This window comes from Rhipicephalus sanguineus, chromosome 3 (assembly GCF_013339695.2).
Source record: "Rhipicephalus sanguineus isolate Rsan-2018 chromosome 3, BIME_Rsan_1.4, whole genome shotgun sequence".
Taxonomy (NCBI): domain Eukaryota; kingdom Metazoa; phylum Arthropoda; class Arachnida; order Ixodida; family Ixodidae; genus Rhipicephalus; species Rhipicephalus sanguineus.
The window spans coordinates 213,501,051-213,645,229 of record NC_051178.1 but is presented as its reverse complement, the minus strand read 5'-3'; the positions used below and the strand labels follow the sequence as shown (position 1 = coordinate 213,645,229).

At 46.0% G+C, this 144,179-nt stretch overlaps 1 protein-coding gene and 1 long non-coding RNA gene across 3 annotated transcripts in view; both read right to left on the bottom strand.

The window, feature by feature from the left end:
- The window catches only part of LOC125757759 (uncharacterized), a 3,230-nt gene extending 1,148 nt beyond the window's left edge, over positions 1–2,082 (bottom strand). The window contains exon 1 of the long non-coding RNA XR_007415525.1: positions 1,843–2,082. This is a non-coding gene — a long non-coding RNA (uncharacterized LOC125757759). The remainder of the gene's footprint in view (positions 1–1,842) is intronic.
- A 21,530-nt stretch (positions 2,083–23,612) lies between these two features.
- Positions 23,613–122,394, bottom strand: LOC119388269 (conserved oligomeric Golgi complex subunit 1). 2 transcript variants are annotated; one of them, XM_037655947.2, is made up of 25 exons: positions 122,125–122,394; positions 122,009–122,053; positions 121,831–121,897; positions 121,312–121,394; positions 120,148–120,217; positions 118,711–118,878; positions 111,241–111,375; positions 108,979–109,150; positions 108,589–108,648; positions 104,992–105,067; positions 93,116–93,221; positions 83,667–83,756; positions 78,584–78,660; positions 77,064–77,195; positions 73,527–73,634; positions 63,943–63,993; positions 48,715–48,802; positions 48,136–48,191; positions 47,153–47,240; positions 44,481–44,558; positions 44,080–44,156; positions 41,472–41,634; positions 39,402–39,518; positions 33,132–33,377; positions 23,613–23,813 (listed from the first exon to the last, which is right to left on the bottom strand). In XM_037655947.2, exons 1-25 carry the CDS (start codon positions 122,205–122,207, stop codon positions 23,676–23,678), a joined length of 2,574 nt encoding a protein of 857 aa, XP_037511875.1. In that variant the 5' UTR covers positions 122,208–122,394; the 3' UTR covers positions 23,613–23,675. The 2 variants fall into 2 exon arrangements, with proteins under 2 accessions (XP_037511875.1, XP_049269852.1); XM_049413895.1 differs by having other exon boundaries at positions 108,589–108,645.
- Positions 122,395–144,179: the final 21,785 nt, after the last annotated feature.

Here is a 144,179-nt window from a genome sequence, read left to right as displayed (position 1 = left end):
GATATTCTTTCTGAAAAACTTCTGAAGCATAAGTTTTTGACCGAGCTTACGAATGTGCTATCAACGGCAAAAACGACTGGGTGATAAATGTGACATGAGATGAACATGGGTTTTAACAAAAATGGGTCATACAAATGAAGAAACAAAGTATACGGCTTAACAGCGGAGGTCATCAAAAGGTATTAAAAAAAGCCTTTAAAAGGTTAAAACTTAAAAAGTAAGAACAATAAAAGTCAACAGGTTTTGCAAAAACACAAAATCTTTCTTCGAGGGCACACGTTTTCCAGAGTTTTGTGTGACCTTGCGGAGACCTTGTTGCACAGACTCAAGAAAACCAGTGATGTGCCTCCAAAAAACAGAGATGGGACAAAAACTGCTGTTATCCCATACGTGCACCAAGTGTCACATAGGATTAAGAAGGCTGCAGGGTGCGCAGGAGTCAGTGTAGTGCTTACTGCCCCCAACAAACTTTGGAGGCCTGTGCAAGCGTGTAAACGTGAACAGTGAAAGGCCTGACATGCTGCAAGAAGGACACCACGCGGTTTTTGTCTTGCAAATGTGGCATCGTGTATAAGATTCCGCTCTCTTGTGGATGTGTTTACATAGGCCAAACTGGCCAATGTATTAACGATCGCTTGCGTGAACACGCCAACAATTTAAAAGTCTGACGGCAACATGGCCTTACACTGTGCAGCTTGCGGTTGTACCCCCTTTCTTGACCAGGCTGTCATAGCTCGAGAAATATATGATGCATCATGTGCAGAACAGCTCGGACCCAGCTGTGTCAGCATGCTCTCTGTGTCACTCTCGAAGAAAGAGTCTGCGTTTTTGCAAAACGTTTATTGTTATTCTCACTTTAAAGTGTTAACCTTTTCAAGGCCATTTTTAATACCTTTTTACAGCCTCCTTTGTTCAGCCGCATCATTGTTTCTTCATTTGGATGAGCCGCTTTTTGTTAAAACCCATGTTCATCTCATGTCGCATTTATCACACAGCCGTTTTTGCCGTTGATAACGCATTCATGAGCTCGGTCAAAAACTTCTGTATGGTATCAAGCAAGGGCGTCCACAGAACTTATTGCAGGGGGGTGTAAGGGGGGGGGGAGAGATCCAGCACTGACAGCTTTCAGTGCCGTGACATGACCTGCAAGATTAATCAGTAGTGTGCAACGTGCGAAATTGCTTGGAAATAGAGAAGGCCGGGACCTGAGTATGCTAATCAAGCTGTGTAACACATTGCTACCGCACAGAAAAATATTATCCAAAATTCCAGGGAGGGGCAGCTGCCCCCCTTGCACCCCCCTCCGGACGCCCATGGTATCAAGGGTTTTTTCGCTTTGTCGCCCTGTTTCCATGGGCACGTTACCGCCTGTAATCTTTAGCGAGAAAAAAAAAAGCGTAAGGAAGAAAAAAAATTAATTTTTTTTTTGATAGTCTTGTTCTGAAGCACTCGATGTTACCACGTGATGAGTGTAGTGCATTAAATGTTAGTTGAAAGTAGCGCTCTATGTGTCCTTATCACTGTCCCTGTCTTGTGCGCTCACCTGTTTCAACACATCATGTATCCACCGGACATATTTGCTCTGCTTTGTTTTTAGAGGGAAAACAAAAAAGCGACGCAAGCGGCAGTACTTTCAGTGTGATCGAGCAAAATTGTGAAAATTAGTGCCTCTGTGCATACTTGTTTTCTTTTTTTTTTTTTTCTACGCGACAAGCACATGCGAATTATAACTAGCTGGCACAGTGAATGTACGTGGAAGCGGTCATGTGCTGTACAGCCTCACCACAAAAAATGATAAAAATGCACTGACACTGTCTTTTCCAACAACTATAAACTGAAAACAGGGTGGGTACTCAGCTTTATCTTTGTGGAACGCCTGCTGCACGTAGTCGGCGGCGAATTTGTGCGCTGCGATGTGGTGCTCCACATATTTTTCCAGTGAAGACAGGCCAACGCCACAAACGTCGCATTTCATGGGAGTATTGACTTTTGCGGCTACTTGACGACACCGACGACACTTCGTGACACGTGCGCGGAGACAGCGCCGGCGGAGGTGAAGACGACACTAGGACACTAGGGACGAAATTCATCAAGCACGTGACATACTAGGCACTCCGTGGCGACACGGGGAAAAGTCAAAACTAACTTAGGGGAAAAAAGTCTTCAAGTGACGTCACACGTGAGTGACGTAGCAGTGACGTCATCTATTGTTCGCGAGAGAGCCCAGACTCCGGCGAAACGCATGTTTCCCTTCAGTGCCACCGCTCTCCGCCGCGGCCTCTCGGGAATGCTTGCGGCGGTGGCGCTGCGGGCAATCGGAGTTCCTTGAGCAGACGCCGCCCCTCCCGCGACTCTCGCTTACGGGCGGGCTGGCGGAGCCGTTTACAACCGCGCTCTCGCGTTTGCTTACCTTTTCACGTCGAAGGTCTGCGGTGTTTGCTTTTATTACAAAACATGACATTGAGTACAAATAAGTAAGGAATACCTTAGCGCTAGTTAATGTTGCAGAAGAGCACGAAGTCTGGCGTCACACAAGTTTCCCAGTGATGACCACTATCCCTCAGTGCATCCGTCCTGCTTATCACTTCACGAGACAGAATTGAGAGCATCAGAATTTTTAATCTTTATTGGTTCCTTGACATGGGTTTCGTCAGCGTCATTTAATTGCATCTTCTCATCTTTAGCAGCTTTATTCTTTGCCGCTTTACTTCTCTTTCGCTGTTCAGTGATTTCGTGAAGAAGCGGAATCTAAGTAAAATGTAGAACTTCAGAGGATTTTGTGATAGAATTTCAATGTTCTTCACATCCCAGATGAGGCAAATTTGTTTTTTTTTTTCAAGAAGGTGCTGAAATCCACAATGCTCTTTTCATGCAGCTTACTCACGCTGAAATAATAAGTGGCCAAACTATTTTCAAGTTTTGCAATAGCTGCTTTGAGAGGTCCGGAGGGGTATATCAGGCCTCCGTTATCAAAGCGCGCTGTGAATAGGGAGGCCTGATCACTCCCCGTTGCTGTGTTTCTGTCATGATGTGAGACATATGTTGTGCAAGTCTCGCACTGCGTCTTCTTTGGCGTCTTACACGCCACATAACCAGCAATATAGTAAGTCGGCATAACGTGGCTTTTTTTTTTCACATATGCACTGTGGTCTGTGCCTGACGCTAGTGCAGTCTCCGCGCCACTGAAATCTCCACCATCAATGAGGCTGTGAACGACGTCAGTATTGTGGCAGGTGACAGTGGCGTAGCCAGGAATTTTGTTCGGGGGGGGGGGGGGGGGCTCACGTTGCAGCGCGACCTCCTCATTGAATTTTTAGAACGACTAAGTATATGAATAACATTTATTTATTTATTTATTTATTTATTTATTTATTTATTTATTTATTATATCCTCAAAGGTCCCATATAGGACTTTACATGAGGGGTGGGCGTCATAAAATGGCGGTATCGATGAAGGTGTATGTTAGGATGTGGTTGAGTCTGCTTCCTGGATGGCATTTTTGAAGCGCGCAAAATCGCGGATGACTGCTGCTTCGTTCGGAAGGTCATTCCAGTCTCGGGTGGTGCGCAAAAAGAAGGGCTGCTGAAATGAGGTGGTGTGGGCACATGGCGGAATCACAGCATTTGGATGACTTGTGCGATGACCTCGATGGACCGGCTGGATGAGGTGGTTGTCACGCGGGGTTGAATAAAAGAATCTGTGAAAAAGGCAGAGACGTGCAATACGACGACGAAGAGCGAGGGTAGAAAGATTGAACTGGGATTTGAGGGCGGAGACGCTCGAGTAGCGGGAATAATCTGAAACAATGAATCTGGTTGCTCGGTTCTGTACTGACTCAAGTATTTCGATATGATTAGTTTGGTGGGGGTCAAAGACAGCAGCTGCATACTCAAGTTTTGGTCTGACAATGGTGTTATAAGCGAGTAGTTTAACGGAAGGTGGTGCCATGGAAATGTTACGGCGTATGTACCCGAGAGCGCGGTTATCGGAGTGAATTATGTGATTTATATGGTCGCCCCAAGATAGGTTACTCGAAAGATGGACACGCAGGTATTTAATCGAGTCAGTAGCAGCTATATGACAGTTGTTGATTGTGTAAGTAGCCGGCGTGTGGTTTCGGCGACGATGGAAAGAAATTAGTAATGTTTTTTTCGCATTAAGGGACATCAACCAGGTGGTACACCTCTGCTGAATGCGTGAAAGGTCATGCTGTAGAGAGGAGACATCGGTGGGGTTATTTATAGGGCGGTAGAGGACACAATCATCAGCAAATAGACGGATGTTAGATTCAACGGAAAGCAGAATATCGTTAATGTATATTAGACAGGGGCGTAGCCAAGGGGGGGGGGGGGGGTTGGGGGGGTTCAAACCCCTCCCCCCCCCCCGAAATTTTTCAGTTTTGCTTGCGTATATAGGCACGCACACATACAAACGCACGCACGAACATACATAAAGTATGGTTGAACCCCCCCCCCCCCCCCCCGAAAAAAATTTCTGGCTACGCCCCTGATATTAGGAATAAAAGAGGCCCTAGGACGATACCCTGGGGCACGCTGGACAAGACATGCGAGAGGTCGGAGGAGTGATCATTAACATGCACGAATTGTTTACGGTTTGTTAGGAATGCTTTAGTCCAGTTAAAACATGCCGATGAAGGTTTAGACGCGAGGTTTTTTGAAGGAGACGGGAGTGGGGTACCTTATCGAAGGCTTTTTCAAAATCTAAGAACAGTGTGTCAATTGGGATGTTACGGTCGATATGAAGGTGAATGTCGTGCAGGAGTAATGTTAGTTGGGTCTCGCATGAGTGATCTTTACGAAAGCCATGTTGGTTTGGGTGAAAGAAGTTTACGGATGATAAAAATGTAGCAACATGAGAAAAGATGACGTGTTCCATGATCTTTGAACAAACACTAGTGAGCGAGATTGGTCGGTAGTAACCTGCAAATGAGCGGTCACCTTTCTTGAAGACCGGAAAGACCTTCCCAACTCTCCAGTCTAATGGGACTTCACCTGTGTCGGGTGACTGCTGAAAAACGATTGACAATATGGAACTGCATACATGTTTAGCATTTTTCAGAATTTTGGCGTTTATGCCATCTATACCGCATGACGAAGAGCTCTTTAATTGGTTAATAACTTTTACAATTCCCTCTGAATTGAATGCAATCTTTGGCATTGGCGGAAAAGCAAAATGCGGAAAATCAGGAAGTTCGTTGTTAGGTTCGTTAGTAAAGACGGAACAAAATGCAGAGTTGACGGATGGAACGTCGCAGTCGGCAACGGGAGATCCAGAAGTGTCACAAAGAGAGACTGTGGTTTTGTCGTCCGGTTTCATAATTTTCCAAAAGCGGCGTGGGTATGTACATGTATTACCATGTACATACATTGTCACTGGTATTACCATTAATATGTATTACCAGTGACAATTTGTATTAGACGCTGCAAATCACTTCTTGAATGCTGCCCTCTGTTAAGAACGATTAAGAAATGTGTTTTTTCGTAAAAATATTATGTTGGCATGCCCGCAAAATCTTTCCAGGAATAACTGTCTTCAATCTTTTCAATATTTGTGCTTGTGTGTGTGTGTAACAGGTACGGCAAATATCACGTAAACTTCGGAACTGCATCAGCTTTGAACTGAAGAGGTGCCTGATAACAAAAAATGAAGTCCACGAAATAACCAGGATTTTAACGCAGATTGTTTACGCAAAATGTTCATCTCTTTGCACAAATGACGCGGCCAGGGAAAAGCAAGAATGGGAATGTACACCTCGAATACGGGCAAAATATGTCACCGGAAACAGTGCGCAGTATGCTTACGCAAAACTTCACAAATGTACATTTAAATATGCAATCAATAAACGGAACTAAGCAATGATCACTTTACATAATGGCCAACTGATATGTCCTTGGGCCAAGCTGCTGTCTCGGACGCACCATGTAAACAGAACTATAAAGGAAGAGCGCAGAAATAACGAAAGAAACTACTTCAAAACTGTTTTAAAAGTGCGAACCACTATTGTGCACTCAATTTAAAGGAAGGTTGCAGCTTCTAGTTCAAAAAGCAATGAAGAACAAAAACGACAAATGAAAGTAACAAACAATGCTGTTAGTACGGCTTCCCAATAGTTGAATTTGTTTGGTAACGCCGCGTATGCCGACCCCTCAGTGAACAAGGTGAAGCTGTCGATTGGCTGGTAATGTCCACCTGATGCCCGTATTCTGTTTATATTAGGTCACAGTGTTAACTGCTAAAAGGTACAAAATCCTCACGGCTTTAAAAGGTGGTGAACAATAATATTGCGTCAGAATTACGGGCTCATTGACCTGAACTCTGGAACAGTAGTGTCTTTTCCTTTCGTTTGCGCTGATTTTTGTCCTGCTCGGTATCAAAGGACAACGTTGACCCGGCGAGGAAGCTTAGCGAAGCGGTCAATGACTTCCGACACGCTGATGTCGACATTTCTGTGGGCGTACAGAAGTGCCTGGCCAACCATGCGTTCCTCAGACATCGTGGAGCGTAAGTAGTTCTTAAGTAACCTCATGCTTGAAAACGTTCCCTCTGCGCTGGCAGTGGTCACTGGAAGGGTGACTAGAATCCGGACTAGCTTGTACACATTCGCACAGAACCTGCTGTCGCAATGAGAGAGGGCATCGGTTCCTGTACCGGGGCTCTGGTTTGCTGCTTTGTTCGCCCCCTTTGTCCACCATAGTCTCAGTTCTCCAAAACCAGCCCTCGTATCGACGTCATGCGCAAAAACGGTCAGGAGATTTTCTGCTTCTTTCTCCCGATCATCTTGCATTGGTGGTATTGCGGATGATACAATTAATGAAAAGTCCTTTAGAAGTGTCCTGTGCTTTTCGAACCGTTGGTTTAACTGGGCTAGTACGTGGTTCATGAACGGAATGAACAGGGTTCTGCGAAAATATTCTTCCGCACTTTCGAATGCATTGCTCCCAAGGTTTTGCTTCCGGACACCGGCTCGACGGCTGGTGATCTCCACATTCAGTTTTTCTGCCAATGCCTGCATTTGTGCAAATATTTTTGAGAAAGAAACATTCGTGTTCTTGCGGTCACTTTCAATTATCTGCTGTATCACTTCTATGTCGTCAATGGCAGCGCTCATGTCGATACTCCTCGTCTGCAGCTTCTTTGACAGTGGCAAAGTCAGTGCTAACACGTGTCCCGTCACATGCAGACTTACAAGGAACGCTGGTGAAAAGAGTGCCAACATTAGACTGTTTGCCTGCATTCGACTTTCGCCATTTCCGTTAAACTTAATCTCCTCTAGTGCTGCGATGAACGGCTCAAAGAGACTCAAAAGTGAAAGCACTGCATCGTGCTTCTTGGCCCAGCGCGTTTCGCATAGTCCCAAAAGGCGCTGCCTTGTAGACTCAGGACAGCTCAAACTTATCACTTTTCGCAAAACGTGTGAGCGGCTAGAAGATTTACGGAAAAAGGGTGACGTCGCCTTCAGAGTCCCAAAACAGTTTCGAATGTCTGTGATGGAGCATGCTGCACACACAACTAGATAAAGGGAGTGACACGCGCAGTGAGTACATAGAGTGCGGCTGGATATTTCTCACGGACAGCAGCTTGAACACCATTCGTTTTGTCGGCCATCGAACTTGCACCACCGTAGCCTTGACCACGGAGATGCTGCATGTTAATTCCCATTTCTATAAGGAGCCTTATGATGGTGTCGGCCAGGGCCCGGCCATTTGGTCGTGAATTGGCACAAAGCCTAAGAACACTTCTTCGATTCCGTTCGCATCCTTGTTAAGGTACCTTGCACAAACAGTAAGCTGCTCGATACCAGCAACATCCGTCGTTTCATCAGCAAGTACGGAGAAGCAGCCTGCAGCGTTTACTTTTGCGACTAGGCTTTTCTTGATGATTGCAGCAGAGATTTCTATAATGTGGTTTTGTACATATAAACTAAAATATGAGGCCTTATTTGGGCAACTTTCCAAATGCTTTTTTTGATCTGTGTCGCCACAATCCGCTCGCATGCGAAGCAGCGTTCTGAAGTGGCCTGTATTTGTAGAGGAGGCTGTGCTTTCTATAATCCATGGGACCACTGTCTCTATGTCCACGGAGAGCCACACCTTGCCACCCGCAAAAGAGAACTGTCTCAACAATAGGCTGTAACTTCCTTCGGATCTCTCTTATTTGAATTTGCCTGCCATGGTCCAGCTGATCAACAACACTGGGCACACATCCTGAGAAGGTTTGAAGAAAACTATCGGCTACCAGATGAGCGTCAGTGTGATATTTAGTGACTTCATGTGCACCGAAGACTTCGAGGGCGTGCTTCCACTTTTGAAATGGCTTGGATACGAGGGCCTTAGTGCGCGCATGTTGGCCCTTGCCAATCTCACTTCTGCTAAAAAGGGCACACACTCGGCAAAACGCACCCTCTTGAAGCGCTGAGAAGCTAAGCCATCGGTACCTGTCCAGTCAAGCCACGTAAACATTCGTTTCTGCTTAAAATCGTTCATAGACTTAAACATATAGCATGGCGGAGGAATCCAAGGAGAAGCTAGCAGTTGATGTTTTGTGTCATCATCCACTTTTGAGCCATCTGTGTAGAGCCCGATATCAAACTTGCTTCTGCTAACATTTTGAGGGTCATAAAAAGATAAATAATTAAATAAATGATAATCAGGCTGAAGCCCAATAAATCTCACCACACGGGTGACGCCGCTGGTTGGTGGTGTATGAGAGCACGAAAAATTTCGGGGGGGGGAGGGGGGCTGAAGCCCCATAAGCCCACCCCCTGGCTACGCCCCTGGCAGGTGACTGTCATTCCCAGATAAAAGAGAGCTGACTACTTGCGGCGAACAGTTCCCCGACTTTGGTAGTCTTGCGAGGTTATAAAATGCAAGGGCATTTATAGTAATCAAAAATTCAGCAGCACTGGGATGATCATTTGTGCCAGAGCACTGCCGAACAACTCCAAATATATTTTCCAGCTTGTCCTGGCTAATTAAACTTCAAGTCATCAAATATATAAAACCAGGAGACCTGAGGAATTCGAGCAGTTGCATTGTGCTCTCAATTGTGACAGCTCGATTAAAGAAACCCGCCAATTGTGTTCGAGGCATGTGTCTCCCATTCTTTTAAATAAGCCAGAAATTCTTTCAGAAACGCACAGTTAGGGGGATTTGGGTAGAGGGCTTTTTAAATGCGAAGCATTTCTTTGCGAACCTTTGGCACTTTGAGCGTTGCTATCTACGTATCTATCTATATCTAGCCGCCTACGTCTGGGCGCTCTCATGATCTTCGGTTCTCCTTAACTTGATGTAGACCAAAATTCACATGGGAGGGTAAGAGGATTTGACGAATATGACTGTCGGGTCATGACATGAATAAGGTGAAAATCCTGTCGCGTACGTCGTCAAACCCTTTCCTCCAGACACGTGTGGCACACACCCGGTTACCACGTGCCGCGGTGTACGGGTATGCGCCACAAGTGATTCACAGTTTATATCTTCCCAGAACGGCGAGAACAGACATTGGTAATTTAAATGAGAGAGCGTTAAGAAAAACCGACATCGCCAGTGTTGACCCGATGAATGGATAGAATAAGAATTAGTATCCCAGCAGGAATCGAACCCAAGCATTCTGCGTGGCAATCGGGTATTCTACCACAGAGCCACGCTAGGTCTATAAACTGGTTTGGAAAAACAGCCTATGCAGGCTTAATGTCGGTGCAACGTCAGTTGTGTTTGTGGTGCTGGCTATCTAATTTTGCAAGAAAGCAATGAACACTACATATGTACTCCTACAATACAGGCGTCATATCAGATTAACGTCTGTGATTCCAGTGTTGGCTCCGCTTTTACAGCAGTCTAATAAACATTACATTTGTATTCCTATGATTCAGCAAGCTATATTGAAGCATTGCTCCACCCCGGTGGAATACATTGACGAAAGTTACATGTGATATTCACATGAGTGCACCGTAAAGTGCACTTAGTTTCGATAATACTGACGTATGTATGCAAACGTAAGGGCTGACGTTACGTCGCACCCTAAATTACCCTTTAAACGCCAGTGTAATCGACGTGCCTGGTAACCCCACGATGTGCACATAGCTACTACACTTACAAAAAATTACAGCATATCCACGGGTGAATGATGAAGAGCTTGGGCGAAGCTCGATCCTGAAGCAATCATGTGTACACCGTGAAATGTTCAGTGGTTTCGCCCAGCAGTAATCAAAGCGATACGCCGCTTTGATTATTTTTCCCTTTTCCGTTTTTCCTTCTTTTTTTATTTTTCAATTTGTTTAAACTTTTTATATTTTTTATTTATTTTTATTTTTTATTTTTATTTTTATTATTTAATTTTTATTTTTTTATTTTTTTTTTCTACCTCTATGGGACAGCACCATCTAGTATACCGTCAGCCAACTGCTGTTTGCATTCATCTCTATGGGACAGCGCCATCTATTTTACTGTTCGGGAGTTACTGCCGCGGTTACGCCTGACATGGGACAAGGTTAGACTAAGAGGAGCTACGCCCCTAAAACACGTCGATACACCTCGTAACGCTTGCCTCAAAGTCATAAAGTACAGCATAGAAGTACTCGCTCACTGCTTCGCATGAAACCGATTCCCACAACGCGTGGGATCTGACGAATTCTTTTTTTGGCGTTCGGGAGGTCGTTATTCATCTTCATATTTTTAATCAAGCTTTGACTTGGCTCCACGGGGCCGCAAGCTTTCTCGACATTCCTCGTCGGCTTACAGCCTGGAAGGAATGAAACCATCTGTTTCTGCTTTCTCACGTACGTGAAGCCATTGTACAGTGACGAATCCATCGTCGCTTGTTGGAGGGACGCTTTAGGCTCTTTTTCGGTGGTCTAAAGCGTATAAAAAATAGTATTTCTATTTTTATACTCTAATGAGGACATGTGCGCCGGACCCAAAATCACCGGCGGCGGCGCGTGAACGGCGCGGGGGTCATCGGACCGGCGACGGCGCGGCGCGGGGGGGGGGGGGGGGGAGGTGAAGCAGTGAATGCGATAAGTACGCGCCGTAATGTTACATGAACGAGGGCTAGCAGCTAACTCTTTTTGCTCCGGTCTCACTTAACTCTACAAAACGCTGGTGTACGGCAATACGGCCGCTCCCGGGAGAGGAGTGGTTTTCGGTCAGTTTGTCGCATCAGTGGTCCGAGCACGAAGCAGTGAGATCACAACGGTTACAACGCTCACAGCGCGTAGAAGGTATACGAGCCGTTCGCTGGGGGATGTCTGCCGAAATAGCGCGTGTGCCAGCGTTCTCGACCGCGCCCTTATTGTCAATGTTCACAGTTGCTGCTCGAGTTACGCAGACCCTCTCCCCAGATATCCCTTCCTGCTCCTTCGCCCAGCAAATGACGGGCGGGGCGTTTCCTTCTGTTTGAGGAGCAATCGATGGCAGGCCTCGCACGCGGCTTGATGTTATTCCGTGTGACGGAGATGGCCAGCTTGTTTCAACTCTTTAGCCATGTTCCTTGCCAACGCTCGCGAGCTTTTACTTGCGGGTAGAACATACAATGAGCGGAGCGATGTTATCGATTTAAAGTTTATATGGAACATGACGGCGACGGTGAATACATCTCCTGAGTGTCCATACAATTGCTAACGCAATAAAAAATATACAAAAAACCGTCGAAGCGGGCTCACCTTTTTCCTGAAAGCTGCATCGTCTCCGCTGTAAAGAGTGCGTCCGTTGTAAGAATCGTATAATCTGGCGCCTTTTCCATTGGTTTCGTTCTCGCCTTCACTACCCTTCTTACAGGGGGCATCTCCTCGCCACTTATTTCTTCATAAAGCACGCGTACAATGTCAGCACTAAGCGTTGAACCTACCATCATTTCGCGCTTGTCGGCTGCATCTGTTATCTCTGCATGCGCGGTCGCAAACGCACAAAATGGAGCGAAATCAGTTAATCGCGCACCATATAGTCGTGCGAAACAGCGGGTGGGCGGCTGCATTGCAAAGCAGTATGGGAGACAATTCACAACTGTTATTTCTCGTATATGGACCAGTCGAGAGTATGTACCCTGATGATGTCACGTGAATCAATGGCATCACGAAATGCACCAAAAGACAAGAAACACCAAGAGAATAACGCGCTCGTTGTTTTTGTTTTTTGTTGAATTTTGAGAGGCTGTTAGGGGGCCCTTTATAAAAACAGGGCGTGCAAACACTGAAACAGCAGAGTAGGCAAGACACAAGAAACGCCGTTAACTGAAAAATCACACAGCGGCGAAACCGAAGGTAGACAAATATTTATCTGTGCATTCCCACGTAAGAGATCATACCTATCAATCAAGTGCGAGTAGTGGCCTACGTGAGAGATAGCTGTTCACTCTCTCGACTTTTTTCTTTTGTCCGTGTTTCCACGTCAGGTCTTCTTAACATGAATAGGCCTACCTACCAACTGGCTCAGCTATATTCTAAGTTTGCCATTCTCTTTACTTCTGTATTTATTTATCGATTTACTCGAGTAAGAATGAAAGGAAAAGGTGTACTAACGCACCGAGATATATATATTACTTATCTATTTTATTTATTTATGCACAGTGTACTAGGCAACGGCGTCCGCAGAACTTTTTCCAGGGGGGTGCATCAGCAGAGGGTGGGGGAGGGGCGCATACAGCATAGGTAGCTTTTGTTTCATTGCCGTGACATGACCGGCAAGATTCGTCCATAGCAGCATGTAACGTGCATAGTTGGCTGGTAATCCTGAATGATATTTCACGTGGATATGCGGGACTGGAGTGTGCTAATCAAGCTTTGTAGCTTACTGCTACTCCATAGAAAATTATTATCCAAAATTCCAAGGGGGGGCAGCTGCCCCCCTTGCACCCCCCTCCGGACGCCCATGGGTCCAAGACTCCAAGAATATGCTATCCAGCGAGTTGGGTCGTAACCCTTTAAGGCTGGAGGACGCGGCAGCTTTAAGGTAGGGCAATCCTCGTGATATTTCTGGAGAAGAAAGAGATACTACAACTTCTGGGGAGCTATTCTCGATGCGTTCATCCACAGGATGTGTCCACGGTCCATTTCGGCAGAGCGCATTCAGAGATTCGAAAAAGCGGTGAGCCGTGATGTCACCTCGCTCTTGACCACGTCGCCGCACCGAACCCGCTAGCACATTCCTAGCGTAAGAAGAGAGTGGACGAAATGAACAGAAACAGGGACTTTTCAAGTCTGAATTTGCATATGAATTTGTCCCAGATGTTTGAGAACGATGCAGGGAATGCGTACCGACCTTAATTACAGCTGCGTCAGACGAGCGGCCGCATTAAACCTAAATCGATGGCTAACACGATCAAAAGACATGTGTACCGAAAATCGGATCTCTGAGGGCTGCGTTCGTTGCATTGAAGCGCTTTCCGTCCCTATCATTTGTGTCGAGAGTGTTTGAAAGCTTCGTGATATCATGATGGCGCTGCAGAACAAGAACCGGAAACATGGGGCGCGCTTCTCGCCGAGCTCCCGCAGAAATTAGTCGAGGCAAAAATTAAAGGTGAAAGTGAACGCTGGATGCAGGGCCGGATTAACAGTGCGGAGGGCCCGGTTCAAAAGAATAAGGGGGACCCCTCCCCCCCCTCGCCCCGCCCCCTTTCTTTCCCGCTTTGTCACCTGGTCATGTTTGAGACTTGACGCTTTTTATATTTAGCTGCAAAGAACACACGCCATATTTATTCTAAGCCTCTCCGGAGTGTTTAATATCACCTGGGCGTTTTCTTTCTTGCGGAGCACATGGAGAGATTATCATCGTAATAATTGACTATACCAGGAGACGAAGACACATGGACAGCATTAAGATTTGTCTGGTTCGTTGGATCGTACTGAAAGAAGACTAAACTGTGCGAGAAGTTTAGACGAAAAGAAGGAATGCATACGACACTTAGAAGTGCCGTCCAAGCACCGTGTGTGTTTCTTCCATTCGTCTTAACCTATCGCGTTGTCTACCCTTATTTCAAGAGAGGTCATCTTTCCTCGAAAATCAGGGAGCGCCTTTGTGAAAAAGAGCTTCCTCTATCTGCTTCAGCTTCACTGATTCGGTAGCGCACGCTTTGTTTGCCTGTGTGCGAACACTGTCGAAGTTGACAGGTGGGCCTTTTTCAGAAACGGTTCGCACGTACTTGCAGTAAATACGCTACCAATCGTCTAGCTACTTTTGATTTCATACAACACACTGTTGGGGATGTAGGAGACTCCGGACTCCGCCAAAGGTTATTTAAGGGTCTTTATTTGACTACGCGACCCGAAACAAAGGGCCCCAGGCCCGTTTAAGAATGCGAGCGATTTTTCCGAGCAGCTTGTCTCCTTGGCTGCCGGAGTCGACCTCCGGCAGCCAAGCCGGTGGTCGACTCTTGCTGACATCAGAGTACAGGGAAAGCAATATACAGATCCTTTGGAAGGACTGTACAGCGGTCATTCGCGCAAGACTACTTCGCCGTTGGTGCGGTTAGCATAGAACGTTTCTTGCTTGAAGTGGCGGTGGTAGCCCTTCGGTGCCGCGTCAGTTGGCTGAAAGTATCGCTTCGAGCGAGAGTAATCACCCTGCATGGTTCTAGCATTTTCACAGACATCCTGGGTTTGTGCCACCCAAAAGTTGACGGTGGCTAAGCGCAGAGGAAACCAGTCCGCGGGATCCATAGACATGCAAGGACGCTCATCAGGCAATGGCTGATCTGTCTCAGTCGGGCTGCTCGTCCATGGAGAACTGGGCTTCATCGCAGTGGGCGATGAAGTTGGTTCCCCGACCATGCTCGTTGAGGCTGTTGGCTTTAAAGCCATTGAAGAGAGCGCCTCGTTTGCGCCTGCTTCGGAACAAACAGTTTCGCTGAGCGCACGTTCCGCTGGGTCACCTTCATTGGTCTCACTGGTCGACGGATTACTGGCCGAACTCTTGTCACTGGCAAAATAGCGAGATAGCTTAGGCATTTTTTCTAAAGTGTCGCTGAGGTGTTTTTTTTTTTTCCGTTGCCAAATGGCGCTTTCGAGCGCCAGATAATTCCTTTTTCCGTGGCATGGTACAGTAACAGAGCCTGCAAGCCAAGTTTATGATGTATAAGTAACTTATACAAAGTGCACGTGCTTTTCTAGAAATAATTTTTACTAAGAGCGACAATGAAGAATACTCTCAAAACAAATTTATGAGTAACATTACGGTAGTTTAACAAGACAACGAAACGCTACCGAAGAAATCTGACATTGGCGATAAACTCATTGACGATCAGTTTATCGCGTAGTTTGGGTTTCTCCTGCTTCCTGTCTACCGATTACTCTCTCGACATGATCTGGATCTGTCTACAATATGAAGGAAGTGCACAGCATAAGACGATACAGCCGGAATTGACTTTACAATAAGATCGCTATATCGTTATGGTTCACATATCTTCGCAGCGGGTTGCATTCTCAAGCGTTCTGGTTCAGGTGAATATTACAGCGATGCTCGTTCATTCCAACGAATGGAGACCGACAGTCTCCAAAGGTGGCAAAAATAAAGCACGAAATGTCGAAGCTTGTCGAAATCGGCCGCTCTGAATAAGTTAGTAAGAAAAGCTCGCACCTGCTCCTTCATATAATTAGTTGATAATGACGGAAGCAACACAAGAGCAAACGCACCCACTTAGTCATTGCGTAATAATATATTCGCAATAAAAGTATTCAAATGCTAATCCACTGAATATTATTTTAATGTTCCCAAGGGTCTCGCAAAGATGTTGGTAGTGCCTCAATCTTTGCAAAGTAACGAAAATGGAAGCTCTGCAACTCTCGCACGAAACGTGCACACTGTACTTGTTAGCCATCTTAAAGTGCCCAAATATAAGAAATGCGCTTGCAGTTGTTTCCATCTGCAGTGACAACGACGAGTACAGAGCTCCAGAGCGTGAAGGCGCACGAAGTTTCTTTAACCGAAGTATGTGTCATAAGAGCCGTGCTGCCTCGCGGATCGTTGAGCGCCGCAGCGGTGTTATGTGATGTCAAACAAGCTGCGCGCATCCGGTCGGCTCGAAGAAGCATCATGTTCACCTGAGACGCCCGTGGTTGCATGTGCTATGCAGGGCATTGCGTAAAAGACGTTCAAAAGTGATGGTCGATTGAAGACCCCCACCACAACGCTCAAGCAATTGCGGTGAGGGTCTGCTGGCGGCCAAATAGTGGATATATGTTGTAGATATTTCCTGTGCACAACTTTTACCAAGTGATTGTCTCTTAAGTTTCCCTATATAACCACCAAGCAGGAATTAAGACAGAACGGCAATGCCAGAAGCGAAGAATCAAACCATTACTCCTTCGGAGTCCTTGCATAATCAGGAAGTTCCGTACCATACAAATATTTCATGGTTGGTTACACTATAATGAAAGCATACTATAGCATACCTATGTGTCAGCTTCATACCGGTTACTTTCATTCAGCGCATTAAACGATATTTCAAACAGGAACCACTCTCTACGCGCCTTCGCATTGCGTGTTGGACCGTAGCTGCTAAAATCCTCGTCAGGCTGCTCTATGTGTCCATCAGCTGGATCAGCTCCTTCCCTCTACACGATGCATGGTCTTGGGCGAGTAAAAGGTTTTTACCACAGACTGCAGAACTGTGAACTGACTTCAAGATTATGCACGTTATGCAACGAACAACCTCTTAGAAGCATGTATATTTATTATTGAAATAGATAATCTGTTTCTATCAGGGGAATCCAGCAGGAGGGTTAAACTTTTTCGAACAAAACAACGAAGTCGGCCATTTTTTCTGTCCCTTGGGGGGCCCCCAAAAACCGGAGGGCCCGGTTCATTTGAACCCTTTGAACCCTGGATAATCCGCCCCTGGCTGGATGACAGAGATTCGCGAAAAGAAGAAGGCCGCGCCTAGGATATTTTGGAGCCACCTAAAAGCGCTGGGTAGGAAGTCTGTCACAATGCAACAACATATGGTAGATGAAGGAGGAAATCAATTGGAAGGGTATGAAGCGCTAGGTTACATCCGAAAGATAACAGCCGATTCGTTTAAAAAGGTCGCCCAGGGGATTCCCCCGGTGAGTAAAAGTACGCAAAAGAGTGCAACCGACGAAGATGCAGTACTAGAGAATTGAAATTGGAAGAAAGCCGAAGGAAAAATTCCTAAGCGCACTACACCGGGCTTAGATGGGATGCCCGTCAGCCTCATTAACGAACTCGGACATAACACTAAAGAAGCACTGCTGAAAGCCGTAGAAAAGTGCTTACAGGAGAGGGAAATACCAGACAGTTGGCGAAAAAGTAGAATGAACTTAATCTATAAAGGCAGGGGAGAAAAGGATAACATTCGCTCGTATAGACCGCTAACCATTACATCGGTGCTATACAGGTTGGCGATGCAGGCAGTAAAATTAAAAATAGAAGCGTGGGTAGAACAAAATGATATTTTGGGAGAACTTCAGAATGGATTTCGAATCGACAGGCGGTTAGACGATAATCTGTTTGTTCTTACCCAGTGTAGAGAAATATCGAAAATAGAAAACATGCCCTTATACGTAGCTTATCTAGATATCACCGGGGCGTATGACAACGTTAATCAGAAAATTTTGTGGGATATATTGAAAGAAGTGGGCATAGGGGACGACTGTATACAGCTTTTGTGGGAAATATACCGAGAAAATACAGTTTGTATAGAATGGGAAGGAATAAGTAGCATAAGCAGGTCTATTTTATGCTGATGATATTGTCTTATTTGCGGACAGTCAAGATGATATACAGCGACTGGCAGATATATGCGGAAGGGAATGTGAGGCTCTAGGACTAGGATTTAGTGCAACAAAATGTGGATTGATGGTATTCAATGATCACGAAGACCATGCGGTCTTTATACAGGGTCAAAAAATACCGAGGGTAAGCGAGTACAAGTACCTCGGAGCATGGGTAAATGAGGGGGATAGATATATGGAGGTACAAGAGAAAGCATCGGTAGCAAAGGGAAAGAGGAATGCTGCAATTATGAAGCACAGAGTTTTATGGGGATACAATAGGTACGAGGTGCTTCGAGGGCTGTGGAAGGGTGTGATGGTCCCGGGGCTTACATTTGGGAACTCAATGGTGTGCATGAAGTCAGAGGTACAATCAGGAATGGATGTAAATCAAAGGACGGTGGGCCGCCTCGCGTTGGGCGCTCACGGGAAGACGACAAATGAGGCTGTAAAGGGGGATATGGGATGGACAGGCTTTGAAGTGAGGGGAGCTCAGAGCAAAATGAGATTCGAAGAGAGGCTGAGGAAAATGAAGAAGAGTAGATGGGCAGAGAAGGTTTTGAGGTATTTGTATAGAAAAAGCGTTGACACGCAGTGGAGAAAAAGAACTAGGAGGCTCACCAGTAAATATACGGCTAGCAGTGCGGGCGATATGGCAACCAGGAGCATTAAGCGGAAGGTCCGAAAGGCGGAGAGGACTTATTGGATGGCAGCGATGGAAAAGAAGCCGGCTCTGAGTAACTACCGAAAGGGAAAAAAACGAAATAAGGAGGGAAAGGTTTTATCATAATTCAAGGGGAAGCGCTTTGCTGTTTGAAGCAAGGTCGGACTGCCTTAGAACGCGTAGTTATAAAGCGAGATTCAGTAACGAAGAAGAACAATGTACATGCTGCGGGGGAACTAAGGAAACGATGAAACATGTACTGATTGAATGTGGCGATATTCATGTAGACTCGATGGCCACGAGTCTACATGAAGCCTTAGGTTTTAGGGACAACAATGGAAAGCTGAACACGTCCGCGATAGAAATAAGTAAGAGACGGTTAGAGTATTGGTGGCAGAAAAGTAGAAATAAAGTACAAAAATAAATAATGGGGAAAAATAAGGTCATTCTGCCTTAAGAGCCAGAGAGATGGACCGTGAATTTATATATTTTTTGGTATAATAACATAGATTGAATCAGTGTAGATAAGGTATTAAGCCAACTTGAAACAAGGAAGTTTTTTTTTTCTTCCTTCGAGCCTGGTGGCAGACATGTCACCGCCCCGTTATAAAGGGGACGCTCATAGCATCCATCCATCCATCCATGCTAGAGTCACTGTACATGCTACCTTTAGCTACCTAAAGCAGGGGCGTAGCCAGAAATTTTTTTCGGGGGGGGGGGGGGGGTTCAACCATACATTATGTATGTTCGTGCGTGCGTTTGTATGTTCGCGTGTATATATACGCAAGCAAAACTGAAAAATTTCGGGGGGGGGGGTTGAACCCCCCCCCCCCCCGGCTACGCCCCTGACCTAAAGGTAGCATATACAGTAACTCTAGGGATTGCTCTCCCCTGGGAAGCCGGCACTAATCAGTGGTGGACGACATTCTCTGTACGAGTTGGAGAGACGTCGCTTCTCGCCTGCACGCTTTTTTTTTATGCACACATGGTACGTATTGCAGAAGCGTCGAGATTCTTGTCGTGTTACACGTGGCGCTATGCCGCGCAACTGTTGCGTGCCGCTGTGTAATACGAATGCAAGAAAGGGCCCTTTAATCTGATACCACCAGGGGCGTAGCCAAGGGGGGGGGGGGGTTGGGGGGGTTCAAACCCCCCCCCGAAATTTTTCAGTTTTGCTTGCGTATATAGGCACGCACACATACAAACGCACGCACGAACATACATAAAGTATGGTTGAACCCCCCCCAAAAAAATTTCTGGCTACGCCCCTGGATACCACGAGTTCCCGTGCGACGCAGAGCGCCGTAAAACATGGCTAAAAAAGATTTCTCGCCAGGGATCAGAAGGAAAATGAAGCCTTTGGAAGCCAAGTGACAGGTCTTTGGTGTGTTCACTATGTATACACTTCACAGACGACGACTATAAGAAGTCAACGAAGCTGAAGATATTGCTTCCAACAGCTGTTCCCACTGTCTTCCCGAACTACCCAGAGTATATGCGAAAAGAAAATGGACAAACACAGGGGCGGAAACGACGTCGAAGCACCTGTGGCCATGTTTTTGATGCAGTGGAAAGACCAGTAAGTGAACTTGCCTCATTTTCTTCTGAGAGCGATGAGCGACAAGAACTTGTTATCGAGGCGACAGCAGAAATGCATCCCGGAAATGTTTTGCTTGTCGACAAAGCATGTGAAACAACGCTGAACATTGTGAACGTGTTGAATGATGCGACAATGACAGAGCACCTGCTCAAAATGAAAATTAAACGTCAACAAGACGCGCTTCAGAAACTGCAGGTAGTGCATGACATAATGAGGCAGCAACTTCAAGATTGCGATGAGAGTACATAAATCCAGGACTTTGTGGAGTTGCTCAAATCAGCCGACGAAGGGGACAAAAAAAGCTTTTTTCATCATCAACCAAGTCTGCAATTTCGGCAGCAAGAAGCCTAAATATGACGAAATATTATTACGAGAGTGTGTGCTTTAGAAGGCATGATCAAGTAAAGGCTACGAGCACGTGATGTCGAGAAACCTTTTCAAATTGCCGTGCCGGGTCTGGCCGGGTCACACAACAAAACTATGTTGGTCAATCAGCGGGTGAAATCAACGGGTGAAATCAACCAGAAAATATTTATCCAACATTACGCAAACATTCATAAGATTTTTCATTTTACGAATTTTCCTTTCGACAGCAAATAAGCCCACTCAATCAAGGCGGCCGCTCGATAAATAACTCGCTATTTCTTTTCAACGGTGGTCGTATGGCCGTATGGCCCTAGCAAGCTGACGCCGTTTTATCAGAGGCCGTGGCGCCGGTGTCCTCTTGGAGATATATATGGTGCATTCCGTAAACTTGTCGGCACCGCGTCAGGTCGAATAGACGGCTTTTCACTCAGCACTCGAACTGAGGCCGCCCACCCAAACTGGGTGGGCGGCCCTTGTGCAGCGGATTCGGCCATGGCCGTTTCACTTACATCCTCCGAAGAAGGCTGGACCGCCAGCCGAAGCTCAGTGTGTGTGTGTGTGTGTGTGTGTGTGTGTGTGTGTGTGTGTGTGTGTGTGTGTGTGTGTGTGTGTGTGTGTGTGTGTGTGTGTGTGTGTGTGTGTGTGTGTGTGTGTGTGTGTGTGTGTGTGTGTGTGTGTGTGTGTGTGTGTGTGTGTGCGTGCGTGCGTGCGTGCGTGCGTGCGTGCGTGCGTGCGCATCTTCGTTTACACAAATTTTAGCTGTGGCTTTTATGTTGCTCTATAACTAAACAGCAGTCGTGTTTTTTTCGTCACACTGTTCCATTTTCGGAAACCGCAGGACCAGGAAAACAGCCCACCCTTGGGGAGAACTCATGTGCTTTAATTTTAACTTTAATTTTCCGAACATAGATTGGTCTGACCTCGTCCTCGTCACATCGAAACAAAACATTCAAAGTAACTTCGTCGATACATGTTTAACGTTCGCTTTAACTCAAATTGTTAATGCAGCAACGAGGCAATCTAAACATTCAGCCAATATACTTGATCTAGTAACCCATCCTGATAGAATTGCCCCGCTTTCATACCTCGACGAAATCAGTGACCATAAGGTCATTCATAGCACCTTCCAATGTAGGCTGAACCGCACAGAAAAAACACGCAAAAAACTTAACCTATACGATAAGGGTGATTACAATAACTTCAATAAAGAACTAATGAAATTCTGGCAGTTTCTAGTTAAAAGATTTTAACAAGCGATCAGTCACAGAAAATTGGTTAATGTTTAAATCTAAAATGCATGAGCTAATCAGTATTTACATTCCAGCAATTACAATTAGTGAACGTAGCACCTCCCGCTGGTTTAGCCCTGAACTCAAGAGGCTCAAAAACAAAAAGAAACGGCAATTTCGCTCCGCACAAAACACAAACAATCCTGTGGCGTGGCAAAAATACCAGGCCACCATGAAACTATTCTGCTCTGCCGTCGATAAAGCGAAGCGGCTTACCACCTTGCCCAACTTACTCCACACTAACCCAAAACAATTCTGGAGAGTGATTAACCCACAGAACGAAACAAAATGCATATCAATAATGGATCATACCGGACAACCTATCCCGAATAACGCAGTAGCAGAAGCACTAAACCTCGCCTGTTCTTCCGTTTCTACCAGAGAACCCACTGAAAACCTCCCTGATGTCTCCCCCCATAACTACCCTACCATGCCAGACATCATTTTTTCACCTCAGGGCATCCAGAAAATCATCGAATCGTTAAAACTTACATCATCCTGCGGCATCGATGGTATCAATGCTAAGGTGCTCAGAAACGCCAAAGAAATTACCAGTGTTATTCTTTCTCATATTTTCCAGCAATCACTCATCCGGCATCGTTCCTCACGACTGGAAAGTGGGTAAGATCGTTCCGGTTCCAAAGCCAGGTTCATCTAGTTACCGGGCCATATCCCTAACCAGCATCTGTTCAAAAATAATGGAACATATAATTCATTCACAAATTGCTAATTTCCTTACGTGAGCGCAGCTTCTGTGTCGTCAAGCTCGAGACCGGCTCTCCCCTCGGGTTGAAGAGCACTTGCACTGCGTTTGGGAAGTCGACTGTTTCACCTGTGAGGTTTCTCATTTCCCTGTTGCTCAGTGAAGGCCCTCTGCGCCCTTCAGGCGCGGAAAACTAATTGTGGCTTCGCCCTCACTTCGCGAGTGCGGCCATTTCGCTGACGCTCAATGGCCGGTTGGCAGGGTCTCCGTCACGCGCTACTGGCCGCTATCGCGGCCACGCGCTGTTTAGCCCGCGCGCCTGCCCCTTCGGGGCAGGCGTACGTCTGTGCCCGTGTCACTGGGGCGCACGTACCCCACAAGCCGCTTCGCGCTTCTCAGTATTAGGGTGGCTAGATCAGTATTTTGCCAGTGTCCGTGGTGTGCCCGAAGTTGCCAGACTTCTGTGACACCAAACAGAACCCTGCCATTACTCGAATGCATGACCAAAGCCTCGATTAGAACCAAAGCTGACTGATCCGAAAGGCTGTGCACAATTTCTTCAGCAGAGCTAGGAACAATGAAAAAAAAAGAAAGAAAAAAACCCGCCATCATCGACCTTGCGAATAATGGCACTTTTATTCACTCCAGGCTTGCAACAACAAAAGCACGTGAAATACTGTTGGCGACCCAACCAAACTACATAGCAGCGTCAGTATTTCTTGACGCACATTTTGCGAAAGGCAGCAGCACACGCCTGAGCTGGGGACTTTTGAGGGAAATTCTCCCCGCCAGCTGACGTCATTAAGTTAAGCTCCGCCTTTATCCCCCAAAAATTTCTTCCCCGTGTGAATACCCCTTTACGAGCAGTCTCCTGATGCCCGTTGAGATAGCACGTGCGCCAGTGACCGCGCCCTTCGAGCGACGCCAGTTGACCGAAGTTTGCAGTTGCTGCCCGACAGATGCAGCTTTTGCTCAAATAGAACATACGACACAGGACAGGCGCTCGTCCTGTGCACTTGCCTTCCTTCGTCCGTGTTTCTTTTGCGCAGCCGCGCTATATGATGTTATCGATGTGCACCTCATACGGACCCCGATGACGACGGCAAAAATGTGCCTCGAGTGTCCGTATAATTGCTATCGCAATAAAAGGCATTTATACATGCTTATAGCTCGTGAACACCAGCTTGACCGAGTTAATATGACTCTAAGTGGTGGGACAACAGTCAAGACAAGGAACACATACACATCAGCCTGCTGCAGTTGGTTTATTTTTAGAAATGTATATTGTACAGAAAAATTCTGGATTGCATCACATCGGTCCAAACCAGGAAGATCGCATGCTAGTGGCCATTTTCTCATAGAATGAGGGCAAGGCGCTGAACGTTGGTGTTGACTGACTGGCCGTCAGAGATGTTGCAGCTACAGCAAGGTCAGGCCCCGAGGAACTCTGAGGAACAAAAGTTGCACTATCAGAAAACAATCGCGGCTAATTAAGCTAAAAACATGAGAAACAACTAAGTGAGAATGGGGAGTGAATAGTGCCATAAGATTTATACAATTTGCATTTAAATAATTCCTATATTTATGATTCATATTATCATCTATCAGTTTCCTGATCTGGTTCTCACGTGCCTGAAGACCCTGCATTCAAGTTCAAAGGTACAGTAAAGGAAAATATTAGGTTCAGCTAGACTGAAAGATTAGGCCTTTGTAGTAATAAATCCACCAGTCCTAGTGAGAACAGAACAGTCGTAAGCAAGAATACAACAGACAAACTGGAGAGGCTCGACCTATCAAGCACTAGCGTAACTGCCATAAAATCTGAAATCTTGATCACTCAACTACTGCTATATGTTACAAGGAAAATGTAAATTATATAAATTTTCCCAATAAAAAAAACATGTAGTGGCCAAAGGTCTCGCTACATACAATGGCCATGGTGCTCACTACACAGCAGTGCTGAGAGAAGTTCTGGTTTTGTCCTGCTGCAGTGATTGTGCTCATACTTTCACTTGGTAAAGTTATCATTTTACGATATGTGGTGCTGCCGGTGCTGTGTCACAAAAGCTCTTGTCAGCCTTGTTTACCAGTCAGCAGTGGTGAAATGCGCATACTGATGCGATGTTCCAGAGTTCCCAAATGGTCCGCATCATCTGAACAAGGATACTGAAAGCTTTGACACCAACCTGCACTACCATGCAGTCCCACACAGCAAACCTTTATGTTCTTGCTGGCTCAGTTCATTTCCCGTGCTACAGAGTTTAAAAAAGGTGACTGCATGTGTATTCGTAGCACCCTGAGGATTATGAGCATAATTCTCCTCCGAGGCAGTCAATTGCAGTGCCTTTTGCTGTCCCATCAATATTGCTTTAACCCCATGAAGAACAAGCACCGTTGCTTCATAACGAAAGTTCATGATGCACAAGCTATTTTCCTTTCCATGCTAGAACTCAGCAAGTGTGCGCAGCCGTTTATGGTAGTGATAGCCTGCTGCCTATATTTACAGGCTAACGTCGACTTGATCACGAAAAATGGCACTGACTGAAGGCCTGTACCACTTTCAGTTTCCTTGGCTGATGAAGAACACGAAGCAGTGTCATCGTGCAGTGATCTTGACTGTCCCTGTCCTCAACGCTCTCCAACATCACTTTCCACTGACAAGTTAAAAAGGCGGCAATGGCATGTGGATGTAGCGCCTTCACCTGTTCTGATAATCCTGCAGAGGTCCACTGTATGCTGCAACACAAGCTCGCAATAGAACCGGCTTCACGTGCTCAACTTCTTATTAGGTTCTCATCTTTGTTATAGCACTCCATGTGGTGAAGTGAATAAGGTGCCAACCAAGAAAGGTGACAAACGGGAGCTGCACTACGAATGGAACAAGAATCAGCAAGGAGCACTCTGTACACAAAGTATTACAAATAGTACGTACACACCCACCGCTCATACATAAAAATCAGGCAGATCTGTCGGCATAGATGCTATGCAAAGCATTTTACAACTAGCATGCTATCCAGCTTCGTTTGTGTTCTGCAAAGAATTACCAGACAGATCAATGTGTCCTCGTAACGTGAGCCACCATGTGTGATACAAGCATGTGTGTGATGAAAATGGGAAATGACGACGCATAGATTTCACTGGCATAAGCGACAGGAATGCCTAAAGAGAGCCAATGAAATGAGTAATAATGAAGTATCAGCAAAAAATTGAAATGGTCCATGGTGACACTACTCACCAAATGCCTTTTTTACACAGATGTCACTGCAAGGCAACAGGAATATGACAGTAGTGTGATACTGACTGCATAACGTCTGGCCTTTTTTAAGGGGGGACACTGTGCCTGAAAACTTTTTCAAAAATTCTTTATAGATTTAAATGCAACTCGCTGAGTTTATGTATATTTGTGTGCTGATTTCAAATATGCAATTACTTCCCTAGTACAATATGTAGTTTTTCAATTCCAGGTGCCATTTAGGGAGCCATAGTTTGCCTAAACTGAGAGAGTTACAAAGTAATTAAGCACGTTAGAATGACCTGGAATGAGTTCTGAACGCAAGAAAACAAAAATGGATGTTCTAAGCCCATTTGAACAAAAGTTGTGGAATGTTGAATATTTGTGACTGAAATCCCAGCTTGACGTAGGCCCATTTGCAAATTTTCAACATACCATAACTTTTCTTCAAATGGGTTTAGAACACTCATTCTTGTTTTCTTGCATTCAGCACTCATTCCAAGTCGATCTGAAGTGCCTATTTACTATGTTACTATGTAAGCATATGAAAGATTCGGTATTTGAAAAACTACATATACTAGAAAAATAATTGCATATTTGAAATCTGCACACAAATATACATAAACTCAGCAAGTTTCATCTCAATCGATAAAGAATTTAAAACAAATTTAAGGACCCATCCCCCCTAAGCAAAGACTGCTACGAGTTACAGATTTTGATGGCGGCGGTATTGTACGCAAAAAAGCCCAGCGCCAGTGAGTGTACCGAAATGCGGGTGTGCAGAAAAGCAGCCCTCTGAGATGTGCTAGTCACATGCGCCTTTGTAGGTTCCGTTTTCCAATAATTGATGCTCTCTCGATCGACAATCAGCCGTTTCTTTTATTGAGGTCACTAGTCATTTCACGTTGCCACATTTCACTGTTGCCTCGATACGAATGCATGACGGTCGTTGTTGCCTGTAGCAATAGAAGTGTTGCGCTGCCAAGCACATAGGTGAAGGTCCAATTCTCGGCATGGATGAGGGAACAGTTAGGAGGGAGCATTGCGGTGAAAGACAAAAAGAAAAGCGGTAGGTTAGGCACGCCCACACCAAGCTTTGCTTGTCCCATTTTCCCGATAGGTGAAGGGCTCCTAATTGTTTTTCTTTATACTAAAAACAACAAACCTGTTTTGTCATGACCTGAGCTGATCCAACAGGTATAATTTTCCACAGCATTTCAGTGTGGGGTCTGAATATATCGCCGCTCTCAGAACACACAGAGACAGTCCACACGGTCGTGCAACAACAACACGTACATTTATTAACCTCTTCTTTTACATACGGCGAGCTCGCCTGCCGAATCTGATACACAACTAGTAACACGCTAAGCAGCCTTATACAATGCTAATTCAATACCCGGAAAACATAACACACACCCAAGACAACATAAGACATACAATGCACCGCGAATGCGGTTTCACCGATGTTCGACTCACCACGAGGGGCCCACAGGAAACGAGCCGCAGTATCGTCCCCCACAGACCCACCGTGGGAGACGTCCATCCATGCACGCTACTAAACCCCAAAAAGACTCGCTGCTGTTTTTCTGTCCGCCAGCCTAGCTTCTCCCGCAAGCGGCGCTGCTGGCGCAACCGCGCTAACCCTAACCCGCGCGAGCATAGCGCCGCTCTCGCTTGGCAGTCGTTTAACCCAGTGTTGTACGGAACGGCGTTCCAAGGAACGACGTTCCAGGAACTAGTTCCTTTTTGGAGGAATGGAGGAACGCCACGGTTCCATTGAGGATCGGTGGAACTGTAATGGTAACTCGTTACGTTTACGTAGGAACGGTATAGGGAACGGCGTTCCTTCTGTAAACGTTCCTCGGCATTGAACAGGCGCCCGTACACAACGCATCATGCAAAACAGGGTGGATGGGCGACCGCGTGAGGCGCAAGAATCTACCGCTCGCCAGTCAATTGACTATGCTGCTGGTTTTCACTTTAAGGCGCCCGCCAGCGGAGCAGGGAAGCCACTATTTGTGTATAACACGGCAGTACCATCAAGCACTTGATGGAACGGCTCTTCAACATTGCCAACCAAGTGCTGACGAGAAAACAGGTTCATCAGTCTGATACCAACATTGAGATGTGACTCTTGCTGAGTGCGAATGAGGGACTTTACTAGGTTGTGAATATGTATCCTGGACATTATTTTCTACTCACACTGCGATATCGAATCAGCACTCATTAAATGCCTATGTATAGTTCTTTTCGATGTGGTTTCCTGTGCAAGAAACCTAATATATTTATATTGGTGCATGTGTGGGAATTTCTATTTGAATATCTGAAGCGCAGTATTCTGACAGTGCATTTGAAGACTGACGTGGAAAGGGCTCCATGTGTTGGACTTGCCGTACGCTGCAGAAATCCGAAGAAGTTGGACGCGACTTGGAGGCGCTCAACACCCATGAAACACATAACCTCTATAAAACGTCTTTAAAACGTTTAAAACCTCTATAAACCTCTATAAAACGTTTTACAGAGCTTTCGTGTTTCGTGGGCAAAGCCAACGCGGCGTTCGGAGAAAATGAACGGCTACTCGGCTCGCTCGCCGGGGACGGCGGTAGCGTCCAGCGCGTCGCACATGGCTTCGCAGCAGCATCACAAAATGGCGGGTCAGCTGCTTCGGCGGCCCCCGCATGTGATTCAACATGGCGGCGGCTTCCCCCCCAACGCGGGAGGCCGCGTCCAAGATGGCTACGCGGGCTCGTCAGCGCGCCTCCAGGATGGCGTTCGCGGCCAAGAGGGTCTGCCTGCTTCCAAGCCTCAAGTTGGCTCTTGTTTTCGCTGCGGCAAGTTAGGGCATTTGGCGACTTCCAGGAATTGCCCGGCCAAAAACAAAACTTGCCAATTTTGCCGCATCAAAGGGCACTTCGCGGCAGTCTGCCGTAAACGACAAGCGTCAGTGCACGAAGTTGCCCCCGTCCAAGATGCTGACTCTGGCACTGCCACAGTCCTGTCCGTGCAAGCTGCGCCGACTAGCCCAAGGGTCTTGCGCATCCCTGTTGTCGTCGGAGGACATAGCCACATGGCATTGTTAGTGGACACCGGAGCCACAGCATCATTGATGACGACGAGGGACTTCGACGCGCTTTTTGCTTCGAAGCATCGCCTGCTGCGAGGGTCAGTTCACTTGAACAATTTTTCGAAGCACCGCATACCGGTCCTGGGCTATTTCCGCACGGACTTGCAGCACCGTGACAAGCGGGCCTTTGTCACCTTCTACGTGACAGCACACGGCACTTCACTGCTGGGGCTCGACGCCATCTAGCAGTTGGGACTCCTGATCGATGGCGCAACGCTAACGTGTCGTCTGGCTTCACCCGTTTCCTTGCAGCTTCCTGCAGGTGTGCCTCCAAGATTCGAGCACCTGTTCGACGGGGAGCTGGGACTTGTCAGGGACTACGACCACCGGGTCAAGAGGCAGCAGCACATTATGCCAGTGTCTGCCAAGCTGCGTCGGCTGCCTCTGGCGCTACAGCAGCAGGACGCCAGCGAGCTGCGCCGGCTCCAGGACGACGACGTCATCGTCGGCGGCCGCGGTCGACGGCCGCGTTCAAGAGTGCACATCAACAACCAGGTGTTGCCTGCGCAGGCCATTCGCGGTGGCCCTGCTGTGCAGTGCGTCTCTGCATCTGCTGAAGCACAGCTTCAATTGCCTGCGGCCCAGGATCACCCGTTGGCACTTCAGGAGGAAAGTCCTGCGTATTCCTCCCCACGTGCAGTAAATGCACCAAATTCCAACTCGGGAGAGGGAAGTGACGTGACGGGTCTTCGACGTCTGCTCACGGCAGCCGCAATCCGCCAGATTCTTCTGGGAGAGATGGGTACGGGTCTTCGAAGTCGGCTCCCGACAGCCGCCACACGCAAAGTCTTTCTGCAGGGCCTGGGTCACGTCGCCACAGTGGACGTGTAAGCCCCCAGCCACTCAAGGACATCACACACTAAGAGGTCTAGTGCGTGTGTGTGAATGCTCATTGAACAGTGCAAGCTGGCACCGTTAGGTGTCAGTGAACTAAATTTTCTTGCAAAACTGAATTGAATTTTCTAGAAAAAGCGTTGACACGCAGTGCAGAAAAAGAACTAGGAGGCTCACCAGTAAATATACGGCTGGCAGTGCGGGCGATATGGCAACAAGGAGCATTAAGCGGAAGGTCAGAAAGGCGGAAAGGACTTATTGGATGACAGCGATGGAAAAGAAGCCGGCTCTGAGTAACTACCGAAAAGGAAAAAACGAAATAAGGAAGGAAAGGTTTTATGATAATTCAAGGGGAAGCGCTTTACTGTTTGAAGCAAGGTCGGGCTGCCTTAGAACGCGTAGTTATAAAGCGAGATTCAGTAACGAAGAAGAACAATGTACATGGTGCGAGGGAACTAAGGAAACGATGGAACATATACTGATTGAATGTGGCGATATTCACCCAGGTATACGTGTGGGCACGAGTCTACATGAAGCCTTGGGTTTTAGGGACAACAATGGAAAGCTGAACACGTCCGCGATAGAAATAAGTAAGAGATGGTTAGAGTATTGGTGGCAGAAAAGTAGAGATAAAGTACAAAAATAAATAATTGGGGGAAAAAAAGGTCATTCTGCCTTAAGAGGCAGAGAGATGGACCGTGAATTTATATTTTTGGTATAATAACATAGATTTAATCAATGTAGATAAGGCATTAGGACAACATGAAACAAGGAAGTTTTTTTTTTCTTTCTTTTTTTTTCTCCTTCGAGCCTGGTGGCAGACATGTCACCGCCCCGTTATAAAGGGGACGCTCATAGCATCCATCCATCCATCCATTTTCTTTCTGTATCATAGGTTTTGATGTGTGCCTCTAGGACTTAACTGCGTTATTGCAGGCCTCATCTCAATCTGAACTCCAATGTGTGTTTTTTTTGTGTTTGCTGATGTAGAACATTTGTATAAGGATGCAATTCTTCCCAGGGTGGGACGATGTAGAGTTACTGTATATGCATATACAGTAACTCTAGGACGATGTTGCGTCGCGCGACCCCTGGTGACATGCTAAGACGCCAGTGCGGTTGAGCTCTCTATTCATGCTACTGGGTGGAGCTGGGTCTCTTCCATGACTCTTTGCTACCACCAATCCGGCGTGGCCATGCCAGTCATGTGACCCGTGCCTCGATGACCAATAGCCCTTCTTCCCCCTCCTTAAAACCACCTGCAATAAACACGGGAGAGCAGTCTCCCGTCAATCTCGCCGAAGCTTGGTCTACGCGTTGTCACTTTGCGCGCCCTCCCGTCGTTCGGACTCCCCGTCGGCCCGCCGCAGGTTACACCGCGCTCCTGCCCTACACAACAGCTTCACTGATTAGTTCACTAAATGCAGAAAAGGCTGAGGAACGTGGGCACATCCACAAGGCAGCACAGTGTCACAAAGCATTAACTACCTCGGGGGAAGAAAGGTAGAAACCGGCATGCTCTTGTTGTTACAAGCTATACTTAGTGAGAGAAAGTGCTAAGTCTATGGAAGATTACTCTCTGCATTGTGAGCCATGTGCCAACTACGTCGGAGGTAGCGGCTGATGATAAGACAGCAATATGCCCGTTATGCTGCGAGGCAAAAGCCTGTGTCAAGGCTCTTGCCTGACGCAGGCTCGTATGCAGAGTTACATATGTAGAGACCAGGGCTCACTAAAAAGGGCCCAAATAAAAAAATCACAGTCACTCCGCTTCTGCTGTTTGTGGCCAGAAAGAGCGCCCTTTCGGTAGAAGCATTGTAGTGCACCAAACAGGTGTCTGTTCTGATCCACTATGTTTATTTTTGTTCTTCGTTAAAGTCTAGACAATAGCAACTCTTAAAAGCATACTGAAACAACCATGGTGCACCCAGCTGGTTCTCCAGTTAATAGTTTCTCCATTAGAACTAAATGTTATTCATGCTATGTATCCACCATTTAAAGATATTGGAAATAACATCGAAGTACTATTTGCAATTAAAACAGAAGCTAAACAGCAAGAACTCTACCGAGAACTTCTATGAAGAAAGGAGATGTAAAAGCTTGCCCACAACAGCTAAATGGTGCCTTTGTTGCTCTGAAAGTTGTGTATGTGTACTCCTTAAAAAAACCCAAAAATCTGGTCCTGCCCAAAATATCTGCAAATGTTTCATTATGTCCGGTGCTCTTTCACTACACCTGAGCTTAGTCCTTCTGTACTTAAATGGGTACAGACACGAATTTTCAAAGGTGAGTTTACTCTGCCATACACACCTCCTGTATACAGAGACGGCTCTGTGCAAGTGTGACACTCAGTAAATGCTGATAACATATTTTATTCCTTATCCGTTTTCACATGGTGCACCTACTGACATCAACGCTCGCATGACATCGGGCTACAGTGTCAATTCTGGCGACTTCACACACCAGTATGGCTAGTTGTGATGACGTCAGGCACCAAAACATTCAATAGGGCTGCTTGTGCATCACCAAAAACGTTCAAAATGGACACTTGTGCATCACCAATAGAGCCAGGAACAGAGTGGCCGTGGAAACGTCATGATATCTTGCGCGAGCACGCGACGATAAGCTCATGTTGTGTTGCGACGTCAGGGCACAGTAGGAACCGAAACTAACTTTTAAAAAATATACTGCAAATAATCTTCATGATGCACTCACGCCCACCAGGATATTTTCTAGGCTGTTTAGGGCTTGGCCTTTCCTTTGACATACAATTATCGTGTCAGTACCCCTTTAACACACGTTCCTGTATGTTGATATGGCTTTACCAGTATGTGCTGCACATTTCGATGGCCTTGTCATATGACTGTCTAATGGCCGCAGTAGTGGCTTTTCTGTGGCCGATATTATACATAGGCCCTTAAAAGAGCCCTGCAACACTTTTCCAAGTCATCAACGAATGGCTTCATTAAAAGAGCTCATTGCCTCACGAATAGACTGCCACAAAATATTTTAGAATCCGTCAAGCATGAGTGGAGTTACGGGGATTTGTCGTGTGCTTCAAGTGCTTTTGCTCTCCTTTCGTACTAGTGAGCACGCTGAATGTTGTGCAGGGAGGGGGATGACAAGGGGCCAAGAACATACGTCCCTTCGTCAGCACGTGTCATCATTTTGAGCACCCTCTTTTCTTTTTTCCTTCAAACACAGAACTCACTTTCAATGTGATCGCGAGCGCACGCACGGGCACGTGGCGGACCCGTGGCGGCAGCGGTAACTATGCAGCTCACGATGATCAAACCAGCCAATGTCTGTGCAATTTGTGCTTATAACGTGGTCATTTTGGGTATATGGCATCATTTGTTGAAAGAAGAGGGAGTGATTTCTACCCGACTGAGAATTAATTGTAAATTCTGGGTCGTGTGCTGCGCTATAATGTTTGGCTTGCGTGTTTTCAGGAGCCTCGACTACCGATCAGCAGTGTTTTCTGACTATGCTGAAAAGGTGTTGCGGAAACACGTTAAATAAAAGAAAAAAGAAAAAGAAGAGGAAAAAAATGGCCAATGGTTGAGTGAACCTACCTTTGGTGGAGGAGACGGTGTTGCCAAACTGCTGCTTCCGTCAGGGCCACTGGCGGCAGAGCCTTGAGTGGCTAATGGGCTTTCATCAAGAAACCTAGACAGAGTAGGCAACAAGGGGAAGCGTGGACTTCCCGCAGCAAGCACAGGCAACACCAGCGGTGATGTGGGAGGTGCCCTGTTGCTCGAGGGTCCCGACACCAGGCATCGACCGGCCCCCCCATCGCCAAGACAGAGGCCCAGCAGAAGCTGCACACGTGCCATCACTTCCTTCAAGTAGATTGCTACACCTCCAAGCATGCTTTATTATCATGACCAAGAGTTCTGGTTTTTTTCTTTACAGCATATTTTCAGACTACCCTTTCTTTTAGACATCTAATGTGTTTTCAACCAATCTGCTCAATACTTTTGTATGCAAACTCCATTTTACCTTGTCATCAGGCAATAAGCAAATTATGTACAGGGTGCCCCAGCTATCTCTAGCCAGAGTTTAAAAATATGCCGACGCACTCTATGATGACACAACCAAATGCATGTTGCTGACTGTTGCCTGGAGTACGTCACACTATTTTTCGTGCTCTCCTTAATTGCCTTATTATGCATGTTTAATTAACCAACCTTTGAAGCAACGAAGTTGGACAAAAAATTCCAATGAGAAACTTGTAGATGAGTTTGCAAATTGTCGATTAAACAGTTTCCAACTTTATATGTGTTAAGTATTAGTGTTTTTCTGCTTACTACAGATGCCCGAGAAATACAAAGAAAGACCACGTGACATGACTGCAGTGCTCCCTAACATTTCTCACGCATGCTCTGTGGAAACGACCATAGCATTGTGTGCTGCCTTGACAGGGCTGCAACGGTGGTGGTGGCTGTGCGATGACACTCGTTTTGCTAGCGGCAACACAAGTGATAACCACTGCGTGTGCTTATCGCTGTCATGAACCACTGCGAGGAAAGCATATCGTTTGCATGTGAAATGTTAGGGTGCATTGCAATCACAGCACGCAGAGGTGTGCAAGCAGGCATGTCACATGGCATTTTTTTGTACTTTGCGGGCATCTGTAGAAAGCAGAAAAAAAACGAATACTTAATAGATAGAAAGTTAGAAACTGTCTAATCGGACGTTTTGCAAACTGATCTACAACATCCTCGCTGAAATCTTCTGCCCAGCTTCGCTGCTTCAAAAGTTGGTTAATTAAACATGCCTAATTAGGCAATTAAGGAGAACACAACAAATAGTGTGACTTACTCCAGGCAATAGTCAGCAACATACACTTGGTTGCATCTGTGATGGGATTCTTCAGAATAAGCAGACAGATAAGGCTATGTTGCGTCGATGACAGCAATGTTCTTAAGAAAATGGCGAGACTGTTTTCTGTTTTTTCACTTTATGGAGAAACACATGAACATTGATAGACGCTATACGGGAACATGACGCTTTACAAACATACATGGAAAGGAACTCAAAAAGAAATGCACACGCTTAGTCTTAGCGCGAGAAAGTCTCACCGGGCAAAACGAACAGCTGATGCGGGATACGCCTTAGTGGATGGAGCGCTGGCACGAGTATGTAGCTGTCGCCTTGGCTTGGCGAGGTAAGGTGCAGCGCATGAATGGATGCTGCCATAGGGTCAAGTAATGACGGGGTCAGCTGATCTGGAGGTCAAGTAGAACCTTGTGCTCCGACTCATTGGTCTAGTAATGCGTAGTAACACGGGCCTACACCCAACAGTGTCGCGGAGGGAGGCTGTAGCTTCCTGAGAGCTCCATGGAGTTGATGTCAAGACTTGAAGCCAAGCGAAGCAGTACACATCGACCCTTGGCATCTGCCAGACACTTGGGACTACACCCGACTGTGATGCTGACTTCGACAATCTACCGTGGCCTCCAGAAAGGAACATTTGGGACTACACCCGATGGCGTCACTAACAGCGGCGATTTCCTGTGGCTTCCAAAAACGAGGATGTTGAGTGATGAGGACACGCAAAGCCATCCTGTGGCTCTCACAAGGTAGTGCAATACTTGGGCCTACACGCGACAGTGTTGCTAGTGGACGTGGCAGCTTCCCGAGAGCACTCCATGGACTTGATTAGGAGACTTGAGGCCAAGCGAAGCAGTCCCCTCTGACTCTTGACCTCTGCCAGGCACTCGGGTCTACACCGAACCGTGCTGCTGGCCGAGAAGCTCCCATCATCCTCCACCTCGATGGAACGCCACCCCAGGCTACTACGTGGCTCTTCATGCGCCTGCCTCTCATGCCAACTTCAAGATTAGTTTTTTATTTTTGGTTGACATGCCAAAAGCCCATCGTCATCTTCATCCTTGCACAGGTCCTGCAACCGCCCTTCTTAGTGGCCGCTCTGTCCAATCTGGTCATGTCCTGGATGCAACACCACACGCGACACTCGCGCACTTATCCATCACAGCATCGTCCCAGAGAGCGTCGGCATACTTTTAAACTCTGGGTAGAGATAGCTGGGGCACCCTGTATATATTGCAAGCATCATCGACAAATTTCCTGGTTCTGATTTGTATATAGTCATCATCAGCCCTACTCTTCCTTGTGCTTAAGCTTGGGCAGTGCCTGTGAAATAAACGGGTCTGGACTGGTTCAGTCTTACAACGTGGTGCAGGCACATCCCAACGTCTGCTTGCATTCCTGTCCTCCCTCGAGCAATGTCTTGGTTGCTGCCTGTGCCCCTCCAACCACGGAAACTTTGAATGCTGGCTCGTCCGCTAGTCTTAACACGCCCACATCCCGCTGCGCTGTCCTATCCTCGGAGAAGACCACTGGGTGTGTCCAGATAAGATCGAACACGAGGTCCCGGTCACCATTCCCGAGTTTGATGAAATTTACTGTAGGCCTAGGCATTACACCCAGAACAATGGATTCGCAGTTAGTTTTGCGAAAAAAAATTTTGTTCGCCTGAAAAAAAATATACAAATTTTGACCGCAAAAAAACGCTTTTCCGCCAATTTCGCGATTTCTGAATTTTGAGCGCACCTAGGGAAAAAACGGTGCACTTCTTCGTCACAATATTTATTCCCCTTAAAGAACAAGTGAAATACAATCTTATGAGTCTATTATTTCCCTTGCTTGTCGAAGCACTTTTAAAGAAAAAAATCACAAACTTGGCAAATTGCACAAAATACCTGTATTTCAGGAATTTATTGCTGCAAGCAAGTTAAAGTGAGGATGATAAAAATAGGTACATATTAACTTTGATACTTTCGCTCTCTTTTCAAATAATTTGCACGGTTTTATCGCGCTCCGTTTTACTCTATAAGTGGGCTGAAATGTAAGTGATTTACCAAAAACGCCGAACTTTGAAAATGATTTTCTCAAAAAGGCCATTTTTAATTTTTTTTTAAATCCCTCTGATTGAAGTCAAGGATGTCGTCTACCATTCTGCAGAAAAAAACGTTGCATTATTTTGGTTGCTAACAAGTTATAGTGCGTCAAATGTGACCATGCCAGCCTAGCGGCCGCGTCGTTCGTTATGTGCTGAAACTCGGATATAAGATGTTAAAAATACTTGTACATGACGTAATTACAAATCAGCAGCTCCACACCAACAAATGCGCAGCCAGCTGTCATGGTTCAGCAAGCTTTACCTTGCGATCAGCCGCTTGACAAACCCGCAGCAGCGGCCGCTCGATGCTGCGAGCACTCACATTACATGAGTGCCGCTTCGACTGCGGATGACTCCGCTTGCGCGCGAAACTACGCTCAGAGGACAAACGAGAGAAGGAATGCATCACTGTGAAAGTTAAAGGCCGTTAAGTGCCAAAAAATGTCATAATATGCAACGAAAACTCTGCCTGCAATTTCGCAGTGAGCGCCTTCAATACAGCACGCATGTATTTTTTTTCCCTGCTGTTATGCCCGAAGCCGCAATATATCGTGATAAACGCTCGACTTGCATTGAATATTCTATCTGCGGACGCACAACAATACAGTATTATAAAGGCGGTTCTTTAATGAAGCACATGACCTGGACACACTTCTTTTCACAGCCGGCTGACACAAGTGTTCTGGCACGAGATGAACAACTGCAGTTTGAGTTGCTCGACCATCGGAAGCACGTATGACAGCTTTCTTTAGATGTCAATGGCTTTATTTTGTGTCATATGTTGCTCATAGAATGAACCTAATTATCTTTAGCCCATCAGAAGAGAGAAAGCAACACATGAGCGCACTACTGGAGGCGCTCACTGGGAAATCGCCGGCAGTGTTTTCGTTGCATACTATGACACTTGTTGGCACTTAACGGCCTTTAACTTTCACAGTGATGCATTCCTTCTCTCGTTTGTCCTCTGAGCGTAGTTTCGCGCGCAAGCGGAGTCATCCGCAGTCGAAGCGGCACTCATGTAATGTGAGTGCTCGCAGCATCGAGCGGCCGCTGCTGCGGGTTTGTCAAGCGGCTGATCGCAAGGCAAAGCTTGCTGAACCATGACAGCTGGCTGCGCATTTGTTGGTGTGGAGCTGCTGATTTGTAATTATGTCATGTACAAGTATTTTTAACAACTTATATCCGAGTTTCAGCACATAACGAACGACGCGGCCGCTAGGCTGGCATGGTCACACTTGACGCACTATAACTTGTTAGCAACCAAAATAATGCAACGTTTTTTTCTGCAGAATGGTAGACGACATCCTTGACTTCAATCAGAGGGACTTTAAAAAAAATTAAAAATGGCCTTTTTGAGAAAATCATTTTCAAAGTTCGGCGTTTTTGGTAAATCACTTACATTTCAGCCCAATTACAGAGTAAAACGGAGCGCGATAAAACCGTGCAAATTATTTTAAAAGAGAGCGAAAGTATCAAAGTTAATATGTACCGATTTTTATCATCCTCACTTTAACTTGCTTGCAGCAATAAATTCCTGAAATACACGTATTTTGTGCAATTTGCCAAGTTTGTGATTTTTTTCTTTAAAAGTGCTTCGACAAGCAAGGGAAATAACAGACTCATAAGATTGTATTTCACTTGTTCTTTAAGGGGAATAAATACTGTGACGAAGAAATGCACCGTTTTTTCCCTAGGTGCGCTCAAAATTCAGAAATCGCGAAATTGGCGGAAAAGCGTTTTTTTGCGGTCAGAATTTGTATATTTTTTTTCAGGCGAACAAAATTTTTTTTCGCAAAACTAACTGCGAATCCATTGTTCTGGGTGTAATGCCTAGACCTACAGTAAATTTCATCAAAATCGGGAATGGTGACCGGGACCTCGTGTTCGATCTTATCTGGACACACCCCACTGCATCCTGTTTGTTTTTCCTGTGGGATATACATGGCCACATGCTGCTTTACTGCCATCGCTGCCAGCAGGATGAATTGATGAGGCTATGCCAATATTGAGCCACACTGCATCAAAGGATTCTACGCTTACTATCCAGGCCTGTGCCTATTCACACAGCACCATTCTGCCTCTCCTCCAGTTTCCCCACATCTGCTTCAGGGTTCCTGCTTGGCCAGACATCGGCTGCACGCTTGCAGCTGCATACCCATCAAAGTTTGCTTGGAAGTGCTTGAGTAGCACGGCATGCAAGTGTGTGCCTATTCTGCATTTGGAGTGTTTTGCATGAAAAAAGCAACCAAGCAGATTTTAGAACAAAGTTGATGCCTGATTCCGAGGTTATTTGAGGTGGCCTGTAAAGGAGAAAAACAATGCAAAAAGAGACGAAGCACAGTGAAGGAACACACAGGACGAGCGCTGTCCTGTGTGTTTCTTCGCTTGTGCTTCGTCTCCATTTGCGCCGTTTTTCCTATTTACAAACGTGTGACCAACTAGCCCAACGAATCACACTTCTGCATTATAAAATTGATATGTTACTGATTCAAGCAATAATCAAAAAGTTTGCTAATTAAGTTAATTCTTACTTACTGACAGAAAAATATTGCAAGTAAGTGCCTATGGCTATAGCTAATATTCAGCTGGTACAACTTTCCTAGAGTTCTTGGTTTCTTGTTGTTTTTTTTTAAGCTTGGGCCAAATTGGTGGTTGGGACACCCTGTACACACATACAGGACGTAAAAATTTCAGGGGCGGAGGGGAGTTGAACCCACCAAACCGCCTTCCTGTGTATGCCCCCACTTGTACGTGTGTGATTTTTGCATCTTGCCAAGCTTGCTTTCTCAGGAGGAATGCTTGCTTTCTATTGCAAATGTGTAATTTACTAACAGCGCTCTACTGGAGTAGATGCTCATTAAACGGAAGGGATCAGGGGTGGCGATACTGTAGTTCTTTAGCGATGGCGAGCACTGACCGATGTCTGCTGGGCTGCCAAGCTTGCTTGACGCCCCAGGTGTGGCATCAGGACGTCCAAGTCAAAAGGGTCCACCTGGGCTTCCACGGTTGCTCGAGCAGTGCTCAGCATACCACCCTAGAGGTGACAAAAAAAAGAGTTCTGTCTCACATTGTGCGGGCTTTGCTTAATTAAAGCGGGGCATATACTTTCCTTGAACCAAGCATGGTCTCTGTAGTACCACCTCTGTCAAAGGCAGGAAGCAACACATTAAGAGAGCACTGCTGATGCCACATACTAATGATGAGATGATACAGCTTTATCATAAAATTACCTATGCTCATTTCATGTACTCTCAGCCATCAGTTAACTATGCGAAACAAAACATATTTGAGGGCTCAGTTTAGCTAGATGCAGAAATTGTAAGAGCCCCAATCTGTAAAGAACAATGTATCTGCAGGACAATATTAGTAGACAAGAAACAATGAAACAGTGTTCCTTCTTAAGTACTTTGCTTTGAAAGCACACATGCATCAGAATAAACTCTCCAACAATGTCATGTTTAGCTTAAAGGGACACTAAAGGCAAATATTAAGTTGACGTTGATTGTTGAAATAGCGGTCCAGAAACCTCGTAGTGCTACTTTTGTGCCAAGGAAGTGCTTATTTTGAAATAAAATCACGTTTTAGTGGTCTGCATCGCGTTAGCGCACTTCAAATCACCCGCCTGAAAGCGGTTTTTCTCATGTCACTATTGCCGTGCCCAACGTTGCCCGCCTTTACTGCGCGGCAGCATGCACTGGCGGCGTGCACCATTCGGGCATCCGGCAACATCATATGCATGCGGCATTTTGTCGAACTTTCTGTCAGAGCGACTTTCACGAGTCTGCAAAACACACATGGCAGTACGCGATACCGAAACTACCACTGAGACACGACCGCGTGAGCGAAGCAGGGCACCGGGGGAAGCGCAGTTCGGCGAAAACGTAACTTTTGAACCACGCGCGCCGTTCCCCATGGCAACGCCAAAGAAGTTAATTTTTCCTGAATCAAACAGAAACGAACAAACAGCATTTTATTACGTCTCTTGATGCACGGAAGGTTCCTTTTTTAATGCAGCTAGTTTGATTACGAGTGATTGATTGTAGCCGGACTCTCACGTCATCGGGATCATTTCCAAAATGTCCCGCTCGTGGCGCTCATCGTGTTATACATTTAGCTTAATTTCTCGGTAAGTAGGGCACTGCTGTTGATAATATTGCCGTTTTAGACATTACCATACATTGAGCTTTCACTATGACATAAATTGTTATTTGCCTTTAATGTCCCTTTAAAGGGCCCTTCACCAGGCACCACTGTAAATTTTACTGACACACTGAAAGTTTTGAGGTGCCATCTTGGGAGCGTGCTGCCTAAAAAATTTTTGAAATTGGTTTTATTATCTGAGAAATTAGAAGAAACAACTGTCCCGTTACAATGCCACAGGAGGCAAGAGCGACTGTCAGTGAAAACTTTCTGCAGAGACTCATTCTCTTCTCACTTACTTGCGCTACTCAAAACCTGTACTCACAAAGACCCTTTGCCTTGGCTAGTGTCTGCAAGCGGCGTACCCTCCCTGCATTCTCCCATACGCTGGAGCCGACGGAGCAACACGGCGAGCTGTGCCTCCCATTCTTCTTTTCTTACACTTTGCTTTGAGGTGCATTTTCTGTAGTTGCATAGTGAAGTCAAATTCTTCTTGCCCGAAGCACATTTTTCTGAAGAAGGGTGCGCACTTTTCTGTTTCAAGTTTCGACAGCTTCCACCCCACGAGGCTCTTTTGCACATTGCAGGCCTGATCAATGCACTGTGCCTGTTCATTTGCAATGCTAAAATCTGGTCATGGACACTGGCAAAGAATTATAAAGCATTAGCACAACTACTCTGTCTACCATATGCTGTCTACATAGCACGTTAATACACAATGCTTTCATGTCTTCAAATTGTGCAACACCCCGATTGATACAGGAGTGCACATCTCCAAGTGGAACTATTATGATCAAGTAAAGTTTTCTACAGCTTAAGCACAACCAATGAATTCTAAGCGTCATACCTGGAAGAGCAGGTTGAGAACGTGTAAGTCCATGAGCAGCTGCAGAGCCCAGGTCTGACACAGAGCAGGTGGTAACTGCTGGGTCACTATTGCCTGGCACGAGCGTATGTAAGCTGGCTCCAGGCAGGATGTCAGCAGCTGGCCAACTTCAGACTGTATGCCCCTAAGAAAGGTAACTACATTCAAACCTCGACATAACAATCCAAATATTTCATGCCAACGTCAACATATGTCGTCAATAACAGACAGCAGAGGGAGAAGAACCAACAAGTGGAGCGGGCACCCACACATCTGCTTCTTCATTGGCCAAGCAATGAAGATCTTGTTTGCTCACGACAGCTGCCACAAAGGGACTGTGGGTTGTTAGGTCGTAGTGGCAGAAAGCACAGGCACTCCTTAACTTGCAGATAATCTCTTGGATCTTGGAAATACCACTTTGAAATAACACTTTGACGAGACAGGGCATGCAAACACGGACACAAGAGAAAAGTCAAGACTAGGGGTGCGCGAATATTCGAAATTTCGAATATTTTTCGAATAGTGTTTGCTATTCGATTCGATTCGCACTGAAATTTTACTATTCGAACTATTCGAACTTCCCAAAGACAAATGCAGTCAACATCCGATTGAAAGTGACCCCTTCAGATTTTCAATATGCTTCACCTCATTACACCCTCGTATTGCGGCAAAGCTGCCTTTCAAGCTCCGTTACGGTCGAATTTAACCAAGAGACAAAGTCCGGTTGGAAGTGGTCCCTAGATTTTTAATATGCTTCACCTCATCACACCCCTGTATTGCGGCAAAGCTGCCTTTCAAGCTCCGTTGCGGTCGAACTTAGGCAAGAGAGAACGTCTGATTGAAAGTGGTCCCTAGATTTTCAATATGCTTCACCTCCTCACACCCCCGTATTGCGGCAAAGCTGCCTTTCAAGCTCCGTTACGGTCGAACTTAGGCAAGAGACAGTCAACGTCTGATTGAAAGTGGCCCCTAGATTTTCAATATGCTTCACCTCATCACACCCCCGTATTGCGGCAAGCTGCCTTTCAAGCTCTGCTACGGTCGCAAATGTATTAACTCAAGAAAACGCTGGTTCCAATATGGAGATGAAAGATGCGGCAGAGTTGGGGGCTCAATTAATGCTGTTTTGGACCTGAAATTTGGGCAGGAAGTCCGGACGCCGAAGCTTTTTAGCATCCAAAATTTCAGGTGTTCTTATATATCGACGTCTACGAGGCAGATCTGGAACTCCGAACTTGAAGGGAGCACACCCTTGTCTGCCACATCAGTTGGCCTTCCACAGAAGTTGAAGAGAAGGAGAGGCTGAGGAAATGGCATCTCTGCCTATCACGTGTAAAGTGTTGTCGGCAACACTTTGGTTGCACCAAATCATGTACATAAATACAATTCGGCCTCTACATTGCCTCACTCTTGATAAGAAAGACAACTATGAAATATGACCCCACCAGCGCTTCATCAACCTCGCGAAAAGAAACACTTTCATGTTGCTATCTCACAAGAACATACTTAGGGATTCTCTGCAACTTTTTCTGTAATTTCACTTCGAATTATTCGAAAAATGTTTGAGAAATATTCGAAAATTATTTGAAATTATTCGATTCGATTCGCACTCAATCTTTATTATTCGAATTCGCTTCGCACCCAAAATTTTGCTATTCGCACAGCTCTAGTCTAGACACCATAAACGCCAATTAACAACTCAAGAGGCGCACAGCGGCAGAAAAGAAAGAAGGCACAAAAACCTATCTGCGCATGCCCAAGCAATAGGCGAACCTCTCAATCCGGCACACGTAGGGGTCTACGTGAGAGATAATTATTCAGACATTTGATTTCTTCTTTATGCAGGTTAATCGATGGCTGGCTCACGCATGCGCTACCACTATTATCTAGGTCTCTTCAACATGAATACTTACCAACTAGCTCAGCTCTCGGTTATTTTAAGCACTTTGACATTTCGTTTATAATTAATGTGATAAACAGTATATTACTTGTTCCTATGCACCCCCCCCCTTTTTTTTAATTTCCAGTTATGTCTCGTATTTTAATTTGTATATTTTATGCCATATAAGTTATATTCCTGTTATACTTGCCACCTTTTTGTTTACCATTGCTTTTTTCTCTTTTTGCCATCTATAGAATGAGCAAGCTTTCTAATACTCCCGGGTAAATTCTCTATTTTTTTTCTCTCTGATTATTAGCGTGCAAGTGTTTGCCTTTGATGTTTTTCGCAAACCTTCTTTAAAGTTTTATGATTATTTATGTTTTGCCTCTACAATCAAGTTTATGTTGCCCATACAGTCTATCTTTGTTCCTACCCTCTGTAATGCACATATGTATGTACCTTGAAGGTATAACAAATGAAATTAAGTATACCTTGGTGTCGCTTCTTTAACCTTGCAATTACTACATATGTGAGGTGCATTTGCTTTCATGCGTCTCAATTCATTTTGTACCACATTGCTACTCTCCATGATGTACACTTTAGGTAAATAAACACACTCAGCGGGAACCATCACAACAGAAGAGCTTTAACAACCACATAACAAGATGCCCATAATTGGCTTGTTGCAGGGCAACAGGAGGCACTCACTTAGGCATACAGTGGCCAAACAGCCTGTTCACTTGCTGGCACAGAGCAAACAGCAGCTCCTGCAGTGGCACTGTCACCTGCACAGTCAAAGGATATAGGACACATGCGCAATCTTGGTACAACCTTCAATGCACAGTTCTCTTGAACCACCGAAAATGGTCAACACTTGTAAATGACAATGCCACGATGTGAAGGCCTTGGAGGCATTAGAAAGACTTCACTAAAGGAAAGCCTTGTGGCAGACGAGGAAGATGCACAGCTCTGTCATTGGGAGAAGTCTCCAGGTGCACCGGCATGCACTCAAGTACTACTCTGAGCAGATACAAAAGCCCTTCAGTTGGTGGGCTTAGTAATGCATAATCAGTGCGCTGTTTAAACACTTGATGCCAAGGCATGCTCACCTGCAGTGGCACTCGCAATGTCGACTGCACCTGATGGCCTCCCTCAGACTCCTCTTGGACTTGCACTTCACCCCAACACTGCAATTGCGTAAGAACAGCTTGTAAGCAGACAGCGTTTGTAGATATGTGAATGTTACTTGAGACATCGCTAACAAATCATTACTGAGCAACTTGTTTATTATCCAACAGAGAAAACACATTGCAAGGAAAAAAATTCATGTTGGCTTTATCCATACAGTCGAACCCACTTATAACGATCCCACATATAACGATCTATCGGTTATAACGACCATATTTCGGTGCACTTACGATTTTCCTATGCTAACCATTGATGCTGCGTCCACATATAGCGAACATTTTTCAAAGCCTCCTACTTTTACAACGAACACTTCAGACACGGTCGCGGTAAAAATATGGCGCATACGAAGCGAAAAAAAGTTAAAACATTACTTCTAAAGCGTGACAAGGGAGCGCGCTCGGCGTGCCCCGCTCCAGTTAACTTGCAACCACGGTGCTCGCGACTAAGATATCCCAGATCGGCGAGCGCCGCACGCAGATTTCGGACGCTGCGAGCGAGGTCGCTCACTTTCCAGGCGTTTCTTCAGTGGCAGAATGGCAGTGAGGAAGAAAAAAAATAGTAGGCAGCATGAAGCCTTGCGGTCAGCTTTCGCACGGTAACCTATCCTGACGCCGTTCTCTGCAGCTACGACCGCCTGCGATGAACCAAACAATGCCTTGGAACGCAAGAAGGCATAAATGCAAGAAGTGATAACCGCGATAACTTTCCATCGCAAAAAGGTTCACTGCGTCCCTAAACTCGTCGATGCCACAATGTGCGCAAAAGGTCGTCCGTCTTTTCGGTAACGGCAGAGACCGGTCGATCGGTGATTACGACTTCCGCGCGGTTGCGGCGATGCTTTCGTGGATAAGCATCAGAAAAGAGCGAAGGCGAGGTGGCGGCCGCCGATGAACGTGCCATTATGAATTATAGCCGACAACCTTATCACAGTCATCTGTAGATATCCGCTCGGCTACGCGTGTGGCGTACGCCGTACACTGCGGATTGACGGCGGTACGAGCGCGCCATGCTGCCTGCCGTTCGCAATTTCGCCGCCGCCGCGTCGTGCGAGACCGCTTTAAAGTGCGCGTCGCTTTGTAGAAACGAAAGTAGCTCGCTGTTGTTGAGCGGCGCGGGCACCGAGAAACGTCGATGCACTGACAGCGAGTTTGACTACGGGACAACTCAAGTGCGCCGCGCATCGTCGTGCAGGGCCGCGAGAGCATCGCGGAGACGTCGAGTGCGCGTTGCTTGCAAAATGCTTGTTTTCGCCGCGTTGAACGAAGAGGCTAGTCGCCACACCCGTGCACGGTCCGGAGTGAAGCAAGCACGAAGAACGTACAAACGCGCGCATACGGCATACAGCAAGCGGCCCGGCAGTGACTCCGCGAGCCAAGTAGGCGACGCGCTGCACGCAACTAGCCAGGGATGATCGGCTCCACGTCGCGGTACCGCGCTTCGGTGAAATGGTGTCAGCTCATTGCAAAGGCGGTTAATTCACTCGTGAGCACGCAGCGGGCGTCGCTTCACGACGCGAAAAGGCTTAGCGTGTCACCGAAGGGGTTGTTAGCACTTTAATAAAAGTGCAAAGAAAAAAAAAAGGCTTGGCCGCTAAGCGCACGTTTTTAAGGGCGAGTCCATATACAACGAACTACTGATATAACGACCACTTTTCGCGACACTTTCGAGTTCGTTATAAACGGGTTCAACTGTATTCATTTACGAGTTCTGACATCCAGCTATAAAAATGAGCCACGTATTATTTTCTCAGAAAGCCTCCCTTACTCGGTGGTATTGTAAAACACTGGTTACATTGTGCATGGGCATGCACACAGGGAGTGGGGGGGGGGGCAATGGGGGCGATAGCCCCCTAATCATCGAACGGGGGGCACAAAGTCTGCCCCATACCTTTAATCATTTGGACCTGTCCTAACATTGCTCTATGTGCAGGGTTATGGCCATGCAGGTTTTACACAATAATGTTGCATTCCTTGTGTTGCCTTCCAGAGCTGTTTAGTTCCCTGCTTTACAACCAAAAAGCCGGGGACCCAAGGCAAGGCTGTTGTAAGAAGCACATCATCACTCCATTTTCATTTTTGCATCCATTGAGACGCTTATTATCTTTCATACTCGACCAATAATTAAAGGGGTGAAACTTAGTACACCCTAATGGAGAACCCTGTACATGCCTATGACTTTGTGCCATACTCTGGAGATGCATACATGTTACATACCTATTACACATATACGCGCCCACTCTTGAAATACAAACACAGTGCTGCAGAAATATTTAGGCTTTCCTTGGATTCCATGGCTCATTGATTTTAGCACCAACTGTGCGTGCCTCAGGCACTTAGCAGATTCGTTTATGCACTTGCCTTTAACAACAAATAATAAAAATGCAATCCTTAAAATTTGTCTAAATACTGGACACTGATATACTACGCATATATAATGTTCATGTTTAAATAATCAAACTGGCACATTCTGATTGTAATTTCACTGCTTCATGGACTAGCTAAAGAAAAACGAAAGTCACACTTGTTTTAAACTGCGAGGCACAAAGAGTGACGGGTGGTTGTGGCGGTGCAGTCGTAAACAAGGATGCCCATACCAGCATTGCAGACAAGAAATGGTCCAGTGTGTTCAGCTGTTCACCCAGAGATGCTGCCTGTTGCTGCACCACCAAAGTAAAGCATGACCTGTGAAAAGCAACCACTTGTTCATGCTTTGCTCTCATCAAACACAAGCTCCTCATTAACAATCAACACTGCCCATATGTGAACAACAGCTAAGTGCGGTGCAATCGAAGCAGCTGATATTCAATGTGAGCAATGATTTTTACAAATGACTGTGGACATGCAAAACGATAGGTGTTTTTCAAGCAGTCTTTCCAAGGCTTTTTCATCACTCTGCTTTACATGCTAAACGAGAAACGATTCAAGAATGAAATGTTATCATCATTAGATGATATTGTGCTTGCTGATCAATTGCAGACATCCATAAATTTTCTTTTCTTGTTTCACTGTAAATATATTTCTGCATTACGTTAGCTTGCAAAGGACTCTGCAAAAAACACTGCAGATATAGGAGGTTCCTTGAAATGGCTGCTTAATTTTGAATCATAATTTTGAATGTTCATTTTGAAATGGGCTTGTAGGATAAAGTCACACATGTTCTGGCAATTCTGGAACTTTCGATTATTCTGACTATTCAATGCCCCCCACCCCCCTGAGTCCAAATCATTAGTTGGTGGTGACTGTACTTTGTCATATCCAACAATGTATTGCATTCACATTTGTTGCACTGAAGTTCGACCCTATTACAAGTTTTATCGTGGTTGCTAGTATCATTGATTTTAAAAAGGAGCTACACTAAGGCGAGCCTAAATTTTCACAGCCAATTCAAAAGCAGTTGCTGTGGCACAAAATAGCCAAACAAGTGTCTGCTCACCAGTCCATCTACCATTTTCTTGCATCATTTACGTGAAAAGCCCGCGGGACATTTCTTGCGAATAAAATGTCAATGCTTTTTGGTGTCATGCTTCCAAAAAAAAAAAAAAAGGGCAAGTGCTTTGCATCATTGTGGAACACCTACTTGTATGCAGAGTCCCGAAGTGTTCGCAAGGACACTTGCTCTCTCTGCCAAGGATCCTGTGAAGTGAAAGTGACCAGATTTTATACATAGCTCCTCCACTCATCAATGAAACATCATGAGTGTCAGTTTATGATCGACTATAGCTCCACTTACTCATGAAAAATTTGTGAACACCCATAGGTCTACACACATGAGTTCTTTCCTTTATGCTTGAATTAGAAATGACAGGCAGACCGCCATATTCACTATGCCACAACAGTGAATAAACCTGGTAAACCAACTTCAGCAAAACTTGCTGTTGGGCTAGTTGGTGCATGCTTCAAAAAAATGAGAAGAGGTAAACCACCAAGAAGGAGAGGCGAAAGGAAAGAGCGTGTGGATGTGTCAAACCATCGGTTGGACACGCAAGGAGGATATTTCGAGTTTGGAAGTGATGCTCTTTCTTTTCACCTATCCTTCTTGGTGGTTTGCACCTTCTCATTTTCTTAAAGCTGGTAAGTCAAATTTGTGCAATTGGCTCGGTGACAATGTGGTGTTGGTGCCACAGGCGGGGGGTGACAATGTGGGTCTGTGACTTGCCTGGGCACCTCTCTTGGCAGGAAAGCACAGATGCAATTCGGGGCACAGCTCGGCAAGTCCCTGGCACACCTGTCCCAGCAGTGCTAGCCTGAAATAAGGAAGCATTAAAAGTGATTTTTCTTTCTGACTAGCTTTGCCAGAACCACAGCTAGGTGATTGCACTGTGGCCGTTGCAGAGGTTATTGCAGACTAAAGCTGTTTTCTCAGTGAATGAACTCGTGCTTTCCGGTTTCATCAAAGCAGCCTTCGCAATGTGGATGTGTGGAATAGATTGGATAGCTGAGATGGTTCGTATTTCATTATAGGCAAACTAAAGCACCAGAATAATGAGACACAAGGAGAGGCGCTTGTATGGGCCTTCTTCCATTTGCAGAAGTTTAGTCTCCTGTATGTTCAAGTTTCCCAATAATGACAATTCGTCTGTAAAGGCTGCTTGCAAGTGAACTTTGTCTTGTGTGGCTCCATGGCCGAATGCACATTGTGCTTTTGGCATCACACTTTTCCTTCTGCCCTCGTATGTATCAGAGCTGCCTGTTTCATGATCACCCATTATGCTTCCCACTGTGTTATTAGTAGGTTGCCAGTAGCATACACCATGCCACTTTAGCAGACCATGATAAGCTACAGTGGCCCTCTACAATGCTGCAGAAGCTAAACATTACCAGCCCACCTGAAAAAGCAGGCAGCAGAGCTGCCAGAAAAGATATGACATGAACAAGTTGTGCATTTGTGACTGCAGAGAGCATGAAGGGAGGTTACTGAGCTTACAACAGAGAGTTAATGATCTCTGATGGCAACGTGATTATTTGCATTCTAAAATAGGCTGTGCCATCCAAATTGTAGTTTGTTTTGAAAAAAATGTTCGGAAAGAGACCAGAGAGAATGGTCAGGTGGATCGAAACTTTAGTGCACACTAGTGTTGTTTGCTTTAAGCACAGCACCCTGTGAGATCTATATGGAGTGCAGTGTGGAATTAAGGGAAGTTCAATGCAAGAACATTGAACAAACAAAGATTCTGACAGCCAGAGACCCATGCCAATTTCCTTTGTAGGTGCGCTCTGGCAAATTAAATCATGTTCACATTCTTGCAATGGTAGGGTACCGATGTTTTGGGGACCAGAAGTCAGTCAATCTTCCAGTAGAGACAGAATATATATAGTATCTCATTCACAAGTTGAATACACTCCAGCCAATGGGTTGTGGGCATTCTACCATATGCAGGTGCTACCTAAGTGTAAGCAAGGTGAGTAGCAGGGAACAAAAGCAGTTTATTCAGCAATGCCGCCAACTATATATGCAGTTTTGCAATAAGCGGTGGGAGCACTGCACATGTGCGTTGGTTGACTTGCAAGCATGACTTTGCGCTTCATTACATCTTCCATTCTTTGGGGCAAAAAAAAAAAAAAAACGCGATGTAGGACATTTTTGTTTGCAAACGTGGATAGCTTTGCTATTTGTAATGTTCTGGTAGTATATAATGTTGCGGGTCTCAGCGTGTACGTTCACTTCTTGGAAGGCCTTGAGTTGCGTTCATTGGTGTTGCTTCAGCTTCTGCTTGGGACTCAGGGGCAGGCGCCGCGAGTTCTGTAGTCCTAAGATGTTCTCTTGTGCAGCGTAGCTGCTGCCCATTGTCTGTAGCCACCACGTATGATCGCACTGGCCCTGCAGGACCAACCACTACGGCTGGATCCCACGTTCTGCTGTGTGGGTTGTATACGGACACTCGGTTTCCGCTGTGAAGGTCTGGCAGACTGCGTGTTTCTGTTGTAGTAGCAATGCTTTTGATGTCGTATTTCTTGCAGTCGCTGACGATCGGTTTCTGCAGGAACAGTCTTTGGCTCCAAGTGACACTTGAGGACCGGGAGTTGGCTTCTGGTGTGACATCCCATGAGCCTTTGAGCCGGTGATTGTAGCCGTTCGTCCCTCAGAGTGTACCGCCATTCCAGCAACGCATTGTAATACTCAAGGGTAGCAAATAGACATTTGTTTAACAAATGCTTAGCTTCCTGGGCAGCGCATTCGGCCAAGCCACTGCCACACAGGTAGTACGGGCTAGAAGTGATGTGGTTGATATTAAATTTGCTTGTGAAAGCTTGGAAGGTTACACTGTTGAAAGAGGGGCTGTTGTCACTGCACAGCTTGGCTGGAATGCCGTGCGTTACACAGATTTCAGCACTTGCACCGATTACAGCAGCAGCGGTGGCATGATTACGCTTGTGAACCTTGAAGAAAAACGACTAAGAATCTACCACTATAGAGTGTTCATTGCCTTCGCGGTGAAAAAGATCCACCCCGACAACTTGCCATGGCAGAGTTGGTAGCTCGTGGCTGAGCATGGTTAGCCTTGCATTCCTTTTTTTGTACTTGTCGCAAACAGGGCATGACTTCACTACATCTGAAATGTTAGCACTCATGTTTGGACAGTACATTACCTGCCGTGCTCTTGCCTTCACTTTTTCTTCGCCACAATGTGTTGCGTGGAGCAGGCAGAGAACTCTGCGTTTCGCTGCAGGAATGACAAGCTTGTTGCTTCTGAGAAACAGCCCGTCCTCGATGTGGAGCTCATCGCGGAAGCTCCAATATGGCTTTAAGGCATCCGGTAGCTGCTGCTTGCTTTGGGGCCACTCCGTACTTGCGTAATGGCAGAGCTCGGCCATGAGGGTGTCCTTATTGGTCTCTGCTTTCATGCTGAGCAGCTGCTGGTCTGAAACAGGTAACGAAGAAACAGTATTGACTTGAAACTGCTCCATTTCATCCACCAGCTCCGTTTTGCAAAGAAAACACGAAAGTGTGACGGCCAAAGACAGTTCCTTTCCCGGTTTGTGTATCACAGTGATAGGGAATCTTTGAAAAACGAGACGTATGCTCCGAAGGCGAAGAGGGCAATTACAAAGCGGTTTGTTGAAAATTGATTCAAGTGGCTGATGGTCAGATTCCACTGTGACTACTGGTTGTCCCGAGTGTGTTGTCCCTGAAAATCATACAGCCATGAACAATGGCTAGGCTTTCATTTTCAATTTGTGCATACATCTGCTGCGCGGCAGTAAGGAGCGGGACGATTAGGCTATAAGGTGATCATCTTGTAAAATGACTGCGACGACGCCGTACTGGCTCGTGTCCACAGACTATTTCACTGGTTTGGACTGGTCAAAATAGACTAGGACTGGCGCTGTAGCAAGACAAGCTCGCAGCCTTTGGAAACTGTTTTCCTGCATTTCTGTCCACGTCCAAGCGACGTCCTTCTTAAGCAGCTCCCGAATAGGTGCGGATGTGACAGACAGGTTTGGAATGAAATGAGACACAAAGTTTATCATTCCAAGGAATTTAAAGCTCCTTACAGTTCTTTGGCGCAGGTGCTTGCAGGATGTCTTGAACTCTGTCTGGGTGTAGTGACAGTCCTTCTGCAGTGAGGGGGTGGCCCGTATAATGTCTGCTGGACTGCAAAAATTGGCACTTTTTTCTACTGAGCTTTAAATTGCATTCTCGGCAGCGTTCAAGCAAGGCGTTGAGGTTTCTGTCATGCCCCTGCCTTGTTTTTTCCTCAGACTAAAATATCATCCATCACGACCACTACGCCAGCCAAACTTCCAAACACTTCATGCATGGCCTGTTGAAAAACGTCTGGTGCCAATGTGATGCTGAACGGCATGCGCAGAAACCTGTACCTTCCAAACACATGAACTTTGTTCATCAAGGGTTATCTGCCAAAACCCTGACGCAGCATTGAGGGTGGAAAAATATTTGGCTCCTTAAAGCCACGGCAGTACATCTTCCAAAGTAGGCATATGGTAATGCGCTCGCAAAATCGCCTTGTTTAAATCTGAAGGATCCAAACATATGCGCACCTTACCATTCTTCAGTACTACGTATGACCATATGGCTGGACCACAAGCACGGCTCTTTCACCTTTGTGATGATGCCGTCGTGTTCCATCCTGCAGAGCTTTGATTTCACCGGCTCTTGAAGGGCGACGGCAATTCTCCTTGCTGGTTTTATGGTTGGTTGTACATCAGGATTCAGCTGCAGGCAATAGGTGATGCCTTCAAGTTGTCCTAGGCCCTGGAAAATGTCATCAGAGCCAGATACCAAGATGTCAGACGCTTCAGCGTTGACTGCATCTATGTGTTGTATTAGGCCCGGTCTCTCCGCTCGTCCTGTCGTTGGGTTCCTCACTTTGTGTGTGTTTTACTTCGTGGCTAAATTACTTCCTTAAGTAAATACCAACTAGGCCAGCAAACAGTCTTGTTAAAATGTAGGCCAACTCTCTCAGCAACCTGGCCACTTAATGTAACTGGCACCTCTTGAACGACAATGAAAAGCGTAATCTCGGTGCTTTGAGTTCTATTAGAAACAACAAGGTTTATCTTTCCCATTACCTTTTATGCGTGGCTGAAAAACGTACGCAAGGTAGCAGCAGAACTGTTTTGTGCTGGAGCCACTGATAACTTTCGAAAGACTGTTTCTGGCAGAATGCAACAGTTCACTGCTGTGTCTATTTTGCACCTGATGATGACACATTTAAGGTCAACACCAAGTGCTCGTCGCTCTCGACCACGTGAACTTCTGACGCTTGCAGGAAGTATTCTTCGTCGTTAGTCTTTTCTACTTGTTGCACGTGTTGTCCTTCTGGCCACGTTTTCATGCTTTGTGCGCGACACACACTTGAAAAATGGTTTCGGCCATTGAAATTGTTGCAATATTTCCCTATTGCCAGACATCTTTCAGCTTTGTGATGTTAGAAGAATAAACTGTTGGGCGAGTTAGTAATTCATGATGAAAGAAAATAGCGCGAAAAAATGTAAGACGAGACGAAGGATGCGCTTGTGCTGTAGCCTTCTTAGTCTTGTATGTGCTTGTGCTGTAGCCTTCTTCATCTTGCATGTGCTTGTGCTGTAGCCTTCTTCGTCTTGTATGTGCTTGTGCTGTAGCCTTCTTTGTCTTGTCTTAAGTTTTTTTCGCGCTATTTTCTTTGTGGTGTTGTAAGCCGCATTTGGGGCCGGGGCGGTTTTTGCTTTTACCGTGTCAATGCTCCTTTCAGATTCAAAGAAAGTGCTGCCTCGGATTTCGGCGGCCTGTTCATTGCTCTGTTCTTTAGCACAACAAATCCATCCCTGCTAGGCCGTTTTAGCACAACAATCCCTCCTAAGCCAAAATGGCCTAGGAGGGATTTTCAGAGACAAGTCTCTGTTGAAGTTGTTTGTCTCGTATCCCAAGGATTATTCTACTGCGTATAAGCTTATCTTCAAGCTCTCCAAATTCACACTGTGCTGCTAGAATTCTGAGCTCTGTGAGCCAATCGTTAAATGACTCGCCTTCTCGCTGGTTCCTGGAACCAAACCGAAACTCGTTCAAGGTGAGGTTTGTAACTGGTTTGTAGTGCTCCTCAAACTTCTGAGTGAAGACTTTCAGATCATTCTTCTGCTCCTCGGTGTCAAATTTGAAGGTTCTGAAAACATGCCTTGCCTCTTCACTGATGGTCATTAAAAATGTAGCGGCCTGAACATCATCTGGCTGTAGCTTCAGCTTCGTTGCTATTGCAAAAATTTCAAACTCACTAGTCCAGATGTTCCAATTATGGTAAGCGTTGCCAGTAGAGTTGAGCGGTTCGGGTGGTGGTAGCAGTGTCGAACTCATCGCTGTGTCTGCAGTTCTGGAGGATCCGGCCGTTGTCTCGGACTTGGGCATGAGGGACGCTCGTCCCGTATTACTTCCGTTAAAGCTGTGATCGCAGGGAAAATCTTGCTGCACGGCAGAAACTAACTGCCGTGCCCACTTCTGACACCATGCAAGCCAGACGAGTAGCAGGGAACAAAAGCAGTTTATTCAGCAATGCAGCCGAGTACATGCCGTAAAATGCCGAGCAGACGTCCCCACTACGGTGAAGGATAATCCGACCAGATTTGGAGGGGGGCACTTGCTCGGTCCCGGACCGAAATTCAAGATGGCGGCGGGAGAGCCGCAAAAAATTAAAAGATGCCCTTCCATGTTTCTAATGAAATGCTTTATTTATTTACTGTTTTTATTCCCCTTTGTCACTGTCAAACTATTAATGCAGCGAGCAGTTTGCCCAATATATGACCGGCCACATGACAACGAAATTTCATAAACAACATTAGATACGCATTCAGTGTACTCATTCTTGTGGTTCTCTTTATACAAGCGATGCTTGTCTTGAAAAAAAAAGTGGCCGTGGGGGAGGAGGAAAGAGGGGTACCCTTGCTCAGTCATTGGCACTTATTTCAGATCTCCCGAAAAAGGGAGAGGGGGGGGGGGCGCACTTGCTCGGCATTTTACGGTATGCAGTCTTGCAATAAGCGGTGGGAGCGTTGCACATGCGCGCTGGTTGACTTGCGAGTATTACACTGCGCTCCATTACACTAATCACTCTCCAACTAGAAAAGCCTAGCTAACTCCCATGTGCTTCCACTTCCACTCGCTACAGCAACCGCACTCGGCTGCACTGAAGCGAGTGAGGAAACAAGATGATGACACAGAACAGACCTTTTCCATAAGTGCGTTTATTTTCGTTTGGGATTACTACGCTTATTCCCATTTGGGAGTAGTACGTTTGGGAGTAGTATGCGAGAGAGTGCGACGACTCCAGACAACTGACTGGATCGTCGCTCGAAGACGGCTTGGTGAGTTGCGGAAACTCAGGCAGCTGCCTGAGTGGCCATAGATGTTGAGCTGAGCATTGCTGTGACTACCTGGGCATTTGCCTGGGTAGCGCATGATTCTTGAATGTAAGCGCTATGACCCAACAGGCTTCCTAGGCCGTGCGGATGACAAGGGCAGTAGTTGCGACCCACAAACGGGACCGAAGCCTACCTGACTTTTCTGCGGTGTCGCTGCCAGCTTACAACTGTCCCCGCTGCCTGTTGTAAACCAAAAAGAGCTGCTCCCTAGCCGATATATCTTGTCGTGCCTTGTGTCCTTCAAACCAAATAAATAAATAATATTGTAAAGCTCTCGGTTCTATCCGCGCGAGCATCTTGACGGGCGCGGGTTGGTGACCTCTGTCGAACTGGTTCGGCGCAAGAGAAGGAGGGAAGGGCACGCATCCGTGCACGCCCTGGAGAGGAGGGCACCAGCCCTTTCCTTGGCCAGCATAGGCGGCCGCCGCCAGAGAGTTGTGGAACTCCGCAATCTCCACAAGGTACAAACATTTCAAAGGGCACTCTCGAATCAATCCAATATGGTAGATGCTAGGCTTATGCGAATAGTAAACTTTAGGGTCGAAGTGGATTCGAATAGTATACATCAGATATTATAAAGAAAAATGAGCATATTTGTCATGACCCAACTGCACAATTTTCTTTTTAAATTGAAACAAGGCATGAGCAAATTTCATTCTTTTTGGTTCAAAGGGAAGTGGAAGCAACTTTGAATAGTAGCAGTATTTGACTTTCAGTAGAATGCAAGTGATAACCTGTGAAATACGTTACGTTTTAAACTTTAGTATAATTAGAGCATATAAGCCGGTATAACAAGCTTTTAAACTTAAAAAATGATGAATTGATGTGAGGGTAATATGTTCATTTAAACCTTGAAGTGGAGCTACGCAGCAATGTGGATTTCCTTTCAAAGATGTTTTCACAGCATAGCACCCCTCGACTGCAGTGAAACCACCTTTAGAGGGGGTTACATGCGGTTTATAAATGTCTATTCGTTTTCAATCATTTTGAAATTTAGAATAATTTAAATTCGTTTCGAAGCGAATTCGAATACTGTAATATTCATTGGAATATTCGAACTGCTCGAATATTCGCACAAGCCTAGTAGATACACAATGAAAAGCAGCGAGGCTGAATCCTTTTCTAGGCATTTCTAACCGCTCCGACGGAAATTCCCCTGTTTGGCTGCTTTTGTGTGTGTGCATAGAATAGCATGGGATGCTTTGCTGAAGCCCCACTGATTCACACATGCAGCAGAATACCCTTTCCTCTTCCCTCCCCTTCGAACACTCACCTATCTCAATATCCCCCTTTGTTCCCCCCCTTTTTTGCACTTTCTTTTTCCTCCTCTGTTTCTGTGGTTGCAAGGAGGGTGAGCAAAGTGTACACATACACACTGCTAAGGAAGGCAGTTGCTTTGAAGAAGAGAAGATCACTTGTCCAAATATTGGCTCTAGTGATACCCCTTGTTTGAGGATTTTCCATCTCATGCATATGACCGAGGCATAGAGTTTCATGCTATAAAATCTAGAGGGCAATGTGGTGCTGCGATCGTACAACCACTATGGGAATGATGGGAAGCACAGGCTTCGGATTGAATAGTGTCAGTTGACAAACGTTCTACAAGTCTTATTTCTACAGTTTCAGTTTCGTTCTGCACACAGCGGTTGTATCCTGTGGCAGCGTATACGATGTTCTCTGACACGGGTGTTGGGATGCGTCTACTAGCTCATTGTAGTGTGGTGCAAAGCACTCGAGCAGTGCCTCTGTTGAAAGAGGCTGAAGTGCGCTAGGTCTCCCTAGTCTGCATGTTGCAGTAAACAGTTTTAGCAGGGTCCTGCAATATTGTTCTGGCTAGAAATGCTACATCTGTAGCATCCCTAGCCGGTGCAGGGAACTGCATAGATATCACGTTATTCATAGGCGTGTTTTGCGGTCAACTTGGCTGCAAAAGGACAGTGAAGCCCAATGGATGCACAGTTGCACTCTGCTGAATCTGCCTTACAGCAAAGCGAAAGATGTGTTATCTGTACCGCTGATCTTACGACGGAAAGACGCGCACAGGTGTCGCAGCAGACGAAACGTTTAGTGTTCCTCACAGAAACGTAACACTTTTCACTCAATGCAGTATTTTAGTCCCATAAATAGATTATGTGTACTTTTGAGAGAAAAACACACATGTTTACTTTCGCTGTTGTAAAGAAAAAAATTCATTACTTGGTAACACCGAATCTGGAACGCAATTGCAGAGTAACGTATACCCTAGTGGCTGAATTTATCCAGGCTTCACTTCAACCTCACGGTCACGCAAACTTTCTCCCGTAGTTTCAGATACAGAAGAATGAAACAAAATTTAAGTGGAAATTACTTCATATTGCTTTGTCTCAGTAAACAAGCATCGTGAACTTCCAAGAGCAAAATCCACCTGAAGCAGATCAAAAGCCTGTACTTCCCATCATTCCCATGAGAGTTGATGCCCAACTCAAGGTACCCTCATAGACACTAACACTGCCCTGTAGTTTTTGCAGTATGAAACTTTATGGGTTGAGGTTTGTTCGTACCTCAAAGGGTGTCAGAAATGGTTTTTTGAAATGGCATTAGCACTCAGGCTACAGCATTATCAAATCATTTGGGCCATAGATTCAGCGACACACTTTGCATCGAGGAAGCTAAGGCCCTCCTTCTTAGCGCTGCTGTTCCTCCTAGACTGCCTAGGGTGTGGCCAATGTTGGTGACGGCTGTTCCACCTGCATCCACTGGCCCTATAGCTCAACCACGTGCTTGTAACAGATGCAAGAATATACTTCACTCGTATACTCTGGCCATTATAGCACCAGATGCCGCAACGATACCAGCTGCTGTAGGGTGCCTTGGACATTCACATTTTCTACAACATGCTGATAATATGCAAACTCTAAGAAGTACCTATGCAAACAACTTGACAAGAATGACAAGCATAAGTATGGGAATCGTGGTGGCATCTCTGGGTGTGAAGCTACGACCGCAGACAAGTGTATCCCGGCATTGACCTGATAGCGAGAGCCCAATGCTGAGTGTACCATTGTGCTGCAGTGACTGTACTCATCAGTTGCCTTGCACACGTTGTCATAGCTTGACATGTCGCCAATCACTAAATCTAGAGCCCACAACGCAGCAAAGCGGATTCATAGCATTAAAGAAAAGAAACCCCTAGATCAGCACTGGTCACGTCGCTCACGTCAACAGAAAGCATGTTGTAACACAGGCAGATGACAATTGCTGTCTGCCAGAATTTGCCAAGTGTAGTAGTAAATTGTGATTGCGCACTCTCTTTTTGTTAGTTTTTTTATTACAACCAACCATGAAGTGTTCTAACAATAATGAACAATGTTTGTTTGCAATTAAGCTGAAAACATTACCAGTGACGTCAGTGAAACATCTTATCGGACTGCTCACCAGCGTGACATCGCTCACCCATGCAATTTGCCATGGCGAGGGGCAGCTAAAAACACTGGCGCTGTGATTTGCAGCGATTCACAGATTTAAAGCCCTATAATAAATTACGTACTTTACGCAGAGAGCTTAGACAGGTCTGCTAACAGTCCAAAGGGACTGTCTACCACTCGAAAAAAATTTTTTTTTGATTTTGGTGGAAATGAGATGATTTTTTGTCACATCGGTGGCAACGAGCATGCTTTTGTCCAATAAAAAAGGAATTATATCTTTAATTTGGCTCTGAAAGTCGTGAAAGTATGACCGCTAGCACCGCCTGACGGCAATGTGGTTCAAGCTATTGGTAGGAGCAAAAAAACTCCCGCAGGTAGGCTTATTTTGCTTGAAAACAAATATGTATAGCTTAAAATTGCATTTTATGCACTTTTGGCAGCTTTCCTTGGCATCAGAGAGTAATTTTAGCTTTTTTTTCTGGCGCGTTGAGAGAGGCAGCCGGTGGCACTGCCAGCGCCGTGTCCGCCTGCCTGCCTATGGCGGCGAAATGCGAGCCACGCAAACACAGCATCCGGCGCCACTCAGAAGAAAAAAAAAACGTCTTGGGCGAATAGAAGCGCAACTGACTTCACGGAATTTTCAAACCATGACCAACAGTCCTCTCTAGTAAAAGTGTGTACCAGTATTCACCGACGCTGAAGTCACTTCGCAACACGGTCAACCCCATGGGTTCTACATTGAAGAGAGTTTGCCTTCAAGTTCCGCTTCACCAAGGCCACGGTGTTAGAATAGTTTAGGTGGAGCGACGGCGCATTGGAATGAGGAGAAATCGGGGACCTCTTTCCCTTTGTTGCCGAAAGGAGGCGCGCGCGGGACGGTGGCCACCTGGCTATACCCAGCACAAACCTGACGCTTTTAACATTCGGTGTTTTAGCGTGTTTAGCAATATCGCAAGGCCCTGTGAGGATTGTGCGGTATTGTAATAGCATATACATAAGTTAGATATAAAGACTTAGTAGTGTTTTATGCATGACGGTTCGGCATGCGGCGTGAAGCTCATAAACACCGCCTTCGGCCTGGGCAACACCGTGGCCTAGGCGATCGTGCCCGCATTTGTCTAAAAATGTAAATCTGCAGTTGCGTGACGCGTGTTGAATTCACCCTTCATTTGCCCTCGAAAGATTAATTAATGTATTTGCGGTCAGCATCATATAAAGAGCAGGTGTCATGTTAAGGGGCATTTTGCATATGAGATCAAGTGAGCCTTCAGAATCTTTTACTACGAACCGCTTATTTGCAAATTCCGTAAACATTTGCGAGAAGACGGATGCTTTGATGTAATGGAATAAAATAACTCTATTTAGGTCTTTCGAGATGTGCACTAGCAGGTGACGCGCCGCTCCCACGTCGGAAAATACAGGATTGAAAGAGAATGCAATGAAGTGGGCGACAGCTTGTGGCCGATGACTACGAAGCCGCTCTTTAACATATTCAAAATAAATAGACTGCAAGATATATACGTTATGGTGCGCCAAGAATTTTATCACAGTATTGGCACGATCTATGAATTTTACATATTTTTGCCTGAAAAAGCTGCTTTAGCTCGAGTATTGTATGGTGCGGCTAAATGATACGAAATAATGTTTCCTCACAAGAACGTTTCCTTTTAAATAGCGCTTCCCATGATTTGGTGACAAATCGCGCATCAAAATGTTTTTCACAAACAAAATTTGTTGTTTGCAACTCGCGATTTTTCCGTGGAATAGCAGTGGCCACATTTTCAAGCGGTCACTATCCTTCGGAGCAGCGAAAAAGCAAATTTTCTCCGTGCACGATTTGTTGCCCGAGATGCATCGCGGCAAAGAGCACTTCTTGCCCATCTGGACAATATAAGTTGTGTAAATAAGGACACGATGAACAAGGATAAGCTATTTCAAATAGGCTAGCATTTAGGCGGCAGGCGTTTCGACTGGCGAACGTATGTGCACGAATGGGGCCTCGTCTGGTTTGGCGTGTTAGTTTTAACGGGTCAGACAGTGACGTCATAGAATATGGTGTCACTCTCAATTCCTGTCATTCCCGAAAGAAGAAACTGGAAAGCAAATGGTTAGGACGCTGAAAAGGAAATGGGCACGACCATTTCACGTTTGTGCACCCAGAGCAGCGCACAAAGTTCTACTTCTGCTACTGCAACAAACAGCATGTCTGTGACGAATGTGACGAATAACGAGAGGCAGAATCAGAAAGGCACATGGTGAGTCAGGGGCGTAGCCAAGGGGAGGGGGGGGGGTTGGGGGGTTCAAACCCCCCCCCCCCCCCCCCGAAAATTTTCAATTTAGCCTGCTTATATATACACGCACGCATACAAACGCACGCACGAACATACATAAAGTATGGTTGAACCCCCCCCCCGAAAAAAATTTCTGGCTACGCCCCTGTGGTGAGTCATGATGGATTGGTCGGTAAACGGGCGTTCAAGGCCAACTCCGGCGATTTTTTGGCCATGTCAAAGTAATGGTGCTTTTATGTTCCTGAGACGCTCCTGTTACGGGCCCGATAGCAGAAATACTCGGCAACTTGGACAATAATTTTAAATAAGCAAAAAAGCGCAACACCGAAACCGAAACCCAACCGAGTGTACTGTCTACGTATGACGTAGACGTTGTTACGAACGAACCGGAAGTCGTGCAAGGCATTCCGGTCACGCCGGCGCGGAGTATGAAAACTGTGACAGCCGGGACGACCAGCGAAGCGCCGGCCAAACCAACGTTGTCTGTCGCCTTGTGCACAGCAGACGCTCGCTGTAGCGGCCTAAGCGCCGAAGTTAGCGGTGCCCTCGGCTGCGTCACTTCCGCCGCCTTGCCAACACTGACGTCACAGACGCAATGTTGCCAATAATTGTGGGAAGCCAGGAGGGCGTTTGCAGACAATCTTTAAAATTCATTTGCAAACAATCTGCGCATGTCTCAAGCCTGTAATTTGGCATAAATGACGGAAACGTGCAAAGGAACGTACCCAGCGAATTTCACTGAGATACATCGACCTCGAAAAATCGCCGGAGTTGGCCTTTAATTAACCTTCACTACCACGCGCCAGCCAGCACGTGTAAACGTTGCAAAGGCGGCTGAACAATTAACTAACACCGTGGGCGGCTGCTTGAATCCATGCGATATGGTGCACGCCCAACGACAACCCATGAAAGGAATTTCTAACCTACCATTGTCAAATGTGTTGCTTTCTTCTTACAAGCATCATATAGAGAGACGTCAACCCCCCTCACCCCCGCTTTCTTTTTCAGGGAATACCTTTTTATTTTTGACTAACCCAGTTCACGTCCGCCACGGTGGACCAGTGGCTAAGGTGTTCGGCTGCTGACCCGAAGATCGTGGGCACGGTGTTCCGTTGTCGCGGGTTCGATTCCGGCCGCGGCGGTCGCATTTCGGTAGAGGCGAAATGGTAGAGGCCTGTGCGATGTCAGTGCACGGTAAAGAACACCAGATAGTCGAAATTTCCGGAGCCCTCCACTACGGCGTCTCTCATAATCATATCGTGGTTTTGGGACGTAAAACACCAGGTGTTATTATTAACCCAGTTTGTCGCGGCGGCCTCAACCAATTTGCCACGGTGGCCTTATTTGTGCACGAGCTAAAATATTTTTGACATTCGTGTTCACCTGTAAACTCATCGCTGTTAGCAGAAGCTATATTTCCTATGTATTTCCATCTGTTGGCTACCGCCACTGAATTTCTTGATGTTGTGCATTTACTTTCAAATCAGATTGATATGTGCGGTTACCCTGATAAAAAAGGAACGGCCAGCAGTCGAAGAGTTGTCGCAAATGCAGCTTTGTAAGCGACGCGGCCCCCGTTGAAGCGGCTGACCTGAAGCCTCGATACACCCAGCGCAGCCTGCCGGAAAAAACGCGAAGCGCGTCGCCATGTTCGGCGAGGAGGCTGCGTGGCGGAGGCGGAACGTCGGTACACCTAACCTATTCTAACACCGTGACCAAGGCGTCCGTGTTGGCTCTCATGTCGCATATGCAACGCAGAACATCTAAACACAACTGAAAAACAGCAAGGACCTTCTCTTCTGTGAAGCACGTCCCATGTTCATATCAGTCGCACGTTTGTCATGAGTGGAACCACTACAGTTTGTTTCGCATCGCCGGCATACCAGTCTTGCTGAAACAGACCAAGTTTTCCGCTCGATTGCGGTGGTTTTGCAGGCTAACTAAACAAAGCTTGAAAGAATGCGGTAATAGTACTTTATTTAGCAGTTTACAAGTTCTAAACCGCCATCACTGTTATCATTTTATTATTAAACAAAACTTAATTCATCCTGCCAAAACTTCATGTGGTTCTCGTTCTCGACTTTCACCGGCACAACCATTGTCATCGCGTGCAGTAACCAGCGTTGCGGGCATCCCCACACCAATTGAAGATGACAGAATGTAGATTGAAATATTCGGTTTAAAAAATTTCTACTCTCTTTCAAAAGAAACCGCTGCAGGGTTGGACACTTCAGACAGTGTGCTTTCTATTGCGACACAAAACAGAAAAACAATAAAGCATGGTAGACAGTCCCCCTAAGTGCTGGCTCAATGAGTACAATATTGTCACCACCGTTACAAGGCCCCTTTAAAGACCGGCGCAAGTGGAGCTAGTAGCTAAGAGAATGCTCTTGAGATCGAGGTCCCTGGTGTGATGCGTGGCTCTGCCGAATTGTGGGATTTTTCTACGAGTGAGCTGTTTGATTTACGGCAAGATGCCACGAAGCCCTTTTCTGGTGTGAATAGGAAAAGAAATGCCTAAAACTGAAAGGAAAGTGTAATTGGTTAGTAGTGCATCAGGCAGTTTTGGGTACTGTAATCAATTATTTCTCTGACTGAAGTAACTGCAATTGTCACCAGTTACTTTTTTTCTATAATGTTTATATACGTAGTGGGTAGGCAAACAGTGCAGTAGATCCCCTAGCCCACCAAGGAGAACCTTGTCTGAAATGCTAGACCTAATGTCATGACAGTGCACTTCAGTCTGCACATGTTAGCAGCAAGACTCTGTGAAAGAAAAGCCAGCACTGCTGACTGCTAGCAAATGCTGTAGTTTGTTAAATGGCTGCAATCACTCACCAGTCTGCATCGCTAGAATGCGCCATTTCCGAGTCCACAAAAGAATGCCACCTGAAAGAGCAATGTTTTGCACTTGTTAGGAGCAAGAGCCAATAAATGCAGAGGAGCCACATTAAAGCTAAATTCTGTGCCATGTGCCTGGCATACTGCTAACAAGTTCTTCTGCCACAAAATGCATGTGAAACAATCCAAACTTGTTAAAAGTATAGCAAAAAGAAAGAAAAAATAACTGATTTTTACTTTCCTTTGGACACCGTAAAAATATTTTTAAAAACATGTCTAGGATATACATTCAAACCTTGATACTATAACAAAGTAGTATTTCACTTTTTACAACTTTGTGTCCACTGAGCCCCATGTATCCTCAATGTAACTAAGCGTCTTTTTCCACAATTTTAATATATAATGATGTTTCGTTACTGCAGCACAGGAAGGCAGAGGCAACAAATTGAAACAGCTGCAGGGGCCAGTGGTCGCATGGTTGAGTTGCACAACAGAGAGCGGCTGCCAAAGCGGAGTAGAGCCTTTTCCGGCCATGGAGAAAGGAAAAATACTAGGAGGGAGTACACAATTCCACAAGAGGCCAACCTCCTCAGACACTGCCCCTCCCACACTCCCACTGCGTGGTGATGCATAGGATTAAGCGTTAGGCTCCTGCAGTGCCCGCAGAAGATGCACCCACAGAAAGCCTTCCCTATCACATGGCTCTCTCCCAAACTTCTTATGACTAGGCTTCTAGACTGCCACATGACACTCCCTCCTAGCCTTTTTCCTTCCTCCATATTTCCAACAGTGGCTAGAGGTATGCTCCCCTCGCCTTCAGAAAAGAGCCTGCACGTCATATTGCATACTACTCAACTGTGCCAACGCAGTCTTTATTCAGCACCGCACAACATGCCGATTGAGTGTTTATGTTATGTCGAGTAACTGTAGAGGCAGTATGGTACTAAATGCAACAACTCTCACTTATCATTCAGGCTGACAAAACTGGCATCGAGCTATCTCGACCGGTAAGAAAAAAAGATGTTGCCACTTGTTTCGAGGTATCAGAGAGCTCAATCTCCATGCTCCCAAACTTGAAAGAAGCTATTCTGGAAAGAAGAGTTCCCAGCAAGGCAATCGGAGCTCACAGTTGTTTCTACAGCAAATGTATTTTCTTTTGAAAAATGCACTGCTACAACAAATTTGAAGTAGCCAGCCACTTTTTTTTTTCGTTTTGTGCTGCTCGCAGTTGCCTAGTGCACTGCCACCAGCTCTATGAATTTATGTGGGTGTTCTGCGATAAATCCGACTTACAAGACTTTTGCCAAACCAATGTGTTCCACGATAAATCCAACTTACAAGACTTTTGTCAAACCAATGCACGGCAGTGATAGAAATTGGCAATGACGTGATAGGTCTTGTTAGAACCTTTGCAGACACGTGCACATGACGCCACAAAATGGAAAACGTGACCACCATGAACAGAGCTGCTGTATTTTAGATGTTGCCCTGCTTTCATTCAATCTTAGGCCTGAGATCTTTTGTTTTTGTGGTTCTTGATGGTGGGCACTCATTGGACTGAGGGACAGCCATTGGTTAGGTTTGGTGAACATAATAGCATTGGTGCTGCACCACTCTTGGTAACATTCGAGGCTTTGATGATAAACAACAGCAGCACAATGGGCGCGACAGCTCCGCTTAGCACTGATGTACTCTGGACTTGCCTTTCTTTTGCCCTTATGCATAACGTGTATACAGCCACTGTGAAGAGGACGTTGCTGGAGCAGCGTCAGGTCATGGTTGCTGGATCTCAAGTAAAAGAAGATATTGCTGAAGCTAGTTCTTTTTGTAATGCCATATTATTTTAAGATTCTTGTGGCCCTTTCCATATGAAAGAAATCCTTGGGAGACCATACCTTGCATAAAAGGGCAAACTTCACTTTAATGAAATAAAAAAAATGAAGTTGCAGATTTTATCAACTTCGTTATAGTGAGGTTTAACTGGGCAACATCCTTTGTTAATGTGGCTTGAAATACTGAATATATGTACATCCTGTACCCTGTCCACAGTGCAAGTACTTGAGGTGAGCGAATGCCAGGACTACCCGCTGCGCGACTATGTTCTGCTTCGCAAGGAGTCCGAAAGGTGGCGCTACTAACTTTGACTCGGTAGGCTGCCTTGATGACCGCGCACATCGAGGCACTCTACGGCCCGTTCAAGCGGACGCAATGTCACCGTGTGCACAGCGGCCGGAGCCTGCACCTACTGAGGAAGTTAACCAGTGTGCATATAGCAAATATGATGAATGCAATGGTGCCTGAAGTATTTAGTACAAGAAATAGCGCCCTCATATCACCTTCAGTCAACTGATACGGTCACTGAGGCGAAGCACATCCATTTGTCAAACGTTCACTACCATGGCGATTACATTTCGAAACGAGTGGAATGCAGGAATATCGTGTTTCTTTTGATTTCTTGTGCACCTAAGAATCCTAAATAATCTTAATTCAGAAACTCAAAATGCCACACCGGATCTCCAACTTGCAAGTCCTTTGACATTAAACATCATAACTATAGAATTAAACAAACCAATGGCAATGCTGGTTTCACTTTATTAACTCTTTCCAGCACGGTGATCACCCACGGTAACCACCTTTTCCTCATTTTTATTTCTCTTGAAGCACACGAGCCCCTCGCATCAGATTTTATGCGGCACGTTTTTAAAGCTTTCAACATAGTAAAAGAGATGATGCCACTTCGTTTGGGCTTCACTGTTACGGGTTACGTCTGTTTTCATCCGGCTGCCATCATCTTCAAGGTGCGCTAAACGATGAACCCGAGATACTTTTACAGAAATGAAAGTATGTCCAGTTCTTATTAAGTTGATAGCTTAGGACAACACGTTGTATAAGTAGCTAATACTAAGGAATCCAGAAATTAAGCACTGTACTCAGTCAGCACAGAGCACTGTGTCGCTGAAGTTGGTGGCCACGGTGGTCATGGTGGGCACGGTGGGCACGGTGGTCATGCACGGTGACCACCGTGCATGAAGGGTCTTAGAAGGCTGGTAATATATGATTTTTTAGATGCAAAGCATCTCTTGCTCGGGGGTATGTCCCGCGGTGGGCTAGTCCGTACTCACACTACGCATGCGCCCTCCTTCTCTCTCTCCAACAGCTGCGCGTTACTCTCTCCACGGGAAAGGAGGGAGGAGGTGAACCGGCCAAGCGGGTTCCCTCTGAGCTGCTTGTCCGCAGGAGAGTCGGCGGGGGAGCAGGAGGGTGGCGCGGTGTGCTTCCAAGGGGGGGGGGGGGGGACGGACGGACGGACGTCTGAGGCGGGGGTGACCCGCGGCTGCTTGTCTCACTTTCCTGCTGTGGGGGTGCGAACGGGTATCTGTCCTGCTGTGTACAGCATTCCTCCCGGTTGCTGCTGTTTGCCGGCTCCAGAAGCGGGTTTTGAGGAGAGGGTTTCTGGCTCTCTGGGTGCCTTTGCGACGAGGCTGGCGGCGAGATGGCCACGGTTGTCTGCTGGGCCGACTTTCCTGGCAGGGATGAAGGAGGGGTAGTGGGGAGTGCTGTCATGGCGCTCGCCTGACCTTTCCTGGCTTTGCCTGGGTGTGGTGCATTCTTCCGGGCGGTCAGAGCCCTGGCGGCCTTTCGGGTGCGTGTGCGGTATGCATGCGCGACTCTCCTCCTTCGAATAACAGAGAGCTGAGCTAGTTGGTAAGTATTCATTCTAAAAAGACAGGGCGTGCAAACATAGACACAAGAAAGAAGTCAGGACACCACAAACGCCTCCTCCTTCCCTCTCTTCAACAGCTGCGCGTTACTCTCTCCACTTCTCTACCAGCACGTGCTTGCGCTTCCCCTGCGTTCTCGTTTCTGCTATTGCGGCACAAGCGCTACTCTCATCCTCTAAGCGGGTAGAGCGCAGCGCGAATTTCAAGATCCACCCACTGCACCTCAAGTACTACACGCTGCTCAATAAAGACCTTCGTTAACCGTTTCACCTTCATATACAATAACACTGTTAATACAAAGTTAATAACACCGTTAATAATGATCCGAGGTCGGTAGCATGCCCAACGAACGTCAACGGAACGCGATCGTGCAAGTGCTCCGGCATCGCATCGCCTCATGGTCCCCTTTGGCCGGAGATGGTGTAATTTTATTGGTGCTTGAAGGATAAGTTTTGCGAAATACTTTAATGAGCCTTCAAGATTGAGATGGATGTGTGATATATACAATGTCCCCGTGCTCCTGCAGGGAAAAAAGCGCTGTTTTGCAGCCTTCCACCGAAACTCACTCGTAGACCCTTACTGCATGGTGGTCACCTCAGGTGACCACCTCATATCTTTTGATCTAAAGGTGCCCATTTTTTTTTTTTGCTTGTGAGAAAATCATTTTCTCAAAAGTAATTCACCGTTTTTTGCATGAAACTCTGTTTTCTGCCAAAAATGCAGTTCTGTGCATGAAAGAGTTAAAGGAGCATTCCGGTCCAGGGGCGTAGCCAGAAATTTTTTTCGGGGTGGGGGGGGGGAGGGGGTTCAACCATACTTTATGTATGTTCGTGTGTGCATTTGTATGTGTGCGTGTATATATACGCAAGCAAAACTGAAAAATTTCGGGGGGGTTGGAACCCCCCATCTGAAGAACTTATGTAAATTCCAAGTAAAACCATGGTGCAAGAAACGTCCTTTGCAGCACGCGGTTTTTTTGTGGTATCGCACGCCTCCATGCCTGAAGCCTTTCTTCGTTGGCTGGCGGCGTGAAAAGCACGTATTTCTCTTTGCAAGATTTGTAGCCACTGTTGCAAAAGGGCACAAAGCACATGCCCATTCTTCCACGACATAGAAACACTTGGCCACTACGTATTACATTTTCAAAAACGACCTCAAAAAGCAATGGCAGCAGCAAGAAAAAGTGCGTGCACTGCACAGCTAATGTAGCATGTGGACTGTGAAGGCCAAACTCGATATGCATGGAAATGCACTGCACAGCGACGAGTGACGCTATGAGCGATGAAACGGGCCGTTCGTGCAACGTGTCGCGTGGTCGATATCGCACGATAACTCGGTTTTTCAGATTTGGAAACCGTCGCCAACGTGCTGGAGGTGCTTTGCGGAATTTGCCGGCAGCCCGCCACGGTCCTCAGTCTGGCGCGCCATCTCTCGGCACGCGGAAAACGAGAACATAAATCCGCCTCTCCCCAACAAGCACTCCCTCCGCATCGTTTGCTCACCTAAAGTACTTCTTACACCGTGATCCTGTCCTCCAAGGCTTTTATTCAAGAGCAGTGAAAAGAAAAAGTCACAGTTTCACTGCAAGGGCGAAGCAATGAACACAATAGCAACAAATTGGAATGCATTAGGAAGTAGGGCTTGTGGGGATCGAAAGCAGCTCGTGCGTTGTGCCGGCCTCGAGTCAGCTCGATTGCCAGGCCACAAACTGTGCTCACCCTGCTTCTCCCTCCCACCACCCTCATCATCAGGACTCCCCTCGAGCTCTCTTCTGGCAGGTGCTCGTTCACTCACAGCTCTGCGATGAGTTGGCTATGCGGTGCCTTTGCATGTGACTTGTCATTTGTGTGCTTGGCGGACCCTTTCTGTCTGTGGCTCGCATGCTCAATTACCATTGCAGGAAGCCTCCCTTTTGCCCAGAATCCACGACTACCACACTGTGTCACACTCCACGTTAATAACCCATGTTTGTTGACAATCTGCTTTGAGCGACTTTTTGTGCCGTGTCGGAGAGTCGACGAGCCCAGCCATAGTGTCCTCGTGCACTTCAAATTGAAGGAGCATCACATTCTTGTCTAACTGTGCACGTTGGGTAAGCCTCATGCAAACATATCTGCGCAGGCTCACAGCTGACTTCTTTAGCATCTGACCTGGCATACCGTATGACATTCCGCCACTAGTAAAGACAACACACACAAGAAAGACACGAACACGACCACCTGGCATAACTCAACCAAACACTGGTGCAAGAAAATGCGGCTGCTGCATTGAGCGAAACAACCTTCGCAATGTCTGCAAACTTAGTGGTGAGAACACAGCACATACAAAGGTACAAGCCGTCGGCTGATCCCTGTCAAAATAAGACCAGTGCAAAATAAGTTGCTCCAAGTACACAGTTCCTGTCAGAGCAACGCAACCCCCCCACCTCCGTCCAGGATCCCCCCCATGGGCCTTTCGTGCGACTTCATATGGAGCCTCAGGGTGATGCCGACAATGCACCTGCAGTGTTCATAAATTGCTACTGCAATACAATTAAGTTTCGGTGTTTTACAGGCCAAAAGCATCATAGGGCAAGCTGCACTGGTAGGGAATTTCGATCCTCTAAAGTCCTTGAACCGTTTCATGGTCAATGAAATATATGGCTCCATGTTCATGTCCGGAAAGGCTGATACTGTACTTCTATGGTGCTGTCTGTGCATTTGAAAGACAAGACAATTTTTCAACTCCTTTTTTTTTTTTTGCCCAGCAAGTGCCATCACCCTGTGGGATGCAATGAATTTTTTCTTGTGCTGTTGATCTTCAGTTTCCATTACAAGGTTTCCATTCCAGCACATCTGCTATTGTTCATGAATTCGCACATGTGCAGATGCACGGCAGTACATTTTGGTTCCTCCTGGCAGGCAGTTTCTGTTAACATACCAACTGATGTTTATCTGGTTTCTAATCTCTTGAAGGGCAACTAACCGATACTGCTTACAGGGGGGTAAATATGGCATTCGAGGAGAGGGTGCCAGAATGTACAAATGATGTCACCATTTGTGAACGATACTGTCACACCTGGCCTTGTGCTAAACTGAATAAAAAAAAAATGGATGGCCTGTCAATAGGATGCAGTGCAGTTTTCTCACTCATTTGGTCTCCCCGATGAGTGTAGCACCATAGTTTTCTTGTGTGTGCTCCTGCAATGGGTTCCTCTGCCACAAGTGAGTCAAGCGGTTCGATGTGGACTGCCTAAATGCCAAATTGGAATCAGATTTATAGGATGTCAGCCGCTGACACGAGGAGTCACTAACTAGTTGGAACTCTTTGTGTGGTGTGCCCAAATTTTTCCACTGTGCAGCCAAACCAACGAGCCCGCCTTTCCGTCTTGTTGTGGAACAATGAATCCAATCAAGGAGCAACAGCTCAGAAGCGAGTGCAGCATGGCGATTCTAACTGGTACAAAGGTGACAGCAATGTCGTGTGTGCATTTTCCTAAGCTCGTAAACATATTTATTCCAATCCACAATGATTTTTATATTAAGTTTCTTTGTCACTTCAATTTTTGGTATTTATGTATAAACAACGCACCTATGCACATGGAAAATATTTTTTGTGGCTTGTTTCTCTAAGAAAAGAAAAATCGCCAGGCCTGCGCAGAACACGCAGCACAGTCACAGCAAAAGCTGAAAGAGCGGCCTTTCTAGAGCCCGTTCTCAACGCTCTTGGGGCAACTAATAAAAGTACACATGCAAGGTACCCACTAAGCTGTAATCCACCGAAACTTTCATGAAGTAGGGAAGCACCCACTGTGCCATTATTCGTCATTCTGCGGATAAGCGAAGGCATTATGGCTGATATGACGATGAGGAATTATGGCTGAGCCTTTTATAATGGGTTTGAAGCATTCAATGACCCACTCGATGCGCCATTCGCATTGTGTGATGCCTGGTAGTTATTTTACTCCTTTCTAAGACACTACATTACATATGTTAACACGATTCCTTGCCGACATGACACTTGTATTAGGTGTTTTTGCGAAGGAGTTTCAAACACCAGCGTGGCTCTGTGGTAGAATACTCGACTGCCATGCAGAGGGCCCGGGTCCCCAGAAATTTTCTCATTTCATTTATCCAAAAATCCCGGTTCCTAGAATCTGTTTCTAGAAATTTTATCTTCTTTCTCGCAATAGTGATTACAGACACCAGTGGCAAAATCAGTTCTTGTTGTGATCTCATAACAGCTTTCGCTGTAATATATAAGGGCCTTGTGGGATGCGTAGTCGGTGATGGACGGATCCCAACATAAAACAAAATGATGTTTATTAACGTAGTAGCAGCAGCAGGGCAAGCATGCCGATGCTGCGCTTCGAAAGGTTAGAGAAACAAACATGAAACCAAGCTTGGTAGTTTGGGTTATATAGCCAGCGGTGGTGACGTAAGCCTCCGACGGAACGGCGTGGCGCTGTCTTTTATCGGAAGCGTGTTGCAGCAGGTAGCTGTGTCACGCCGGGCTAATCAATGACGAGGCGGAGGCTGCGCCGGTCTGTGCGCAGTGGTCGCCACAGCCTCAAACACCATTACTGCCACCAGAGCCATGGCCGAGAGCACAGAGTGGCTGCTTACCAATGGCTAGGTGGGTGGAAGCAAAGAATAACAGCCACCACCGGTGGTATCTGTCGCCCAGGTTGACGCCATCACTTCATCTTGGAAAGCGAGGTTGTGGGCACGGAACCTTACCCACTGTTAGAGGTGCTAGCTTGGTTGAGGATGATACCCAGTAAGAGTGGCTGACGTTTCCAGAATTTTTTTCTTATTTCGCTCGATAGCGGCGGCGGACACTACCCCACTGCCATTATGACCTGATAACAGCTTTTGCTGTAAAAACAGACCTCATGGGCTTACATTTTGTGAAAAAGTGACACACAAAGGGTTACAATGGGTGTTATTGCGTTTCGCTCCCATCGTAATGCAGCTGCTGTGCCTGGGAATCAAACCCACGTCCTCAAGCGCAGCAGCACAACACCCTAGCCATTAAGCTCAAATTTACATTGCGAAATACAAGATCGCAGAAGTCCTTTGAGTTATGCAGGATTTCGAAATAACCAAGTTTGAATTAATGAGGTTTTACTGTATTACCCTAACATCGATTCATCATTTTTTTTTAAGTTTAAAAGCTTGTTATACAGGCTTTTATGCTCTAGGTTTAGTAAATTTTAAAACACAATGTATTTTACAAGTTATCACTTGTATTCTACCAAAAGTCAAATCCTGCTACTACTCAAAGTTGCCTGCACTCCCCTTTGAACCAAAAAGAATGACATTTGCATACGCCTTGTTTTAACTTTAAAAATATTGTGCAGGTTAGTTAGGTCATGACAAATATGCTCATTTTTCTTAAAAATATGTGACATATGCTATCTGTCGCTTTGAAATTATTCGACCAAAGCACTATTCACTTCGAATTCACTTCAGACCTAAAATTTACTATATTCGCACAAGCCTAGATAGAACACACGACAAGCAATGGAGTGAATAACTCTAACGATCAGGCACAACAAGCAGTACGGAACAGACGGCAAATAGGTTGCAAAGGACGAAAGTGGAGACCCCGTGAGGCATACAGCAGGTGGTCTATCAGAGTGATTGGATCGGCGCCAAGTGAAGGGAGGCCAACACAAGAGGCTTTCCGCCTTCTGCAGTGGATATGCTGAGAAAAGACTGTGCTACGAGCCCTCAGCTCTTGTAGTCTTCGTGCAGGTTTGGTGCACTGAGACCAACTAGCAAAACCTCTAAAAAAAAAAAGTTTCTTTATCTGCTCCCTAACAAGACATCTTATTGCAAATCGGCACGCTTGCAGCCCATGTGCATGCCCACTCACCGGCCAAGCATGGCTACAGTGGCTTGCTCCAGGTCTTCCTCCACAGAGCCCCAGGGCCTCAGCTCCTCCAAGAGGCATTCCAAGTGCTGGCACAAGGACTTGCACAGTCTACGCGTAATACACACGGTCACTACTCACTTCAAGCTGCACTGAAAGGATGCTAAGCCACAGTTCATTGTTCTTGGGTTTATTACTTTCTTCATGGAACTTTTTTTCCCATTTTTATTTTAAGCGCATATTTTTGGCTTTTACTGATGAGTATATACGGCTAAGAACATTTTACTTCTTTTAGCAAATACACATTCCTTTTTTGTAAAAATATTATATAAAATGACAAGCAGACCCTTCATTCATTCAGGCATTCAAAATGACATGTTTAGTCCAAGGAAACACACACCCACAAGTATTACAAGCAAGACGAGGGCTACTGAGTCCACACAGCAATCCACCCCCTGGCACTCGGACATGTCCTTCAGAATGGTCAGGAACATTTGAGTAAAAGAGTTACTCATGCTCCCACAAGTTGAAAGAACTGATCTCTTTTTGCTAAAACCGAATTCAGCAAAATAAATTTGGCAGACTTTTATCTTTCTTTTCAATTCAGACCAAGAATACTGACCCCCATTAAATCATAACAATAGTAAGAATCAAAGGTTATGCATTAACGTTATTCCTTCGATACACCCCAATATTTTAAGCGCCGCAGTGCAGGGCTCCAAATTAGTTTCAACCAGCTATTTCCTTCAATGACAGTGTCAACACACAAAAATGAGTTGAAGTAGCAGGAACGTAGTGTTGAATGTAAGTGGTGCCCTCTGCTAACAAATGGTGGCATCGCATGTGCCTTTGCAGTAGCACTTTTGATGTAAAGTCATCTTTTCATGGCTGCTAGCAGACGTATTTTTCTGTATTTTTTAGAAAGCTTGAAGAGAATATGCAACTTGAACATCAGTGTTAAAAAGATTCAGTTCTTTTTATGAAAAAACAAGGTATCACTCATTTCGCAATATGAAAAATTACTTGCTGCCTGTCGTCATGGTAACTGAAGAGGCACGAATAAGCACAGCCTTATGATGCCAATAATAAAGGAAGGAAAAGCATGTGGGGCATCATTTGCAGCTTTTAATTAGCACAGTAATCATAGGACAGAGGGAAATTAATAAACAGCACGCATTCTGTGTCCTTTCTACCTGCCTGTCTTCCATCGTTTTCTGGGCTGCAGACTCATAAGTCTGCTGGGTGAGCGTATTGCCACGTGCGCTTTTGTTATTTTTATGTAACTAGTCCGTTGTACGCGTAGCCGCTGCCTTGCGCAAGCCACACCCTAATGTCTGGAAACCTTCCAGGTTATGTTAGAATATTCTTATAGGCTTGAGCGTGAAAACGCGAACAGCTGAGATTATTCTGGATCTAACGCGGCCACCAGCGATAAGGCTCGAATGTTCGATGCCGCATGTACCGTATTTACTCGAATCTAGGCCGCCCTCGATTGTAGGCCGACCCCCGAAATTCACAAGGCCAGAAAAAAAAACTTAAGTCATTGTACTCGAACCTAAACCGACCCCCCCACTTTCGCACATCGCAAGCTGCAAGTGGATTCGATCGCCAACATGGTCAGCGAGGAAGTCCGCCAATCGCTAGGAATCCCTGAACCACCACAGCCTCAGCCGCAAGCCTTGAGTTACGCTGCTGCAGCCTGACGCACCACCCCTTCCCCCCCCCCCCCCTCCAGCCGCAGTACTGTTGCCAGACGCTGCCGCCGTCACCAACGCCATACCGCCCGCCTGTCAGCAAGCACTACACCCCGACGAAGACCGACGTTTGGTGCACCCCCGACCACCGCCCCCTCTGCTACCATTGCACAGAAGCTGGCCACACCTACTGCCGCTGCCAGTACCAACAGATGGGACTGCGTGGGTTCGCCATCGATGCGCCGCATCTGCAGCAGGGTGAACGACCATGTGGCATCGCCGACTATCTCGCAGGAGCGCACTGGACCCCCCAAGTACCTTCCCGATCGCCGTTGCCAGGACACTATGTCTCTCCCCAACGCAGACCATACGCTGGCGCAATGTGGGGCCGGTCACCTAGCCCGTACACGGAAAACTAAGGGCAGCAACCGATGGAGGTGCGGTTGCTGTACGACGAAATACCGAAAATCCTCTGCCACCGCCGCCGCAACGATATCTTAAGAACACGACGCAAACCAGACTGAGCCCTGACGATGAAATCTCGGGGCCTGAAGAAGACCTGTCGAGGCGACGTAGAAGCAGTGAGACAAGCCGACCTAGCCGTGACCCAACGCCGCGACTTAACCGCAACGCAAGACGACGGACTAGCGACCTCGACGTACTATTCGACGGCCACAACGTCACCGACGAAGAAAACCTCGATGCGACTTTCTACCTTCAGCGCGCCGAGAAGCCCGACAACTTGCCCGCCTACACATCAAAAATCAGCAGACAATCGACAGTCGCCGTTACAATCTTCGACGATGCTTCGTGGAAAACCAGCCCGGTGACCGTGTTTGGGTCTGGATGCCGATATGAACTTCTTCGGCAATACTTCGGGCCATACAAGGTGCTTCGATGTCTTGGCGCTCTAGACCACGAGGTCATCCCGGACGGCATCACAAACTCTCAGCGGCGCCGTGCACAACCTGAAGTCGCCCATGTCGTGCGCCTTAAGCCATTTTATACGTGTTAGCGAACCATAGGACTCTGTTTTTTTTCCTTTATCATTGTACTTTATTTGTGCATGCACTTTTTTTTCCCCTTCCGTGTCCTGTTACAAGCATCGGGACGATGCTTTTTCAGAGGAGGTCAGTGCCACACGCACTTCTTATTTTTATGTAACTAGTCCGTTGCACGCATAGCCGCTGCCTTGTGCAAGCCGCGCCTTAATGTCTGGGAACCTTCCAGATTATGTTAGAATCTTCGTAAAGGTTGAGTGTGAAAACGTGAACAGCTGAGATTATTCTCGATCTAACGCGGTCACCAGCGATAAGGATCGAATGTTCGATGTCGCATGTATCGTATTTACTCGAATCTAGGCCGCCCTCGATTGTAGGCCGACCCCCGAAATTCGCAAGGCCAGAAAAAAAACAAACTTAGTCATTGTACTCGAACCTAAGCCGACCCCCCTACTTTCGCACATCGTTTTTTCGAAAAAAAAACATCGGCTTAGATTCGAGTAAATACGGTATAAAAGTCAACGAGCTTTGCTGCAGATCAGTTTATCGACGGCCGACGCTCTGTTCGCCGCTATCAGTGTACAGTGTGTATACCTATAGGTTGACACTCCGTTGTCACAACTCCTAGTCACAAGTTTGGCCAAATAGAGTTTAGTCTAATACGCCGTCTGCTGCCTTCGTCGACGTCACAATCCCGTGACAGTATACTACACAGCTTGAGCTCGGCAGCCGTAGGTCCAGCTGCCGAGAAACCTCAACAGGAACAAGACATGCCAGCACTGATCACAAGCAAGAGCACATGCTCAGTCCAGACACCGCTTCAGCAGTGAATCGCAAATACTTACGCCTGAACTTGCGGTGTGAGACCCCGTGTCTGTAGAACCAAGACCTCCTGGAAAGAAGGATGTGTGTTCAGGTGTTCTTGTGACACTGTCCTCCACGTGAAATCTTCGCACGGTTGCTCAAGCACTGAACCCCTGCATGGACATTTCAAAAGTTAGGGTTATAGCATAAAACGAAGCGCTAATACAGCTGTTAGATGAAGCAACTGCCACTTGTCTTTGGCACCAGCAGACAAAAGAAAACCTTCTTTTGGAGGAAATGCCAAGATCAAGGATTCTCAAACTTTCTTGCCATGGAACCTTTTTTGCCTCATACTTTAAACAGAAAACAGGGGGAGTCTTGCTGCACACTAAAACTGCGAGAGTGCCAACTTGTCGGCCATGGCAAAGTAGCATTGCTGCCACATCTTGTGTGCAGTGCCTTAGCCAGAAATTTTCTTTCATGCATGGCCTTCAGTGGGAAGTGGGTCCAGTATCCTATAATGAACAGTTCTGTTTAATTGGGGAGAAAAGACACAATCACTGAATAACAGGCGAAACCGTTATTTACAGTTCAGCCTGCTAATCTCTAATCTTGAAGGCCATTGCTTTTGATAAACTTGTGCTAAGACAAGCAATTTTCTTGCTGTACTGCACCACACACCGTAACAGCATGCGTGCCATCTATACGACTGCCTCACTATAAAAGGAGCATGCCATAAATGACGTCATCAAGCAAAGAAAGCGCCAATCAGATGTGCTGCAGCAAAGTCTTTTATCCAGCCACATCAATAACACCAAGCACTAATGCCCACACTGGCACCTCTTGTGGTCATTGAAATGCTTGCTGTCTGTTTTTATTATGGAATCAAACAAGTACGGTAGCAAACCTGCCCATAGCAAAAGCTGTGCTGTGTCTGCACTGATGCGTCTGAATCATTAGTAATGCACGCTGTTTAAAGGACATACATCGTGATGTGTCGGCAACAAGAGTGGACCAGGCAGAAGCAACCAGACTTGAAAATGATTCGCCGATTTCAGAACCTTCAAGTTGATCCCCAATGAGGTGCTAAAAAAGGCACACCTGAGTATGAATTAAAGGTGCTCAGAGCAGCCACTGCAGGCCCGCAAGTCACACAGTGATTAGTCCTAAGCACTGCTGCTGAGTAAGTCTGCCTAAGTGCGAATTTGGTGTGGCATTGCCAAAATGGTCTTGTTAAACTTTATACGCTGCAGGTAATTTCTTCCTTAAATGATGTGGGCTAGGGTGGCCAGAGCCCTCAGCAAGGACATGGAGGCCTTTACTAATCGGAAGCCACAGCCAGCCTGCTAGCTGTTCTAGCGAACGTGAGCACGCCCTCTTCATCCTCCCCTGTTCTTATTTGCAGCATCCAGCACCCCCTCAGCCAACAAATTGGGGAAGCAAAAGATGAAATGGGACGGAATCCAATTTATTCTGACTGCTCAAGAACGCAGTACAAGAACCCCCGCCTGGATGACTGAAAGTGGTTTTGGCATGAAAAGGTTTACCAGAACTCACGCACCTAGCACCAGCCTTGACAGCTTCTAGCGCCTGTAGACAGGAATCCATGGCAGCATTCAGCTGAAGTCTGATCAGCTCCTGCATGATCAGGCAAAAGTGAAAAAAAGTCCCTTGCTGCCACAGATGTGTATTTCGATGAGATCAGAGAATAACTTTACTTTGAAATAGTTTCAAATATAGCCGATTTTATAGGGATAGTGACACGAAAATTTGCAGTTGTTTTTTTGCGTATAATGAAAGGCCAAGCCCTCAAGAGTCTAGAAAATGCACTGCTAAGCGTGAGTGCACCCTGAAAAAGTAATTACGGCATGTTTTTAAAAGCTAGTTTTGGTTCCTACTGTACCCTGACGTCACAACACGGCATGAGTTTCTTGCCACGTGCTCGCGCAAGATATCGTGACATTTCCACGGCCGCTCCGAACCGTAGCTCCGTCGGTGATGCACAAGCGACCATTTTGAATGTTTTGGTGACACACAAGCAGCCATCTTGGATATTCTGGCATCTGACATCATCACAACTAGCCAGATTGCTGCATGAAATCACCAGAATTAGCACTGTAGCCTGACGTCAAGCTAGTTTCTATGTCGGTAGGTGCGCCATGGGAAAATTGATTTTAATATCAGAATAAAATACCTTATCAGCATTTGCTGAGCTTCACACTTGCTCAGAGCCATCTCTTTATACAAGAGATTTCTATGGCAGAGTAAACTCGCCTTCGAAAAATGGTGTCAGTACTCCTTTAACTGTCAGGAATAATTAGAAAAATAATCCCTCAGGACTTCCATTCTCTTGCATAATCCCAGTACACAGACAGTCAGGATAACTTAAAGTAGCAGCTTAACTCCACATTCAGCTATAGCGAGGTCAACCTTGCGCAACTATGAGGTGAAGCATCCTGGATTTACACAGGAGCAAACACCGCACTCTCATAGAGCATAAGGCTAAGTGCCGATACCTGCATTGGATATGCAAGTATGAGCCATATGTGGAAAGAATGAAAGAAAAAAATATGCAAAAAAATATAACAAAGAATAAAATAATTTTAAATATTCACCGGCGATTACGATACTGCCTAATGCGAATTCTGAGTGCAGCTGTGTAGATGTTTTGATTTTGCGATAAGTTGTGGCGCGACTGCCTCCCTAACCAGGAGACCCTGGAACCTACGTAGTGCGTGGGCGCGTTCCACAACAGCCGTCGCAGACAGGCCTCTGTTCACGCAGTGCTTTATTTCCCTATATGGTATCGGTGGACGCCCTCGCCGCAAACCTCAGTGATGACGTCATCGGCCACCGCATGACGACACACACTACCGTGGTGCTGTGGAACCTGTTGCCTCGCCGCTGTTGTTCCCTCCTTCTTGTTCTCTCCTTGCTATCGCCATCTTTCATCCTCCGCCGCACTCCACATTCACTGTCTTTCGTCCTCGTTCGCTCTGCCGGTTACACTGACGCCAACGCCACTCAACACAGGAACGGGCGCCTAAGAGCTGCGCTCTAAAACTTGTTTATTAGGTGCGAACTTGTGCCCGGAAAATTAGGTGCAAAATCTAACAGTCCACTAGAGCGTTCCACACACAGTGTCCCTTCGACTAACGCACGTCTTCTTCTTCTTCCAAGCCTCGCAGGTCAACGCCCTTTCTCGTGCCCGGGCGCGAGAGGCATGCCTTGTGCTGTCACAAGAACCGCGAGCGGGCATGAGGCGTTGCAGACGCTAACACAGCGACTCACTGTGCTCTGCGTTCGCTCTCTTTCATTCTTGTTCGCTCTACCGGTAACGCCGACGACGGCGACACCACTCAACACAGGAACGAGCACCAAAGAGCTACGCTCTAAAGATCACGTGTGGCTTGTACCCGCATTCTATGCTCGCGCCACACAAGAAAGCTAAGGTGAACATTCAAGTCGCCTAAAAAAAAAACATTTTTTTCACTATGATGACTGGATCTAATACCAGTAGTATGTCTTGTTTAAGATAAATCAGTCCACATAATCACTGAGGTGATGCCTGACCGAAGTGATTTTCTGAACCAAGAAAATGTTGGCACACACTGCCGTGAGCACAACACCTGTTATGGAGGAGGGATAATACAGAAAGCTTTCCTTTTCTTGTCCACAGACAATAACAACATCCTTTTTTGCAGTGAAATGCACTTATTTTATTTTTTAACACGAAAGTGTTTTATGCCGGGGTCCACCACGGCTGCACTGACGTATTTCCGTCACAGAAATGATGTTGTAAAATATAAAGACTAACAGTGGGCAAAGAAAAATCCAGAAGAAAAAGTTCCGTCACCGGGAATCGAACTTACGACCCCTCGCTCTGCAGCGTGAAACGATTCGGCCATGGACGGTACGTTCTTCACAATGCTAACGGCGAGCTATTTATATGCACCATTTGCCAGTGGTGGTACTCGGAGATTGGCCTGACAGCGTGTTTTCGTTATCACTAGCGAGATGGCACGAAGGGCTTGAACAGCGTAGAAGAGCGCGCTTGAAAGGTCGTCGCCATTGCGACAAGCGCCTGCGTCTACAGGGCGTGGTCGCTCGTGCTTGCGTTTATCTCGTGATCGCGGTGTTTTGTACGTCTCACGTTGAGAGCACGAAGGTCACTTGGCTCACTGCAGCGGCCGCTTTTGCGAAAGGAGCGCGGTGCTCATGCAGAAATAAGTTACAAATGTGACAGTTCGCTCTCATCCTGTGTATGTTCGTTCCGTGCATCCTTTCTGCTTGAGCAGCGCGTTGCAAGTTTCGAGCTGCTTGCCTTTCTTCGTGTGACATTACAATTTGTTGCTGTAGCATTCATTCCTTTGCCCTTGGGGCGAAAGAATGCGCAACAAATGCTCAACTACGTCTGTGAAGACATGTTTCACTTTCGTGTTATACCGATTCCTATGACAGAGGGATCAGCCATGTTTTTATACATGTACCTACTGCAACTGAAGTACATTTCTTCAAAGCATATATAGTGGGAATGCAAATAAACATAGTGCAAGAACAATATATATTAGGGGTGTGCGAATATTCGAAATTTCGAATATTTTTCGAATAGTGTTTGCTATTCGATTCGATTCGCACTGAAATTTTACTATTCGAACTATTCGAACCTCCTAAAGACAAATGCAGTCAACGTCCGGTTGAAAGTGACCCCTTCAGATTTTCAATATGCTTCACCTCTTTACACTCTCGCATTGCGGCAAAGCTGCCTTTCAATCTCCGTTACGGTCGAACTTAGCCAAGAAACAAAGTCCGGTTAGAAAGGTCCCTAGATTTTCAATATGCTTCACCTCATCACACCCCCGTATTGCGGAAAAGCTGCCTTTCAAGCTCCGTTACGGTCGAACTTGGGCAAGAGACAGTCAACGTATGATTGGAAGTGGTTTCTAGATTTTCAATATGGCTTCACCTCCTCACACCCCCGTATTGCGGCAAAGCTGCCTTTCAAGGTCCGTTACGGTCGAACTTAGCCAAGAGACAGTCAACGTCCGTTTGGAAGTGGTCCCTAGATTTTCAGTATGCTTCACCTCATCACACCCCCGTATTGCGGCAAAGCTGCCTTTCAAGCTCCGCTACGGTCGCAAATGTATTAAGTCAAGAAAACGCTGGTTCCAATAGAGATGAAAGATGTGGCAGAGTTGGGGGCTCAATTAATGCTGTTTTGGATCTGAAATTTGGGCAGGAAGCTTGAAAAATGGGAAGCCGAAGCTTTTTAGCATCCAAAGTTTCAGATGTTCTTATATATCGACGTCTACGAAGCAGATTTGGAGCTCGGGACATGAAGGGAGCACACCCTTCTCCGCCACATCAGTTGGGCTTCCACAGAAGTTGAAAGAGGAGGAGAGGCTGAGGAAATGGCATCTTTGCTTATCACGTGTAAAGTGTTGTCGTCAACACTTTGGTTGCACCAAATGATGTACATAAATAGAATTCGGCCTCTACATTGCCTCATTCTTGATAAGACAACTATGAAACACCACCCTGCCAGTGCTTCATCAACCTAGCGAAAAGAAACACTTTCATGTTGCTATCTCACGAGAACATACTTAGGGATTCTCTGCAACTTTTTCTGTAATTTCACTTCGAATTATTCGAAAAATGTTTGAGAAATATTCGAAAATTATCCGAAATTATTCGATTCGATTCGCACTCAATCTTTATTATTCGAATTCGCTTCGCACCCAAAATTTTGCTATTCGCACAGCTCTAATATATATATATAAACAAACAAAAAATGTGCTAGTTACACATCAGAGCACATAGCAAGGCAGAATTGCAAACACAATAAGATAATCGTCGTGATAAAAGGTTCATAGGCACAATTTCCATTACAAAAAAACTAAAGGGTAGATAAATTAGATTAAGTTAGGTAGAGCAATGAAGTGCAATGATTTGTGCTTAGAGTAGGCTGGTATGTAAAAACAATTGAAACTCAGAGCACATTTTACTTTCACCTTTTGGAATATTCCAATGCATAAAAGTATGCGGGAAAAAAGAATTACGAAACGCATCAGTACAACAGTGCATTTCAAAGACTTAAAATTCACCATTACAATATTTTAGCGATGAAGTGGGGTGGAAAAATGTGCAAGTTCTTCATTATTCGGTTGGGACCATAGTAAATTCACAAGAAAAGTTTTAAACCTGCTGCTAGGCATCATTGTCCTAGTGTATGCCAGCCGAGCTCAACTGATGCATTTAGTTAATGAAACGCTGCTGAAAAAGTTGCAATTTGCAGAGACAAACTTGGCATTACGGTTTTGGATGCGTCCAAGCTTATTTATAAGACAGAAGGTTTCAGCATGCCATGCTGCGCAAGGATATTTAAATATCGTACTTATGATTTATTACTTCCGATCAAGTACCGCACATCTAATTTATTCTGGACAAAACAAGCAAGTAGATCACATTAAGAAATCGTACAATGCAAAATGCGCAATGCAGTGCCACCTCCATACGAAAGCTGCATGTGAATGAATGAACCGTTACCCATAACACAAATAGCACTGCCCTGGGATTGCTGGTCACAATGCAAGCCATCAAACCAGCTCGTTCTTACTGGCTTCTTCCACAGTATGGATACCTACTGTGATGCGATTTCCCACGTGAACAGAGAAAAACTGATTCCACAGTGAGAGCTGCTCTCCCAAGACCAAGGTCCCCAGTTCTGCCTCCTCCTACAAAGAAAGAGGCAATTAAGGTTATGCAACCAGTCGGCCTTAATGAGAAACCAAGCTAGTTTTGTTCAAAATGCCCAGGCTTAAACATGCCTTGTTTATAAGCTTCTCGGGTTGACAACAAAAACAAAACCATTTGCAGCCACTCACTGAGCTTAAGCAAGAAAATTGTAATTAATCACACACAATATGCAAATGTTCCTTGGGTGATTCCACGAGAGATCGAACATGCCTGTCCGGTCGCAATTTTTGTTTTGCCTGGGTTTTTTATATGTTATGTGGGCACATTCAAAGTGCACGGAACTGAAAATTTTATTTCCAAGAAACGCTCCCAGCGCACCCAAAAAATATTTGAAGGTGGCGGCGCATGCCTCCTGTTTTTGCTCACTGCATTGTTTTCGGATTTCACGGCCGAATTTAGCGCGAACTATAAATGATGTGTCGAAAATTTATTTTGCTGGTTTTAATACGCACTACTGTGAATTACATCCATGCTTTTTTTATGCCGTCCTCAAAAAGAAGAAAATGTGAAAAAATGGCAAACACGGCCGAAATCAAAAAAGGGTCCTAAGTTTGAGGCGCCTTGGCGCCTTTACTATTTCAAACAGAAACTTGAAAACAGTGTCAACTATAGAAAAGAGCCTTTGCAACATTTATACAGAAGATAATTTTCCTACGGGCAACGCAAAAAAAGAAAAAAATAGTTAAAAAAGCGAGTTTTTTCAAAAAAGTACATTTTCAAAAAATAGAATAAAAAAAAATCCGGTCTCAATTTTGACGGCAATTTTTTATCGAAGAGTGCTTATGTCTATGAACATACGGTTTTAATATCATATGTCCTCATTTGCTTTGTTTACGAGATATAACTGGCCAAAGTGACCCTTGCTGTGAGTGCTCACTTCAGGGCGACTGATGGTTGTTAATAGCTTGCATTGTGCGTAAATCGCAGTTTTAATTATTCTGCTGCAGCAAAACCTTGCTCTGGTGGCTTTTCGTCAAGAAAAATGTGTTCTCAGATTTTATTTGGTTCTACCGTGTGCGAAAGTGGGCTGCTGCCGCCCTCTAAAGGGTGATTCCACGAGAGATCGAACATGCCTGTCCGGTCAATATTTTTGTTTTGCCTGGGTTTTTTATATGTTATGTGGGCACATTCAAAGTGCACGGAACCCAAAATTTTATTTCCAAGAAATGCTCCCAGCGTGCCAAAAAAGTAATTGAAGGTGGCGGCACAGACCTCCTGTTTTTGTTCACTGCAACGTTTTGGGATTTCACGGCCGAATTTAACGCGAGCTATAAACGATGTGTCGAAAATTTTCTTGTTGGTTTTAATACGCATTACTGTGAATTACATCCATGCTTTTTTCCAAGTATTTCAAGGAGCCTTTGCAACATTTATGCGGAAGATCGTTTTCCTACAGGCAGCGCGAAATAAGAAGAAAATAGTTAAAGAAGCGAGTTTTTTTCAAAAAAGTACATTTTCGAAAAATAAATCGACTCAGGCCTCAATTTTGACATTTTTTTGTCGAAGAGCGCTTATGTCAGTGAAAACACCATGTTAATATGTATGTCCTCATTTGCTTTGTTCACGAGATTTAACGGGCCATAATTACCCTTGCTGTGTGTGCTCACTTCAGTGCGATCGATAGTTGTCATCAGCTTGCATTGCACTTAAATCTAGTTTTAATTATTTTCCTGCAGTAAAACCTTGCTCTGGTGTCTTGTCGTCAAGAACAATGCATTCTCAAACTTTAATTATGTCTAGCGTGTGTGGGGGTGGGCTTCTGCCGCTCTCTAAAGGCCGAACGCGTACGCAGTTTGCAGCTTACAACCTTAACTTACCCGCCAGTATTCGTTAATCAGAAGCACGCGAGACACCGCGAACACATGGTTTAGGTCACTTTGTCAAAACTCTCCTTGCACACAGAATAAAGCATCTGTATGCAGCGAAGGCCAACTTAATCTGTAACTAAATGCCACAATCAGCAGGCGCGCTGTTATGCAGTTGTTTTCTCACTGCCTGCTTGCTTCCCTTCCATTACATGCATTGTACGCTCTAAGCATCTTCCCCATTCGACGCACACTGTGCCTAAACAACATTTTTAAAAAAGTTAGCTCAATGATTTCCGAGCCGTTTCCCGCAATCACATGTTTTCGGCGTCGCAGATAACGTCTTCCTGTATCATCTCGACCTTTACCTCAGCGTTTCAGCAGCCAGAAAACGTGCGGTGCGGCATGATTAAGCCATGAGTGGCCGAAGCTTCCCAATTGATGATGTTTTGTTGCTACTTTACTTAAGTGCTTTCCCACGTCGAGGACAGCAAAGGTCATTGGTGGCACCAGACGGACATTACCCTTAGTTTTGACAATGAGTGCGGCCTACAAATTAAATATTACAGCCCAAAGCGCTTAGACACCCTTAGTCATAAAATGTTAAACCGTAAGCAGTTCTGGAAAGGCATTCATGACAGCTGCGCAGATGTGAGACAATTTGTGCGGCGCCGTTCAGTATAAACGTTTCGGCTTGCTCTAGGTCTAGCTGTTCACTACACGCGATGCGCGCGGCCCATGGCTACGTCCGATTGTTCTGTGCCGATTATTTACGCGTTCACAAAAAGAAGATTGCTGAGGAAAACGTTTTCGTTGCGCAAATTTTTTTTCGTTGCTCTTTTTGTTGTTGCCTACCTCCAGAAGCTACTGTCATAGGCTGAGGACCTTCGCGACACCTGCGAGGTCTGCTTGCATTGCTTTAGGCTCCTCAAGGAAAACCTGTCTACATCTAACCGCGATGAGGTAGACCAGGCATTCCTTCAGGAAGAAGAAGCGGTTGATATCTTGAACAGGCGCGCCCATCTTTCCTCTGATGATTGTAGGCGAGGTTGTAGGCTGCAAACTGTTTACACGTGAGCCATTTAGAGGGCGGCAGCAGCCCACTTTTGCACACGCTAGACACAAATAAAATCTGACAACACATTTTTCTTGACGAAAAGCCACCAGAGCAAGGTTTTGCTGCAGCAGAATAAATAAAACTGCGATTTACGCACAATGCAAGCTATTAACAACCATCAGTCGCACTGAAGTGAGCACTCACAGCAAGGGTCACTTTGGCCAGTTATATCTCGTAAACAAAGCAAATGAGGACATATGATATTAAAACCGTGTGTTCATTGACATAAGCGCTCTTCGATAAAAAATTGCTGTCAAAATTGAGACCGGAGTTTTTTTTTATTTTATTTTTTGAAAATGTACTTTTTTGAAAAAACTCGCTTCTTTAACAATTGTTTTCTTTTTTTGCGCTGACCGTAGGAAAATGATCTTCCGTATAAATGTTGCAAAGGCTCTTTTCTATATTTGACACTGTTTTCAAGTTTCTGTTTGAAATAGTAAAGGCGCCAAGGCGCCTCAAACTTAGGACCCTTTTTTGATTTCGGCCGTGTTTGCCATTTTTTCACATTTTCTTCTTTTTGAGGACGGCATAAAAAAGCATGGATGTAATTCACAGTAATGCGTATTAAAACCAGCAAAATAAATTTTCGGCATATCATTTATAGTTCGCGCTAAATTCGGCCGTGAAATCCGAAAACAATGCAGTGAGCAAAAACAGGAGGCATGCGCCGCCACCTTCAAATATTTTTTTGGCGCGCTGGGAGCGTTTCTTGGAAATAAAATTTTCAGTTCCGTGCACTTTGAATGTGCCCACACAACATATAAAAAACCCAGGTAAAACAAAAAATGCGACCGGACAGGCATGTTCGATCTCTCGTGGAATCACCCCCTTATATAATACCTGCATCCATATTGTAGGTAGTGCAATACTTTACTGAGGACAAAAACATTACTACAATGATGGATTGAATCAAATCAAATGAAATCAAAATCATTACCAAATAACCCAATAAAATTGTCTATACAACATAGTTTAATCTGACATGCTACAATTGCTTAATGGCACACCACAAAGGCCCTAGCATTATTAAGCAAATGCTAGATAAACTTGAATTTCCAGAATTTGAAGTTAGCACCGATTATTGAAACAAACATTGCTGGTAGGTGTTTAATTAAATACTGCACCACGTATCGCATCTCTGCACGTTCTGATTGACTGTCCCTACAAAATAGCTCAAGTGTCACGGTGAGAGATGAACATGAATACATCCTGTGCTGTAAGGAAAACATAACACAGTGATGCTATCAGGCTAGCTGAAATTGCAGCAGCTTTCGAAGCAGGCAAAAGTTCCCTTCAGAGCAGTAAAGTGGGCTTTCAGAGCAGATACTTATACAAGCAATTGCAAAACCATAAAAAGTTTCAAACTGCAAGTGCAGCCTTCACAATGAAGACATGATGAGAAAGAAAGAAGCGAAAAGTGGTGCAGTCATGATTGGCTTAGCTCCATATTGAGTGTTGACACTGACAGCGACTTGGGCATGGCATGCACACACACACTGACATTGTGGGAGTGTGGACAAGCACTCAAAATAGAATCCTTGCAATGCCAATGTTCAGGCATAACAAAAATACTATAAAAATGCAGTTCTTTAAGATTTCACTGGGACTTGCTGTCAGGGGAATGGACATGCCATCATGGAAACAAAAGGACTGCAAAGAAACAGGACAGGGCAAGCACTAATCCTGTCCCCTCCCACCTTGATTACTATGCAGTCTAACATCTCAAAAAAAAAAAATTGACGATGCTTGCATTAAGCCACGCAAGGCTTCAAACAGCAAAACTGGACGATTCTGAAGACTAATCTAGTTGCTTCTAGGTTGCTTCTAGGTCATTGCTAGGCTTTAGCTAAGTGACGATAGGTTTTTTCTATGCTAATTCTCAGCGCATGGAGGTTCGAGTTAAACCACAGACAGAACCTTGCGCTGAAACCAAGCGTTTGCACCTCTCATCATAGATCTATGGGATCGTCGTCGCTAGCGTTGGCCTTCCATCACTTCGGGGTCTTCTCGCAGCCGCCATTGCCTTCCCCTTCTCTAGTATTCTCTCGTTGCACGTACTTGGGGTCTTTGGCTTGCGCCGTCGCTTTGCAGCAATTTGTTGGGCTAACTGTTGCCTTATTAATTTTTGTTGGACCAGTACTGAGTAGTGGGATTTACCCAATTTCTCTGGCACATACACACTTGTGATGGGGATAGTTTTCTAGTTCTCCGGACAAGGAACAATTTGCTAAACAGCTTCACTGTTAAAATCAAGAAATACATTAGAACATTAAAATTCAACCCTGGATAATCTGGACAATCAGACAGTTCATCCTCCTGTTCTTGCAGGCGTTTTCGTTATTTAATGGCAACAAGCTCTCATTCATTTGGATGTATTTTACCACACGCCGTTTAAAGGGACACTAAAGGCAAATATTAAGTCTATGTAGATTGTTGAAATAGCAGTCCAGAAGCCTCGTAGTGCTACTTTTGTGCCAAGGAAGTGCTTATTTTGAAATAAAATCACACTTTAGTGGTCCGCATCGCGTCAGCGCACTTCAAATCACCCGCCTGAAAGCGGCCATTCTCACGTCACTGTTGCCGTGCCCAACGTTGCCTGCCTTTACTGCGCGGCGGCGTGCCCTGACGGCGTGCGCCATTCGGGCATATGGTAACATCACATGCATGTGGCATTTTGTTGAACTTTCTGTCAGAGCAACTTTCACGAGCGCGCAAAACACATGCGGCAGTACGTGATACCGAAACTACCACTGAGACGCGACTACGTGAGCGAAGCAGGGCGCCGGGCGAAGTGCAGTTCGGCGAAAACGGAACCTTTGAACCACGTGTGCCGTTCTTCCATGGCAACGCCAAAGAGGTTCTTTTTTCCATGAATCAAACAGAAATGAACAAGCAGCATTTTATTACGTCTCTTGATGCACGGAAAGTTCTTTTTTTATTGCAGCTCGTTTGATTATGAGTGATTGTCGTAGTCGGACTCTCTCACGTCATCAGGATCATTTCCAAAATGTCCCGCTCGTGGCACTCATGGTGTGATACATTTAGCTTAATTTCTCGGTAAGTACGGCACTGCTGTTGATAATATTGCCGTTTTAGACGTTGTCATACATTGAGCTTTCACTCAGACATAAATTGTTATTTGCCTTTCGTGTCCCTTTAAATAAAAGAACTGCTGGAAAATGTGTGACTCAAAAGACAAAGTGCAGTGCAAGGGTCCAACATAAATATAAAAGGGTAGGTCACCACAGACGTCAGTGGGAATCCTGCAGCAGTGATGGTCCACCCATTTTAGGATATGGAGCAATTTTTGGAGCAGGTTTGGAGCAGACAAAATGGAGTCTAGGATCACTTGGAGCAGCACATGTCTAACTTTTTGGTGCATGATCCAATTGGTGTGCAAACATGAAATGCTAATGCAATGTAAACGAGGATACAAGACTAACAGTCAGAGAGCAGCTGCCAATCAGCTTCTTGACATAAAAAAACGTCATATGCTGGCTTCACCGCAATATACCAGGCATGTACTGTGGTGAAGCATTAATGACAAGGCAAGTTAAGAGGCTCGACGCACACTTTGATGCACACGAGTGACAACGGCACCACTTCGTGCAGGACACATTCTCCCATGGTTCTACTCGGGCGTTGAGGCTTTCCGTCATGACCGGTACACCGAAGAAACTTGTGCAGTGCAACTGACATGCATCATTTTTTTTTTGCGAACTATAAAACTTTTGCATGTTCGAATTTTCATTTGCATGAAGACACTGTTTACAGGGCGCGGTGCATAAAGCAGGAGCCGCATGTCCAATGTGGCTACTTTACGATATGCATAGTGATGTGGAAAAAAAAGAGAGACTTGCCTGTTATTATATCTGTCACAAACGAGCGCTGTACCCAAGCGTTAGTAGCATCTTACGATGTGTCCTGCTTTTTCTAAATGCAGCTTTAGAAGTCCGCGCATCTCCTCCTCAAGGGCGGATGCATACAATGCCTGCACCAATGGGCACGCACTCCAGACTGTTAGGCGGGTGTACCACTGCTTCTAGACGACCGTAGGAAATCACGGCGCCAACCGTTCCCTCAGTGAGCGTGCGCAACGAAAAAAGAAGTAACAAAAACGCCACGAGTGCGCCTCCCCCCATATAAACGGCCACCAACAACCAGCAGTCTCGGATCAAATGCCCAGAAAAGTCTGGAAACATCGCGAAAGAACAGGTGATGCAACGCCGAGCGAAGCCGCCGCAAGTGGAACCAATGAGAAGCATCTCACCCTTTCCTTAGCTTTGGCTGTGCTGCATGCCGAAGAAGACACTTGAAGCTTCTGGAACCCAGAGCGAGGAGATATAAACATGCAGCGACAGGAAATCAGTAATTGGTCCAGAGATGGTGAAGAAGTTATGTTGAGTGTGGTTCTGTCAGCCAAAGAAGACGTGTTTTATGATGTTGTGCGGTCAATCAATCTTGAAGATTCAGGCGATGATGCCGTGTGAGGAGTGAAAAGTTACGTGTTTCCAGGAAGAGAAACATTCAGTGCTGGAGTTTGTGGGAGTGTTTCCTGGAAGAGAAGCATTCACGATACGTTCCAAGAATTGTGGACTGGATACGTTTGGTGAATATTCAAGACTTTAAGTGTTCTTGTATAGTTTGTAACGCATGAGACTGCACTTGTAGCGCGCGATCTGTCTGTTTTGATCCCATTGTTTAAACACCATTTAAGTTATATTGTGAGTTGTAATTGATACCAGCAGAGTGTGCATGTTTGTGTGATGCTTGTACTGCCTTAACTGAGAACATATTTCGTTTGTGTTATCAACTCTTGGCTCTGACTCGGTCTTAAGACCAGCACCGGTGTTCGCTGGCGCATTAAAAGGACCTACTCTAACGTGTCCGCGCTTTCGTGGTGCGTTTCGGGGGTCCAATACGTCAGCCCTTGGAATCTGCCCAGCGATTGCCTCTCCATTAATGAGTCCAGTGACATTATAGCCAGTTTTTCACCAAGAGAGATGACTTCCAGACTATAGACGGCATGCCAAACTGTCAACAGAGTTACTTGAAATACATGGCGCGAGCTTGTAACTGCGAAGAAACAAGACTAGACAGAAAGAACGCCAAAACGCCACAACCTTGCATCACGTATTTCAAGTAACGATGCACCAACTAGCCCAACATGACATACTGTCAACAGAGGTTGCCATGCACACGCAGTGGTGGAGCTACTTCGGTTAGGCCGAATACAATGAGAAAAGGTACATTCTTAAAAGAGCGAGAACACATCAACAGTTGTCCGCAACAATGCGGAAAAGCTGATGGTGTGTTTGGAGTCAAACCAAGAATATTTTGGGCTAGAGATGCTTCACTGCTGTGCAGGTAGGCGCAATACTGAACTTTGGCATACACGTTGCAAGACGCACAAGATGAATGGGCACAGCAAGGTGCAGAAAGACAGGATTGTAAAAAAATGGCACAGTTGGACTGCAACTGCTATGGGAACAGTTATGCCAGACTGCTTCATGTTTAACTGTGCCTTTCTAGTCAGTAGTGTAGTGTTTGCCACCATGCATGACAGTGCCCTGACTCCAGAACTGTCTCCAGAACTATGTAATCACCATCCATGATTGCTGTAGTTCCATCCGCAGCAGTCGTGTCAAAGAGTAGCTTAGTTCTGATTTCAGTACTTGAGGGCCACCTGTCCTCACAAATGTGCAATCAACAACTATGATTGAATCGAGAGCAATTACACTGTTTCTTTTGCAGCAGTTATGGCGTGCAGAAGTTTTGTTTTGACTGAGTGCTAGGCACGTGCAATGCACAAGCAAACTGGAAACCGTTGCCTCCACACTGCCATGAAACCTGTCGGCTACAATGTGGCCAACGTACAATCTTTTACTGACAAGCTCAATATAATTGAGATTTGTGCACTGCAATAGACAACATGCCTTGGATGAGAGGCCTTGTGCTGCTGCTGCACTGTAAAAGAAGTTGTGGGGCCATTGCCACTGCAAACACTAATCAGTCATCAATTGACAGCAGCTTTGTGCACAGATTTTGCACAAAGTAAAAACTGGCACTACATCATCACGACCACCATGGAGAATGACCCCAGTGGCTGTGTGATCTAGCTTGATTTGGCTCAGATTGCTCCATGCACCGTGAATTTGTTAGCACATGCAATGTCTTTTTCGATAGGGGTATAAGTAGCACACAAAGTTTCGTTGCCGAAAAGCTAGAGCACACCCTTCCGCACAGGGTGGCCAAAGGCTTGCTATATTTCAAGGAAATGTATCTAAATGTATCATGGCTGGAATTTCAGCGCAGTCTGGCGCAGCAGTAGCATGAGTGACACGACTACCACATACTATCTATAGCAGACTAGTAAGACAAGCCACACACTGCAGTGTGTCAAAGAACAACATACCTTTGGCAGGCGTTCTCTAAGGTCAGCTCCTAGTCGTGCCAGGCCTTGTAGTGAATGCAGTTGGCTCAGATGAAACACAACGGGCTCCACACTCTTTTCCTCCACACTGCGAACAGAAGGTTTCAGGAGAGGGTCAGTAATAACAGCATACTACTACACACATGCCAGGCACTAGAATGGATCGTTAGGAAGAAGCAAATACAGTTAATTCCCACATAAGCACAGGGATAGTCAACCACATAGGACTACTCAAAGATTCTCTTCAGGTCTATGAACGCACCGAAAAACTTGTCATTTTCTGAAGCTTCCACTAGGCATGCTCAAGAGCATAAATTCAACTGCTTTCTCTAAATAGCAGCCCAATGCAAAAAATATTTTACATGATGTCATTATATGTGGACTGCTGCCACACTGTGGAGACTATCCCTCTGATAAAAATATGGGCCAGTCCCAAAGGTAGCACAGTCTGGAAAATATGAGACGACAAGCTGTGCAGTTAAGCAGTGACCTAAAGTGCTACATGGCATCGAGGGAAGAATATGAGAAAATGGCGCATGATGCAAGAACTTTGACGTGCTGCTTTGAAAGACAGATCCCACTAACAGTTATGCACTTCCAGGCAAACTTCACACACTCTGAAGGAAACGATGAGAAAACACAAGGGGTGTTCATTGTACCTGACTATGCTATTTCATGCTTACAGAGTTAGCAGTTCCAAGTAAGTGAGATGATGACGGATAAAGACAAATGATTACACTATAAAACAGGAAAGAATCCCCCACCCCTTTTTTTTCTAAGTTACGAGATCGCATCAGAATAGGTGACACAAATGCATGATATAGTTTATAAATACGGTATAAAACAAGCTCATCTGCTATAGTGATTCAAACAAAAATAAGCAAACAAAAGTAGGTAAGTCTATGCATAACGTTAAGCGCAGTACTGAAATGACGAGGACGGGACAGGGAGTGACACACACACAAGCGCTAACTTTCAACAATGATTTATTGTGAGCCGGATCACTGCATAAATACATGAAAATTGCGGACATCAGGCATGCGCAAATGTGACGGATCTAGAAATGACAATTCTTTTCTGGACAATGATAATGAAGGTGCGCTGACACAATCTTGGCCCAACTTGTGCATGGTGGCTGATTCAACTATCAACCGCGAGCGGTTGATAGTTGAATCAGCCACCATGCACAAGTTGGGCCAAGATTGTGTCAGCGCACCTTCATTATCATTGTCCAGAAAAGAATTGTCATTTCTAGATCCGTCACATTTGCGCATGCCTGATGTCCGCAATTTTCATGTATTTATGCAGTGATCCGGCTCACAATAAATCATTGTTGAAAGTTAGCGCTTGTGTGTGTGTCACTCCCTGTCCCGTCCTCGTCATTTCAGTACTGCGCTTAACGTTATGCATATATCGCACCAACAAGGCCAAAGATCCACCCTTGCTAGGTAAGTCTCTATCACATGAGAGCTACCAAATTATTTAGCCCTTAAAATCCAACTTTCGTGATTTTTTTACCATGTCAAGGTTGTCAGAAGGGAAGCGCGCACAACAAGGCTCGTCGAACACGTGCTTCATTCCCTACTCTCACGGGATCGGCGATCCATCTGTTTGGCCGATGAGATATTGTACGACCTCCTCCGGAACGTTATCAATTCTATCCCGGACGGGTCCCCACTTGTCAGGGAGGAAGCGCACACAACACGTCTCGTCGAACACACGCTTTATTCCCTACTCTCACTACCCTTTCTCCCCACTCTACCCAGGTTCATGATGATGATGATGATGGCAGCACCAACTGTGGCGCTACTGGCCGCGAGATCGAGCGGAGTCGCCGCCTGGCGGCTACTGGCTGAAGCGCGCCTAGTGTGGATTGCTCCCTGCGTCATCTGCTAGCCACGTCGTGTTTGCATGTGCGCGTACGTCCTGCACGTTCTCAAAGGGCGGTGTGTTCTGTTGTGTTAGCGCGAGTTTAACTGCTCGTACGTATGCCTAACATGGTGTAAAGAAGCAAATGGGCTTGCTCGGCTGCATGCGCATTGTAATAAGATCAGTGAGTGCGACTTTCGAGAGGGCTGTGTATTGGTGTCGTACCCTTCGTTCGCCAGAATCATTTCATTGTTGGTGCCGCTCTCTGGCTCAAGCACGCCCTAAAGTGGGCTTGACATAGTCCCAAACATGAGGAACATTAAACAGCGTGTGAATGCAGCGTTTCAGTGACTCGGTGGTAAACAAAAACGAGGCTCATGCACTTTCGCGTTGTTGTTAGGTGTATAACCGCCGCACTCCAGTTCACGATGACCTTGTGCTTAAGATGTCCTTTTATTGTACGGTCGTGGTCCCGCTACAGCGAAATATTTCTATCAAGTGAAGTCTGAGACTTCGGTACTCAGTCTGTCCCTAAAAAGAGAAAAGAAAAAACATACAATGGAACGACACGACTGTGTTAAAACGGAGTTGCCGCGCGCAATTTTAACTTGGGGAGAAATTTATGCAGAACGACCCGTGTGCTTAGATTTAGATGTTCAAAATTAATCCCGACGGCGTGCCTTACATTTATGTCGTATAATTTCACGCAAAACCTCATCCTTTCTTTTTAGATTATGTTGAGCGTTTGTGTGGAGTTGTTATAAATTGATGAAAGACAGCGGACATTATTAGTTTGAAAAAAAAAAGACACTTGTTCCATAAAATAATCGGACCTTTGTTTCATCATTGTCGTGCACGTAATCAATCAATGAAAGCCCTGTGCTAAACTCTTACCTGCGTATATATGCGTATTCGCGTGAACAGTGCTATTGAATTCACTGCACATGAATATGGACTAAGAAGTAAACACTTAAGTAGTTCAGTCGTGGTACTGCAGTGCGCAGTACACAAAACACAAGCTAAACACGTACAGAGAAAACAACAAGAAACGCCATATAGTGCGTAAGCGCAGACTGTCATCCAGGGCAAGCATCCCTTTCATCGGCAGATTGCGCTTCTCGCACTAGTATTAGTAACGTTGGATGATCTTCGTACATTGATTCAACAATCAAGAGCGTATATATTACCAGTAAGCTGCAATCAACGCATTTTATTCGCCGACAATCGACTCAAACCGCTCACAAAGAAGCGCCGCTGTGTGCATTTGTATACGCGCCTCCGACCGCCTCTCCACACTAAGGCGGCGACGGTGCTGCCGCCTATAGGTCGATCTCGCGGCCAATTTCTCGGCCTCATGATTGCCGCCTCCGACACACAGTCCTTACAAGGTAATGACATTCTTAACCCTTTACTGCACAAAATTTTTGTTTCATCGTCATATTATTCATGAAGTTGCACAGAAGCATAACAATAGCTGTACTACCGTCGAAAATAACTTTTGTGGATTTGTGCAGTTTCTATTAGCAGGTAAAAGGTATGTTGCAGATTTGCAACAACAAGCAAATAAAGAACAAGTTGCTGGGGAAAGATACTCAGTACGATTCTAACTCATATATTTATTTGCACATGACAATGCACTCATGTGGTAGTGTGGTACAAAGGAAAGCAATTGCTCTTGATTGTTGAACAAAGCTGGTTTCCACACTTCTAGCAGTACATCATGCAGATTCCAGTGCAGTCAGGAAACTTGCAGCGCTTTTCCACATAAGGTTGAACATTTGAAGGAGGAAACAGATTCCGACTTCCGCGCGATTGCGGCGACGCCTTTGCGGGTAAGCATCGGGAAAGAACGAAGGCGAGGTGGCGGCCACCGACGAACGCGCCGACATGACTTATCGCCGACAACCTTATCACAATAAGTATCTTCAGCTATCTGCTCGGGCACGCGTGTGGCGCAGCGCTACTTTTTACGCCTACTGCACGCTTTTATTAGGCGACAACCTGAACGCGTTGGGCCGCCGATCGCTGCCGCTTCGTTGTGCGTGGCCGTCTTCAAGGCTGAAGTTGAATTAATGGCACAAATGCTCGGGCAGGGACGAAGAACTTCAGCCATGTACCAACTAGCCCGACAGCAAACACTACTAAGCCGTCATCAGGCGCGCACCACTTTGTAGAAGCGAAAGCAGATCGCTGTTGCGTAGTTAGCGTTGCGGGTCGCGGGCGCCGAGAAACCTCGCTGCATTGACGCTATCACACTAAACGCACGTGTACGATACAGCAAGCGTAGCGCGGTTGTAACCATACTGCACGCTTTTATTAGGCGACCACCCTATGCGCCACCGTCCGCTGCCAGGACCGATAGAGCATCGCGGAGTGCACATCGCTTGCATGAAGCTCATCATCGCTGCGTTAACCGAACAAGCTACTCGCTGCATCTGTGCACGATCTGGAGCGAAGTGGGTACGAACAACATTCCCACGATAAATGCGCGCGTGCGGCACAGCAAGCGGCCCGGTAGTGACGGCGTGAGCCGAAGGCGACGCGCTGCATGCAACTAGCCGGGAGACGATCGGCTCCACGCGGCCGTACCGCGTTTCACTGGAACTGTGTCAGTTTAGTAGCAGATCGCGGTTAGACGCACGCACATATACCGCAGAAAGCAGACGCTGTCCGTTCTGTCGCTATGTCGGTCACTGCGTTGACCGCGTATCCCGGACCCTGCAATAGTTTCGAAATGCTCTTCGGCGTCGCCACTACGCGCTATCGGGCGGTCGTGCGAGTGTGCCAGGATCTTTTCTCCACTTTGGCAAAAAGAAAGAAAAGGCTTTGCGGTGGGTACTTTAGGCAATATTTGCTGTGGCACTCTATTTATTTGCTGGCGGCGATGGCGTACGCTAGGAGATGCAAATTTGTACTTGGTGTTTAATGCGTACTACCGTTTAGTGCACAGTTATGCCGCGTTCCCGGCAGGTACGTATTAACGAGGTTTCACTATAATACAGGAAACGAGCCCCTCGGACAATTTCCCTTCTTTCATACGAGGCAATGAGCAACTCATTAGAATAGTTCTACAGCAGAGTCACTGAAAAATTGCCTCCAGTCCTTGCTGCTGCCGTTTTTCCTTCCAGACTGACGGTCAAGAAGAGGCACCACTACAGGAAACATCACTCTGCAAGAACCATCACACAGGCCTTCGAGACATCCCTCGGACCGCTACCGAGATCAATGGCGACTCCAACAGTGGGGCGGGATGTGTGGTGTGTGTGTTTCAGTTTCGGCTACTCGGGGGCCCACTGCCAGAGAGCCGAGCAGCAGCACATGCGCCAAGGGCATGCTCCTCTCACCTGAAAACACTCATTCCCCATATATGTGCCTCTAACAAGCAAACGTAACAGGCATATGTCGCAGTAACAGACTCTGAGTCCATGCTGACCACTTGGTTAAGGTACCCCTAAACCTAAATATGCACATGAGCATTTTTGTATTTTGCTACCGTCAGAATGCAACCCTTCCTGCACGAAAGCTGAGCTACTTGGTAATCCATCTTAGTAGCAGTTTCAGATGTGCGCCAACCTTGTATACATGTCTGGATGCCAATATATAGTGAATAGTCGGTAACGACACATTTCACCAGAGTTGCAGTTTGGGCACGGTGCTGATCCGTAAGAATGATGAAGAATGTTATGAGGGTACAGGGCTGACACCGGAGAGTCGCATGTAAACAACCATGGGTGGTGCAGAGAGAGAAAGGACACAGTCGGATGCCCGATGTGGTCGGCACAGCAAGCGTGTGCTACCACAAACACAGCGGGTGAAGCCGTCTAGGCAAGAGAGCTGAACAGGCAATCACACCAACACACAGTGCGAGTGAATCAATGATCGGGCACGACTAAACACAGTTAAAACTCGATCTAAGAAAATTCGATTTTATGAATTTCCCGATCTAACAAAGAAATTTCCATTCCCCTGCAGGTACCTATAGGGCTCAATACTGTTATCAACTCGAATTAACGAAGCTTTCCTGGCACTGAACTTGATTTAATAAAGTTATTTCGGAAATAAATGAGCAAAAAGCAGTGATTCTTTCCAATTTTTGCATGGACGCCCTTTCTTCGGAAGTGCGCTGTAACGCTAATGCGTTTAGACATTTAGCCACTATCATCATCATCATTTATTTACCCTTAAAGGCCCTTTTCAGGGTATTACATAAGGGGGGAAAAAGCATCAATAACAGCAATAACAGCCACTATATGCACGACACTAGTTTTATTTTGACGAGGCTGCACGCCACAGTTGGTAGTGCTTTTACGTATAAAAAGGCACTCTTTATGCAACAGATGGCACTGGTTGTCTCCTTGGAACTTTCTTGCTCTGCCTGCTTCCACATTAACTGCATTCGTTTTCAATGTCTTCGAATATATTGGCAACTTGTTGTAGCTTCACGTGCCATCTATACCTTGTCTGTATCGCCCGGACATGAGAGGAATTAATGCTCGGGCTGCTCTCATGGACTTTTCACAGGCGTAGGGGTGTATTAGTGGCAAATAAAAGGCTGCAGTAGCCTTGGGGTAATGCTACATTACAATTTTAGATTTTGAAGGACCGCAAAATCCCTTCCTTGATTTTACGAACTTTCCAATTTAACGAAGTAATTTGAGCGCCCCCATAACTTTGTTAAATTCAACTGTAAACATACTTAACAGTGAGAACTGATCCCAGACCACTGTTTGCGTAAAAGGGTCCCCTAACATTTCTTTAACATAGTCAGGAAACACTGCCAATCAATAGTCAAGGCTCCTGCGAACATGCGAGTCAAATATTATAGCAGTGTGTGCAGCAGAAAATTTGCAATTTCGTTTAAAAGACTGCCAAATATCGCTTGCTCTCCTTATGGCAGACTGAAAACACGCAGCCCGGCCCGCACATGACTGCTTTTGCCCCGCGCGCGTATGTAATAATAATAATATCTGGGGTTTAACGTCCCAAAACCACTATATGATTACGAGAGACGCCGTAGTGGAGGGCTCCGGAAATTTCGACCACCTGGGGTTCTTTAACGTGCACCTAAATCTAAGTACACGGGCCTCAAACATTTTCGCCTCCATCGAAAATGAGTGCGTGCGTGTGTGTGTGTTCTTTATATCTTAATAAATATGTTTATGAGCTACACAGACATGACTGGTCTCGAGCATTTTTTTTGCAACGCACCCCAGGTGGTTATCATATGTTAAAACATAACCGCGCAACAAAAACTATTTCAGAATCAGCGTCCAGGTTTCAGCCATTCTGGAGACCAGCTTGTATGTTTCTCACAGCCTGACATCAAGTCCCCTTCAAAAATTACCCATGTATGAGATGTGGGAAAGGCCTACTTTCAAATGGTGACGTTGGCTGACATTTTGCTCATCCTCAAACCGATGACACCACAGAACAGGGTACAAGCCACAGGAGGATGGCGACCAACTCACGGGACGTGTTGGACGCTTTCAACACGACTTGAGCACTCCTCGGAACATGCGATGACGATGTCACAATGGACAATGTGCTGCATTGCGAAAATCAATGCTTTTACTACACGGCAAGGGTCGACAAGTCCAACTACCGTATTTACTCGAATCTAACGCGCACCTTTTTTCCGGGAAAACGAGTCCAAAAATCGCATGCACGTTAGAATCGAGTACCGAAAAAAAAAACTCGGTTATCGTATTGCCATCGACATTTCAAAATGGCCGCCTCCTATGCGCCTTGGCCATTTCTGCCATTTTTTCATTTCGTACGTGTGCTGAGGAGATTGTCATCCCGTTCTGCGTTCGCATCGACGGAATGGAAGTGCCGACTCCAAATACTCGACTAGTGTACCACAATGCCGCATTTAAAAGAATAGTTATTACATGTGCAGAGAGACGGACGGAAATCAGGCCGCATCGCGGTCGTTCGGAGTTCCCGAAACGTGCATGCGAGACTGGCGCAAACAGAAGCAGAAGATTTTTTACAGCAAAGCTTCACGAAAAAGTTTCTGTGGACAAAAGCAGGGCCGGTTTCCCGAAATCAAAGAGTGTTGACAGCGACGAGGACTAATCCATTACGCGAGTCGTATCCCCGCCGTAGTGGTGACAGTTTTAGCGGCAACGCCCGCTTTTTGACTTTGTGTTTTACTTTTTTGAAACTTTAGTTCTTTAAAACCCAAATACTTGTTCTTCTGGATGTGCGAAGTTTGACTCCTACGGACTTTTTTGTTCTTTTCTCTCACGAAAAATGGGTGCGCGTTACAATCGAGGGCGCGGTAGAATCGAGTAAATACGGTAAATTAATCTTGGAATTATAAAGTTTAATTTTGCCAACAGTTTCTCTGTTTGGACTTCATTATTCCAAGATTACGAAATTCTGGCAATAGTGAAATTTTCAGTTTCCCCAGTGATTTCTCCACTGCAGGGTTCAACTGTATCTGTCGGTCAAGCTGACACCGAACAAAGCAAGTGCCAGTATCTCATGGGGCTGGCACTGGCTCCAGGAGAACCAGACTTGAGCACCAGAGTCATGCTTCTTGTGCAGCGCAGGTACCGCAGCCGCCATGTGCCAGCGCAGTGCTCGTATGAAATGCTCAAGGTAATGGCGCACACCGACTTAGCTTTCGGCTTTCATGTAATTTTCCTTCCTTTGTAGCTTCTAGTCAGGACAAAACAAGAGAGGAAGTGCTCAGAACCAGTGGCAAATTCCTGCGACTCCGCTTATACTATGAACGAAAGAAGGGGAATTTTAAGGGCTCGTTTTTCTTTGTTAGACACAACATTAACGAGAACTAACAGACAATCAAGCCAAGGAAAGTATGTTATATGTAGTAATTGTGATATAAGTGACAAGAAATTAAAGTGGACGAAAAGATAACGTGCCGCCGGCAGGGACTGAGCCTGCAACCTTCAAATAACATGTCTGGTGCTCTGCCACTTGAGCTACGGTGGCGGTCGTCCTCCCGTCCACTTTATGGGCTATATATAGTCGAACACGGATATATCGAACCCACATATATAGAATTTTCGGCTATATCGAACTCATAAATTATCCCCTTGAAAATCCTCTGTAAAAGTATAGAAATTCGCACATTTATATTGAACGGCATTTTTACCCGCCATCGGATATATTGAACACCGCGCGAGCTGGAAGGCGCGCATCGGCACTCGCTGCACCCTGCGACCTTCGCGGCACCGCGCCTCCGCCGACACCCGATACGCTAAAAAAACGTGAGGGTTAGAGGGCTCAGACTATACTCCTGTTGGGCGCATTCTCCAACTTGCGGAACGGCTTTTTTTTTAATCTTTTTAAGTGCGAATGCACTTTATAAGCGACCCTGAATCCGCCGTCCCATAGCAACGGCGCGAGGAAAGGAGAGGAGCGTCTGTAGCAACGGCGCAGCGACGTCACACCCCACGTGACTGCGCGCGCTCCGCCTCCTCCCCGCGGTTTGCGCGGGCGCACGCCGGCTCCGCACCGCTCTTCTAGGTAGCATTGGGTGCAGTGCTTCGCCGCTCCTTCTCTCGCCGTTCGCTCTCTCTCCTCCCTGCGCCCCACTCTCCCGTCCGCTGGCTGGGCGCCTCTCGAAATGTGTGCTCGAGACGCCGCTGTGAAACGCCAACGGCGACCACAAGGCTGAGATTATGGCCGTCAGGTACAATGACAACACAAACAGGTGCTGATGAATGTGTAAATAAATGGTTACGGTACAAATCCTCGTCTCGTCATTAATTTACGCCATTAAAATTACTGCGCCGTGTACTCTCGGCGCAAGAAATGCATTCGCATTTCCTCACGATTCCCTTCGGGGAGGTGGGGGCATTTTTTATCTCTCTCTTTCTCATGTTTTCTCCGCGTTACCATCGGCTCGGAGAACAGGAACGAAGGAGCCGGCGGCTTCCTCCTTTCACCTTTTCTTTTTTTTTTTTGTTGGTGTTTTGTGAGTTTTCATCAGCCAACCACAGCCCGCGCCTTTCGTATTTGCTCAGCCAACCACAGCTCACGCCTTTCGTACATCGCTGCTGCCCTCACAGTAGCCCGGGCGCCCGGGTAGCCATCGCCGCCATCACGACAGATCGCAAGCACTTTGTTGGCGGAGTCCACTTCCATAGTTGTCGCATACCACCACGTTCCTCTTTTGCATGCGAGCTATGCAAAGGCGCTGCGGACTGCTTGAATTTTCGACTTCTCGTGTAGCAATGGCCAGCGTCAAGAAGCGCAGGAACCTTGACTTTGCGACAAAGTTGAAAGCCATACAGCGTGTTGAGGCGGGTGAAAAAAGTTCGGCGGTGGCGGACAACATCGGGATACCACGGAGCACGCTGAGCACCTTGTTGAAGAATAAGGCAGATATCAAGGGAAAAGGCGGCAGAGCAGCGAACGTTGGGAGCCTTTTGTGTGTGCACTCCTTCCCACGGAAAAGTAGAACAGGCACTCTCTGCCTGGTTCTTGAACAGGCACTCTATGCATGGGCACCGATCTGAAGGTTGACCTGCTTGGTGCCATTCAAATGATAACGGGCGCCTGGCAAGACGTGAAGACGGACACTGTGGCTAACTGCTTCCAGAAGGCAGGCTTCGTGACGGCAGAACTTGCGGAAACCGGTGAAGACTGCGACAACGAGTGCATAGACGACGTGTTTCGCGACTTGTCGTCCCTCTTCACGGCTGCCGTACCACCCGAAGTGTCTGCGGACGATTTCGTGGAAGTGGACTGCAATGTTCAGGCTGTTGCAAGCCTCGCTGACGAGGACATTGTAGCTGCGGACGCAGGGACCCAGGATGCCCAGGCCGACAGCTCAAGTGGCGACGAAGATCATCCGGACGAGGCGGCGGCTACACACGCGTACTCCGCCGCTGAAGTGGCGACAGCGTTCAGCTTGATTCGCCGTTGTTGCGGTGGCATGGAGGAAACCGGGCTGTCGCACCTGGACAGCCTCGGTAAGATCGAGGCCAGCGTCTTCAACTTCATTTTGAAGACAAAGAAACAGGCCAAGATAAGCTATTTTTTTCACGCAAATAAAACATTCTGTTGCATCGTGTGTGCGGAATTAGTTTGTCATTCTTGAATGCGCCGGTTGTAGGTGATCGTCCGCCACAAGTAAGGTCTCGGGACCTGTATTTTTTTATATCGAATTTTTCATATATCGAACTAATTCGCGATCCCCTTTCAGTTCGATATATCCGTGTTCGACTGTATGTGCATTTAAACCTAGGAGTGTTAATCAGCGCCACTCGCAGCCATGACGGCGAGTGTGGAACGCTCTTTTTCTGCCTGCTGGCGTCACATAGCATGCAATCTTTTTACGAGCTGGCAGCTGACCACTTTTGTCCACTTTAATTTCTTGTCACTTATATCACAATTACTACAAATAACATCCCCTATACTTTCCTTGGCTTCATTGTCTCTTAGTTGTCATTAATATTGTGTCTAACAAGGAAAAACGAGTCCTTAAAATTCCACTTCTTTCACTCATTAATAGTAAGGGTCTCGTTCTGGCAGACTTCATGCCTTCAGGTAGTATGCAAGGGATTATTGGTCAGCTGCCAGCTCATAGTGGCAATATTGTCTACTTATGCTGGATGGATTCAAAAACTTTTCGGGGCAAGAGATTCATGAGGCAATAAGATCGCATAGTGAGGTCATCTGGTGATTACTTGAAAAGATGTTGAGGATCCCTTTAAAGCTCTTCTTTTATGCCTGCGTCCAGATCGCACTTCTACTTGTTTTTGTGGTCGGTTTGTGTGATAAAGTGTAAACAGTCTGTGTGTGCGGGTGCTTGCGTGTATGTTTGTGTTCTTTTTTGCACTCTAAAGCCATTGGGGTGAACCGAACCTGTGAACCAGCAGTGCACTGCCATAGACACTACAGCGGGTGCTCCTCAGAAAGCACATCTGTTGCACATATTGAACAAGTATTGCAAAGGCATCTAAGGACTGTCAATGCATCTGATACCCATTATACCAAGCATTTATACTTACTTCTTCACAAACTGGCCACATTCCTTCTGAAGTACCTCTAGTATTGGTGGGTCAAGGTTGACTTGCACATGGAACGCTGCACAGAAAGGTTTCATTGTACAGATGCACATTTTACAACGATGGAAGCGACATTCTGCTTTTTGGAGCATATTCTGGAGCAGAAAAAAATGCTAGTTTGGAGCAACTATTGCTGTTTTTGGAGCAGAAGGTAAAATATTCCGAACGACTCCTGAAGTTTCAAGCATCATTTAGGCATCTCATAACTATTAATATTTATTATTAAACATATTACACATAGAATAATCACTGCAAATTGCAACAAAAAATAATTAAGCAGATGGACGGTCATTGAACACTAAGTAAGATGAGCTATACAGGGTGCCCCAGCTATCTCAAGCCAGAGTTTAAAAATATGTCAACGCGCTCTATGATGATGCGACCCAATGCATGTTATTGCATGGAGTAAGCCACACTATATTTTGTTTTCTTCTTAAGTGCCTAATTAGGTATTTTAATCAACTAACTACTGAAGCAACGAAGCTAGGCAAGAAATTCCAATGAGAAAATTGTAGCTCGATCTGCAAAACATCCGATTAGACAGTGTCTAACTTTCTATCTATACTACAGACGCTCGCGAAATAAAAAAATTGGGGAACGCTTAGGCTTCGCCTTTGAGAGCTGAACGCAATAACGATATCCTGCCCCTAGTGCATACTTCGACCACTACGTGTGTGTAACGGAATGCGTGCACTAAGGTGTGTACCTTATGTAATGGGTAGCATGCTTTAAACCAGGAGCAATTATGCGCGACAAACTTTTTTTGAAGTTGCGATGCACCCACTACATGGCCTTAAGGGAATACACACAGTAATGTGTGTACCTTTTGTAATGGCTGGCTGGCTTTAAACCACCAAGTCGTTATGATATTCACATCGTGTGATGCCCAATGGCAATGTACGCTTGTACCACGCAATATTACTGCGATATTACATCTCGTACTGTGACACCTGTATATAGGACGCGTATGTTTGTGAAGCATCAAAGTTACTTTCAACTCTGTTCCAAGCAGAGGCGTGGCTGTGTGGTAGCACATCTGCGTCCCACGCAGACGGCCTGGGTTCGATTCTCACTTGGACCCAACATTTTACTGCTCATTTTATTTGCAGCTTTCTTGATTTTTCTGTCACAGACAAGATGATGATTTTCCGCTCACAACCAACGATGCCGACACCGAAGCCGACACCGGAATTTCTGCGAAACAAGCTCTATAACGCTATCGAATTAAAGAAAAAAAAAACCACGTGACATGCTGACTTGCGCACCGTGATTGCAGTGCTCCCTAAACGACCATAGCACTTCCCGGGTGCTAGGAGAGCGACGATGGTGGTGATTGTGCAATGATGCATGTTTTGCTAGCGGCTACACAAGCGATAAGCACTGCGTATGCTTATTGTTGTCATGAACCGTCACGAGGGAATTATATTGTTTGTATGTGGAACGTTAGGGAGCGCAAGCGGGCATGCGGGCATGTCACGTGGTACTTTCTTTTTGTATTTCGCGGGCATCTACAGTGTAGTAAGCGGAAAAATACGAATGCTTAGCAGATGTAAAGTTATAAACTGTCTAATCAGATGTTTTGCAAGTCAATCTACAACTTTTTCATTGGATTATTTAGGCTTGTGCGAATATTCGAGCACTTCGAATATTCAAACGAATAATACAGTATTCGAATTCGCTTCGATTAGAATTTATATAAATGGAAATTTTGAATTATTCAAAATGAACAAATAGGTGTATAGGTGTATATTGGGAGTGTATAGGTGCATAATAGGTGCACATTGGGGGATCGACTTATAATCGGAGTTGACTTTAAATCGGCAATATACGATAGTCCGCTTGTAACCCCCTTGTAAAGGTGGTTTCACTGCAGTAAAGGGGTGCTATACCGTGAATACACCATTCCAGAAAAAATCCGCACTGCGGTGAAGCCCCGCTTCAAGGTTAAATTAACATATATTACCCTCACATTCTCATCATTTTTTAAGTTTAAAAGCTCGTTATACCGGCTTATATCCCTAAGCATAGTCAATTTTAAAACATAACATATTTTACAGGTTATCACTTGCATTCTACCGAAAGCCAAATCCTGCTTTTATTCAAGGTTGCTTCCACTTCCTTTGAACCAAAAAGAATGACATTTGCACATGGCTTATTACAATTTAAAAAAAATATATTGTGCAGGTTGGTTGGGTCATGACAAATATGCTTATTTTTCTTCATAATATGTGATATATTGTCACGTGGTCACTATTCAAATTGGTTACTATTCAAATTCGATTCTAAATTACTCGACCAAAATCACTATTCGCTTCGAACCTAAAATTTACTATTTGCACAAGCCTAGAATTATTTGGCCAGCTTCGTTGCTTAAAAAATTAGTTAATTAAACATACCTAATTAGGCAATTAAGAAGAAAAACAAAGAATAGTGTGACTTACTCAATGCAATACAGTTGAACCCCTTTATAAGAGGCACGCATGGGGGAGAAATTCTTGCCTGTTATATGAGGTGTCTCTTATAAGCAGGGTACTAAGTTATGCATTTTCCTATCAACCCTCACTTTCATGTAGCACACTTGTGTCTCTTATACCCCACGTGTCTCTTATATCAGTGTCTCTTATAAAGGGGTTCAACTGTAGTTAGCAACATACATTTGGTCGCATTGTCATAGAGTGCATTGGCATGTTTTTATTCTCTGGCTAGAGATTGCTGGGACACCCCGTATATTTAAAATACTGGGTACTTGTGGAAGAACTGATATAAAACCGCTAAAGCTGAGCCCCAAATTATAAAAGGAACCACAATCATGCAAAGCAGTTTATAATCTGTCAAGAGCAAAGCAATCTGTTGTTTTCATATTTCACCAAAACAGCCTGCATGTAAAATTAAAAGAAAAAGGAACCACCTAAAATGGCAGTTCTTGTGGCAAAGATGTGGTCGGACCTGATAAAGAGGCAAATGTAATCAGTCACACATCACAGTTGCCACACCAGCAGTTAGTAATCAATAAGATATCAAACTACTGTAACACACATTTCACCAAAATAGTCTGCCTGTCAGGTACAAATATACAGCTAAATCGGATATATATCAACAGTGCCATTACTTGTGGCATTGTCAATATGCTAGTATGGAGCCAGTACAGAAGCTGCATACTAGGACAGTAGACAGCCTGTGTTTTGTTTCGTTTAGGCTCGCTGGATGGTCACGTGCTTAAAGTTGATTGTTTTCAGTTTGCCGGTGCCATTTCGGAGCAAGTGTGGAGCATTTACCAACAAAAGTGACAATTTGGAGCAGCCTGGAGCAGCATTTCTCTTTTGGAGCAACGCTTCCATCACTGGTTTTATGACAAGCATTACTGAAAAGCACTGCTCTTTTTGACTATAATGTCACGGGCGAAGTAAAACAGACAGCCAGGTGTTGACGTCTTCCCCAGAACCAGACCAGCAACAACAACGTTCTCTTCTTCTTCTTTCTCAAAGGCATGCATTCCGAAATGATAACGCAGCCATAGAAAAGTAGACATGTGACTCTCACCTCGTACGGGTGCTGGAGCATAGCGGAATGATGGGCTCTCCGAGAAGCTGACCAGATCTGCTGAAAAAAGTAACGAATGTGACCCCGAGTACTGGCCAATCCTCGAGACAGCCACAAGCACAGTCAGCTGTGTGGCAATCTGGTTACTAACTTGTGCTTTTTCAATGTTTCTTTCTCTCTTTTCTAACAGTTCCACATAATTTCACTGGGCCAAATAAGATGCTGCAAATAGATTACCAATAAACGATGCAATGGTTGTTACTAAGCAGTACAGATCAAGAAATGTGGTGCTACTGCAAATCTCTCGTAATTTTGAGCAATATATATCTTGCTTAAAGTTGTTTTAATCAAAGTGCAAATCAGCACAGAAAGCAGTGAAGGAGGCCTTACCACAAGCACTGCTCTTCGTGACCTCCGATATGCGTGACTCCAGGGCACTTGGTTGTGAAGTCAGGAAAGCAGCCTGCACTAGCTGCAGGGTGGACACCAGCAGAGTGGCTAGGCCACACAGCTGCTCCCTCATGGAGACACTGTCTGATCCCACCAGCTGATCCACAAGGCCCTGAAACAGTATTGTACGCAGCCACACACGAGTGGTGCATGCTGACAGGGTTCTTCATGGCGGCCCACTTAACTGAGTAGCTCCAGACAGTCATGAAGGTGCTACTGTGGCAAAGACTGCACGATACTCGAACGGGCTCATCAGGTACAATAGGCAAGGCTGCTAGAGCTACAAACATTGCATATTTGCATTCTTGCAAAGAAGTCTTTTTATGGCAAGGCCATACAAAAAACTGTAGAGTATGGCCCTCAGTACGTGAATACGAAATATTCAAAGACAAAATAAAATAACATGGAGATCTTTTTTCTTCTTGGCATCTACAGCTACTTTGTGCTTTATAAAAGTATTCTCACTGAATCAGTGCCCAGCTTGCCTAAATACTTTTGTCATCGCAAATGGTTGAAAAAATATGACAGAAGTGAAAGAATGAAAAGTGTTCACAAAGTTCACATATTTTCTGCCATTTGGAATGACCATCTTGTTTCGTCCGAAAAGGTGTCTCTCGCCTTGCACTCCAAGCTGAGGCAACAAGTCCAGAGAACACAAAAGCCACATAAAAAAGATTTTAAAAAAAGAAAAATTCAAACTAGAAGACCAGCAAGACAACTGGCTCTACCTATGGTGTCAGGGCAAGCTTCGCGCTTACAGTACTTGTACTTGTATAATTGAAACAGCATGCAAGCCCATGGTTTCTTAAACTGGGTTCTGTGAAGGACATTTTACCGTATATTGCCGATTATAAGTCAACCCCCCAACTTGCAACCCCTTCCAGGGGAAAAAAAGTTGACTCCGAACACAGCCTCATGCTGCGGTCATAGCTCACCAATAAGTTTTTCAGAAGAGGGAGTGATGCAAAGAAACATTTATTTGCCCGTGAAACATTGCTTACGACTTGTCGTCGCTTGAGAGAAGGACGCAGTCACGGTCATTGCCATCGTGTGAGCCATCGTGTGAGCCAAACGTGCTCCGTAGTTTCGCCTCGCGTAGTTTTACTATAGTTCAGCGATCGTCGTGGCAGATCGCAAAAATGTCTGGCTCCGGAAGCGGCGCGCGCGCGTTGGGAAATAGCTGTTGCCGCGACTCCACTGCCCCTGCGGCTGATGTTGTCGATGCGTCGAATAGCAGGAAATCCGAGGACGACGACCTTTCGTCGGACCCCACATATAAGTTGACTTTGCGATTCCGCGTATAGGTCCACTCCGATTATAGGTCAACCCCCGAACTGTGGAAGGTCATTTTATGAATAAAATGTCAACTTACAATCGGCAATATATGGTAGGTTTCCGCGAGCGATCAGAACTAATGCGACCTGCTCACGTTTTATCCCATTGATTTATTAACTTAGACAAAAAATAATGCATTGCATTTTGCCCTTAGCGAAGCCATCTCACGCCACATCCGCACATCGGGTGTCTGCGGGCAGCGAGAGACCCATGCGGTACCGGCACTAAAGACTCTCGTCTAGTGCGTGCCATGACATTTGCGTAACCTGCGGACAGCTGCTAATTCATGCTAGGAAGCACAGTTTGTAATACATGTGTGGGAATCAATTTGGTAATCCTGCAAGATGAGATACAGAAGGTGATATTGGTTGTAACGGGCACCTCGGCACTTTGGTAGTCTCACTTGTCCCGCCGTTACTGGCCATACAGCAAGGCTGTACATTACTGGCAGTAGTTTCGGTTTCGATGGAATGTCAACCCCCCAACTTTGAAGTTTAAATTTAGACATAAAAATGGATCGACCAAGAATTGTGTAAGTACGGTATGCAAGTTTGATTACTATAAAAATTGGCTACATACACTCAATAAGTAAAACTGGTTGTGCCTTGCGGATAATTCATGGTGCCTATTTCAGTCTCTATTGTGCCTAAAATGAGGCTTTGAATGCTTGATACAAGGACCTACAGTTTCAGAGCCTTAAAATTTAGTATGCAGCGATAACTCAGATGATGTGCAACGAAATTGTGAAGCGTGACTGTTATTATTAAGATGAGCATGGTGTGCATTGTTTAAAGTTTTACAGCCATTTCAATAGCACTACATTCTTAATGTATTGCTCAATGCTAAAGATAAGCAAGACATTCTGACCAGGCGCCGCTCCAATAACTGTGTAAGCAACTCGGTGAGAGAGGAGCCCTGGAGAAGTGCCAGCCCTGTGAGAGATTCCAGTTGGGCCTCCCACGACACTGGTGCTTCCAAGGACAGAAGTCTTCTCCAGCAACCCTGAGAATCAGAGACAGGCCTGCTTAGACATGCTCCGAAACAAAGTTCTCTGCTGGTCCACCCAGCATTTTTGAAGCAAGACACTTTAGCATGTAGTAGCAATGTACAGGCTGTTTCACATTTAGGGGACACCCGGAGCACGTTGTAATGCGCTCCGAGTTTTCCCCTAAGTGTGAAACAGCCTGTACAGTGCTTGTCAAATGGAACCCGAACACCGGCAAGCCTTTGCAGTGGTATAGTGCGCGCCATCCAGTTATCACCATGGACAGGCCCGCATATGCGCAGTGCAGTAACTGGACGGTGCGCACTATACCATGCGAAGGCTTGCCGCTGTTCGGGTTTCAGTTGACGAGCACTGTACATCTCAATGTGAATGTTCAAGGCACCGACAACGCCATAAAAAGATAATTACTTGTAGTGATAGAATGAAACCCATTGTTCATAAACAGAAACTACAACAGACTCCTGTTAATTTCAATGCATAAATAGTCCCGATGAAAAACAATATATTGCTATGGAGGAAAAACCCATATGAACAGGACAGGGGTTAACAGCCAAAACAGGATCTGGAGCAATTTTCAGAGCACGAAAACATTGCTTTTGGAGCAAGTACGAGAAAAAAAAACTTCTTGTGCACTAAACCCCAAATTTAGAGCAGTATAACAAGGAAAGCTTACTTTTGGAACAGAAAACAAAAAGCTGTACAAACCATTCAGCATGGATGCAATCATACTTTAGCCTCGTAGACAAGGTTCAACGAAATTTACCAATGAATTCAGCAGAAACCTGCAAGGCATGGCGAATTCATACCAACCTGCAAAGCAGGTCGATAGAAATTCTAAGAGGATCTCGTTGGGGGCTATGCGGCAATGACGAGCCGCTTTCGTTACTGCAAGCGAAGTGCACTGCATGTAACCGCGGTGCACCGTAGTGCATTTGGCGGTCCCGCACAAGGAGGTAAGCGGCACGTTTAACGCCCATCAAATGCGTGCAGTACATTCACAGCATTGCCAGCAGCACATGCACTTCCGAGCGGATAGCTGAAGATGCTCATTATGATAGGGCTGTCGGCAATAAGTCATACTGACACACTCGTTGGTACCCGCCATATCACGCCTTTATGCTTTCCCATGCATACCATTAAAGGGGGCACCGCACTAACACTGAAGTCCACGTACTTAGTTGACCATTTCACAAATCACACCACGAATGGTTGGGCTCGACGCCAGTTGGGGAGCACAGTTTACAGGACAAACCAGTACGGATCAAGCGGTCAGTGAATGCACTCGTCTCAACTACATTTTAGTCACTGGTACAGTTAAAAAGGGTATATGTATTAGTACGACACACTAACTCGTACACGTCACCTCTGCTACTTCAAAAAAAGCAACGTGTTGAACAGAGCTATACCCCACAGCGCAAACAAAGGTGACATCTGCATTAATATTTGCAGCCCCTGTCAAATCCAGTTGCCAATGTTTTTGTCAAATACACCGGCGGCACGTTGTTAACGTTTTTTACACAGAGCTGCCACTTTAATTGTCAAATGTCAAAATACAGCTGACTTGCAACCAGAAGAAAAACAAAAACTTCTTGCATGCCCAACACAAAGCATGCCTGTGCCTAAGAGAATTTTGAGACTGTAAAACTCAAACCGCCGGTAGTTAGGCAACGCACTGTCAACCTTTTGTGGCGACATAATCTTGATAGGATAGCAAGTAATGTGAAGAAAGCTAAATCGCTCACCTTAGAATTGTATTTTTCAGCGAAAATGCACAAGCATGAAATATCTTTTTGAGCTATTGTTTCAGAGGTAAGAACCTGGCAATTCAATGTAGATAGTTACCTGAAGAACTACTCAGCTATGTTTTTCTGACGTTTTTCATACCCGTTTCGAATGCATAATTCCCAGGCACTAGTTCAGTTTCAGACAGAAGAGAATGCATGCAGATGCAGAGCTTTTAGGATGGGTACTGTGCATCTTTATCACTCGCTGTCGCATAAAGGTTTGTTAAAATGTGTTAAAGACTGTATTAATGAGCAAGTGCAAGAAACTGTTCTCACAGATAAATGTGGTGTCCCTGCGGGGGCTTTTCTAGGAACCCCATCCATGTACTTAAAGTCGACGCTGGTTGGTTGGAAGGAAGGTGCTTATGAGCAGAAATCGGGAATACGCACCCGTTCTTTCGTTACCCCAATTCGTAGTGATTTACACCTTAGCAAGATTGTCAAACACTTAGAGGACTCCTTAGGTAACTGTATTATTAAGGTTTTTCGCTACATGGACGATTACTTGACTTCTTTTTAATGGTAACGAATTGGTACGAGCATTTCCAGGCCCTATATGTTACCACAAATTACTGTATCTGTGTCAAGTGCATTGTACGTACTATTTACAAGTGCAATATTTATATTTTACTAGAATATGTGCTCTTTCCATCTGCAGTACAATTCCAGGAATTCTTGCAACTGATGCCACCTTTGCAGCAATAAGTGAAGTGCATCATTGTGGCAACCATCACTGCATCGTGATGTACATTATGCTGTTTTGCATCCTATTTTGTACCGTTCAATGTTTTGATCCCGTGTGCAAGGTAAAACTTTTCTATCTAGCTCGCTCAGGTTTCAAAAAGACAGCATGCTTCCAAAAATCAAAGTGACACTTCTACATCCTACCTATAAGTGTCACATCCTACGTAGAAGTATAAAAGTGCCACTTCTACATCCTGCGTAGAAGTGTCACTTTGCTTTCAAGAACTTGGCTTGGCTAAAAACATGGCACGACTACAGCAGTTGGAAAGGAACCCGCAAAAGCAGAAATAACTCAAGCATCAGAAGTGCACAGACTTCAACGTGTTACAGAAAATAAGTAACAATTACAATTACTTCCTCTAAAATGTAATTGATTACAGTGATCAATTACATACCCAGAAAAGTAAATGAGCAGTTAAAAAAATGTAATCGATTACTCTTGCATTACTTTCCTTCAAAAACTTATCGCTGTAACACAATAACACAAGTTTACTCAAACTACCACCAACTACTGCAGCTTTCATGGTAGAGAGAAGGCTGGAGGCTTGCATGAAGGCTGGGAGGCCTACTGTGGCTTCTATGATACAGTTAATTAGAACTAACAGGCAAGAAAGCCAAAGAAAGTACAGAGGATGTCATCTGTAGTAATTACGACGTATATGTGAAGAAAGTAAAGTGGACGGAAAGATAACTTCCCGCTGGCAGGGAGTGAACCTGTGACCTTCGAATAATGCGTCTGATAGAGGTGTGCATGGGCCTGGGCTTGACCGAAGGCCCGGGTCCGGCCCGGTGTAAATTTAGACGGGCCCGGGCCGGGCTCGGGCTGGCAGGCATAAGTCATCGGGCGGGCCGTCTAATAATTTGTGAATAGTTTTGCACTCAGGCGGTCTCGACTTTTATCAACAATTAAAAAAAAAAGAAGCTACAGGGAAGGATGGCATGCTTTTTTCTTAATAATTACATTTTTATTTTTCCGTTGGCTTGTTCTTTATTGCATCGTTGATTGAGTCGGGCCGGGCCTTGGGTATGACACGCCGGGCCGGGCCTGGGCGGCCCGTCCTCTATACATCATTGGGCCGGGCTGGCCCGCCTCTGGCAAGCATTGGGCCTAGGCCAGGCCGGGCCGCAAAATTGCGGCCCGTGCACATTTCTAGCGTCTGATGCTCAACCGAGCTACAGCGACGGTCATCCCCCTGTCCACTTTATGGGGCATATATGCGCATGTTAAGCTTAGGAGTGTTAGTTAGCGCTGCTAGTAGCCATGACGGCAAGTGTGGAACACTTTTTCTCTGCCTGCTGGCGTTATGAAATGATAGCGTTCGACACCATGAACTTTCAACAAGACTTGTTTTTCAAAGTTGTGGCTGATTCTTCCCCGCTTCCTCGTTAAGAGGTCAGCTCCTACACTGAATACTCAATACATGCACTGAAGGAATCAATACACGCACTGAATGGAAGGGCGGTATTATGACGTAGGAACACATTGCGCACCAGCTCGTAGTTGCGCAGTGCTTCGATGCTCGTGTCCATGTCCTCTATGAAGTGTTGCGCTTCGCTGTTGCTGGCCCTCAGGTAAGGCGTTGCCAGTAAGGCCAAGGAAAAGGTAAAGAAATAGGCTTTGTGGGCCCCGTCCCATATTTTTCGGGATGAGAACTGCCGTAGAAGACTGGTTACAACTTGATTTTGGAAAAAATAAAGTAATCGATTACCGGCAATCAATTACTCGAAAATGTAATTGAATTACCCAGAACTTTACAGTTTCGAAAAAGTAATCGATTATATTACAAAATTACAAGAAAATGTAATTGATTACAAGAAATCGATTACTTGTAACGCGTTATGTACAACTCTGGAAGAGCGTGAACATGTGCTTAATAAATAAAATACCACGTATTTACAGCTGCACTTACTGTGTGCTTCTGACAAATTCTGGCATAAGCAGTCGATATATCCAGTCTAATGGGGATCACAGAAAAGTTCAACATTTGGGCAATTTGATATATTTTATATATCAAAGATACTTTAAGGGGTATTTCGTTATATGTTGATTTGCTATATGCCAGTTTGACTGTGGTTGCTCTCACCTACTACTGTTATGCGTGATCACAAAATACTTTAAAATTCCAACAAAAGATATTCCACAAGATTTTCTGCATTACTTCTATTGAATTGGATTCTCTGACCAGTAAGCGTTCTGTCGAAAAAAAAAAAATGGGTGCCACAAAAATCGGTTCCTTTAAACTCGTCATTCAACAATGCATCACCAAGTCTTGTGCTGTCCGTGAGTGCCATTCTTTTGCCATCCCCGCAATAGTTTGTGGACCATTCAACAGATCTGGCAAGCTGCATGCCAATTGTGTAATTAGCACAAGAACAAAATGCAAGGAAAGCAAAATGGCAGATATCACACATTATATAATGTGGTGACTCACTACGATAAAAAAAAGAAAATGAAAAAATAAGTGAATGAATGAATATAGCAAGATAAGAATAGCTGAAAACACATTACTAGGCTTGTGCGAATAGTGAATTTTAGGTCCGAAGCGAATTCGAAGCGAATAGTGATTTGGTCAAAGCGAATTCGAATAGTTTATATCACATACTATAAAGGAAAATGAGCATATTTGTCATGACCCAACTAACCAGTGCAATAGTTTTAAAGTTGAAACGAGGCATATGCATATGTCATTCTTTTTGGTTCAAAGGGAAGTGGAAGCAACTTTTGAGTAGGAGCAGGATTTGACTTTCGGTAGAATGCAAGTGGTAACCTGTAAAATATGTTACGTTTTAAAATTTACTATACTTGGAGCATATAAGGCGGTATAACAAGCTTTTAAACTTAAAAAATGATGAATCAATGTGAGGGTAATACCATAAAACCTCATTAATTTGAACTCTGTTATTTCGAAATCCCACATAATTCGAAGGATTTCTTTGGCCCCGTATTTTGCAATGTAAATTTGAGTGGATAATTTGAAGCGGCGGTCAGTACCAGCCCGGTTCATTCGAAACTTTGGGTGCCATGTGCCATTCCCCGATCCCGATTTAGCTGCAAATCCACAGAAACGATGGCCCTTAGGAGCCACAAGGCAGTGCAATGTAGCGATACTAATGAGTGACAAGTGAAGCATCTTTCTTGTGTGTCCTCGTGTGTGTGCGCTAAAGTTCCAATATGAAGCATCCCAGCCTCGCTGCTGCCAGCACAAGAAAAAAACTAAACAAAAGGCCCTCTCGTGGTCAGCTGAAATTTGCGCCTGCGGAAAAGACGTGCTTCACTGCAACACAGCGGTGACACGCGGGCAGCATGACGCATGCTTCTCTCAACGTCAGCGCGTCATGATTTACCCATTCTTTCTGGGAAAATAGAGAAACTAATAAAAGGCAGTCTGACGAAATTCGCGATGTATGCGAGCCTCCGAATGGCGGTTGTTCCGGCAATTTGCGCACTTGCACTGCTGGCGGAGTACTCGCCTGCAACGCCTACTTCGAAAACTCAGTTCAAAAACTTCAATGGACATCTTTTCCACCCAGAACACATCGCAGATTCCGTCACACTGGTCATTAGTAAATTCTTTATTTTACCAGAAAAAATGGGCCAATGGTCGCATCATGACGCGCTGACGCTGCGAGGATCAGGCGACATGCTGCCCGCGTGTCACCACTGTGTTGCAGCGAAGCACGTCTTTTCCGCAGGCGCGCATTTCACTTGACCACGAGACCGTTTTTATCCCCGTTTCTTTTTTTTTTTTCTTACGCTGGCAGCAGCGAGGCCCGCCGTTTCCCCGGTTTAGCGGCAAAATTGGGACCAAGTATTGCTGGAAGACATAACCCTTGTCGCTGCAAACTAGCAGGAACAGCAAACGACCACCTCCGATTACTTCCAGTAATTCAAAGTTCCTTGCATTCCGCTTTTTGCATGTTTTGTTAATTCGAAAACCCGCTTAATTAGATTTTTCACAGTCCCAGTGACTTTGAATTAACGAGGTTTTACTGTATGTTCATTTAAACTTGAAGTGGGGCTTCGCGGCAGTGCGGATTTCTCCTGGAAAGGTGTATTCACGGTATAGCACATCTCCACTGCAGTGAAACCACCTTTACAGGGGGTTACATGCAGTTTATATATGTTTATTCCTTCATTTCGAATACTTCGAAATTTCCTAGAATTTAAATTCGTTTCGAAGCGAATTCGAATACTGTAATATTCGTTCGAAGTGCTCGAATATTCGCACAAGCCTACAAATTACTCATGTTCAGCCAGTCTGTTGTAAGCACTTATTGATCTGATAATGAATATTTTACTGTTTTTTGCTTAAGTATGAGTGCACAGAACAGGCACTCCGCACTACAGTTAGAGCAAGAAGGACCTGTGTAAATAAATGACGAAAGTTTGTGTAATGTGTTTATCAAATATTCGCCTAATATTGGGGAAAATTTCAGCTGCTGTTATACATTAATGAAATGAGCAGGTGAATTAGGTGGGTAAAAACAAAGGGCCAGTGATAAATCACTAGTCAACTCTATTTTTATTCCTTTTTTCCAAGTTCAACTTTAAGCTAGACACATGTGGAAATTATCGATGGCAGAACTACAACCATAAAGAAGCTCTAAAAACCTTGTATGTGACGGTAAAATGTTAGCAGTATGTTTGTACATACTTTCAGTGTGTACTCAAGTACAATCACTGAAGCCTTGTGTTGGAGTGTGTTGCAAGTAAATTGTCCAGAATTTCCATGCTCTGCAACGTAGCAGTATGGAGGTTCCCTCGCTAGATGTGTTGCAACTGTCGCATTCATAGGTGCCAACCTGCAGCAAGCAGTGTCCAAGGGATGCGAGGGAGGTGCCCTGACGAGAGACCAGGGCCTTCCATGGCTCTAGCCCTGTGGCCAGTTGCAGGTGCCAGAGGACATGCTGGCCTAGGCGCTGGAGGCAGGCCGCACGACCCCAGCATTCGCGCTCGGCTTCACCCCACAGCTGCAGGTCACATCAACAGGCACGCCGATCACAAAGTGAAATCCCACAATTTAAAACAACCAGCGAAGGTTGACACATTGGTTGCAGTAAGCCATTTATGTCTCACGGCAATTCTGACCGTGACCAAATCCTATCCAGATTCGTTGGCGCTACAGGGTTGGGCCATCTGATGGATTTTGCTCCATCTGGATCCACTCAACTGCAATCTTCACATCTTAATCGGAATTACAGCCTGTTGCGCACCATGATGCCAAGTGCACTTGACTAACTGAACCAAGGTGGTTGGATTGTGCATAGATGACCATTATTAATCACAATCTCACTCATAGTGGGTCGGTACAGCCATCATATGTGCCCATGCAGACCAACCGACAATGATGCCAAGAGAGGTGTAGAAGACGTTATTTGTAGCCTTTGTACTGTACTGTAGTAATTATAAGTGTGAAGAAATTAAAGTCAATGAAAAGACAACTTTCTCTCAGTAGGGACTGAACCTACTGAAGCCTCTAGATAATACGTCCGATGCTCGACCGTCTGAGCTATGGCAATGGTCATCTTCTTGTCCACCTTATGGGGTATTTCTGTGCAACACTTTTCACGAGAGAGAGACAACAGTGTACACCAGAGAGTCAAAGACAAATGTCTGGCTCCCTGCACATTGCTCTGGCACAGACAGAGTGCAAGAGACTCAAACAAATTGACTTCAAAGAAAAACAAAAGTCATAATGCCAGGTTATTGACGTCCTTTCTGTCGATGCGAGCGAGCCAGGGACGCTCCCCTGATCGTACTGCTGAGTTATCACTTTCGGCAAGCAGTAGAGCCCGGTTCTATGTTCGTTTTCAGTGTGGCAGACTTGCTTCTCACACTGCAGCCAATCATCGCACATGTACTGTTACTGAACCCGCACAATGTTAAAATACCGGACTGGCACACGCACCCAATGGCACGGTGGCAGTTCACCATCATGGCGGCCACCCATTCGCCCAGGTGGTGATGTCCGTGAAAACTATGTAGTATAGCAAAGCACAGCATTAAGGTGCCCCTAACACAGCACCAAGTGTGTGTCTGTTTTGTGTTCTTGCATTCTGCGTTAGCTGCACTACACCATAATCCTACACTAATGCTTCCGGTCACTTTAAATGATGGCGAACTTTCCTTTACATGCCTGGCCAGAAGCAATGATTCATGGCCAAAGTATAGTTTATCTAAAAAGCTGTTGAGAATTACATTTACAGCAGCACTGCTGACAGTGTTTGAGGGAGAGGCACCTTGGAAGGGAGGTCCACCAAGAGCTTCACTTGTGCAAGGACAGTGTAGTGGTGGGACAGTGCCCAGTGTCTGAAACACAAGAAGCATGCAGTTGCTGAGTCAGCACAGTTGGAGTACTCACTTTATTCGCGGCATTTGGTGATTTCAAAGACTTCTATGACCAACCTATTTCCATCAAAGGGAGGAATTCCTATTCAACCAATGAAAGGAAAATCACATAAGTTTCTGATGTGCGTACCCAGCTGTAGCTCCATGATATTCCCAGACAAGTGGCGATTCTTCATTTTTATCTAACATGTTTCACCTGCATAGGTTACACCATTAGAAGGCACAGCTTGTACTTTTCAGAGGTATCGGTCAGCTCCCACTCATGACTTAGCTGTGTGTGTGCCATATATGTTTCATAATTTCCAATAATCGCTAAACAAAATTTCCGAAATTAAATTTGGGGATGGTACTGCAAAACCCTATGCAGCGTGTGCATAGGAACAACATCATGCAGAATGACCCTTTGACAACGATTAATGTATCCAGAATATTACTATTCCCCCCTTTTATGGCAACCAGCATATGCGTTTTGGCACTGCACCCAAAGCATGCACAAATCCTGTTTGTTTGCCCACCCGAAAAAAAGATTCATTTTCCTTTGTGACAAGCACTACTTCATGTGTGCTTTCTCCGCTTTAGGGTGTGGACTACAATGCAGCTGCCATATTTGTGCTCACAGCGTCTCACCGCTCTACGATGGTGCCGCTGAGACATAGTGGTGAGGCGCGGGACGCTGGCCAAAAATTGGCGGCGTGGGGGGCATCACCCCCTTTAAATAATGGCAACACTTTAAGGGGGGCATACGCATCGAGGCACACTAGACACTACCATTTACTAGTTTTTCAAGTTTTGCACACCAACAGTTATAGGGGACTTAGGGGTGTGCAAACGGGGTAAAAATTATAGCGAGCATGGCATAGGGCTTTTGATACATTTGGCCTTTGCCAGATGAGTTGTTGATATTTCTTTCTCATGCTTACTGCACATTTGGCCAGCAGAAACCAAGTGGGTGAACCTTCATCATGGTTCCACAAGGAAGTGTATCGTGTGGCACCAGAAAATAAGGCCTATGCAACGTTTGGGTATTTAAGAGAGCATGCAAACAAGCGACATACTCAGGTCGAGCGGCAACAGGTGTTGAAGGCTTGCCCTGCAGGCTTTGGCACTGTTCCGTTAATTGGGCCACATACCGTTTCACCTGCAAGGGAACGCACATAACTGCAACAGTGTGAACTGAATGCACACTGCATAACGTGAGCACAATGATGGCCATAAATATAGTGAGCTCAAGTTTTACTTCGGGAATTCCCAACATAGTGTTGTTAGTTATGGGCAATAGTTTAAGATAAGTGCGACACATGTCACTTAAAAACGCACGGGGGCTGTGAGTTGTCTTCGCCTCAAGTACCAACCAAAGGCTCTCTTTCACAGAATGCTTTTCCCGTTCCAATTGCGCTCATCCCTCCACGTTTAGGCGAAGGTGCCGGAGCGTCACGGAGGCTTTCCAAAAAAATTATCCCGGGAATGTCCCCCCTCACGGAAGCATCTGCGGTGTGCAGGGGCGTTGGTTGGAAAATATATTTTCATCACTGCAAGCTCAAAAGTGCATCGAAGCAGAATAGTGCACCACTTACGTTAGCAGACGTTCGCTGCATTACACCGATGGTGTCGGCCGCCTCGATAAGATCCCTGTACCGTTCCCTGGGAGAGCAAGCATAACATTTTCGATCGTTACACGGCAAATCGAACGCACCACAGCAGCTTATCGGTACTGGAACGCTATGGTCACAAAAACAGTCACGTAGCAGTTACCCAACCATCTGCCGCAGATCTTCTTTCTTTTTCTCGATATCAGCCCTGTGAAGAACAAAGTATGTCATACACTGCCTCCCATTTATCGATAGAACGCAGTAAGACGAACAGTTCACCTAATGGTTTGCTCGATTTCATGGATCTGCTTGATGCTGTACTGCTCAAAGAGCAAGTCTGTGCCACCAGATACCAGCTTCATGGCGCTGTTTGCCTTCCAACACGGAGCAAAGATTACTTTTCCTTCTCCGCGCACAGCCGTTCCATGAGATCACGTCAGCCTGTTCTTTTTCTGTTCGGCACTGTGAAAAGGGCGCAACGTTGTTTTGCGAAACCAATACTGACCACAACAGAACACGAAACCGCAGTAACCGCAGGGGTTAATGGCTAATGGCTAGACTCGATGCGACTCGAAACCATGCTCGATACCGCAGAACCAGTGTGCCAAACTGCGATTCGCGTGCGCGACAAACGTGGCACAATTTATTTCTTTGCTAAGAATAGTTCGATGGATGGATGGATTCTATGAGCGTCCCCTTTATAACCGGGCGGTGACAAATGTGCCACCAGGCACGACAAAAAAAGAAAAAAAAAGAAAATATTTCTTTTTCTCTTCCTTTTTTTTTTAATGTTGGCTATAATGCCTCTACTTCGATTAAATCTATCTTACTACAGGGGAAAAAAAACGTGAATTCTCGGCCCATGTTCTGCCCTTTACGGCAGAATGTCCTTATTTTTTGCAATATTTATTTTTGTCCTTTCTCTCTAATGTTCTGCCACCAATACGCTAACCGTCTCTTACTTATATTTCAATCGCGGGTGTGTTCAGCTTTCCATTGTTGTCCCTGAAACACAAGGTTTCATGTAGGCTCGTGCCCAAACGTACACCTGAGTGGATATCTCCACATTCAATCAGAACATGCTCCGCCGTTTCCCTATCTTCCCCACAGCATATGTCCACATAGGCGTATCTACCGGGGAGGCAAAGGGGGCGCTAGCCCCCCCCCCCCCCCCCCGAGAAATATTGGGGGGGGGCGGAGGCCCCACTTTCGACAGTGGTTATTGTCGGCTGCAGACTGGGAAACTAACAAGTCAGGCAAAGTTTTACTTGAACGCAGCAATAACGTAACTTTGTAATAAAATTTGCCCTGCGATTCTTGTGACGACTGTCCTCCGTGTGACATGACCACGCATTGTAGGCTACCTGCGGTGCGGGCTGCCTATTCCATGCTTGTGCGTCTTGTGCCCGAGTATTGCAGAGGAGGTTATCGCTCAGCAGGGGCTCTATAACGTTACAGCAATCTGTCATGATTTTATTTTGTTCTGCCTGGCCTGAAATTTAAGTAATCCGCGACGCAAATATGGGCGGAAACCAGTAAACGTTTTATAGCCCGCTCAAACCTTTTTTTCTTTTTTCAGGAAATTCAGTACGTTTCTTTCTTTGAAAACGAATAGCATCGCCACTGCTCCATATTCAAGTTGCTGTGAGTTGATGAGTGTGCAGAAGTGTCCAGTATTTTAGTTGTGCCTAGGCAGGACAGCTAATTCCCACTTTAGTCTCCGATTAGCCTGCTTCATTTGGCTGCAGCGAGCCTGCAGCGATCGTGGGGGCTTATAACAGGGCAGTGGACTCGAGCACATTGACAAGCCCAGCTTTCAAGTTTGTCCCGTTACTTGACCGACCTCCCCAGGGATATGATCAGCGTCCACGGTTTTCTGGACTAAGAAGGCTGCCTACCTGCAATGGATTGCGTCTGCTCCTAATGATTATATAGTACTCTCTCTACCTCTTTGTCAGCAACGATGAGTTCACAGAGTTGTACGCGCGTAAACACAGCTCAACATCATTATACTACAACTGAAAGTATCTATTAGACACACATGAATTCATCTCGCCCGCTGCTATAAGCAGCCGCTGCCAGTGTGATTGGCGAGCAGCCTTCTTAAATTACATTCAGAAAGAGACACTGTCTGGCTATTCCAAAAAAAAAAAAAGTGAGTTATTGTTCAGCACAGTAATGTGCTGCTTATTGTGCACACTTCATTTTAACGCCGCGAGTTTTCGCAGGCTTGTGACGTCGCGTAACGAGGCGATTTTATGGCGCATTGAAAATTTTTGACGAATAGCGAAGAACCAATGACAAACAATACGCCGTACTGAAAATAGTTCATTATTATTTTTTACGCAGTCATATGTACGTGGTAATTACGCGGTGGATCACTTACGCGTAACTTGTTCGTCGTTTTACGAGCAAGTGCTGTGAGCATGACCCAGAAAACTTCAACCAATCATTAACAGCTAACGACCTTAACGGAAGAGACAATGCGGGGTAGTTTAACGTTATAATCGCCCACATTTTTCCAAGAAAATTTTGAGCTTACACAGTTTACGTAGACTATTCACTTGGAACAACCGGAGGGGAGGAGTCAGTGGCCACTTAACCAGACTTAACCGCTTTTCCGTCCACCCCCCACCCAAGTTGGGAAAAGTAGGAGGGCAAGGAACGACACCTAGTATATAAATTCGTAGTCATTTATAATCTTATACCTATACAGAACCAGCACAATGTGGTTTGCTTAAGTATTAATCGACTGAAGTTGGTCTTCTTGTTAAGAAAGACTTTATATTAGAGGGCTCTAACAGTAAAGAAATTGGCACTCGGCTTATCCTGAAGACCTTTGCGAAGTACCTTGCTTTGTCAGCCACATGTTTAATTTAATAAGTGAGAATTTAGGGTACTAGAGTCATAGCAGAGTCTACTCATCGTATCTACAACGCCAAACTTAGACCGGGAAGTTCGCTGATGCAATGCTCAGATGATCAGGTTAAATTTGGGTGTACTTTATAAACTTCACGGTAATATTTCCAAAATGTTATTAACATTTTGGAAATATTACCGTATTACCGCCCTGTATTACCGCCCTATACCGCTGTGTTGTAGCGGTATAGGGCGGCCCAGTCCAGGGCTGGGCAGAGATACTCGGAAAAGTATTCCGAAATACAGATATCGAAATACATGGACTGGAAGCCTAAAATACAGATACTGAGATACATTTGCCTTTAGCGTAACGGGATATTTCGGAGATACTTTCGCAATAGGACGACAAAAGTATTCCGGAATACAGATACAGCAATACAGATACTGGAATACTTTTTTTTTATTTCAAGGATGCTCATACTCCGCAAAGACATCTATAAGTGCACCATAATGTTGTTAGTAAAGTTGCAACGCATTGATACTTTCAGTTTATTTATTTATTTATTTATTTATTTATTTATTTATTTATTTATTTATTTATTACAGTACCCTCAGCGCTAATAAGACATTGCAGAGGGAGGGGGTTACAAAGCACATAATTAGTAATAATGACATAGTTACACGTATCAATTGCAATAAAAAAGTACGCTATTTCACAGCAAGAGTAACAAGCATTAAACACCGAAATCGACATACTTGGTGACAACAAAATGAGTTAAGCTAGAAATAGCACAGTCTAAGCAAATCACTCGAATCACTAATGAACTCCAGTGAATTGAAAAAAGTATGCATACATTTTGCACATAAGATCTGCTTTGCTGAGAAGGTTGCTGTGTGAGCCTCTCAAATAGGCTGTCTTCTAGACAGCGTCGGTTCGACCTCAGCACAAGACTCGCGAAAGAATAAATGTCTCTCTACCGCTGCAGACGAGCACAAATTCGTATTATAGTGAATAAATTCCGCCTTCATAGCCGGATAGCCCTGCAGCGTGGCGATATCTCTTCTCGGGTCATCTGGATACCGAAACACTTCCGCCCTCACGTGGGTTGTTCTGTCTGTTCAGAAGCTGAAGTCGGTCTCTATCCTCGGATCCTCAGCCGTCTGGTCCGGTCAGCGCCAAGTCAGACGGCTGAGGATTCCGCTGGCCATAATTACCTACGCGCAATGGAACCCAATACGTCAAAACTGCACAATTCATACATTGGCTTCCTAAAATCACGTTGTTTGGGAGTGAGAGAGTTTAAGCCCTCCCAAGTCGCTCCTGCCAGCTTTCTAAAAAGACGTGGAAACAGGTACAGCTGCACAGCAAGCACTCATCGCCTGGGCAGAAAGGGTCACTCTTCAATAAAGCCACCACCGACGCTACCAGCACCCATTTCAGCAAGCCGCCACAGGCGAAGTCGGCTCCGACGGTGGGGGAGCCTGGTACCACAAAAGACAGTTTCACGCTTGTGATCAATTAGGAACGCACCCCGACACGCTGGAGAGGTGGCTGAAAGCGCGACAAAGATAGCCATCTTCTAGTCACTTCCGCCGCGACTACGGGAACTGCTTTTCGAAGTGCCGCCGCTTTGAGAACTGAACGCACACGAAGCATTGCAAACCCTCGGTTGCAAGGCGGTATCTGCGCGGGAGGGTCACGAAGTAATGGCTTGCCACCCGAAAAAAATTAGGCGTGCTGCACTGGCCTTGAAAGACAGCGACTTTCGTCGGCAGAGGCCGACAACACTGCCTCCGCGATTCTGCCGTCTGTGGCGTCGCGCACTTTACCACATGGGCCATTCTGCGCATGAGGGGAAACCATCGGCGCCCTTTCTGTCGGCGACCGGCAGCGCGCCTTTGCTTGTCTTGGCACAATAAAAAAAAAAGACGTCATTGCCCCCTTGGAAACACGCCTCAACTGTGCTGCCTAATCTGTGCTGCCTCAACAGTGCTGCCTAATCGAGCGTGCGTGCCTGTCAAAGGTGATGATAGGACGGCGCGCATTATACAATTCCTAACGCTTAGGAAACGGGCTCCCTTGTTCGTGTTTCATTTGTCACCGATAATACAGCTTGGTAAACATTAGGAAAAATCGGCGAATATGTCCAAGAAGAGGAGCAAGAGAGCTCCTTCCCATCATTCTTTTGGCCCCTTTGGCTAGTTATTGTTATTCTTTACTGCACTGTAACAAGATTGAATATTTTACGGTGAAAGCTTTGGATTCCTGATCAAACGCGAAAATTAACCGTCGGCGTTCCTATTCGGCAGTGTCAACGCGAGTGATGCAAACAATCATCACACGATGACGTCACCTTATGACGTCCTCATGACATCACAGACCGCCAATATTTGTGATGGCATAACGTCACGTCACATGATGACGTCATCACACGACATCGTCGGTTTGCATTGCCTCCGTGATTGGTGGGTCGATTAAGGAGGCAATGCAAAACCACGCAATATGTAAAAAGCTTGCAACGCCTCCGATCTTGGAAGCAGTGCAAAACCACGTTACGTCCAAAAAGCATTCGGAAGGAGGCGGGGAACATCGACTGAACATCGATGAACAAAAGGAAGAAGATGGATTTTGCCTTCGAGTCACCTTAGGCAAATGCATAAGGGACCCTGCGAGTCTTTTTAGTACAGTGACCGTATCACGCCCTATCAGGAGTCGACCGTTGAGAGTTATTTACACTAGATTATTGCAAATACATCTTACTACGACATTTGATGCGAAAGTTTTGTATTTATCTACGTTAGTTTGATTACACTAATTCTGTTCAGCATACTTTCAAACGACCGGGAACGAGTCAGCAAATGTTGATATATTAACGCATGGGTTAAAATATGCTGTAAAAAAAAAAGACTCCGCACAACGTACGAAATAATTCATATCACCGTCGTGCATCCCCTCTTCACCCGTGCTCTCAACCTTTTCATTTCTTGTTTAATTCAAATACTTACAACGCGCTTACACGACAGCTGCTGAAAACTTGGATTTAATCAAAGGTTGTTGCCTGTAATGACCCTTTAATTTATTTGAATGACATCACACGTCGCTTACAAAGGAATTGAATCGAGGAGCAGGCTTGGCAACCGAACACGCGCAGCACGCGGTATACGTATATTGCGCTTTAACGCAGGCACGGTAGCCGAAACCCGAACGCTGAAATTAGTGATCGAAAATGGACCGGAAAGTCATTTTGAGTGCGCCACAGCCATAGGATAGTCGCGAAAAGAAATCGTCGCCATAGCAGATGTAGACATTGATGGCTATCAGACGACACCAGGAGCATATCGACACTGAACGTGCTCCTGGCGGACCCTTCACTCGATTTTGCTGGGCATTTAGCTTGAACATTCAAAACGGCAAGTTGGGCGAGTTGGTAGTTGGCGAGTTGAACATTCAGTACAAATTGCTTTATGAACCTGCCCACTAATGTTTCAATAACTCGAGCAGGAGAGACTGGCCGGTAGCGTCGAGCAGCCTTCACGTAGCGAACGCGCGCGCGAAGAGCGGCACCCGAGTCCCCTCTCTGACGTCACACGCGAGAGGGCACCACTCAAAGATCTCGAGGCGAATAGCTAAAACTAAAGTGATGTAAGAAGCCTGAGTGTGGCGGAAGTCTCGTGCTTTCGCAAGGGTAAAGCACTGTAACGCCGCCGTCTTCGTTTTCTCATGCGTCATCTGCATCACCATCGATGTGACCGTGTTGTTGACAAAGCCGGCAAGATCGAGTTGCGAATTCGCATTTTTATGTAGTTCGTTTTCACGACTGCGCGTTTAGTTCATACAGCATGCAGTCGTAAGCGCTTGTTATAGAAGCCCGCTTTAAAAAAAAAATCACAGCATATCCACGGAGTGAATGATGATGAGTGGGCGAAGCTGCGGAGGTTCATCGGTAAACCGTGAATCTTCCGTGAATTCTGCCCAGTGCATCATCACCGACGTGAGATCGGGCGCGTTTATACTAAAGGTTCGATGAGAGTTATGACGACTTGCAGCTCACTTTAATTTTACATGTACGCTGTGAATTTTCATTGTTTAGAAAACCATTGCTTTAGAAAACATCTGGCGTCTTTCGTTAAAGGCCAACTCCGGCGATTTTTCGAGGTCGATGGATCTCAATGAAATTCACTGGGTACGTTCCTTTGCACGTTTCCGTCATTTAAGCCAAATTACAGGCTTGAGACATGCGCAGATTGTTTGCAAATAAATTTTAAAGATTGTCTGCAAACGCCCTCCTGGCTTCACACAATTATTGGCAACATTGCGTCTGTGACGTCAGTATTGGGAAGGCGGCGGAAGTGACGCAGCCGAGGGTACCGCTAACTTCGGCGCTTCGGCCGCTACAGCGAGCGTCTGCTGTGCACAAGGCGACAGACAGCGTTGGTTTGGCAAGTGCTTCGCTGGTCGTCCCGGCTGTCACAGTTTTCATACTCCGTGCCGGCGTGATCGTCATGCCTTGCACGACTTCCGGTTCGTTCGTAACAACGTTTACGTCATACGTAGACAGTACACTTGGTTGGGTTTCGGTTTCGGTGTCGCGCTTTTTTGCTTATTTAAAATTGTTCTCCGATATGCCGAGTATTTCTGCTATCGGGCCCGTAACAGGAACGTCTCAGGAACATAAAATCACCATTACTTTGGCATGGCCAAAAAATCGCCGGAGTTGGCCTTTAAGCAGCTGGCGTCTTTTCGTTTTGCTTTAGAAACATCTGGCGTTCTTTCGTTTTGCTTTTAGAAAACATCTGGCGTCTTTCGTTGGTTTATTTCATCAATCAACGGCGTTTTGAACAAAATTTTTATTGTTTAATCACGCACAGGAGAAATCTCACCAGGCACTACCTTGGAGGTAAACAATGGCTGCTAATGGGAATGAGAGACAGAAGAAGTCGGCTTTTAGCTAACACTTACACTTCTGCTTCTACTAACGTTTCCTACTGGAACATGCCAATGGCTGCTAACGGGGAATGAGAGACAGAAGAATTCGGCTTTTAGTTAACGCGCACGCTGCGAATTTTTTATTGTTCAACAACACACAGGAAAAATCTCCCACCGGCACCACCTTGGAGGTCAAGATCTGGTACTAGCGTTACGACTGGTTACGCACTACGACTACGAGGGACGAACGGGTGCCGCTTTAGGAGCTTCGCCCCTAAAAAGCTGGAAGCACTTTTTGAAAAAGCTTGGCTCCGCAGCTTGGCTGATTCTCCTTTGGCAGTGACCTTCGATTTTCGGACTTCCAAGTGGAGAACGACTGCTCGCCTTGCTCGTCGCTGTGGTAGCGGCATATGCCCACTGAATCGAGACCAGCTTGGCGATTTCGAATAATGTGAATGCGAGGTTTGTTGAAAAGGAAGAGACAATATCTTCAGCAGCCCTTGCGGGAGCACGGCTCGGCGTCTTTCGAATAATGTGACGTTATGGCCTATCCTTTCCTCCGTGATTATAGGGAAATGGCCGTGGCAGCATCGACAAGTCGCGCCGGTGCGCACCAGGCCGCCCTAGCGCGCAGTTTAGTCCAATCTTCGCAGCGCCTGGGCGCCCCGGTTCCAGTAAAACATGATTTCTGAGACATTTCTGTGAACCTTCCAGTATCTGTAGCATCAAAACATGCATAAACCAGAGCTCAAAAGGGCACTGACACCTTTTTTAGAAGGCGAGTTTATTCTGCCATACAAATCTCCTGTATGCAGAGACGGCTCTGAGCAAGTGTGAAGCTCAGCAAATGCTGATAAGATATTTTATTTTTATATTAAAGTCAATTTTTCCATGGCGCACCTACCGACATCGACACAAGCTTGACGTCAGGCTACAGTACTATAATTCTGGTGACTTCACGCAGCAGTCTGGCTAGTTCTGAACTTCTGATGACGTCAGGTACCAAAACTTCAAAGATGGCCGCACTGCGTCACCAGCGGAGCTATAGTGCCTAGAATATATAGCGGAGCCATGGTGCGGAGCGGCCGTGGAAACGTCGCTATATAATGTGCGAGCCCGTGACAAGAAGCTCATGCCTTGTTGTGACGTCAGGGTACAGTAGGAACCGAAACTAGCTTTTAAAAGCATACTGTAATTACTTTTTCAGGGTGCACTCGACTTATCACTACCTTTTCTGGGCTCTTGAGGGCTTGGCCTTTCATTTCACGCAAAAAACGACAGCTGAAAATTTTTGTGTGAGTACCCCTTTAAAGGACCCCTGACAGCGAAATTTTTGTTTGGGGCTTTTTTACTGTAACTTGTAGCTTTGTGTATGGTAATACCGAAACTGAATTGTAAATGCTCTAACGTATGGTATAATTAATGCTAGTCGTTAATTGTGACTATTTTAGGGTCACTTCAAAACGCCCGCCTAAAAATCATAAGAAACTAGCGCTCCATGCGGGGGAGCGCCAAAGATCCCGTGCACTCCAGCTGTGGTGACATTAAAAGCGCAGTTTTCAAATCGAGGCTGTCGTGGCCCCGCGCGCAGTGTACAGATAAGCTCGGACGCCGTCCTCGAATGGTGGCATAGGTGCTTCTGGCAGTAGTAGAGTCCTATACTCGCGGACAACGTTTCTTGGCAATGAAGGGAAAGCTACGTGGGCGGAGCGTCTGAACTCTGTACATGTATACTGCTACGCGAAGTAGTCCGGTTTGGCACGCGTCTCGTAACGGCGTGGAAAGTGATGGCTAGCGTTGCATTTCGACGCAAACGCTGCTTAGCGTCTAAGGTAAGGGTAAAAGGCGCGACTTTATCACGCACGCAAAAACGTATAAAGTGACAACGTATAAAGTAAAAGAAATGCAAATATCTTGCTTCTGTGCGCTGCGTTCCGTCTCAAAAAGCTACATGTAGAAAATGAAGGAGTATATATCTCACGCAGAAAATACGGACGCAATTGTGGTACTACATTCATTAGCGGTAGGATACGTGCATTGTGGCTCTGTAGCCTTCGCTTCATTGCCAAGGAAAGTTGTCCGCGAGTATATAGTGTCCATAATGAAGGAAGCGTGGACAGCGTTCCTTGGATGGGGACCCGCAATGTCGACTTGGCGGCGCCGGGATAAGTCCGGACGCCGTCCTCGAATGGTAGCATAGCTGCTTCCGGCAGTATATAGTAGAGTCCTATAGTGCCCATAATCGAGGAAGCGTGGACAGCGTTCCTTGGATGGAGACCTGCAATGCCACCTTGGCTGTGCCGGGATAAGCACGGACGCCGTCCGCGAATGGTAGCATAGCTGCTTCCGGCAGTAGTAGAGTCCTAGCGTCCATGATGGAGGAAGCGTGGACAGTGTTCCTTGGATGGAGAGACCCGCAATGTCGACTTGGCGCCGCCGGAATAAGCCCGGACGCCGTCCTCGAATGGTAGCATAGCTGCTTCCGGCAGTATATAGTAGATTCCTAGTGTCCAGATCGAGGAATCGTGGACGGCGTTTCTTGGATGGAGAGACCCGCAATGTCGACTTGGCGCCGCCGGAATAAGCCCGGACGCCGTCCTCGAATGGTAGCATAGCTGCTTCCGGCAGTATATAGTAGAGTCCTATAGTGTCCATAATCGAGGAAGCGTGGACAGCGTTCCTTGGATGGAGACCTGCAATGCCACCTTGGCTGTGCCGGGATAAGCCCGGACGCCGTCCTCGAATGGTAGCATAGCTGCTTCCGGCAGTAGTAGAGTCCTAGCGTCCATGATGGAGGAAGCGTGGACAGCGTTCCTTGGATGGAGACCCGCCATGGCGCCTTGGCGGCGCCGGGATAAGCCCGGACGCCGTCTTCGAATGGTGGCATAGCTGCTTGCGGCAGTAGTAGATTCCTAGTGTCCATGATCAAGGAATCGTGGACGGCGTTTCTTGGATGGAGAGACCCGCAATGTCGACTTGGCGCCGCCGGAATAAGCCCGGACGCCGTCCTCGAATGGTGGCATAGCTGCTTGCGGCAGTAGTAGATTCCTAGTGTCCATGATCGAGGAATCGTGGACGGCGTTTCTTGGATGGAGAGACCCGCAATGTCGACTTGGCGCCGCCGGAATAAGCCCGGACGCCGTCCTCGAATGGTGGCATAGCTGCTTGCGGCAGTAGTAGATTCCTAGTGTCCATGATGGAGGAAGCGTGGACAGTGTTCCTTGGATGGAGAGACCCGCAATGTCGACTTGGCGCCGCCGGAATAAGCCCGGACGCCGTCCTCGAATGGTGGCATAGCTGCTTGCGGCAGTAGTAGATTCCTAGTGTCCATGATCGAGGAATCGTGGACGGCGTTTCTTGGATGGAGAGACCCGCAATGTCGACTTGGCGCCGCCGGAATAAGCCCGGACGCCGTCCTCGAATGGTGGCATAGCTGCTTCCGGCAGAAGTAGATTCCTATACTCGCGGACAACTTTTCTTGGCAATGAAGGGAAAGCTACGGGGGCGGAGCGTCTGCACATGTACAATCGCGCTCAATATGACTTGCAACACGGGAGCGTCACACGTGTGGCCTCATGAGTTTAAGGATTTCGCATTCCTTCCACTAGCCCTTATTTCTGTAACTAAACGCTGTTCTCTCACTGTGTGATGTTCCCAAATAAGAAAATAATATTATAATTACAGAAACGAAGCAAGTTGTAGCCGTGCGCAATCATTGAAGTCGTGAGGCCACACGCTGCCGTGTTGCAAGTCATATTGAGCGCGACTGTACTGCTACGCGAAGTAGTCCGGTTTGGCGCGCGTCTCGTAACGGCGTGGAAAGTGATGGCTAGCGTTGCATTTCGACGCAAACGCTGCTCAGCGTCTAAGGTACGGGTAAAAGGCACGACTTTTTCACGCACACAAAAACGCAAAGTGACAACGTCTAAAGTAAATGAAATACAAATACCTCGCTTGTGTGCGCTGTGTGCCGGCTCAAAAAGCTACATGTGGAAAATGAAAAAGTACTTTATATATATCACGCAGAAAATACGGACGCAATTGTGGGACTGCATTAATTAGCGGTAGGATACGTGCATTATGGCGTGGCTCTGTAGCCTTCGCTTCATTGCCAACAAAAGTTGTCCGCGAGTATAGTCGCATAGTGTCCATGATCGAGGAAGCGTGGACGGCGTTTCTAGGATGGAGAGACCGGCAATGCCGACTGGACGGCGCCGCGATAAGCCCGGACACCGTCCTCGAATGGTGGTGTTGCGAGAGACGTGAGAGGAAGGCGGCTCACGAGGTCGTGCCGTTGTCTCGCAACTTTTAGATGCGAAGCATCTTATAGCGGAGTTCAAACCGGTGGCGGTGGTGGTGTGCGGCGTGACCACCCTTACTGCGCATGCGCATACTCTCTCCACACACCTTCTCTCCACTCCTCCTCTGCCCTTTCCACCTCACCACTCACCCTCTCCCATTTCTCTCCCCTTTCCTCCTCTTCACTTTCACTGTCCTCCTCTTCCCTACCCCTCTCCACTTCCCCTCTTCCCTCCCCTCTCCACTCTTCCTCTGAAAAATTCTCTCCTGTGCAACGCCGCGATGAGCGCCAGCGCAGGTGCGTCCCCTCCCCCTCTCTCTCCTCGTCTACGCTGCCCCCCTCTCGCGCGCCTGTCTACCTCGTTTCCCGCTCGCCCTGTGAGAATTACCGGCCAGGCTAGAGGGAAGACAAGACGCGCGTAGCGTTCCTCTTCGCGTTCCACGACGCGAGGTCGGTAGCATATGCCCAACGAACGCCAACGGGACGCGATCGTGCAAGTGCTCCGACTTCGCATCGCCTCATGGTCCCCTTTAGCAGGAAATGGTGTAATTCTTTTTTAAAGAAGACAAACACTGAAGCAGAGCGGCGGCGGCTGCGGACGTCCAGACGAGCCAGGAGCGTTCTTTTTCTGCTTCGTGCCTGGAGCTCTTCGCATGAGCTGCGCGAGGTGGAATCCAACAGGCGTGGACTCTGGAGAAGGGTCAGTCGGTGCACCTGTGCTCGTAGAAGGACCTTCAGTAGTCGGCGCACGAGGGCTGGTGCGCCAGTCGTCATGCTCGATATCTGCCTCTGTGGCAGGCGGGGCACGTGCGGTGTGCTCTGCCGTAGGCTGACCAGGCATGTCGTCCTCAGGCGCATCAGTCATAGTCGCAGCGTCTAGGAAGTTCGGCCGTAGTTAGTTAGGGGCTTGCTTTGGCTGCGGGAGACTGCGAGGGCGAGGTTGGTGGCTGCTGGCAAATCGCACGGAGCGTTGAGGTCGATGCAAGGTCGCGTCGGTCGGACATCGTCGACGGCGAAACCTCCGCGATCGGAGGGCGAATAGCGGACGAGACGATGTCGATGTCAGACTCGGAGGCGTACGGCAAGGTAGCCGTCGTGGAGTCTGACGGCTCCAAGGCGTCGCGAGCCGTCGAGGTCGGGGAATACATGCGGGTGGCAGGCACGCGTGACCATAGGTCGGCAAAAAAATTGGAGCTCACTCAGACTCACTCAAGAAATATATTTTACTCTGAGGGCTCATTCGGACCCAGACTCACCAAAATTTTCCTCAACCGCTGAGTAGAAAAGTTTAGTAGAAAATGCGAGAAAACTTCCGTATTTGAACAGACCGCAGCGCATGTGGGACTTGAAACTCGTTTTCAAAGCACGCGGCAGCGCTCCACAAGCAGCCGACGCGGCCGCTGAGACCACGTGATCCTGTCGACAGTTTCGGCCAGCCTCTGGCCAAAACTGTCGAAATAAAAACTTCCGTTGTTAGTGTTCTCACGGATGCTTATAAAGACAATATTTTAAAATTTATTCTCGTTCCTTTGAGCGTTTAACGACACATCAGCAAATGGGAAGAAGGAATCAATTAGTTTTTCGCATGCAGGCACACAAACCGCAAGGTTGCGGACCTTTGGACATCCCCTCTCGATACGCGCGTGATTTCTCGAGGACGGTGATGAATTGTATAGCTCTCGTGCTTACTTACTGCGAGTACTTGGGACATCTGTGATGATGCAGATCTATAACACCATCTCCTCGTAGAACACGTACAGTACAAAAAGTGCTTGCAAATCTGGCACGAATCTCCTCCACTTACCGAAAGTATTAGGGTTCAGCTACGGAGTTAGTGTTTGGCCGTGGGAACAATAGGTTAGCGGTAATTATCGGGAGAGACATCCACGAGATGCTCTCAGCTACCTCCTGAGAACATCCCGTGGATGTCTCTGTGTCGTTGGGAGCCATGGGTGATGACCATATGAAGCCAACAGGTCCTTTAGCGTCAGTTTCATGGAGTGGATGAAGGCTGCTCGCATCAGAGAAGCTGTAGAAGAACGGCGAGAGACCCGCGAACGCTCAGACTGGTGGTTCGCAGAGCAACGCGGACGCAGGTGACCTTGACACGTCATGTCGGCAACAAAATGGCCGCCGCCGGCAGCAGCGTGTCGCTCTCTCGCCGCCGCGGTGGAAACACCTTGCGGCTACTCCGCCCTGCTCCTCCGCGGGGAACGACCGCCCCGGACCGGCTCAGGAAGGAGAGAAGGTCAGGGATGTTCCGCTCCTTCCCCCGCTTCTTCTTGTCTACTTTCGCCCAAGTCCGGCTGGCACTTTCGAAAGATATAAATAATCGGCTAGAAAGGAAATAAAACCAAAGGCGGGTGGCGTGGGGCCGCGCTCTCTTTCGTTGTCTGTATGCCCCTCTCAGCATTCCACCCTCCTCCGCTTGTGTCGGGAGTGGTGGCCGGCAAGCGCATGTTTTCTCTCGACTGGCCCACTTCTCTGCGAGACGGATATGTCATTTTTGTGGCTCTCTACGTGTGCGCGCTCCGCCACATCGGCCGCAGGGGTCGTTAGGCAGTTCACGGCCGACAGCCTCGACGCGTCCGGAGGCTTCTCCTTGTTTCTTTCGGCGCTTTTCTCTATTTTCCAACCTTTCCGTAGGAAGCTATCAGGTGCGAACGCGGAGTGCCTGATGCGGGTCAGCGAGGCTCTGGGGTCAGTGTGGCTTTTGGTCGGATGGGGCAACACCGCTATGTGTGGTCGCTCAAGCTTTCCTATCTCCGAACCACGTATCTTAGCAAACCACAAAAATTCGAAGAGATCGAGACTCGATAAGCGCGATGGAATATGCCACGTGCCAGGTACACCTTACCGTCTGGTACAGTTCTGGAAAAAGAAAAATAAACAACGAGGCGATCGAGTACAGAGTTCTGGAGTCGAGGACAATTAAACGGTCGAGGACCAGCGTCCCTTAGCCAACCGGAAACACTTGTTGATGCCAGCTGATGGTGAACTCGCGTTCTCATCAAAACGAGTCCGAATGCCTATGCTTTTGGCCAATGACGTCCCTGAACAGAACCCGATTTTCCAGGATGATACCCCCGTGGTGTGCCAGCACATAAATAACACGATCAATACAGCACCATTCGCAACTTCGCTGCAGGCTCGGGTCACCATCAGTGCTATACAGTAAACTAGTTTACACCCTTAAGGGGGTTTTACCGTGTCTATGACTAACACCCTACGAAAAAGGCATGTTCACGAAGCAAAACACCCACATCATGTGTGGTGCCAATCGTCTAAACAGCCTTATCACTGAAAAACAGCAAAAAATAAACGCTACCACTCGGAGAACATCCAACCATATCAGCATAGAAGGCGCACATATTACGCGCCCAACCCTACGCACAACCTATAATTGGAAAACACCAAGCGGACAGAGCGCTCACGCTTCACAACCATACACCCGTCATCTGGTATATATGGCCATGGTATCATTGAGCTGCCAATCAGTGCGAGTGGGGACATTCCTGTTTTGCATAATGAAAGGAAAAGCATTCACAATATACGCATAGAGTTATGGTGTGCTCGTAGATAGCCCTAAAACAGACAGATCTGTTAATTTAAAGCCACCTAATATCAACTCTTTTAAAAGCGAAGTTATTCTAGCTTGACGTAAAATGTCTGTCGTGACCCAAAACTATCATCATCATGAACCTGCACGCGCTCTCTTTGTCCTTTCCTTCCTCCTCGTCCTCTTCTGCTTCGCTCCCAGGACACTTGTGCCGATTTCTCCGGCGTGGCCTGTAATAACCCTGATGGGTGAGAGAACGAGTACCGAGAGAGAGAGAGAGAAATCTGCAGATCCCACGTACCGTGGGAATCGATGTTATGCGAAGCATGTGCGGGATGGTGACTGTGGCGTAATTTTTCACATTGAGTGAAACCTTACGGAATGACGCTAGAGAAATGTGGAAGTGGTATGCGCACACTCATATGTTGAAGAGTAGCATATGTATGTATCATACCACCAGTTACAGTTGCGTAACGATGCTAACAGCAACATGGGTCTTACAAACACCAGACGCGGTAAGCCGATATGTAGTGCTTATATTCTTCAATACTGGATAGCGAGAATCCGAACCGGACAAAGAAGGAACACAGATGCACTGGACAGGCGTTACTCGCAACTAAGCTTAATTCAGGAAGGTTTCCTTAGATATATGGTAAGCAGCCGAGTGGCACGCGCAGGCGCACTGTACGTATACGTTACAGTCACAGTTGCAGTTATTAGAGTTGTGTTACAGTTGTTATGCTTATACTTGTCCGTTATGACGGAGAACGCACGCACGTTTCACGAACCTGTGTGCATGTGTAGAAGGGGTTCTTGACAGTCCTTGAACAAGGTCATCATCACCGTGATCAGTGAGCACCAGCATCTGGACCAGACTTGCTATCGGATCCGTTCGTGATTGCGGCTACGAGGGGTTTAAGTGTAGTGAAGTGCGAGGTATCGTACAGCTGGTGAAAATCCTTGATGCCTCTTACGATGAAATGATCTATGATACCTCCTGTCCTGGTCATGGCAGCGAGGTCTTTTGATGCCCTGTCCACATCCAAGCCCTCTTTCACGCAGTATAAGGATCAGGCGTTGTTGGTTATTGATAGATCAATGCTGAAATCACCGTCAGTGATGAGAGGCCTGGTTCTATCGGCAGATTTATTCTAGGGAGGCAGTGACCCTGGTTTTTTTTTTTTTTGTAATCCACGTGGTGCACGTTGCGAACCACGTGGACGAGTGGATGGTAGTTGAGCGTCTTCCAGGGGTGTTCTGTATTCAGCTCCGTCACTTTCCGTGCGTCCGCCGCGGTGGTGTAGCGGTTACGGTGCTCGGCTGCTGACCCGAAGGTCGCGGGTTCGATCCCCGCCGCGGCGGTCGCATTTCGATGGAGGCAAAATGCTAGGGGACCGTGTACTGTGCGATCTCGGTTCACGTTAAAGAATACCAGATGGTAAAAATTTCCGGAGCCCTTCGCTATGGCATCTCTCATAATCATATCGTGGTTTGGGGGCATAAAACCCCAACAATTATTATTATTTTACTTTCCTTGCTTGTCATTGTGTGTGTTCGCCGTTACTGTGTTGGTTGAGACTCTGTATCACCTGTGGCACATACCCGCATAACATGAACTCTGATATGCGGGCATGTGCAACACGTGACTGAGAGAAAGGGTTTCATGACGTACGGGATAGGTATTTTGTGTTAATGATGTCATTACCAGTGAACTGTGCTCGCCATACACTGATCCCCTGTCATGCCAATTTTGGCATATTACAAGTTATGGAGGCAACCAGGAGAGCGCCCAGACGTAGGCGGCTATATAGACAGATACGTAGATAGAAATGGCCAAAGTGCCTGAGGTTCGCTAAGAAATGCTTCACATTTAATAGAGAAAGAAACAGAGCGACAGAAAGCTGGGAAGATATAATGAAAGAGAAAGAGAAATTCTTGCCGAAAAAAATTTCAAGAGGCGGGATTCGAACCAGCGTACCCTCGATCCGAAGGCGAGCATCCTAACCACTCGGCTATCCAAGCACGCTATAGCGGAGCATAGAATAGCCTTGTATAGCATAATGTAGCAAGGGGGTGGAAAAGGTAGGTGAGCGTGAGAAGGGATGTGAGCACGAGGGAAAGGAGGATGGGAGAGAGTAAAGTATAGCACAGAAATAATGAGATAAATAGAGAGAAATGCAGAGAGAAAGAAATAGAGATAGAGAGAAAGAAAGGTATGAAAGAGGAAGAAAGATAGAAGTAAATAAAGAGAGAGAGAAATAAATATAAATAAACAGAATAAAGACCGAAAAAACAGAGAGAAGAGAGAAAAAGAAAGAAATAGAGGAAGAAACAAAGAAGATTTGCAAAACTTCGAAAAAAAAGAAAAAGCAGAAACCAGGACTACATAGGTGCCCATCAGCTCTGCTGTCTCTTTAGCATTGCGCCTTTAGTGCAAGCTGTACACATAAAAGAAGAATAGGTCGAAGCATTTACTGGCGACGAATATCTTCCAGAAGAATTCCCGGTGCTGCGTGGGTGGTCCGATGAAGGCGACGACTCCTAGATGCATCCGGCTTGTGTGAATGAGACGGATCTGCCACTGACACAGTCTCGGTGTTTCATTTTTAAAAAATGCGGGAAGTTTGCACTAAGTCGCGCAAAGCTTGGCACAGCGAATATGGTCGATTCTCAAGCAAAACCTGCTTAAAACACACCAAACCTAGTTACAACATGGCAAGACCTACTTACAACAAACCTACTTGCTTATCAAAACCTATCAACAACCAGCTGCAACATAGCAGCAATCTGCGTTAGGCTAAACACTTGAGTATCGACAAGCTTCGCTGTACCAAGCTTTCCCACATTTTTGTTTCAATGAGGAAGTTCTAATCATCAGCTGGCACTATTTCATATGAGCCACAGGTGTTTCGATAGTCCGCAACACCGTTAGCTCCTAAAGGGTGTTTTAGGTGAAACTTTAACCCTGTGGGGTTAGAAGAGAAGCCGCGTTCATGGAACAAACGGAGACGATAAACGCCGTCGTGCAAGAAACACTTATACATTTATTAAACACTTTTACAACGACGAGCTCACCAGGCGAATATAATACGTAACTAGTAACACGCTAAGTAACCTTATACAATGCCAATACAATACACAGAAAACATAACAAATTCAAGCTACATAACGCATATACAAAGTACCGCGTGATCGAATGCGGCGTCGCCGACGTTCGACTCACCACGAGGGGTCCACGAAAAACGAGCCGCGGTATCGTCGCCCTGGACTCGGGAGTCGTCCGTTTGCGCACGCCGCCAAACCAGTGGCGCAGGCAGAAATATTTTTCAGGGGGGGGGCACCTACCTATCTATCTATCTATCTATCTATCTATCTATCTATCTATCTATCTATCTATCTATCTATCTATCTATCTATCTATCTATCTATCTATCTATCTATCTATCTATCTATCTATCTATCTATCTATCTATCTATCTATCTATCTATCTATCTATCTATCTATCTATCTATCTCTAGCCGCCTACGTCTAGGTGCTCTCGTGATCGCCTCCTTAACTTAGTGTACCACCATTGGCATACGAGGGTAAGAGGGTTTGACGAATATGACTGTCTGAATAAGACATGAATAACTTGAAAATCCTGTCGCGCACGTCGTGAAACCCTTTCCTCCAGACACGTGTGGCACATACCCGTTTACCACGGGCCGCGGTGTACGGGTATGCGCCGCAGGTGATTGTCAGTTTATATCTACCTAGGAACGGCGCGAACAGACATTCGTAATATAAGTGCGAGAGTGTTAAGAAAACCCGACATCGGCAGCGTTGACCCGATGAATGCAACGAATAAAAAAATTAGGATCCCAGAAGGAATCGGACCCAATATTCAGCGTGGCAGTCAGACATTCTACCACAGAGCCACGCCAGGTCTAGAAACTGCTTTGGAAAAACACCCTATGCAGGCGTAATGTCGGTGCCACGTCAATTGTGGTTGTGGTGCTGGCTATCTAATTTTATAACAAAGCAATTAAACACTACATATGTACTCCTACGATACAGGCGTCATGTTAGATTAACGTTAATTGTGCTTCCAGTGTTGGCTCCGATTTTATAGCATTCTAATAAACATTACATTTGTATTCCGATGATTCAGATAGCTATATTCAAGCGTTGCTCGACGCCAGAGGAATACGACAACGAAAGTTACGTATGATATTCACATGACTGCACCGTATCGAGCACTTCGTTTCGATAACACTGACGTATGTGCTCTAATGTGAGTGCTGACGTTACGTCAGAACATAGGTTACCCTTTAAACGCCAGTGTCGTCAACGTGTCTGGTAAACCGACTATGTGCACACAACAACTACACTTACAAAAAAAAGCCGGCAGATCCCACGCATTGTGGGAATCGATGTAATGCGAAGCAGCCAGCAAAGAGCTGCATACATCGTCTTGTCTGTCATTGAGGAAAATGCGTGTCATGGTTTTCATGTTAAGTCGTGTTATTTATGTTCGCCACACAGTCACGTCGCAAGATACCAATTTTGGTGTATATCAAGCTAGCGAAACGGCCGCCAGCGCACCATGAGCACGGCACGTAAGTCATGCTGTACATGACATGCGTGTCATGATTTTCATGTTAACTCCTGTTATTTATATTCGTCACACAGTCACGTCGCAAGATACCAATTTTGGTGTATATCAAGCTAGCGAAACGGCCGCCAGCGCACCATGAGCGTGGCACGTAAGTCATGCTGTACATGCCATGCGTGTCATGATTTTCATGTTAACTCGCGTTTTTATGTTCGTCACACAGTCACGTCACACAATACCAATTTCGGGATTGATCAAGCTAGCGAAACGGCCGCCAGCGCCCCATGAGCGTGGCACGTAAGTCATGCTGTACATGACATGCATGTCATGATTTTCATGTTAGCTCTTGTTATTCATGTTCGTTACACAGTCACGTCGCAAGATACCAATTTTGGTGTATATAAAGCTAGCGAAACGGCCACCAGCGCACCATGAGCGTGGCACGTAAGTCATGCTGTACATGACATGCATGTCATGATTTTCATGTTAGCTCTTGTTATTCATGTTCGTTACACAGTCACGTCGCAAGATACCAATTTTGGTGTATATAAAGCTAGCGAAACGGCCACCAGCGCACCATGAGCGTGGCACGTAAGTCATGCTGTACATGACATGCGTGTCATTATTTTCATGTTAAATCGTGTGTTATTTATGTTCGTCGGTCACGTCACACAATACCAATTTCGGGGTAGATCAAACTAGCGAAACGGCCGCCAGCGCACCATGAGCGTGGCACGTAAGTCATGCTGTACATGACATGCGTGTCATGATTTTCATGTTATGACTTGTCATTTATGTTCGTCATACAGTCGTGTTACGTCATACCAATTTTGTTGTACATTTGATTAACCAAGCGACCAGGAGAGCACAAAGTCGTAGGCGGATAGATAGATAGATAGATAGATAGATAGATAGATAGATAGATAGATAGATAGATAGATAGATAGATAGATAGATAGATAGATAGATAGATAGATAGATAGATAGATAGATAGATAGATAGATAGATAGATAGATAGATAGATAGATACGCTCAAAGTCGCAGAAGTTCGCTAAGAAATGCTTCGCATTTAAAACACGTCGATCCACCTCGTAACGCTTGGCTCAAAGCCAAAAAATGCAGCATAGAACTACTCGCCGATTTCTTCGCATGAAATCGATTCCCATAAGGCGTGGGATCTGGCGAATTTTGTTGGTATAGTTCCTCTGCTCAGAGCATTGGCTGTGGGGCAGGCTCGCTATCTAGTCGAAGTCTGGGCGAAGTCACACGGGAGCGCCTCTGCCCCCGGTTGGTCGAGTTGGAAAGTAAGAGAGCTTCGCAGTGGATTCAGAAATGAAAATGAAGCGATGACGTGCTTCCCACAACTGCCTGTCATTGGTCCCCGGCTTTCCGGGGTCAAAAATGGCAAGTAAATAGCTTTTGCAACAGGGGCGTAGCCAGAAATTTTTTTCGGGGGGGGGGGGGTTCAACCATACTTTATGTATGTTCGTGCGTGTGTATGTATGTGTGCGTGCCTATATACGCAAGCAAAATTGAAAAATTTCGGGGGGGGGGGTTTGAACCCCCCCAACCCCCCCCCCCTTGGCTACGCCCCTGTTTTGCAATGCAACATCGGTGGTCCTCAGCCGCCATTGTCGTCAGAAGCTTGGATGGTCATAGCATTGCACTTTGAACAATTATGGGACAGGTCCGTCTGAGTAAACGTGCGGGTCAGGCTTGGCGCCCCCCTCAGAAGGTTATGGGGGCCCCCCTCGTGTGCACGCCTGTGCTGCTGAGGCCATCTGAAACCATGGATCACTGGTAGCCATTTTAAAAAATGGCTTTTACCGCAGCTCTTATCGGTGGTGACCGAGAAAACAATGAAGCTTCGCAATAAATAAAGCAGTGGAATTCAAGCAGTGGAATTCATCAATGAATAAAGCAGTGGAATTCAAGCGATGACGTGCTTCTCACAATGACCCTTCTTTGGCTTTCCAAGGATAAAGGTGGGAAGCAAACAGTTCTTGGAATGCAAGGTCCACTGTCGCCATTAGTGTTAAAAACATTCGTGGACATAACCTTGCACTTTGAACAAGGGCTGGACAGGTCCAAAT

What these genes read in the sequence shown, in the direction of transcription:
- LOC119388269 (XM_037655947.2), bottom strand. Translation starts at nt 122,207, where the DNA reads ATGAAGCTGGTATCTGGTGGCACAGACTTGCTCTTTGAGCAGTACAGC. An exon ending in GAAATCGAGCAAACCATTAG is followed by an intron (nt 122,054 to 122,124) that starts GTGAACTGTTCG and finishes TGTTCTTCACAG; the next exon opens with GGCTGATATCGAGAAAAAGA. An exon ending in AGTTATTGGAGCGGCGCCTG is followed by an intron (nt 109,151 to 111,240) that starts GTCAGAATGTCT and finishes ATACTGTTTCAG; the next exon opens with GGCCTTGTGGATCAGCTGGT.